Genomic DNA, 144,179 nt, shown 5'->3' with positions numbered 1-144,179 from the left:
TCAAGGGGAGCAATCAGATATGGGAGGCTATCAGCCAATACTCCCCCTTGGATTCTAACATGTCCTGGATGGAATGAGGTGTTTCCACTGTGATAGGAGTCCCAAAAGTTAATTGTTCAGCAGCCTCCAAAAGGAGAACAGCAACTGATGCAGCCCAAAGGCATGCCAGCCATCTTTGAGGAATAAGATCAAGTTGTTTGGAGAAACAGGCCACTGGGTGAGACCAAGTACCAAGGATCTGAATAAGGACCCCTTTGCTTTCAGCCACATATAAGGCAAATGGTTTCCTGTGGTAGCCTGATACAAGGGCTTAGCCATTAGAGCAAAGATGGTGGTTTGTAACTTAGCAAGCAAATCACATCCTAAAAAGGTCATAGAGCAGTCTGGAAGTTAAAGAAATTGGTGAGTAAGGCGAATACCACCCACAAAGTATTCCAAGGGTTGAGTATTGCAGCTGACACAGAATGGCCATTGACCCCAAAGACCTGGAACATTTGTGAGGAAGGGTTTCCAAGGGGCTTATTTAATACTGAATGTGATGCCCTTGTATCAATCAAAAAGGGTATTGTTTTCCTCTGACTTTGAACTTTACCAGGGGTGAAGAGGAAAAATCATCCATAAAGGCAGGGAGACAAAGGCCCCCAGCCCCTCATCTCCCCCTTATATCTGGAGCATGGTTGTGGAACAGCACCCTATAGGACAGTTAGTAAGAGAACATTTATTTATTTATTTATGAGACTTATATAAACATAAAAGACATTCCCTGCTCCAGTGGCTAAATGTCAGGCATATACAACACTGGTCCTGTCTTAGGGCAAAAGACTGCAGTGGGTGGTCTGGGGGGGGGGTGTCCAGAATCTGGGTGACATTGTCCCAGTTCTCCCTTGAGGGGGCCCTTCCACTCTTCGCCATCCTCTTCCGCAAGTCCCACTTCTTTCCCCTTCCACTAGGAGCACCTGTTTCAAAGCTTAAGTTAGCAAGATAATACATTGTTTTACATCCTTTTTACCCCCCCTGGTTATCACTTCTGGTCATGTCATGTAGGCTTTATAAGCTCCTTCCAACAATTTTTCTATCATCAGCTGATGCCCCCTCCATCTTCTGTAATTCAACTTAACATATGGGGCACTCAAGGAAGTCACTGGGACTTTCAGCTGGCAACTGATGAACATCATAAATTTTGCCCAAATTTTTCTGTTTAGGGAGGGCAATGCAGTGACAATAATGTCTTGGAAACCTTTTAAGTTGCAGGACAAAGGACCTTCCTTTCTTTTTAGCAGCATTTCCTACCAGACACCTTTCCTGTGTTAAAAAGATATCCAGCATGGCTTGGAGGTCTTCCCAGTTAGTGGTATAAGTTCGAATAATGGACAGAACCAATTCAGAATATTTGTGTGAGGTTTCAATGTAAGAATCCAATCAGTCCTCCCATGGATAAAGGTTAAATGTGGAGAAAGGAGTATGAACCAGGACCTTATTAGTGTCCACCCTTCAAATGGCTACCTGCCCTGTGAGGTAGTAGATCCTCTTATAGGGTTGTGGAACAGAAGCTAAAGCAGGAAAAGGTAGTGCCACAGAAGGTCACCACAACCCACAGTCTTTATGCACCTGCTTATTCTTGTGTAAGGTCCAAAAAAGTGCATATTAAGCTTGCTGATCATGATCCATGCCTTTTTAAACATAGTCTCCCATGGTTTCAAAAGCTCCCAAATCTATGGATCTACATGTGGACCAAACAGTGGGTATGTCCTGGTGACAGAGGGCATTGTACCTAGAGTTTTAATTTCATATCCCGACGGATTTTAAACTTACCAAAGTTCCTTATAACACATGCAAGGGGGCTGAGAGCACATTCCTTCTTTTTATTCATTCTAACAGGTCTTTCTGGGGCAGAGCCCATGTATTCAAGTAACTCACACCACTTGCACAGTTTGTTGAGCCACAAGAGATCCACTGACCTTCGGCTATCACGCCTAGGCCTGGTCAACAGCGGGAAATATATATAAGGAGCAATCACAAACCTCAGAGCAACTACAAGTTCAAAACTCACAATCTGTTCGAGCATGAGAGTACAAGGTTAGCCCCCCTTGTTTTCTAAACCACCCCCCCAGACATGGGGGGGTCTAGGTGCAGCTAAGGCAAATCCTTCTGCCAGCTTTGGTCAATGGTGGGAAATTATTCAAGGAAACAAGCACAATTTTACACACACACACACTCCCCTAGGCAAGCCTGTGCAGCAAAGCAATGTGTATCTTTGTATCTTATCTTCAAATGACCCTGTCTCGTAATTCCAGGTCAACAGCATGGCTTCCAGCAGCGCTGGCAATCTCGCCCCCTCCCATTATCCCTTCCTGAGTGTGAAGGAAGGAAGGAAGGAAGGAAGGAAGGAAGGAAGGAAGGAAGGAAGGAAGGAAGGAAGGAGCTGGGAAAGGGACTGCCTTCTAAGCGCTTCGCAGGTTCATTTTTTTTAAGCTGCCCTAGGCTCCGGGCAGAGGTTTTCCATTTTGAGCCCTTCCCTACACCCGTCATTGCTTCTATGCCTGAAGGGCCTCTGGGTGCACCCCCAGGGGGTGGGGCAGAGACAGCGGGGAGGGGCCCTTGCTAGCTCAGCTTGCCTCTCCAAGACCCGCACACATGTCTGTGTCTGTGTGTGTGTCTCGCACATGCAGGGGTCTCACTTCTTGCAGCCCCACACTGTTACACTGGGGAGGAAAAGAATGGGAGAGACAAGAGAAGCTGCGATGGGAACTTCTTGCAGCCTTCCATGGGGCTGGGGGCAGGAGCTGAGGGGGGCAGGCATGATGCAATTGGTGGCATGTTGAGAAAAAGAAATAAGGACTCCAAAAAAACAGTTTTCATTAGTTTGCAGCCTGCCATCGCAGGTCTCTGTTGAGAGTGCGGCGCTGCTAGGGGTGAGACCCCCTGCCTATGTGTGGGTTTGCATGCACACACTTTGCTATATTTCCAGTCTGAATTAGACCAAGGCAGGCTCCCTACAAGAGAGCCCTTTTAAGGATTATGTATTAATAGAAAAGCAACTAAGTTACCTCTGCTCCTAAACGCTAAAGCTATTGCACATAAAAAATGGAGCTCTGATCAACTGTCAAAGCACCATTTTGACAGTTTTGCTGTACTGTTGTCTGTGGACGGCCCCACTAAAGGCAAGCACGGGATAAACTGAACCTGGTTTGTTCTCAATCTTTTAAGTGGCCACAAATAACTAGCAAAAGTGGTTTTTGATCACAAGGCAAGGAGGCATAGAGAAATGTTTCCCTTTTGCATTTGAGCATCCAAGAAGGGACAGGAAAGGAGAAAAGGAAACAGGAAAGACAAAAAAAAGGAGGAAAAAGAAGGAAAGAGGGGAAGGAAGAAAAAGGAAAGGAGAATGAAGAGGGAAGGAAAAAGAAGAAAAGGAAGGAAGGAAGGAAGGAAGGAAGGAAGGAAGGAAGGAAGGAAGGAAGGAAAGAAAGAAGGAAGGAAGGAAGGAAGATTATAATGAGAGGGAGGGATGGTCTGAGGGAAGTCCTGCTTTAGCACTTGGCCACAACCAGCCCTGCTGCCTTTTTGCCATCCCCTTGTCCCCTCCTCCTGACTCTCCTAGTGGTCTCCCATCCCATCGTTGAGAACGCTTTGGTTACAAAGCCAGGTTTCCTCACAAGAAGAGGGAGTGGGCCTCCCTCTGATCCACACATTTTGCTCTCCCGCACACATCATGAGCAACCTGGCCAAGGAGAGCGAGCCAAGCAGCAGCACCCTCAAGAAGAAGGACTTCCAGACTGGACTTCCGGTGGCGATCGCTGGGCGCCGATGGCGGCTTTTTTCTAGCCGTCCGCCCTGGGAATGCGTTAAAGCCTGCAGAGACGGTGATCAACAGCTGTTTCGCGGCTTGGAGCCTTTCTCCCTGGGAGAAGGTGAGCTTACTCGGATAGAGGTCGAGTTCCCCAGGTCCTCCATAAATTTATTTTTGGGAGGGCGAAGGGGGAGAACTCCCTCGGAGTCTGGGTTTTCTCCGCAACCCGGGATGCCTTTGTTCTTAGGAACAAAGCCAGACCCTGCTTCCACATCTGCTGTTTAAAGAGATCTGTGAGTAAAATTAAAAGCAGACAGAGCAGAATTGTGAAAATTTGGAACTTTAACTCAAGAAATAATTAAAGTATCTTCTCTACCTATTATTTTAACAAAAGGAAGAAGAGAAAAATGGCGGAAGAATGCCGTTTCTTTGTTTGAAAGGACATCATTAAGAAAGACTTTCACTTTTACTTGGCAACAAAGTTTAAACAAAGTAACAGATTTTGGTTACTTATTTAAAGAATAAGCCCTTTTTTCTTATTTGGGGGGGGATTTGTTTTTACTGTCCCCTCTTTTCATCTTTTGTAACTGTTGGTTTTATAAGATTTATAAGACTTATAAGAAATGGTTTAAAATGGTTTGAAAATGGCTTCTAAACGCCCTGGAATTTCTGCTCTTCCTAAAGGCTCAATTTCCTCTCCGGTAATTCAGACTGTACAGCAATCCAAGCCTAAGTCTCCCCCACCCTCTCCCCCACCGCCGGCATTTACACTCAAAGACTTACAGGATGCTTTGGAGAAAACAGCATGACAGATTAAAAAAGAGACAGCAGAGCTTTTTGAGGAGAAAAATAGGGAGATGAGAGAAGATATAGTGCTGGCTCTCCAAGGGTTAGCAGCCCATGTAGATGATGTGGTGGGAAAGGTTGAAAGATTAGAAGATAGAGTTGAAAAAGTTGAAAATAATGTTGACACAACACAAAATGAAATTATTATGTCACAATACAGAGACATGGAATATGCTTTGCGAATAAGAGGGTTGAAGGAGAATTTGCAAGAGAATCTGAAAGAAGAAATTGCAGCAGACTTAGCTCCCGTTTTGGGATGTGATCCTGAAGAAATTTTGAGAGAGATAGAAAAAATTTTTAGGGTTAATTCATGGATTGCAAGACAGAGAAATTTACCAAGAGATGTGGTGATTTATTTTTCCAGAAGATCACTTCATAATGAAATTATGCAGGCTTTTTATAAGCAGAGATTTCAAATTGCAGCTCAAGATGTTATAATTTTAAAAGAAATACCTCCAAAAATTCTTAGAAAAAGAAAGGACTTTGCTTTTTTAGCTGAGGAGCTTAAAAAATGACAGGTTCAGTTCAGATGGGATTTACCTGTTGAAATAGTGGTGAACTATGTTGGGACACATTATAGACAATTATAGACACATTATAGACAATACAATTTTAAAAGCAAGAGATTTTTATGCTTCCGTTCTGAAGGCAGGCACACCACCATCTCCACGATCTAAGAGAATTGAAAAGCTTGAAGAACAACTGGCTGAAGGAGCAATGTCATTAGTTTCAGGAGATTTGCAGATTGAATCTATGCAATAGTGTTTGGAGATAAAAAATGATCCAAAGGAACAGAGAATGACTCGTGCAGCTCATAGACGTAAAGAAAAACAACAAAAAGTGGATGTTGGATCTACAACATATTTGACTACCTCAGAGCCAGTGGGAGGAACAAGACCGAAGAGATCATCAACGGCAGATTTACAAGCAGTGTTCCGGAGGCTTCAGGCCACTAAAGATGGCAAAGTTTCTGACATGGAATGTTAATGGTTTGAATTCACCACAGAAAAGAAAGAAAGTATTTCACTATTTGAAACAACATAAGAATGATGTTGTATGTTTGCAAGAGACTAATATTACTTCAAAGGATCAAAAGTATTTGATTAACTCCCGGCTGGGATTACATTTTATAGCCTCTGTTCCGCAGAAAAAAGAGGGAGTAGTTATCTATGTGAGGAAAGATTTATTGCTGAAATTAACTGATTCTGACTCACAAGGAAGATATGTTATTATTGATTTATTATTAAATGGTAAGAGATGTCTTATTATTGGATTATATGCCCCTAATCAACAACAAAAATAGTTTTACAAGTTGATACATCAGAAATTAACTCAACTGGATTATAAATCTGTTATTATGATGGGTGACTGGAATGGTGTTTTAGATTCAAGCAAAGATAAGAAGGGTTATTTTAAATCTTCTAATCATGCTAAACTACCCAAAGCTTTTTTTTTATTTGAAGGACAATTTGGAACTTAGAGACATTTGGCGAGAATGGAATATTGAAGAAAGAGACTTCACTTTTTTTCGGACAGGCATCAATCGTATTCCAGAATTGACTTTTTCTTAATTACTAATGACTTTTTTTCTAGGATTAAGAATGCTAAGATTTCCCTAGAATATTGTCTGACCACAGTCCTGTATGGTTGGAGTTATCTGTTGAACATGGTAATAGAAGGACTTGGAGACTGAATGAAAATTTATTTAGATATGAGGGGAATTTACAGAAATGTAGAGAATATTTGAAGGAATTTTTTCTTTTGAATATGTATAAAGGTACCTCGATGCCAATGGTCTGGGATGCTAGTAAAGCGTATGTGAGAGGGGTTTTGATTCGTATGAATAATGCACATAGGCGTAAACAGATGCAAAAATATAAGGAGTTGGAAGAAGAGATTAAACTCAAAGAGAAGGTTTTTATTTTAAATCCATTGGATAATAGTTTAAAGGTTTCTATAACAATGCTTAGGGAGCAATTTAATGTGTTAATGGCTGACCAGATTGCAATTGTATATGAAACATAATACGTTTTGTAATGCAAATAAACCTGGTAGGTGGTTGGCTTATCAATTACGAAAGAAACAGAAGTCAAGAATTATAGAGAAAATAGATTATAAAGGTAAAGAGGTATATCAACAGAATTTGATTAAAAGGAGCTTTTTAGATTTTTATTCAAAGTTATATGCTAGTGAAAGTATACAAGTTTCAGATATAGAAAAGTACTTACAGGTAGCACACTTTCCTAGACTTTCTAATGAGATGAGATGAATTGTTTAATTACTTCTGAGGAAATCATTTGGGCAATTAAACAATTAAAGGTTGGTAAGGCTCCTGGTACAGATGGATTAACACAGTAGTTCTCAACCTGTGGGTTGGGACCCCATTTGGGGTTGAACGACCATTTCACGGGGGTCGCCAAACAACGCAGTCTGCCATTTTTTCCCCCTTTTCCTTAGCTGTGCTACTCCCTTTTATTCTATTGGCTTTTGAAAGCCATAGAATAGACTCTCTTGAATAGAGTCTAATTCTATTGGCTTTCAAAAGCCGATAGGAATTGTCCAGGCTGTCTCTGCCCTGCTGAGCCCGCCAAAAGTCCCATTCTGCAAACGGTGCTGCACCAGTTGAGTAGTCCTCGACTTACAACCGGTTGAGTAGTCCTTGACTTACGACCGGTTGGGGGTCGCGGCATTAAAAAGGTTGAGAACCACTGGATTAACAGCAATTTATTACAAAATGTTATCTGAAGAAATGATAGAACCACTGAAGAAACTTTTTAATAGTATTTTGTTGGGAGCAGAGGTACCTCCATCTTGGAGAAGGGCTTTTATATAGTTGATCCCAAAGGAGGATCAAGATCTGACCCAGCCTAAGAATTATAGACCTATATCTCTTTTGAATACAGATTACAAGATTTTCTCAAAAATATTGGCAAATAGATTAATGCAAGTTTTGAAGCAATTAATCCATAGTGATCAATCTGGATTTATAACTGGAAGATATATGAAAAATAATGTAAGACAAATTGTCAATCTAATTGAGTATTTGGATAAGAATAATCAAATCCCTGCGGCTTTGATATTTTTGGATGCTGAAAAAGCTTTTGATCAATTAGATTGGCAATTTTTATTGAGAGTTGTAGAGAAAATGAATTTTGGGGATAGATTTTTGTATGCTCTTAAGGCTATTTATCAACAACAATCGGCACAAATTATAATTAATGGGGGGTTAACAGAAGCATTTAAAATTGAAAAGGGTACAAGACAGGGATGTCCATTATCCCCATTGTTATTTGTTTTAACAATTGAGATTTTACTTATTAAAATTCGTGAATCACCTATAATAAAGGGAATAAAAATAAAAAGAATGATTATAGATTGAGAGCTTTTGCTGATGATCTGGTTGTGACATTATCTCAACCGACAGATTCGGTAAGGGATTTGGTTGAAATCATAACCTAGTATGGGAAATTTTCAGGTTTTAAGGTAAATAACAATAAGACTAAAATACTACCGAAAAATATGTCTATGAAGGAAAATGATATGTTAGTTGAATTAACAGGTTTTGAAATAGTGAAAAAGATTAAATATCTGGGAGTATATATTACAGCCTCTAATGTTAAATAGTATAAAAATAATTATGAGACATTGTGGGTGAAAGTGCAAAAGGATTTAAATGATTGGAAAAAACTACAGTTATCTTTGTTGGGGAGAATCTCAGCAATTAAAATGAATATTCTTCCAAAGTTTCTTTTTTTGTTTCAAATGATACCTATTTTGAAAAAAGATGCCAACTTGGAGGAATGGCAGAAGGGGATTAATAAGTTTATTTGGGCAGGGAAAAAACCAAGAGTTAAGTTTAAGATTATACAAGATGCACGGGAAAGAGGAGGACTTAAGGTGCCTAATTTAAAATTGTATTATGATGCGGTGGCTTTAACATCGATTAGTGATTGGCTTAACTTAACTAATAAAAATATACTTCTTCTTGAGGGGTGGGATTTATTATATGGATGGCATGCATATTTAATTTATAATAAAAAAGTAGATCTGGTTTTTAAATCTCATATTTTAAGAAATGCTTTACTATGTGTCTGGAAGAAGTACTATTATAGGTTAAATTATAAAATTCCAATTTGGGGAACTCCTGGACACGCGGTAGAGGGGGTATCTAGGGGAGTGAATCTGGATAAGCTTTCTTATAAGGAATTACTTAGTTTGGTAGGGCAGGATTGGCAGTTAAAATCTTTAGTTGAGTTGAAGCAAGAAAATATTATACACTCTTGGTTTCAGTATAATCAATTGTTAGTTAGGTGGAGTGTAGATCAAAAGGTTGGTATTACTGCAGAGGATGTGAATTTGGTAAAACAGATTAAAGATCAACCTCAAGCCCATATAAAGAGAATTTATAATGTTTTAATAGAATTGGATTCTGAAACGGAGTTAGTTAAAGATTGTATGATAAAATGGGCTCAAAATATTCATGAACCAATTTTATTGGACACATGGGAGATAATTTGGGTTAGAAATGTAAAATTTACCCAAGCTCAAAATTTAAGAGAAAATTTTTATAAAATGTTCTATAGATGGCATTTGGATCCTCAAAAGCTGTCTTGTATGTATCCTAATTTACAGCCTAAATGTTGGAGATGTGGAAGCTTAGATGCAACCTATTTTCATATTTGGTGGACTTGTAGAGATATAAAAGCTTTTTGGATTAAGATTTGGTGGAATATTCAAAAGATTTTTAAGAGAAAGATAAAGTTTACACCGCAATTATTTTTGTTAGGTATTATTGTAGATTTTGATGTTAAAGAAATTAATTTGATGTTGAATCTTATAACAGCTGCAAGATTATTGGTGGAGCAATATTGGAAGAAAAATTCTTTGCCTACTATCGAAGAATGGATACTTAAGGTGTCTAATTTAGCAGAAATGGCAAAAATCTCCGCTTATTTGAAGGACTATTCACAAGAAAAATACATTTCGGTTTGGAGAAGATGGATTGATTATATTCAGAATAAATATGAGACCGAAAAGTATTATTTAGCTTAAGAGTAAATTTTAGATTACTATTAATAGTTTAATATATTATTTCTAGTATTATGGTTTAATTGTATTATTTTTGTTTTTAATTTGTTAATACTTATCTTGAAAAGGAGTTAAAGTATGTTATGGATTTGATTGTTAATATAGTTGTGTAATGTTAGTTAGATTATGATTGTTTATTTTTAATCCTGTAATAAGCTTTGGGAAGTAGGGGAGGGAGGAGGGATTTGGGGTATATATTGTGTAAAATCTTTAAAACTTTCAATTAAAAAAAAAGATCCTAAAGACTGATCACCCTCCACCCCCAATTTTAGTTAAAGCCCTTCTGATTAAGTTGAGCCAATATTTTTCCAAATACGTTCTTTCCAGTTCTTGTGAGGTGCAGTCCATCCCTTGCCAAAAGCCTTTCATGTAGGTAATGCAGGCCATGATCTAGGAATCCAAAGTTCTCTTAGTGATACCAATCCTTAAGCCAGTGGTTTATTTCTAAAATCTTTTGTTCCCTCATGGGATGCTCACCTTCTATTTGAAGTACAGATGAAAATACAACTTTAGGTCCCAACTCATTAATTTTCTTACAAAGTTACTCATAGTCTCTCGATACTGTTTTTAGGTTCATTTTGATGTCATTTGTCTCCATGTGAAGGAGATAGTAGTCTGTGGGTTTGATTATTTAGTAAGGTTCTCAGCCATATCTTCTGATTTTTGCTCCAGGGAAACAACGTATCTCTTTAGATTGAATGTCTGGTCTATAGACTACTGATTCTGTTCCCCTAAGAACTGAATCTCCTATCACCAACACTGACCATTTTTCCCTAGAGAAGTTTGGGCTACTTTTCTTCCTATCACAGGAACACTTGATGGTCCCTTTTCTGGGTGTCTACATGCTTTCTTCCAGAGGGAGGCTATGAAATCAATGGCTCAATTCCAACGGGACTGCACTGAAGTGGGCTGAGCTAGACAGCAGGGGCATTACTCTTGGTTGTTGTTTTCTTCTATGAGTGACATGTTTCCATCAGTCTTTCTCTAAAAGTTCCTATGCATGGTTGTTGTTTTTTTAGTTGTTTATTCTTTATTAAGTTTGATTTGGATAAAGTCTTCTTGCTTAGGTTAGATGAAAATATCTACATCATAATCTAGTTCTACAAAGAGATCAGACTGTACTGTTCTTTTATTTCAAATACTAAGTAGGGACAGAATAAAAAGGGTGAAGATGGATCCATTTTAGAGTCAATCATTATAAGAATGGCTAATTGGGATCTGAGAATTGGGGTCTAAGTTTGCTTTTTCTTGTTTCCTTTTTTATGTGTATGCGTGTCTCTTATTTTAAACAGTAAGTTTGAGTCTGTAGGGCAGGCACTGTCTTATTTTTACTAGCAAGATGCTTAGCACTGAAGACTAAGAAATGGGATAAAAAAACTTCTAATTTAGAAACAGGCATTCTTACCTAATTCAATCATAGCATATTTTCATCTTTATCTAGACATACTACAACTACATCATTGTCTGTGTGCTTTGAAATGACAAAACATAACAGATATTTATGTTGCAATAATAGAGATTGTTCTAAATTTATTTTTAGTGAGAATTGGCATATATATAATAAAATTTAGGAATATATTAGAAATCAGTATGTACAATAGCATTTAACATATCCAAATATATGTTAATATATATATAAATATATAAAATTAGATACAAAAAAACTCGGTATCCACTTTTTTATATAGGAAACACTATTTTTTTTATTGAAAATTTTTAGTTTTACAATAAAATAATCCCCCTCTCCCACCCATCATCCTCCCCCCTTCTTCCCAGAGCTGAATACAGGGTTAATAAAAACTAAAAAAAACCTTACAACTTAAATAAACATCAAATCATATAGGAAACACTATTGTGCCAAACATTCCAGGGAAAAACAAAGAAATGAGGAAAAACCTCATTTGCATCTTCATCTCTTGAAGAAGAGATCTGTAACCCCTATAACAATGGTGGCGAATCTATGGAACGGGTGCCAGAGGTGGCACTCAGAGCCCTCTCTGTTGGGCACATGTGCCGTCGCCCCAGTCCTAGGCCTTCAGCTGGGTTTTATAAAACCTTTTCGCTTTAGGCCTCCGCCGCCGTGTACAAAAAAAAAAAAAAAAGATTCAATCAGTCAATTTCAACCTCGCGGGGAAAAAAAAAGATCTTGCAAAGTTGGAATTGATTGAACTTTTTAGACCCACCCAGTCTGCTATTACCACCGCAGCCACGCCTGCCCAACGGGCCATACCCACCCGGCACCCAACAATGCATAAGTGGGTTTTGGGTTGCAGTTTGGGCACTCGGTCTCTAAAAGGTTCGCCATCACTGCCCTATAATATTTTATCTGAGGTCCCACAAGATGGGAACCAAGTTGCCTTTATTCAGACTTAAATATTTATATTGAATTACTGAATGGTAATGTATTTTTCTTTCATTTGGAGTGTAGTTTGAAAAAAAACTATATTAAACAAAGGAAATAAACAGAAAATAAAAAAATGTCTAAGTAAAACAGTGTTTAATTTAAAAATATATTTTGCCTGCAACCTAATCTCTTTGTATAAAGATGCAGGGAACATTAACAGTGGTAGTTTTCAGCTATTTTCCCCACTCCAATTTTGGATTAGCTTAAGGAACTGCAGAATATAGTCAGGTTTCTGTGCTTTAGAATTCTGTGTGTGAAAGAGAAAGCATGCATATACTTCAAAGACCCTTCAAGATTTGATTTTCTTTTCTAAATGAGGGCAAAAGTGAATGTGACTCTTCTCCTGCCTATTTTTAATAGCAAAGATGGATGCCAGGGCTTACCAACTTATCAGGTGGCCTGCTAGAGGCTAATGTTCAACTGTGGAGAAAAACAGTAAAGGAAAAAGAACTAGAGAAGTAAGATGAAAGGAATATTGAGTCTTGCAGAATGGGGTCTTCCAAAAAAATCAGCACTAATTGCAACACTGGAAAATCAGGAGACACTCACTGAATTTTAAACATCTTTAAAGTGTCAGCTGCACTGAGATCATTTGAAGGGAAGATTACATTTCATGAGAAAATATCTGTAAATCATAACCACTATCACCTAGCAATATATTGTATATGAATCTTTTCAGCTCTTAAAGAGGGATTGAAGGGATCTGAAGGGAAATAGGAATTACAAACTAGAATTTAAGGACTGTTGAACATTTCTTAACAGTAAGAAATTTGACAGAGGAACCAATTAACCAGAGAAGTAGTGGGCTCTCATTCGTAGGATATCTTCAAATATAAAAAATATAAAAGATATTTTATTTTCTTCTATTCAATCATGTCCAATTCTTGGGAACTGCCAAGCCTGCAGTTTTCTTAGCAAGTTTTTTTCAGAAGTGGTTTACTATTACTTCCTTCTTAGGGCTGAGAGAAAGTGACTAGCCCAAGATCACCCAGCTGGTTTTGTCCCTAAGGAACTAGAACTCATAATCTCTGTTTCTAGTGTGATGCCTTAACCACTACATCAAACTGGCTTTCAACAGACATATAACACTATTAATAAGTTGCTAGCCAATTATTAGAGAAAAGTGGTGATGACCACACTTCTGTGTATCCCCACCGGTATGGCAACATTGAGAAGTAGGCCACTTAATTTAGTTGCCCCAAGTGCAGCACACACCAGAGGGACTTTACAAAGCATGTTATTAAGGATGAAGCCTCACAACAGCTAAAACTAGAGAGTACTGGCTAAATTCTGTGTTGAGAAGTGGATAAGGCTAGTGTAATGTTGAAAGCAAAATACTGACTGCAGGGCATACAATACACTTGTGAGTTTAACCTGGAAGTAAAGAAAATGCCAAAGAAGAAGAGTGGGAGATACATCATTTGTATGTGTGTATGTGTGTGTGTATATCAGAGAGGGGTGCTTTTTTTTTGCTTCAGACTAAATTTAAAAAGAGTTAAGGGAATCTTTTGTTTAACCATTACAGTATTATACAACAAAGCTTGTGTGAGAATGCAAGAAAATAATGTCAAAGCCAGAAGGCCAAATTAGCCAAGTAGGTTTCATCACCTATAAAGTTTTCAAAGACCACCAGCCAAAGAGCAAGTGTTATGACACCTGTAATCCAGAACATTTGAAAGGCACCTAGCTGTCCATCCTGGACTTCTGTTGCCTAATCTTCCTAGGACCTAGATGATGTTGGTCATCCTGGCTGGAAATTCTTAAAGCTATACTCACAAATCTTCTGAAGGACACCAGATTGAGAAAAGCTGCTTTGACATGGCTAAATTATGAAAAATGAATTATCCATGCAAGAAATTACTCATATTTGCAGTTTTCTATGATATCTATTGTTGCAGATCAATTCTTGGCAATTTTATGTTATAATAATCTCCAAACATTTCCCAGAATTTATTGAGGTCCATGTCATTGTTTAATGAAAAACATTAATGATTCAAAGTGTTTTGTGATGATAGTCCAGTTCTTACACTTCTAATATGTTTGTCTTTAGAGAACATTTTCAACAGGACTGTTACTTTCACAAGATGGTTTATTAAAAAGCACATTAGCTGTCAGTCAAAATTCTGATGCCAGAGCAGAATGTTTCCATGAATGCACAAAAGAAATTATTTAGCTAGCCTATCAACTCTCTATTATTAAGATAGTATTAGAGGCAAGCAGAATCCCATAAATAGATACATCTATAAAAACATGTGACATTTTATCTGAAATATGAAAAAATAACAGTGCCGTTTAAATGAAATTGATCTGTGCAGTAACTCATGCAAATTAATATCACAAATTCTTTTCCCTCTCTTTTTCTCTCTCTCTTTGTTTTGTATGCTAGAAAAATATAATCCACTTATAACCCAGAAGGTGAGGGAGAACTAACGCCTAAAATATAATTATCATTTAAAAACCTTTCCTTCTGCATCTGATGTCAAATGCAATGAAAGTAGGCACTAAATAAAAACAAAACATCTCAAAATTGCTTTTCTTATTATTAAACATAAAAACTGTGTGAAAGTATTATTTGAACCAGCTGTACAACATTGCTTTATAGAGTAGAGAAGTTAATACAGTCTTCAAAAGTAGAGTATCACAAAAATTTATACTGGCATGCCTGCAGAATGAGAAAAGATAAATTTAGCGTGTAAAATGCAGACAATGCACAAAAACTCAAAAATGGAAGAGTACTGCTGGAAATCTCTTTCTCCTGTTATTTTTTTTTTTAATATTTAGATAAATTGGCATTATTACCCCAATTCTGTGGAGACTCTTCTGGTAATCATTTTTTTTTTACTGAATTTATAAGAATCCTGACAATAACTTTGTCCAAAAATTAAGCCTGTTTTCCAACATTTTCTTTTATCTCTATGAACATTTCCATGTAATACACATGCCAAGCAGTCAAATAAGATCAATCTCAGCTAAGTAAAAAAATAAAAGATAAAAGAAAAATGGAATATTATAAAACACAAGATTAACCTGACAACACAAAAAGAAATGGCACAGAAAATCAGGATGGCAAAACAAAATTACTTTGAAAATGCGAATAAAACTGGTCGATGGTTGGCTTATAAATTAAAAAAAGAAAAAGGCAAAAGAACAACACACCAACTACAAGATGAAAGTGGAACAGTACAATATAGACAGGAAGAAAAAAAGAAAATAATACAAAATTTCTTTTCAAAGCTATACCATCAGGAAGATATACCAGATGATAAAGTCAAACAATATATTGAGGCAGCAAAAATGGGTAAAATTACTGAAGAACAAAAGGAAATGTTGAATAGACCAATAACTGCAATAGAATTAGAAATAGCATTGAAAAAACAAAAAAACAACAAATCACCAGGCCCAGATGGAATTCCGGTCGAGTTTTATAAAAATACACAAGAGTCACTACAATGGATAATGTTGGAAATTTACAATGAGGTGTTGGAAGAGGCGAAGATACCGACAACTTGGACTGAAGCAATCATCACCCTCATTCCTAAGGAAGACTCAGACCTACAACAAATTCAAAATTATAGACCAATTTCTTTACTGAATACAGATTATAAGACATTTACAACAATAATAGCAGAAAGGATAAAGAAAATTTTGAATAATTATATTCACCCAGATCAAAATGGATTTTTACCAGGACGACAAATAAAAAATAACATGAGGATTATACTGAATACTTTAGAATTTTACTAAATTCATCCTGAAAGACAAGCTACGCTGGTTTTTCTTGATGCCCAGAAGGCATTTAATAATTTGAATTGGAATTTTATTATAACACAATTGTACTATATGGATTTTGGGACAAAATTTGGAAAGATGGTTGAGAAAATATATTCTAAACAAACAGCTAGGGTAATTATAAATGAGGAAATGACAGAAAAAATTGATATAACCAAAGGAGTAAGATAAGGATGCCCGCTTTCTCCTCTTCTATTTATTTTATCATTAGAAATACTTCTTACAAAAATCAGAGAGGACCAAGAAATAAAGGGTTTAAAAATTAAAAAGGAAGAATATAAGGTCCAGGCCTTTGCTGATGACTTGGTATTTATTTTGGAAGATCCATTAGAAACCGGCTTTAAATTGATTAAAAAAATAGAAGAATTTGGTGAGGTAGCCGGACTTAAGATTAATAGGAATAAATCCAAATTAATAACAAAAAAATCTTACAAAGGCACAAGAAAGGGAATTGGAAGATAAAACAAAGATAAGTATAACCAAGAAAATAAAATATTTAGGGATCTGGTTTACAGCGAAATGCTCCTCGATTAAGGAGGACAATTATGATAAAATACTACACCAGATAAAAAAAGATTTAGAAAATTGGGAAAATTTGCAAATTTCATTTTTAGGGAGGACCGCTACGGTCAAAATGAATGTATTGCCAAAAATATTATTTCTTTTCCAGGTTATTCCAATAAAATTAGGGAAAACATTCTTTCAAGAATTAAATAAATTGATCACTAAATTTATATGGCAAAGGAAAAAACCCAGGATTAAATTAAAACTCACTCTTGCAAGACACGAAAAATAAAGGGGGATTGGCGTTACCAGAGTGGGAAATATACTACCAAGCATCAAGCTTAACTTGGCTAAAAGATTGGATGGATTTGAAAAATACTAGAGTCTTAACAATAGAAGGACATGATTTGCAAGCAGGGTGGCATGCATTCCTATGGGACGAAAAACATAAAATACACAGATATTTTCAGAGACACATAGTTAGGAATGCATTGCTACAGACTTGAGAAAAAATAAAACAAAAACATTATACAAGAATTCCAATGTGGTTATCCCCAACAGAAGCTCTGAAATACCCAAACCTATTGGATATAAATAAGATAATTAGATACAAGGAATTAGTAAATGAACAGGGAAATTTGAAAACAAAACAAGAATTGGAACAAGACATTGGCAGAGAGATTGATTGGTGGACATTTACACAAATTCAATCTAAATATACAGAGGACAAAAAATTATATGAAATCCAAAAAGAGCCGCAAGAATTGGATAAAATTATACATGGAACAGAAATAAAATTAATTAGCAATTTATACATATACCTATTGAGATATAAAATGGAAAACGAGGTTCTCAAAGACACAATGATTAGATGGGCAAAAAATTTCAGATATAATATAGAATTGGAGAAATGGGAAAAAATATGGGAAATAAATATAAAATTGACTATGTCGGTGGCATTCAAGGAAAACCAGTTGAAAATGTTTTACAGATGGCATCTTCCACCTGCAAAGCTTGCCAAGATGTTCCAGAATAATTCGCCAATATGTTGGAAATGTAAAAAAGTACATGGAACATATTATCATCTATGGTGGACATGCCCAGTTGCAAAAAAATACTGGTCTACAATAAGAAAATGGATCCAAGAAATAATAGACCAACCTGTAGACTGGAAACCAGAGATCTTTTTGTTGGGTATTTTAAATAGAAAATACAGTAAAGAAATATGGTACTTAATTTTACATATAATAACGGCGGCAAGAATAGCATATGCACAATGCTGGAAAAATGAGAATATACTATCAGAGGAAGAATTAATAAGAAAAATCCTGGACTGTGCTGAGATGGACAAATTAACAAAAGAGATAAAAGAAAAGGAAGACACAGAGTATTATATAGTATGGAACAAGGTGTATGTCTGGTTGGAGACTAGAAATAATAGAGGAGAATAAATATGGAAAGGTCAAAAGTGAAAATATGTGTACAATAATGTATAATAATAATAATAATATGAATTATTCTTAGTAAGACGTAGAACATGAAGGAAGAAAAATGTAAATAAGAAATAATGGGGCTATAAGGACAAATATTTAAAGAAGAATAAGGGGGAAATGTAAATATTAGATTATCGTTACGTAATTGCTGTAAAAAAAAGGAGGAGTATATATTGTGTGTGTATGTGTGTTATGTTTTGCTTTGTTCTGTCTTGTCTTGTTGGTTAAAAATAAAAAAAATTAAAAAAAAAGATCAATCTCAGCTAAGTAAAAAAATTAAATCACCTCTCTTTTCCAATTAAATATGCTGCTTAAAGAACCAAACAAAAATTTACATTTTAAAAGTCAGGTTTTTTTTTAAAGATTGAATGAAAGGAATCATAGAATGACTTTCTTTTTGTTTCTAAATCAGAAATCTGAATACTAAGAATGACTTGCAGAACATGTTGAAGAGCTAGGTAAGAATGAGAACAGAAACATGGGGCTAGCTTTAGATAGCTACCATGTTGCAGCTATGAAATAAACTTACCAAATAATCAGCTGTCACGAATTTAGAGCAATGTTTTTCAAACTTAGCAATTTTTAAGATATATGCACTTTAACTCCCAGAATTCCCTAGCCAGCATGCTAGCTGGAAAATTCTGGGAGTTGATGTCCAAGATTCTTAAAATCGCCAGGTTTCAAAAATGTTGATTTAGAGCAATCAATTTAGATATATGTAAATGTACATTACCCGATTAGCAAGGATTCAGGAGATATTATTATAAACAACTATCTGGAAGCACCTACATTTATCTGAAAGATCAGCAAATTTTTAAAAAAAGCAGTGAAAAAGAGAATGAGCAATGTATGTTCAGAATATGTTGTATCTTGTATCTTGTTGTATCTTGTATCTGTAGTTGCTGGAATCCTTGTACCTTCCTCCTCAAGACAGCACTGCTATAGAAACACAGATGCAGAATGTAGGAACAAATAGGAAATATTGCTGATCTAGAAAATTCCATCTGGACTGCAATACAGATTAATTTAAAAATTACTCAACAAGCCCTAAAATTATTGTATAAAAATGTCCTTCTCACCCTATGGCTGGTATGAGTCATTCTCAATATCAGATCCTTTACGAGAAGCCTGGGAGTTTGAGGGTTCTGAGCAATCTTAGCTTTTGGCCTTTACTTTCCACATCCTCTGTAGTTCTTCCTTCATCCCCTATTATTTCTACAGCTTCTCATACTACTTTTTCCTGGTGTTGCTGTCACAGTGTGTTTGTGTGTGTGTGGGTACACTCACGCACTATGCAAAATAGGGATGGAGAGAAGAAGTATTGTAAAAAAACAGCTTAACTTCTTAACAGAAGTTACAGGTACATTTATACATTTTATATTTTACCCTTTCTCTCTAAGATTACAATATAATTTCTTTCTTTTCACAGTCTACCTTTTCTGGTATCAAACCCATAAATCTCAAGTTCATTTTTTCAGCAAAAAGTCCATTAGGGATTTCCACTTACTAATAAATGCAGTTATTGTCTTTTCTCTACTCAAAAAAGTTAATTTTTCCATCTCTGCTAATATTGTCATTTTCACCAGCAATTCCTCTATTGTGGATATTTCAGACGCTAAACAATTAGTTTCTATTATAAAGTATCCTCTCCTTTTCATAATGCTGCCTTCATTGTTAACTTGCAGGAAGGTCCTTGTTAAGCTGGATTTTGCCTCTGGGTTGTTCTCCTCTTTCATTTTCAGGAGGCAACTATGTTGGCATATTTAAATATCATCAGAGCTGTGCACCACTTTTAGTTTCAAAGGCTAAAACGTGATTAGTGGTGTACAAGAACAATAAAACCTCTTCTTCTGGGATCCCACAGCAACTAAGGAGAACAGTGAGATCTCTGCAAAAGGCAAAGCTTAATATGAGAAATTTAAAAAAAACAAATGAATAAGGCAACAGCTAAGGAAACAGCATCTTTTATCAGTTCAAGAGGTTGCTACCAATCCATTCTTCAAGCAGACTGAGCTTGAACTTGAATCATTTGCCATTGCATTCAATCCCAGCTCCTTTCCCCTGCAGTTGCAAAGTTTTGTCCCAGCTGGGCATTTTTATTTGTAAACAGGAGTTGTTGCTGTTGTAGCATTCCACAGTATTATGTTTAACTGTGCTGTCAGAACAGCCACACAGGAGGGCATAGCCAGTTCCAGGTTCCTGCACTTCTAATGAACTGAATATGGCAAGGGAATAAAATGCAGAAGCAACACTCTAGGAGACTTGCCATCACAATGAACAGATGAGACTCACAGGTTTGATCTTTTTTTCTTTTGCTGGGGGATTTTTATTTTAGGGCAAAATTGAGGAGGTAGGATTGAAACACCCAGCATTTCCAAGAATTGTGAAAGAGTTAGGGAGGAAATGATTATAAGTAGTCCTCAATTTATAACCAAAATTGGAACCAGAATTTCCATTGCTAAGCAAGGCAATTATTAAGTGAATCACACCCAATTTTACACTCATTTTTGCCATGGTTGTTAAGCAAATCATGCAAATGTTAATTGAATCACACAGTCATTAAACAAATCTGACTTTGCTTTAAGAAGCCAGCTGGAAATATCGCAAATGGTGATCACATGATCCTGAGACACTGAAACCATAGTATACACATGCCATTGCCAAGCACTCCAATTGTGATTGTAGGGATGCTACAATGATAAGTGCGATACCAATCATAAGTTACTTTTTGCAATGCCATTGTAATTTTGAATGATGCTAAACAAATGACTATAAGTTGTACTACCTGTAGTAGTTCTCCACAAGCATTACAGACTCTCAGCAGACTAGGACCTGGAGCATTTAGAATTGTAATGTCAGAATGGTCCACTTAAGTCCTGCTCCATTTTTAAAGTTTTCCTAGAAAACTTGGAAAATAAAAAGCTTGGCTCGGTTATGTAAAAATCTGTTATCTGCCTTTGGCTCCTCCATCCACTGGTTGCTTCCTATAAGCTTTTGCTTTGTCTGGACTTAATACCACTATTTAAGGTAAATGCTATTGAAATAAAGGTGGGATGGTCCCTATACCTGTATTCTTATTGTTCTTCAACCAAGGAATGTCCCACAACCAAAACAGATATGATTGACAGTCAGATACGACAACTGATAGTTGGTGACTGCAAGCAGAAAGAGATTTGCCTTCCAGCATCTCCAGTAAAGATGTTAACCAAAATACAGATGAGAAAGCAAGTAAACTGGATGATCTGCAGATCAGATGGAATTTGATTATCAAAAAGCAGTTAACATTATGTTCAGAGCCTGTCACCAAATCCAGGAAAGAGAATTTGAAGCCATATTTGTATAAATATTATTTCATTGATGAACATTCATAGTTAAAATACAAACTAAATAATCAATAAAATTCAACTATTAAAAACTGTTTTCAGTCAATTCTTTTGATTTGCAATTCCTACAATTGGCAGTTATGGAATTGCAACTCCCACAATTTCCAAAATACAAGAAGGTAATACTAATTATACATTCTGGAAGTTTCAGTCCCAATATATATAGAAGGCATCAGTTAGCAAAATCTGGTCTAGAATGTAGCAATATGGCTACAGGAATAAATTTTTACAGCTTATCTTAACTACTGGTACACTATTTTCTAACAACATCACAACTATGAAATCTTTTTATATTTTGGTTGCAAACTTTAAAAATATTAATAATTAATAGCTAGTAGTATAATTAATATCTTGAAGCTTTCTTAAAAGCTTGGCAAAAGCAAAGCATAATAAAAGCAAATTGTAGCAAAAGAATACTGTACATTGTATAATTTATCCAAAATAAAGTCAATGCAAAAATGTGATGGATATATATATATATATCCATCTAAAATCTTAAACTATGTTCAAAGTCTAAATATTTAAAAAACATACAAAACTCTTAAGACTTTTTCCTGAAAAATACGAGTAAGAAATAATTGCTGGGTTTTTGTCTAGTATCAGAAATCACCTACAATGTGATAGGAAAAAAGATGAGTTCATTACTTTGGATGAGTTCATCCAGAGGTTTTCATGATTCAAGATGTATTCATCAAGGAGCTGATAAGACAATCTGATTTATAATCAGTCAGCTGATCTTAAAGAATTATTCTAGCCTCATCAAGCTTTATATAACCTCAATATTAAATTTTATTTTTCAAGCTGGCGAGCCAGTTTGTTCTGGTGATTAAGGCACCAGGCTAGAAACTGTGAGACTATGAATTCTACTCTTGCCTTAGCTATGACAACCAACTGGGTGACTTTGAGCTAGTCACTTTCTCTCAGCTCAACACACCTCACAGGGTTGCTGTTGTGAGGAAATCAGGAGGAGAAAATGGGTTGAATACGTTTGCTGCTTTGGTTATTTGTAAAATAATTAAGGTGGGATATAAATAAAAATAAATAAACTTGTTGTAATGACTGTGCAAAAATCAATACATTTCTGACATGTATATGATTCAAAGGCACTGCATCCATTTTTCCTATTTTTTACCCTTTTTGTGATGAAAATTTCTTTCATTATATATAATTACGATTCTAAGTCTGAACAACATAGACCAGTTTTTCCTCAATCTTGTTAACTTTAAGTTGGTGGAGCTGGCTACGGAATTCTGGTAACTGAAATCCATCTTTATTCTAACAAAATTCTGATCAGTTTACAAGATCTTTCAGAAATAGTTTTGATATAAATGAATCTGGTATTCCACTGACTTATCTTTGGCACAATTTATGGTAATAATTTTAAAGTAATCCCATTTCTATCCATTCAAATTTTTTTTAGAAAGCTGACTTTCTAAACTTGAGACCTGAAACAATGAAAAATTCAATTATCACCAGTATCAGAGCCTATTTTTTTAAAAAGAATCTAACGTGAACCCAAATTAAAACATAAGGAGCAAAAAAGGGGGTAGACGAAAGTGTAATTACCTTCATCACTACATCTATTACAGTAATTCTCAGAGCACTTTCCCCAAAATAACGTGTTAACCACACAATGAAGTACACATTGAGACTTGTTTTTCCATTTTGAGTAAGGTTACCCTGCAATATGCGTGTAGAGTCTTCACCAGGCCTGTCTTCCATACTATGTACATAGAATTATGCCTTAAAAGCAAAGACAAACAACTTTTTCTGTGGACCGTTTCTTACAATTTAACAGTCTAAAAGCTATATTTGATGCTTCCCAAAAGTTTGCTTTTCTTTACTTCAGAGAGATTTACTTGCTTTCCATCTGCAGGAAGATCCTATGGAGTTCATGTGAAGTTATTGATATTCATACTACGTTGATAATGTCATAGTATTTTGCTCCAAGATTAATATAATTTGGTCATAAACCAGTGTTCAATGAAATTAGAATCTAGAAAAGATGAATGTAGTAGAAATCCCAGAAACTCAAGAGAGAAGGACAGTTAATAAAACATCATAGATAAAACTATATGACATCATTGTTCATTTATCAGAGGTTGTATTCCCTTCCAATTCTAAAGAATTAAGAAGTCTAGATAAAGTTAAGATTTTTTTTTTATTCTTGTCATTACTTCAGTGCTTTTTCCAAAATTTTATATTTAAAATGCATCCTTAGCAATATTTTTAGAATGAATTACTGAACAGTATTCAGTGTGATTTTTCTTTGATGCTACCTCAAAACTTACTCTAACACAGTAAGCTATGTTTGATCTAGAGCAGTGGTTCTCAACCTTTTTAATGCCGCGACCCCAATTGGTCGTAAGTCGAGAACTACCAAACCAGTCGTAAGTCGAGGACTACCCAACTCGTCATAAGTCGAGGACTTTCCCTGCCCAGGAGCGCCGCGCATGCATGGTGCCGCCCCCTGCGCCCGCCGAGGCGTAGCTGGCAAGCGGCAGAGATGGCACAGGCTGACCACCGGCTGGGCCACCAGCTGGCCCAGCCCAAGGGAGGTAAGGCACCCGCCAGACCCCACGCGCACAAGCAACCCTTCCTGCGCCTGCCGGCCTCCCACCTCTAGCCCTCTTTTACTTACTTTTTAGTAGTTGCTCAGCAGGGAGGGGTGGAAACTTCCAGACAGCTCGCCTTCGCTGCAGACAACTTGCAGCACCATTTGCAGAATGGGACTTTTGGCGGGCTCAGCAGGGCAGAGACAGCCTGGACAATTCCTATTGGCTTTTGAAAGCCAATAGAATTAGACTCTATTCAAGAGAGTCTATTCTATTGGCTTTCAAAAGCCAATAGAATAAAAGGGAGTAGCACAGCTAAGGAAAAGGGGAAAAAATGATGGACTGCATTGTTTGGCGACCCCCGTGAAATGGTCGTTTGACCCCAAATGGGGTCCTGACCCACAGGTTGAGAACCACTGATCTAGAGGATCTAAATGTTCTGGAAACAGTACAGATGAGATTATAATCCCTGTGAGCCCTTCAAAAGATGATTGTTTTGAACTTTGGAGTTAGAAAAGACTACCATATATAGCTAAGAAAATCTAAATCATAGAAAAATCAATCTGGAATTCTCACTCGATACACAAATGATCTGACTGAAATTATCATATTTTGGCTTTTTTTGAAGAAGTCAGTTAACACCAGGAAACATGGAATGAAAAAAAAAAGAGCAACCAGGAGCAAAATGTTGGAGTTTATTACAGATGGGAAGATTATCAGAAAACCTGAATGGAAGGATTGGGGAAAGATTATCCTGAAGACAGATAACACATAATCAAGGGCTGGGATTGGGGAGAGCCAGATAAATGCTTCTGAAAATTTGTAGGCCAGACTCTTTCTGCACTCTAACCAATCTCAAAAGCTGATTTGATATGATCCTTTTGTAAAATTGGGCTGGACTGAAGCAATTCATGTGTTGAAACAGGATTGGGGAGAGCTAAGCTCAGTTTCTGCCAAGAAGACTTTTAATCAGTCTCAGCCCCATATCTTTTAGGTTTAATTATTAGGAAAGTATGTGGGAATTCTTGAACTCCTGAAGTAAGGTTACTTACTTCAGAGAGCTATCATACAAATCCTCCCTCAAAGTAGAGTGTCAAAACTCAGTTTATTTCCAGGTTTAGACGATGAACAAAAAGAAATTGGTTCCATGAGGCATGGTGTGGTGCTTAAAGCTGAACTAAAGAGCGCATTGTGTCACTTGAAAATTTCACATGAAGTCATAACAAGATAGCTAGGTGACCAGTGATGTTTTGCCTTTCAAAGTGTTGTATTCGGCATGAAACCTACAGGTATAATTGTTTGAAAGACTGGAGAGGTGGCTGCAATGGTTTAAATCTGGAAGCTAAGAATGCCGATACCGGCACTCAATCCTCTCCTGTTCTAGCTGAATATATCAAAACGATCCATGTTCATCTCTGCATGGCAACAGCAAGAAAGAGAAAAATGGAAGTTGCAAACCTGCAAGCGGAGCAGAGAGAAAGGAAGCATAAGGAAAGAAAAACGCTGGGCTTGCCCATTCTTGGCTCTGGCCTCGCCCCTCCTGCCACGTGTCCCCAGGCTGATCAGATCCATAACTCCGCCCTCCCCGCTTTTCTTGGCAAAGGAAAAGTGGTGTACAACACAAGGGCTTTGGATATTTTAGTTGAAAGTGGCATGTTTCAAAAATAAAGTGTCTGAAAAAACAAAACTGAAAATTACTCCACCTTTTTTAGGTAAGCACATTCTGGAATATTGCCAGGGGTTCACAGTTCAGGTTCAAACAACCGATTTATCTAGTGTAGGAAATGCATTTCCTATCCTATTTGCAGCAATTTTTGTTCGCTGCTTGAAACAAAGGATTGGCCACCACGTGGTTCGGAAGCACCGCGCAAAAGTTTCACTTCCTTTTCTTGCCTCTTTTGCGCCCCCAGGGTTTCTCAGCCAGGCCTGATCAGAAGCAGATCTAAAACGGAAGACCAAGAACCTTCGCCAAAGCGTATAGGATCGAGCAGATCTAGGAAGAAAATCAATTACCTGTACCCAGCGCTGCTGATGCTGAATGGGGCACGAGACGATTCCAGAGGATAAACAGGAATGAAACATCTGCAAGTGAACAACTAGGGTTAGACAGCGTCAGGGACTCCGGCAGGAAAAACAAAAGCCATCGCTTGCTGGAGGAACAAAGGGGAACTAAGAGCTGCATCCACCTTTATCCTAAATCGTAGCTTTCCAATGTTGTTAGACAAAGATCAGATTAACACATTCAAGACTTAGCAGTGAATAAATCTAGGCGCATTAATACTACCTTTCTTTTCTCATGCAAATTGAGCAGAGACAGCTTTGTTCCGCCGTCCCGTTAGTACTCAGCGCGCCCTGGCTCGCCTCACCTTTCTTCTCGCCCCAGCTAAGCCTCCGCCTCCTGCAGCCCGTGCTGATGCATTTCCCGGGTCCCCTTTGTCTCCCTTGCCTTTGTTCTTTGCACACTCTCGCCTGTCTACGTAGTTCTTTGGCTTGTTTTTTCTCCTCCTGCCCTTATGTTCAGTTAAAGGAAACCCGACCCTTTTAACCCTCGCTCCCAACGATCGGTCCTTTCCCACCTTTGGGAGCTCGACGCCTTTGCAAGTTTGCTCGGCTTGAGATTTCCCTCCGCCCATTCCCAACAGAAATAGAGAACCCCATTCTGAGCGCAGCTCCTTGAATAATGCGCGCTCCTTCACTGCTGATACTGGCTTTTTGGAAACATCCGGAGTTCGCATAGTAGACCTCAGAAATGGCTTTAGCCAGCGCATCTCTGCTATTTAGCGCAGCGTTGTTTCTGTTCCTTTGGAGCCATCTCAGCTTCAGTCCCAAGACGTTTCTTTCTTGGATGCAGTGGTTTCCAGCGCGCGAAAACGAGAAGTCCTACGGCAGTTGTGCTTCCATATGGCCAAATCTAAGCAGATAAAAGGCGATCTCTTGGATTAGATCAAGGGCAATTCACCATCGACCTGTTAATAGCCAAATGCGGTATAGTATCTTATTTGGGAAGCTGCGAAGCTAAACATATAGAAAGTAGTTCCCACAAGCAATAATGAACAGGTGGATTTTTAGAAGACGGGAAAAAGGTGGACTTTTAGACGACTGAAAAAAGCGGAATTTAGCATTGTTACAACCCCAATCTCTGACTTTTATGGCAGGGAGCATTGGCTAGTTGCTTTAACAAGTGGATAGTTTGAGAAAATTGCAGATAACTTTTTTTTGTTTTAGCACCAAATAATTATTTTATGAATAGCTTACTTCATTCTTGAGTGACCAGTATATAACAACTGAAAATGTGTGAGATAATAAAGTCAGCCCTATCTAAACATAACACAAATTTGGAAAATACATATAAGATGCAGAATTTATGGTTCATGTTTCACAACAAAATTGCTTTACACTTTACTTTCATGACTGCAAGTAGCAGAGATACTAAAAGTCGTTTCAAACTCTATAAATAAAAGTGTTTTGTGCACAAGATATTTGTGCAACAAAATAATAGCTCCACCTGCAGATGTTATTTGGTTCAAAGTCAGTCTACATACTGGATTTCACCCCAATGGGTCAGTACATTATGTGCAGTTGTTCCAATTAATAATCTGGATCCCATATGCTGGGTAGGATCCATACCTCTTATCTTATGCATTGGTGGTACCATTTCAATTCTTCCAGCTCCACACTAGCTTAATTTGACTTTAAAATAAAAATCCCAACCTATCCTTTATCAATAAGGATACTTGCTAAACTTCTCATACATCTCATACTATGGAAGGAGAAATAAAACATTTGGGAGGAGCAGCACTAATTAGACTATAGAAATTATGCAGTAGAATGTGCAGAAATTTAAATAAAGAATGGCCCTGCTAGAAAAATTAACCCCTAACTCTCTTTTCAAATGTAGTTACATCAAAAGGAGGGCCTAAATAGTAGTATAGTAGTATAGTGTTTTTCAAACTTGGCAACTTTAAAACGTATGGACTTTAGCTCTTATGCTGACTGAGAATTCTGGGAGTTGAAATCCACACATCTTAAAGTTGCCAAGTTTGAAGAGTACAGCTTTATAGCAAAACTGACTTAGGCCTTAGGAATAGCTGCTAAGCGGGGAGATTTCAAAACTCATTTTTCTCTTGATTTGTTTTGGCCTAGGAAAAAATCAAAGAAACATTGCTGTGCATACGAAAACATCCCCTCTGTAAATCCAAAGTCTAAAATTTCCTAATAGTACAAATAACAGGAAATCAATAGAACTGACATGCTGGGCCTCAGTATTGGATCCCTTGGAGATACTTATCAAAGACATTGCCAATCCCACAAATCCATATAGAAGCCATCTTAGCTGACAGTAGACACTTGTTTTATGAGTTCATGAGAGATAGTTTCTGCCCTTGTAACTGAAAGAAGCAAATCTCTAAATCTTTCTGCTGGTTCTCACATCTGAAAGTTATGGGCACTTCCATAAAATAGCTGCCAGCTTTGTTTTCTAGGAATGCCTCTCAGATCTTTGGGTATTTTCATATTTTTGGAAATATAAATTATATCTGAGGCTGATATGTTGGTCTGAAGTATGCTAACTTCCTTTTAAAAAACAATAAAATTCAAAATAAAAATTGAGATTAAAAAATCTGGTAATGGTCATGGTGATGATCATGGAAACTTCAGAGTATCACACTGAAGATCCAGGACTGACAAAGCAAAGTCTAGGTCATCTGCCTCATATTATTTAATCCTGCCATGTCTTACTTTCGTCCACAACTAATCACTCTTTGTACCATCTAAGTTTGCAGAGGTTCCCACGTATCCTTTTTTCCAAAGCTAATTATTCATTTTACTAAATTATTTGCCAGGCTGCATATGTATGACAAGTAAAGGAAGGTGCAAGGTGACCATATCTGCCAAACTATATTTAAAATTAACTACAAAATTAACGTCAGACCATATGCAATTAACCTAAGAAGAGCCCTTTTTCATCAGTTCAACAAGCAGTTTCCAGTGGTGGCCCATAACAACAATCCAAGAGTAGATTTTGAGAACAATAATTAAAACTGGAAGCCTATTTGAAAAAAAAAGAAGCAGTCTAAAAGAAATTAAAATTCTAGAGGATCAAACAGAACTGCATGTGACTTTTTGATTTTTAAATGCAATTTATAATATTTTCAGTAACATCAGTTGAACAAAAATAGGCTCTCAAATTATTGTCCATTAGACTGCAGCCTCATTAGAGATGCAAAGAACCATGTACCTACATCTACACAGTTTTAACAATGATTTCTAACATAGCAAGATGGGGAGGGATGGCTTGACATTAAGGAAAATTTAAACATTTCTTTGGGAACATCAGGGCTTTTGATCAGGCCTAACATTGTACAAGAAAAATCTATGAGCCTTTCTCTATTCTTTCTGTGTATATTATATGAGCATTGCATCCGGAATAACAATAATAGTAAATAATAATAAATCCCTCCATTATGGATTTTCAATTCATTAAAATTGATTTTTCAGGACATATTGTGTGTGTGTGTGTAGTGTACATGCGTGTGTATCAGGAGTTCATTTTTTTCATGCATAGATGTTCTCTTTATAAAGTTTGGCTCTAATCAGGCTACATCTGGTCCTGATTAAGGCTTTTAAGTGGGACCCAGCAGATTCTGAAATTAGAGCCCACAGCCAAACTGAAGTTAATAGAATGAAATGTCATAAATTATTTTACTTATATTATTTTTCATTGAACTGCCTAGTTGTATTGCTAATATTTTGCCTAGGACTACTTTTAGCAATTATTATTTATGAAATGTTGTATATATTTACTAATTTGTATACAACCTTTCTTAACCTGAATTCAAACCCAAAGTATCTTACAATTTGAATTTAGTAAGTTGAATTCAACTTCAACTTTGCAAATGAAACAGTTTGTTTTATTCCCAGAAAACTTGAAATTTAGCCCAGGAGCCTACTAGCAGAAGGACAGAATAGAAAAATTTTGCAAATCTTTTCTCCTTTTCTGCCCTTTCCTTCATCCAGCCACCTCTTTCATTTTTTTCCAACCTCTATTGTAGATTTCCAAAGACACCAAAAGATGGAAAAACTTTACCAAAAAAAGAACCCACCTGGACAGATTTTCCCACTAATGAAGCTGGGATAGTTAAAAAAGCCAACTAACTCAAATGAGGAAAGACTATTTTATGCTCAGCACAAAGGTTTGCATTGTAATAATATAGATTTGCCCGATTCTCTGACATTTGAAGAATTGCCAAGATATATTGTAGAAGAAATGTCATAAAAGTAACTTTCTTTTAAAAAGTTATTTTGGACATGGAAATATTAAAAAATAAAGTCTTCTGGCCACTTTGAATTGATGCTGCTGGCCCATAGTTTAATACTGATCATAATTAATAGATTTTACTATAAATATAGCAATTTTTGTGATAAAAGATACATACATATATATATATATATATATATATATATATATGCATATTTATATATTGTATATTTTATATAAATTTTATAGTTTACAATTAAGCATTGCAAAGGTTGTTATAAAGAAATCTTTTCAAAATCAGCCAAAGAACTAATCAAGTATATTTAAGTAATCGTTTGAATTATTCAAAGAACTATTCAAGCATACTCATTTTGGAAGGGCACATTAGGGAAGCTGCTAGTTTGTCAGTTTTTCATAGTTCCATATGGAAATAGAGAAACAGATGCATTTTAAAAATCCTAAAAAATTTACTTCAGGAAACTTTTTGTTTCATAGCACAGAGAACTATTCACTTATGTCAGAATACTTTTTTAAAAAAAATAAGCAGACTCTGGAAAATACTGCACTACAACAATTAAAAGTTGTTGTTCAACACCAATTTTTAAAAAATGGAAATTTCCACAGTACTATTATATGGTAGTATTTTTTAAAAAAATCCCAAGCTAATTCCAAAAAATAAAGTTTTTAAACATGAACTTACTATATTACTGTTTCATACTATTGATCTTAATGAGTTTTTGAAAATTGTAGTATATTATGATAATTGCAATATATAAATTAGCATACATTTTGACAAGTAACCAGAGAGTTGCTACTGCTTTACACTTGGTTGTAAATGTCCATCTTTCTTACAAAAAATGTAAGCATGTGTGCAAATAATATTCTCAAGGTCATATCTTAATGTTTCCACCACCATTAATGATTTGTATTTTAGGGACTATGCCTAGCAGACACCTATGCACTGTGAAGCAAGCTTGGTATAAAATGAAATGTAGATGATGATGATGATGATGATGATATGTTTACTTCATATTCCTTGTGGACTTATTTAATTCATACAAGATTATATTTTGTGATTGGCATGAAATTGTTAAAGTGAAACATTTCAAAAACATGAAAACTAGATTCCAAATCAGCAGTTTATTTTTATATGAAGACTACAGTATTTGCAAAAACCACTGTGATTATTGTGCAAGATACAGTGTTGGTTCTCCAGGACTGTAATATATAGTAGTTAGAGCACAGATTGCATCTTTTCATTTTTGAGTTTTGTGAAACAAAATGAGACAGAGGCAAAACATATACATACACTTTTATAAAATGCATACATGCACTTATTTTGCAGATATGTGTGTATTTCCAGAACAATTCAAGTTTAACCTCTTCCATCAGAATTCAGGTAGTTTATTGAAAGATGAAATATACCTAAAACTGAACTTATCTATTTGTGTTGTTATTCTATATGAGATTTTGAGATTAAAGTTCTTTGCTACAGCCTTTCTCAACCTAGTACCCTCCAGATATGTTGGGATCAGAATTCTTGAGAATTCCCAATCTTTATACTTATAATCTAGGTTATAGATCACTGCACAGGTATAAATATTTGATTAGAAGTATTGTTTTGCTGTTGATATAAACAGTTTGACATTATGCCCACTCAAATATGATAATTTTTAAATTTTAATATGTGATAGTGTCAAATATTGTCAACCACAGAAAGGCAGGCTGCAAATTAAACAAACAAATAAATAAATAGTTATTAAGTAAAATAAAATTATTAGGAAGTTCAGTAAAAATCTTTCACTTTTACTAATTACACACTCTGGCTTACTGTCCACAATAAAAGTATTGTACTAAAGAAAACATAGCTTCATTTACTGCATTGTAGATCCTTCATTCTGTGACTTGATCAAAAGTTAACTAAAGCAGAGTTAAGAAAACAATGTTTCTGTTTATTATATAAACACAAACTATTTTACCAGCTTGGCCTTATTCTAAATCACACTGTAGCACCATGACAAACCTAGATTTTAAGCATAATGCTTTCCTCCCTTTGAGGTACTTCTGCCTTTCCCCCCTTTTTTAGTTGTCCTTTTATCTCCAAGAAACGTAGAGATTTGGAAGCTTTTTACTCTAACCAGCAGAAGGCAGAATAACTTTATACTGGTACATATCAATCTGTTGCAAAGATATATAAATTCACAATACTGTTTCAGATTATACAATGTTCAGATTATACTACTAAATATGTAAGAGAAAAATTTACAAGCATATATTTAGATATGTGTGTTTTCATGAAATTTAACATTTATATAAAACAAAAGTCTTCACATCTTTATTTTTTTCTCCAGTCGATCAAAGTTTAGAGGGCCTTATAGGCCTCACTGGGACTTTTGTGTAAATTCAGATATTCTCTGAATTTTTGTTTTTAAGAAATGCTACCAATAAATTACAAAGCTGAGGGGGCAGATATGCAACTTAATAAACTATGATTTTTTTTTAAAGTATTGATTAATTTTGTTCCTTTATCAGTTTTCAACTTCTGATGACTTCATAAGCAAATATTTCATTTAAGTTCAGCAACATTAATTCTCCCATGAATTTTATAGCATTATCAATAAATATGATTCTGTATATTTATATGTTTTTGATTTCTGTGGATCTTCAGAAAAGAGGGATTTCTTGTTGTTGTTCCTGTAAGGAAAATCTTTTGACAATTCAAATTTTCTTTTAGTCTTGAAGCTACTTCTGTATTCATACCAGCTTTCAATTGTGAAAATTATTTTATGTGTTTTGATATCTCCACTGCAAAATGAGGCCTAAACATTTACAGGTATACTAAATTTTATTAACAGTTTAGTTGAGTTGAATTGTAGTTATAAATAAATAAAATAACTCAGCTATTTTATTTTTTGCTGTTTGGCATTAATTCTTTAAGCAAAAAAGATGTAACAATGTAACATAATTACATTAAGCTCTGAAAATATCTTTAACATTTCTGAAACTCACAATGTTCCAATGAGTTTTGTTAATAGAATTTGTTAAAAAGAATATACCTAAAATAGCTAAAAAGAAGTTTTTAGAAAAGAACTAATTCAAGAATATATACTATCTCTTCCAATGTATTTTTATTCCCATTCAAGAAAGTAAACATCTATATGTAATTTCCTTAACTAAGAGAAAATGAAGTGTGAGATTTGCTTGTAAATAAGGAAAACCTCTTGCATGTCTTTTCTCTACTATTATATTGTAAGAAATTAGATGAAGTGGAATAGAGGAGTGAATTATTATGAAAATATTATGAAACGTTTAAGTGAGTAGTAAAAGGACACAAAGAATTAAACTTGATAAATTAAATTATGGTTCTAAATAATGACTAGTTGTAGTGATTCATTGTCCATTTATACAAAGTAAAAAAACAGAATGAAGATTTTTGGCTCATGTCTTATATTTTATATTGGGGCGGGGGTGTTGCTATTTATTTCTTGCCAAATTATTTTGGGTTTGGTAAAGGAAGAAGTTTTCTGTTTTATGCGTATGTTCTAGAGAAACAAAAGAGGATGCAATCTGGCTCCTTTTATTTGTTCATAGGCTGTGGATTGTGTTTCTGTCTTTGTTTAGCTGTGCTTCAAGCAATTAAGAGAGTGACATCCTTTCCCTTTTACAATACAGAGTGAGAGAAAGAATTTTCTAACCAAAAGAACAGACTTCAGAACATTCCATCAGTCAAATCAAGCTTTTTAGAAACATCACTAATAGTGGAATCTTTCATTAAGTCTCCTCAGAAAGAAATCATATTTAGTTAAAAATGGATCTTTCTTTCAAATATTATTAAGATAGCAATTATTTTGCCCAAATTAGCTCCTCCAATTCTTTCCCATAGAAATAAATGTAAGAAATAAGCCTTTCAGAGATATTTAATTTATAAGTTTATTGCTATTACTTTGGATAATTTTATTTCAACATTTAGATCTGTTCTATTAATATCTATATTCCGTTATTAAGCTACATGGTTTCCTCAGGTTGTGAAATTGCTCTGCTTGATTAGCTGATCTGTGCACAAATCATACAATATTTCATTTGTTTTCTCCTGCAACAGGCCCATCCAACTGGTTTTACTTTTTTTCTAGGAAAAAAAAGTAATCTAGGAAAGCGTGCACACACATGCTACCCTATATTAGATTTTTCATACACACATACACTAGCACAAAGTGATTCAGTTCTATTAAACAACAAACCTAAACTGAGATGTTAGGCCTCACAATATTTGAGATGATCTACTATATTAATTTTGTATAATGTCTGTTTCACTGTATTTAGTTGCAAGTTTCCTATCTTTTTTCCCCTAATGGGCACATTTGTACAAAAATACAAGTTTGCAATATTTGGACTATTCTTTTTTTCTATTTTTTTCTGATATGAAAAAATAAAACTCAGCTGCATCGATAGATTTGTGGTTCCAAAGTCCTTCCCTACTCAACTTCCACTTTGATGACAACAAAATATCAAAATAAAAATATTATCTCAGTGTGCATAAGTGATATTTTTGCTTCATCAAATTATAATTAACAAAACATTATGTTGTATGCACCAAGTTTAATTCGCATGAGATAAAGCACCAGATGTTGGAGTTGAGAGCTGTTCCCTTTTGGATAAACTATTATGGGTAGGACATTCTCCATGATTATCACCTTCTCTTTGGTGCAGAGATCATTAACAAAAACAGATGGGAATCTAAGCTTTCCTGTAAGCCATTAAAAGATGCAGAGAAAAGCAAATTTATGTTCTGTAGAGAGTCCATAATTTTTCTAAAAAATTTTGACCCTTGATATCTGCCAATTCTTCATAGGTTATTGAAAAATAATTTTTGGTGTGTATCTTTCCATGCTGATGTATAAATATTAGACTGTCTTCATAGTGCACATAGGTTTGGTCTTCACTAGAAAACACTGTAGCTGCTGTGTGGTCTCATTTCTTCAAACAAATCAAAACATTGTTTAGTATTTATCTTATGCTCCTTCACATTAGTGCCTGTGCTGAACAAAGTGATATTTTCCAACTACAATTAATGTTGTATTTAAATAGGTCACAATAATATTGTGGTTTTACTCAAAAGATAAGATATACTGTAATTCTTAGACTTCTCTATGAAATAGTTCCCACACCTAACCCATTAAACATCTAAAATGCAATTTCCATTTACTAATTGAAGAGTTATAGTCTCCTTTATATTTATGACTAGTTCTTTTAAAAATCTGTATGGAAATGATAAATTTCAGAGGCTGCACAGCAAGGAGACTAATCTGTTGAAAGAAAACCCTAATACCCTGTCAACAGTCATTGGCAAGTGAAAAAATGATGGCAGCAAATACTATAAAAACAGGTCAACTTACTAGCAAAATAGCAGCTGCCACTGATTTGCTAATTATTGATTTTAATAATTGTGTCCTACTTGGAATATGAAACTTTCATGCATTTCTTAGTTGTGAACATTCTTTGATCATGTAATTTTTCTGGCAATCAGTGGTCACTTCTACCTTTGAACAGTCAGACTTCCAATGGTGCCTAGGAAGTTGTATTTTCTTTCAGAAGTATTTTCCTATTTTAATTATAAAAATAATGATGCTCATACATTTGCAAGATTAGAGTCCTTCTTAGTATGTCCTATGGGCCAAAGAATGTCAAGTGGGAAAAAAAATAAAAAGTTAACCAAAAAATCCCATAATGGATCTACTTTTGAGAGACATAAATATAATGTGGCTGAACTACATGTACTTAGAAATAAACATATTGGGCAGAACAGATGGGCATCAAGGTCTAGCTAAACAAACAATGAATATTTTTATTTAAAAAAATACTTAACATTTTTTTCTTTAATAGCTTTAATCACATTAAAATATTTTTCTCCAATAGTTTTAATCATATTAAATTTAAGATAATATAATAAAAATGATATTTTGTTAACAGAACAGATCAGATATGTCAGCTTGCTTGCCTGCTTGGTGAGATAAAAAATATTCTAAAAGATGAATTTTTAAACAATGAATGTATAATAATTTATACATTCAAACCATTTCATCTTTTAAAAATACTTTGCATTGTCTCCAAGATAAGTTACAAAGCACCCTTATATGTTTTATAAACTCAATTTCAAGGTAAATGTACATATGATAGCAATCTAATATATAATCCACATGTACTAAAGTCTGATTGATTCGCATGTGGAATAAACTACATCATAAGGAACTTTATATAAAAAAGTATAAATCTAAACAGAATTGTTGAACCATCAGCATCTCTGATAATGTAAAAAAAAAAATCCATTGAATTGCATTTATTTTATTACTGACTTCCTTCCAAGAGCTCTGAGCTTCAAAACTACTTTAAGATGTCTTGTTAAGAATGATCTGGTATAGCATTTCTTAAACAGTATTTCATGGTCCTCTTGCCCTAGAATAACCTGAGAAGGTTCTATGAATTGGTTCTGCTCATGCCACTATTTTCTTCACGATATCTTTACTAAATGGATTTTTAGAATTCACTATAGTAAAGAAGCTGAATATTGCACCAGCTCTAGTAGGATTCTCTTTAACCAAATCCAGTCCAAACAATGAGTAAAAATGTCATCCTATGTAATTTTATACATTCTATTGTTAAGCATTAAATGTAAGAAAAAGTAAGAAAGTGGTATTATAAATGATGCTGTATTTCTTTCAATCAATATTTATTTCCAATTGCCCCTTGTTTCTTTAAATAATCATGGCTATTCTTCATTCTATATATGGAAAGATAGAAAATGAAACAAGTAATTAACAATATTTCTATTCTTTAAGAATCAAAGATACCTTTTCAAAAATGAAAAAATAAGTTAAAACTTTTATGTTTACAAATATTTTTATTATGATCTCTGTATTTCTAGGCCACTTATCAAAACCCCAAATTTAAGACAAACAAAAGCATCAATTAGCAATTAAATTAGTTGCAATTATATCAACTTAATGTAAGCATTTCAGAATTTAAACTGCACTACAGTTTAAATTACAGAATTTAAACTTTCAAATTACAGTTTGAAAGGCAAAGACCATTTCCTAAGTTAAGGATAATTTTCAATACTTTTGTTATGCTAATTAGGAGAAAATATCATTATGAATAACTAAAGATAGTGAAAGAGTTTACACTGTTTGCCTAATAACAAAGAATGATAATTATATATCCTACAATAATAATTATGAGTATGTGTGTACATTAAAAATTGCAGTGTTCTTCCTAATAAATGGTACTATAAAAGTGGTCTATAAAGAGGATTTTATTTTCCTTATAACTTCAACATTCAATTATAGAGAAAGAGAACACTTAAAAAGTTGCTCATTTTTAAATATTAAAGCAATGCTATGTACATATAAGTAAAATCACTAAGTCAGCAGACTAACAGTTTAATAGAATCACTGACTCATAATTGACTCATCAATGTTTGAGAACTAAGTTATATAGATCCTCTTTTACTCTGAATGAATGAATAAGAACCCAAAGCCCAAATCAGTATCGTTATTTAAAATGAGTATCAAGAATTGCTGCTGACTGATAACTTCTCTTTTAAGCTATTAGTCCCAATTAAATTGTATTAATTACATTACAAAAACTTAAATACAAATCTCCCCTGGAAATCAAAAGAATTGAAATAATCTAAAACTGAATACAAAAAATCCCTGTCATTATTTATGCTTAGAAAGTCAAACCATATTTACTCAAATATTAATTCCCTATTAACTACCATTAAGTCATTTTAAAAACTCCAGATATGTAGTATGCCATACTGTTTAATCAGCTCATGCATGCAATATTTTCAATAGAAACTCATAGATTTTCTTTTATAATTACCCTGAGGAAAATAGGCTGCAAGCTGATAGTTAATTTTAAATAATAATAAGTGCAGCCATAATCTATTTTTTCTCCCTTAGGCTTGTCTGAATGTTAGGATGTATAACAGTCTTATTAAGTTTTCAAAGTAGCATTAAATATTTTGTTACGGGGGATTTCCATGCAGTAGTCATAATATAAGAAGGGCTTGTGGTTTTCCTTTAGTAGGCAGAGCAATACTGTGAAACAAAAGAGACAGTATGCATTGTAGAGACTAGTCACAATATTGCTAAAATAGGGTAATGCAAATACAACAAAAGGTCTTTGAATCCAAGAAACTTAAACACATCTAAAGGAAATTTTGTTTGAGGAAAACACGGAATTTGTGATTTATTTATGATGGGAATTGGCAGGTATACCTATGAAATTTTGATAGGTAGGTAAGTAGGTAGGTAGGTAGGTAGGTAGATAGATTCGTGCATCCCTATAAATTGGAATGGTACATTAACCACAGCTGCATTAGGATATGGAATGCAAAATGAATTACCTGTTGTCATGGTAACATCCTAATCATGGTGGAATCCATGATCCCTTCAAAACTAATGAAACACTTATCACTAAATTAACTAGGTAGAAGTTCCACTAAATTCAACAGGACTGACTCCCCAAAGCAGCCTGAATTATTTTGTATAGTAACATTTATTCAGTGCCATTGCCATCTGTTTATAACAGGGCTAATATAAATATGAAGAAACAAACAAATAAACAACAAAGATTAAATGATACCTGAGTTTTATCTAAAATAAAAAAATGATGAATTCAGAAATCTACAAGAAAATAGCAGATATTACTATTAATAATTCAGTGTATTAATAGTACTGGGTTTCTACCAAGTTAGTTTAGTTATTTAGAACAACCACAACCAAAAATGTCTTCTTCAGCTCAAGTTCCATCATGGATATGTTGGTGTTGTTTTCTTGGAGGTATTTTGCCACTGCCATCTTCCTTTCACCTTCTTTGAAAGCCTATTGTCAAAGAATTTCTTTGGCCACCCTCCAAATATCTATCAGGACACTCTGCTTGTCATTATTGGCTAAATACTGAAAAACCAACAAACTTAGTCCTACAAATAAAAAAATATATAAATCACATATAATCCAGTTTGATATTATAGAAACGACCTAAGGGGAATTGCATTAGAAGTCTACGTCCACTCAAACTCTAGCAAGAAACATACTCTCTTGAATGTGCCTCATAGTTTGATTTTTATTATCTTGTAACATTGTTATTTTTCTAATTACAATATTTTACTAACCATTTTTGCAAGTACTCAAGACGGTACATAAAAAATAATCAAACGTGTAACTATCTTTTTTCAGAATTATATGTTCAACTCAATTAAATTGGTCATAATAGTTTAATTAGAAGTACAGTTCAGTTAGACAGACAGATAGATAATTTGATTTGAACATAAATCTTACTCTCCTAGGCTCTCAAGCATACTTCTTACCCAATTAAGTTCACTATATGAACTGACATTATCTGTAAACCTAAATATAATATGAAACAGGACATAATCATAGAATAATATGTTCATTAAAAAATTAGCAACATTTCATATTCATAATGGACTATGAGTAAACTCAAGAAAACTGTACGTACCATATACAAAAATGCCTTGCCCTTTACCTTTATTAACTGCTCTACATAAATCTAAATTTCAAATGCTACAATCTATTAGACAATGATAAATGATAGCAAAATATTTGTATTATTTAGAGAAAACAAGGAAATATGGTCATTTATAAGGCATTTGTAGATTATGACATTCTGCCAGTATATAAAAGAGAATAATAAATATTATGTAAATAACAGCTAGACGCAAGAAAATGAAGGGAAATACTTAACCACAGTTATCATTTTTAATTTACAATGTCTTTTGTAATTTTACCATTCTGAACGTTTAAAATTATTTGTCCGTAAATTCAGCTCCAAAGTTGCAGAACGAAAAACAAAAGGCCTGTTGCGTGCTTGGAGGAGCCCATGGAGCGTTCAGAGCTAGCCACTCTGAGCCACGCTGTTTGAATCGTTTTCCAGGCCGATTCCATAACAGAATTGAAACTAAAGTTTCGATCCTCCTCATCTATTGCATCGCGACCACGATCCTTTAAAAGGTTAAAATGTAAGATATGCAGCCGGACAAGTCTTTTGCACCAAGAAGAAAAGGAAGATGGCTGACCTTGCATTTGAGATAGGAAATACAACACTACCGAAGAGCTTAATGGAAACGGGTACATTGGATCACAGGGAAAAGGTTTAAGGTTTAGTATATGTAGCCCACAGCAAGGAAGCAGAGCCGCAGTCACCAATCCGGATCTTAACAAACAGCCGCCCCCAGAGCTTTCCTTCGGCTGCAGGATCAGCTGAGCGCGGCTATCACGTGGGCGGCGTGTCGAAGGTCACAGCTCGGCTCACAATGGAGCTTTCGGAGCCTGTGCAAAGCGGCTTACAGATCCTGGCTGATCCGGGTAGCTTCTCTTTCCGAGCTTTCCAGGCTCTGCTCCAGGGTGCCTTCCAGAGCTTGCTCAGTGGCCAGGCCGAGGAGGCCGTTTTCGGTGAGTGCTAGATCCCGGGCTCGATCTTCCGTCCTCCGGCAAGGAAGAAAGCTGCACGCTGAAAGGGGACTTGGGCTCTGGTTAAGGGAAGCGTGGCGGCGGCACGGAAGGTCGCTCTTGCTTCGGCGCTGCTCTATAGCCAGTCCTGACGCCTGGCTGCTTAGCTGCGGCGGCCACAGCCGTTTCCCGTCAAGTGCAGGAAGTCTCCCCCACGCTGAGCCGCGCTCAGATGGTGCTCTGCGCCCTCTCCCTCCCTTTGTTTCTTTCGGGGTTTTGCTCTACTTGCTGATTTCCTCCATTTCCCCGCGGTTGTCACTGCCTTGCAAAATGCAAGGGTGCCTCTCGGTTATTTATGGCCTAAAAACTGAGAAAAACCGAGAAAGAGAGATGCCATTTGGAGACGCTTTCCTCCGCCTCTCTGATGATCGTGGTCAGTTGGTTTCCATCGTTTTGTTTTTAATTTTCCTGCTCCGGCGAGGTATTCCCGGTATACTGACAATCGGAAATAATTTTTGCAAAAGTCAAAGCAGCAAGCGGGTGAATATGCTTGAGGAAAGCACCGAATTGCGTTTGGGATCTGGATCCCGTAGGCTTTGTTGTGATCATGTGATACTGTGATATTATTCATTCGAATTGCTCAGTGCCAGTAATAAATGAATTGCTCTTAATCTTCTAGCTGAAAAACGCCGCTCATTTGTTTTCATGCCTTTTTTCTGGATATTTTTTTTTTCTGTTTTTCAAATTGAAATTCTCCGACAATTGGACTTTGTCAGCTGTTTGCCAAACTGCGCAGTTTATTGAGAGTAGGCCGTCGCCTCTCTCCGGAGAAAAACCGAGTTTGCCGCTTGCCTGGAGAAGAGCTCTGCGGGAACTGGAGCTGAATACGCGCGGCCTCCGTTAGGTGCTCGTTTGAACTGCAACTTTGGAAAACAGTTCGGATTTTTTAAATGGGACGCGGCGAAAAAAAAGAAAGGAAAAATCAGAAAAGTTGAGCTGTGAAGGGGTGGGGATAGAGACACGGTATTTTTAGCTCTATTGTTAGAAAAGCTAACTCCCTCTAGCATTCGAAAAAATCATTTCACATGGTTATCTGGACTTTGAGAAAGTCTCCTCAGTTGGCAAAAGACTTTTTATTCTTCTTCCTCTCCTCCCAAGCGGAAGATCGCAAGTTTCTAAAAATATAAATGTTCACTGACGTTCATCAATCTGATTATTTCCCAAATTCTGTTTGCTAGTAATTCAAGGAATGGGTGGCAGAAATTGGGAAAATATAGGAGACTGTTGCTGGAGTAATGACTAAGCCCCTTTCCTTTCTTTGGTGTTTTCTGGCTGTTGGGATAAATCGAGATCTAGTTGTTGCTGGAAATAATTAATATCATGTTTCAGATCTTGGGGAAATTATTCACATTTGAAATGAAAGGAACCTGAAATTCCAACATTACTTTAATTCATTATAAAGGAAGATATATGAAAACAAATCCTTCTCCCAATATTGTGATTAGTATGGTAACTGTAAATCTTGCCAATATAATAGCTTTCTGTTTGCTCAGCTGCTATAATTGCATGGAACTTAGTTCTCATATATATACCCTCCTAAAACATGTCATCAACCATTCATTTATTTTTAGATTACCCAGATTTGGAACATATTGATCCAGCAATATTAAAATATTGCCACGCAGCAGCTACCACTTGTATAATAGAAGCTGGAAAACAAAAAGCTGATAAGTCTATAATAAGGTATCCTAAAACATTTCAACTTTTAAAAAAATTGTTTGACTTATATTAGATTTATTGATGAGCACATCTTACTTTTCCTTTTAGTACCTATCTGGAAGACTGTAAACTTGACAGAGAAAGAATTGAAAAATTTTGCACTGAATATCAGGTTTCAAACATATTTTATCTTTTTTAATACCTTCCATTAAGTTTGTGTAATCTATAGTAGTTTACATGCTCTATTTTTATCCTTTTCCTTTTTGTAGAAACATAAGGATACCTTGGAAATCATATTGGGAAGGTATGTCCAAGGAAGTTACAGTGATCATCCAACTTTCAAATGCATCTTAAAAATAATAAATGTCTTCACAACTTATTTAATTGGGATAACTTACTTACTCCATGAAACCATAATTAATATATTGCTGTTAACTGTTCTTTGTAAAATCTCACAACAGTTTTATAGTTCAATATATCTTAGCCTAATAGATATTAATTATCTTTTCAGTATAGGCAGATGTCCACTACATATAACTGATATTTGTTGGCGTTTGGAATATCAAATCAAGGTAATTTTAAATAAAATGTGTATTAATTTCTTTATTTTTCTCTTTGATTTGCAAAACTTACTTTTTTCTTTCTGTCTTTTCATTTAGACTAATCAACTTCATAAAAATTATTGCCCTGCCTATTTGATGACCTTAAAAGTAGAGGTATTATATCCATCCAGAATTCAAATATTAGTAGATTATGATTGTTTTAATTTTTGTTACTTATTAATAACTAATGTTTGGGATTTTGTTATTTTAGAACAATGATTCAAGATCTCATCAGGACATTAATTTTAGTTGTTCTATGGAGCAATTGCAGGTATTTTTCCTCACTTTTTCTGTACTGATATTGAATAGTACTAGACTTTATAAAAGTCTAAAAAATATTAAATGCTTCACTGTCTCATCTTTTAAAATATAAAATATTACAGAAATATTAGCTTTTTTACTTTTTCAATATAAGAGTTCAAGTTGATTCATATTAAGTGCACTACACAAAAATATCATTTTTGGCAGAATGGATGGAACCTCTTTCAAATGTGCTAAATGCTAAATACATTTCCTGTATTATATACTTGAATGTGTAATATAATATAATATAATATAAACATGGAATTTGGCTTATTTAGCTTTATTTAAATTACTCTATATTGATAACTGAGTCCCCATTATCTACAGCTAATTTATACTAAAATCAAAACAACTGATCTGAGAATAATAATATAAAGTTGCAATCCCTTGCATTAGGAGTAAGCTTCATTATCTAATAAACTTATTAATAAGAAAAAAAGGACTAAACTTGCCCAAACCAGAGAAATTAAGAAATAAGCAACTGTCTACAATTTCATATTGGTTTAACATTATATATGTATATGTATGTGTGTGTGTGTGTGTGTGTGTGTGTGTATAAAACATCTAAAAATCAGAAAATTATTGAGTTTATTTCTGTATATTCTATTAAACTAGGAATTTATATTGTTCTCTGTGTTACTTGACAAATAAGAAAAATACAATTTATATTATTTATCAACCTATCTGTCCCAGTTCAAACTCCTTAATTTTATATGTGATAAAGCACATTCATTATATATTCTAAGGAAGAAGCTTCAGTATTTCTTAAAATTATCAATGGCAAAAAATGCATTTTTAAATCACTGGAAATTTTGGTATAAAGAAAACTTCTAATATTGCATAGAATAGGTTATTTACAGAAAAATATTTATTTTCTTAAGCTCTTATTCTATATTTTAGGATTTAGTGGGAAAGTTAAAAGATGCAGCTAAAAGTCTAGAAAGAACAACTCAACTATAATTACAGACTTGACAATCAACTGGATTGAAGAAGAAAAGAAAATGGTTACTTCTTTGACTATATGATGATCTTTTTTTCCTGGTTTTATTTAATGGAACTGTGATATATGTTTGAGCAAACAGAAATTGACTTTTTTACTTTCTACATAACATTACAAGTTTGTGTGTAATAAAAACTGTTGAGCTTGTTGTTTAACTGTAACATATCTGTTTAGATAGTAATACACTTTTTAAATTTCTGCTTGTGTCTCAGTTTTGCCCTTTTTTAAAATAAATCTTTGATTTCACCATTTTTACTTTTATCATCTAATAAACAAAATATAAATCTAATTTGTGTGTCTTATCTGTTTATAATAATGGGTTGGAGGGATTGGATTCCTAGCAGTTATATTATTCCAAGAAGACCCACTCAGTAAAAACCATGTTAAAGAGATGTAGAGTTCTGGGTTTAAAGTCATTCTACTGTAATAAAGTTATCACCTTGCTTGCACCAGTTCCTGCTATTCCCCTCCCCCCTTTTTTAATGTTGGAGTTATTTATGTGAAAAGTTGAGAAGATTCTATCACTCATCTGCCTTAGCTTGGTTTACTTATTAATATTCAATCATTTCTGCAAATAGAAAATAGTTGGAGTGTCCTGAATTGCAGCAATTGAATGATTATAAATAGAATATGATCAGTCTTGTCTCCATGGCTCAAAAAACAAAACAAAAAATCTTATCCCCAAGTTGCAGTGTGAGCTAAACTTACACACCTAACCTAGTAGAGAGCCAGCAATGTCAATCTGGAATATTTGGAGAGTGGGATGCACAAAGACTTGAGTTCTCATTTTCCTTCTATCTTGTAAGTGGTTTTTGCTATGTGGAGAGGGTGGAAAATCTAGATGAGCCAGTTGTGAGAATTATCCCAGTGGGTTGTGAGAATTATCCCAGTGTCTTCTATAAGGATGCAGAGGCAAAGGAATTTAATCTTGTCCTATGGTGCCACCAAGTTAGAAAAAGCTTGCTATAAATATATATCGGTCTTCACTCTGTGGTGTAGTACAAAATATGTTCTGAGGCACAAAAAATGGCTTGCTAGGAGGTAGAAGGAAACTCAGCAACCTAGCTCTGATTCTGTTACTTTTTAACAACAGAAATCTGCCACATAAAGGTTGCTTGCTTAAGGATGTTGAATAACCTGTCATTCATGGCAGTGGTCCCACTAATTCATCATACACAGTGAGAAAAGTATAATCATCCTCATCTTCATAGCTTTTGAGGGTGTGCAAACAGTGGAATGGCTTAGCCTAAACTTTCCAACTCAGGACATTAGCCACCCTGAAAAATGTTAAAGTCCAGATTATCTGGAGAGAACTACATCTGCAGTAAAGTAGGAAGAAAGAAGAAGTTACTTACTTCATATTTTGTATTCCCCAACAGGATATTTTTTAATAGATGAGAAGAACAGAGTGGTTTTTTAAAAAAAACAAAAAAGCTTTGGTCATTTGAAAGTATAAGATAGTCTGGGAATAAAGGATTTTCTTTCCTTAAATATCAAAGGATTTTCTTTCCTTAAATATCTTGCTCACTACCACCACTCCCTTTTCTGGTTCTTATGTTGCTAGATAGCTTTTCATAAACTATTGCCTTCCAACTGTATTTTATATCTAGCCTTCTGTATGTTTGCAGGAATGATGAAGATTGAGATTCCAACACATCTGAGGGAGAGTGACAAGTCAGGAAAGACTATTAAGGAAAGACTTTTTCTGGTTGATCTTGATCAAGGGAGCTTATAGTAGTTGCATGTAGATTCCATTCAGAGTGCTTAGCCATTCCTACTTAAGACATTTCCCTTCTCAATCTAAATACGAGAAATTCTATAAAAGTAGTGGAACCTATTCCACTAACCACTGCATTTGAATGTGTTGCTCTGAAGTTGAAAGTTAATCAAATCTTGGATTGAACAGAATTGTACAGTAAAATCTACAGCAAGATACTGAATGTGGATTTCCTTCTCTGGTAGAAGTTTGAAACTATTGTGAAATGATACCTTCCAGGAATATTTCCTTTCCCCTTTCATCATTTTCCTGGAGATGAATATAAGGATATTTTTTAACCATTGTCTTTAGTTTCACGATCTCTGCAGGATCTGAGAGTGACAATATTGTATCAAAACTATTATTCATGTGAATCAAACTGTCAGGGACAGTGAAAAAGCCCTCTTTCATTACAGTCTCTTTTGGATGGTTGGTTGGAGATGATACTTTTAATATCAATAAATGGTTGATAGCAGAATTATAGTGTTTGCCAGGGTGCTTGCAATGCACGGAGGAACAAGACACGTTATTAACTTCAAAGTGAGTTTGATAACAAATCTTTCAGAAAAGTGGATTAATCCCAGGGCTCTCCAATGCAGTTCTTTGTCATTTGGTCATTTTCTGATGCCGGCTTCCTTCCTATAATAACATTCCACTCTTCATCCACCCAGGTATCTACAATATGCATCTCATGAAGACCTGCCAAGATGGAAGAAAATGATAAGTCAGTTAGGAGCCCCAACAATTTCCAATGGTGGCACCTTAGAATTGTCAAGGCAAAAGGTTGCCCAAAATGAAGCAAAGACTATCTTCATAGGAAATGGAATGCCTACCATAGGATTGCTTACTTCTCAATAAGTGGTCAATAGTTTTAACAACTTAGTCTTTCAATCCTGGGCAGAAGAAGCTGAAAGATCTTGAGGAGGTGGAGAATTTCAAGTTGGTTCTTATGAACACAAAAGGACAAATAGACCAGCTAGACTATGCTGCCACCAACTACCCTCAAAACTAGTGTCTCTACTTGGGATTCTGCTATTGTGCAAAAAGAGAAAAGTAAATGTAAGAACACGAAAATATTGTGACAAAGAATGCATGTCAGACAGATAGGGACGCCGGAGTTGGGCTTTGTGAAATGGGGTAATTGTGTGAGATGAAGTTGCGAAGGTCTGTAGAGAGGTGTGAGAAATTTGGAAAACCGCCCTCACCTAAGTCTTTTAGAATCAGCTATTCGAGATGCGGGGTGCCAGAGATCTGTGGTGAACTAAATTTATACACTGAAGGCAAGCGGGAAGTGAGAAGGCGTGTCCAAAGGCAGGGAAAAAAAGTACCGAGAAAATGTGTGCCTGGGCAATTTCAGGGGCTGGATGGGGCTTGTGAGGGTGGATGTGTGGGACTAGATACGGGGATGAGGTGATCCGTGCGAGAGACTTCAAAACAATAAGCAAAGGGGGGGGGGAATAAAAAGAGTGAGGTATTTTGAGGCGGTGAAATAAAACTCTAGACCTTATTGGCTGAAAAAATCCGGAATACTCGTTCGTGGCACTTTGACAAGGGGCAAAAAACTGAGGAGGGAAGACGGATGAAGTAGTATGCGAGAGAAGGGAAAAGAAAATAGACACCTGGGGAGAAACGATACTGGGCTTGGACTTTGGGGGGCAGGGGTAGAAGAAGACAGATGTATCTTCTATCTTCAGAAGAAGACAGATGTATGGAGAAAGGAGAGTTTGGTTCTGTCTTGAATCTATCTCAGATGAAAAGGTTGTGATTCAATAGGAAAAGAAAGGACTCGGAGATCTTGGCCCAGGTAAAGGACTTGTGGAAAGGAGGCGTAGTGCTGAGCTGCGCCAGAAGGGAATGGGATCTGCGCCGGGGCTGGAGAAGTCGCGCGCACCTGGGAAAACGCGGCCGGATGCCAAAGCGGGAAAATCCGTTCTAACGGAAAGGAGTGAAGGTGGAAGGGCCGAGATGACGCTCGGGGTTGATGGTTTTAGCAGCCAGTTTCCAGCCCAACTTTCATAATATCCTTTGGACCGTCTTTCTAAGATTTCTGAGGTGTCCTAACACTGAGGTGCCCAGGAAGACGTAGGAGGTGGAGGAAGAAAGCTCGATCTAGATCGGCGTTGTCGGAGAAGAATTCCAGAGTCTAGGTGAGGGCTAGAGCAAACTGTAGTCTGGGGGCAAAGGAGAGGCTCTGTGGAAAGGCGCTGAGGTGGAAACTGGCGTGCCACACAATACTGGTTGTTAAAATGGTGGGCAACCTTTTTCAATGTGTGTGTCTATGTATGTGAATGTAGCGCGCGAGCCAGTCTGTGTATGTGTCTGTGTGTGTGTGTGTGTGTGTGTATCTGTGTGTGTGTGTGTGTGTGTGTGTGCGCGCGCGCGCCCCCGAGCGCGCGTGCCCTGAAAGGGAGGCAGGCTGTAGGAGAAAGGATCAGAGCAGCCTCAGTACCAGAAGCTCGGGGTGGAGAGACTGAAGCCAAAGGTCTGTCTGTGGTTGCCGTCACTTTATTACGCCTTGAAAAGAAGGGGGTGGAGGTAGGTTTTCTGTATGAAAGAGTAGATTTGGCCAAGAACAAGAGAGGAAAAGGGAGAAACAGAGATCTCTGCGTGCCCTTGTTAAGCGAGAAAGGGATTGCTCGCGCGAGGTGACAGGGCGTGTAAAATCGGGAGAGACGAATGAGCACCGAGTGTGTGTAGCGCGGAGTAGGTGTGTAAGCTGGAAGGGGGAAGGAAAGGAATAAGGCATTGTACGCGCGTGAGTGAGTGCGCGGGGCGGGGGTGAGGAAGAGCGGGAGGCGGTGGAACAGGCAGCCGCGTGAGTGCCGCGGAAAAAGGAGGACTAGCGAAGTATGTGCGCGCGCGCGTGTCTGGAGGGGGGAGGCGGAAGAGCAGGCGGAGGGCAGGGAGAGGGGGAGGGGAGGGCGGCGCACGAGGGGGGAGGAGGCATCCGAGTCGCGGGATTGGGTCACAGGGAGGCTGACTGCTCCGACTACACCGACACTAATTCCCAGGCCACCCTTAAGGAATGAGGAGCCCCACGTGACGCTGGCGGGGCGGGCGAACTCTGAGCCATTTTGGTTACGGTGTCAGTTTCCACTGTGCGCCTTCAGTGCTGCGTTCCTTCCACCACCACTCGCTTCTCCACTATTCTACCTCCCCGCCTGCTCCTTCCACAGCAACAACTCTGATATAATTCAAATATTTGCAGATTATTATTATTATTATTACAAAGAGGAAAGTGGAGAGAGAGAGAAAGAGCTCTCTGGAAGAGAAGAGAGGGAAAACACAAGACGGGGGGGGGGGAGGCGACCGATAGACGGAGCCGGGAGGAGGGCTTGGAAGCCGGAGAGACAATGGGCTGGTAGTGGTGGTGGAGGAAGAGTGGCAGTCCAGACGGGCCGGGGAGATTTTAAGAGCCCAGCATTGGAGCTACGCATTTTAAAGAAGGAGAGAACAGCCAGCCAGGAATTGGGAGGGTGAGCGAGCGATCGAGGTAGGGAAAAGAGAAGAGAGAGTAAAGGAGACACGGAAAGGAAGAGGAAGGGAAAGGCAAGCAGACACGGAGTGAACCCGAAGGGGAACCACCCGGCTGTTTGGGGAACTAAAAGGAGCTCGGCGCGGCGGCGGCGGCGGCAACAGCGACGGCAGCAGCAATACGCTGATTGCAACTGACAGCGCCTGCAGTTCGTTTCAAGATGGCCGCTTGGCTCACATTCATTTTCTGCTGAACGACTTTTAACTTTCATTGTCTTTTCCCGGCAGCTCTGGCCGTCCCCCGGCAGCGCCTTTCCGCGGGTAGGTATGCAGGGGCGCGCTTTCCAGACGAGACCGGAGGGTGATGGGGACTTCGCGGCGGTTTTCTCTAAGGGGGGGGGTGTTGGAAGGCTGCGAGGGGGAGCTTCGGTGTCCCCGTGCTCTCCGTATGGGAAAAGCGCTGACAGTCTCGGCTCCAGCCACAACGCACCGCGATTCGCTCCTCGCGCGCGCGCGCCCGGAGACCGGCAGCGGCTGCAGTAGCAACCCAGGCGCTTGGTTTCATTCCGCAACCAGCGCTTGCAAATTTTCGTTCCCTTTCCACCGGAGCTCAGTCGTAGAGCCCTCCTGGATGCGCGGCCCTGAAGGAGGATGTTTGTATTTTCGATTGCGACTAGCCATTCAAGTCCAGCCCTCTTGGTTTATAGGCAGATTTCGACTGAAGAGCGACACTTCATGAAATCTTGAGCTGCCTGGGTCACGGGATGGCGATCGCCTACGAAACAAATGGGTCGGCGGGGGGTTCAAAAGCCACCTAGCGCTCCCATTTTATAGGGATGAGTTCCACGGGGGGTTGCGATCTTGCTGGAGGGTTCGCTGAGCCGTTGGGGGTCTCCAGGGAAATGTTATTAACTTAAGTTCGGCCAACACTTATGTGGCGTGAGATAACTTGTTAAGATGGCGGTTCTCTTTTAGCGTGTCCTTTCGCATTTGTGCTTAAAATGCTGAAGTTTCTCCCGGGCTTTGGAAGAGAGGAGAGAAGGTTGACGCTGGAAATCTAGCTTTGATGAGAGAAGTTACCGCTTGTTTAATTCTCGGATTTCTTATATCCAGACTGAACGTGAGGGAGAATTGGGGGACCCGAGTTAATAGGACTTGCAAGCACTCCGATTGCAGTTTTCTATTATTTAGCCAAGATTTCGCCTCTTCGTCACACATTTTATCCTTCCAAATTGAATAAGGGAAGGTTAACTGAAACATCTTGTTAGCCCAGATGTAATGGCTTCGGTCCTGGCTCTAAGGTGCCTGGGTGGGAAACATGGTTCGTGTAAAATCTCTGGGCCTTGACAAAGTATACCCTGCTGCAGCTCAGCTTGTTTTGTTGTTTTAATGCCTGGTGGGAAATAACTCAGGGGCATCTAATCCAAACTTCTCTCCCTGCAAGTAACCTTTCTCCCCAAATGGAAATTTAATCACATGATCACAGCCTTCTTGCCCACCCTCTATTTGAGTTTTTGTTAGCCTCCCTCTATTCAATACTTCTTTGTTTCAAATGGTTCTTTTTGGCATTTCAAAAATAAAACTTTGAAGCGTAGGGAAAGACTTTGTGGTAGCTATGTATTTCTTTGCTCTAGTTGCTGTAAGTCAGATCTGTTAATACTATAGAGCTGGTTAGTGCTGAGCCTCCCCACCCAATATATTCAGCATTTACCTAGCCAGAAAGGAACTGACTCCTGCCCTTGAGGAGACCAGCTGGAGAGGTCCATTCACTGAATGCAGGGGTTTTGCTGGAGAGAATATGGATTATACTAAACATACCAATTTCTTTCTTGGCTGGGATTCAATGGATCCACACTTTTGAGTAGGTCACTCTTGCTTCAGGGCTCATCTTTAAAACTAAGCCTAATCACAATTCAAAGCATAGTGGACCAGATTACATATCTGCCCCTGCAAACCTAGTTATTTTAGGAAGCTTTGGTGAATTGACACATCAAGTGTCTAGTGCTGATTAATTTCTAAAACATCTATCCACCAACTATCTATAGTTTTCTAAGTTGAGGTAACCCATGTAAGGCTGCCAAGCTTCAGCTGGCAATGTTAACAAGTTTTATCACTCCCTGTTTTCTTGGTGGAATACATGCCTAAGAAGGGGGAGGGACTGAAAATAAAATACAATATCTTGTGTTAAAGGTCACTGTGTCTTGGCTACAGAAAGGTATAGCATTATTGTAAGGAGATGAGGGACTTGAGGGAGAGAACATGAGAGAATAACAGCCCCAACTCTATCCCAAAGTTAATACTTTGGATAACAAGATGCCTGTTTTGTTTGTGAGTGTATATAAATGAGTGCCTGGGAGTTGCTGGTATTTTTCACTGATGCATAGCTTTGATTCAGGATTGTTGGTTTAAGAGTTCAGTTGATACCTCCAACGAGATCCTGGAGAAGGGGACTAACCTAGGTAATAAATAATAAGCTTTGAGCAATTAAGCTTCACGCTTGATTTGAGTTTTCTACTGCTTAGGCAGAGGCTCTGTTTCCCTGAAATGAAACATGTGTTTGTATCTTCTGACAACTGAGTTGTCTCCTTCTATGCTGGACTGCTTGGGAAAGAATTTAAGTCCACTGAATTGCTGGACCCTTTCTAATCTACTTTTTGGATAGTATCCTGGATTTACTGCATCTTAATTTGAACACATAGACGTGTTTTATCATGATGGTGGTGGTGGTGATGGTGGTGGTGATAGTGATGAGAAGGACTCCAATTATCTACTAATGTTTTGGGGTGAATATTCTTTATTCATATTCTGAAGAATGCTCTGGAACCAGAGGGAGAGGTCAGGAGTGGAGGCTCCTGTTTTCCTTGCCAACATCCAGCTTTCAGGCCAAGGTTATGGAACCCCTCCCTACTACTTCAAACTTGTATGTCTTTTGCTCCCCCCTCCCCCGAAAGATAAAAACAGCAATTTCCTCCATGCATCGTTCCTTCTGTTTTTCTTTCCTTCCCTTTTTTTCCACCCGGGAACATAGAACAAGTGAAGTGGTGGTTTTGTGATGAGCGATCCTAGCAGTACTCTCCATCCCTCTCCCATCCACCCCCTCACTTTTGGAACATTGAACAAGAGTTCGGGGTTCTTTCGGAAGCGTCAGGACATTTTGCCTCGATTGCGGTGTGTTCAGAGTAAAATAGGTAGATCCGTGGTTGCGGGAATGGACCTTGTTCTTTCGGCTGAGCATAACTTCCACACCTCCTTCCCTCCCACCATAATTTTTTTCCTTGCCGGGCGGTGGAGCGACGTGCCCCGGGTGAGGATTTCCTCAGAGACATGCTTTGCTCTCTTCACTTCCCGGTTGCAGCCCGAGAGCCGCGCTACATTTGCAACTTTGGACTGCCAGAGCGGGATATACACGGCTGCCCGGAGGTGGGAGTGTTAGGACGCTCTTGAATCCGGGCCGGGTCTACGGCAAAGGTTGGCGCTCCAACATTTAACTCTGTGCCCTGGCGATCCAAGAGACGAGAAGGTTGTATCGCGCTGCTATATAGGTAGGCGAAAAAGGGAGAAGGGAAAGAAGCAGTGACCGCTTTCTTGCTCGTGGCCGACGTAGATGGAGGGCCCGAGAGAAACCGAAAGCCCCTGGAGGAGCCTCTAGTTTTCGGCCTGGCATCGACCCCAGAGCAGGCTCGGGCCGTCCTCGAGGCCTCCTACTGCCAGCCCCGCTTTTGGCGTCCTCGCTTTCTTTCCTGCGACGCGTCCCCCCGCCCAACTGGACTGCTCGGAGAGGGAATGTTGACCCGCCAGCAACACCCGACTAGACCAGGATCCTTACTTCGGTTCTCGCCCCGGCCGGTCACACTCCCGGTTCCTTTCCATAGCGCTACCCCCAGCCCGTCTTTCTTTTTCCCCCGCTTGATCCCTACCCCAGGGGCACAAGTTGTTGCCCCAGAAGGGACTAGGCTTTCTTCCTCGCCGAGCCTCCAAACATGCCCTCCTGTTCCCTGCTCCCCCCTCCCGTTTCCTCACTAAGCCACCTCTTCTCAGCCTGGCCCCTCCCCCCCTCTCCCCTGGCGCGATCCGGGTAGTGGCAGGATGCCAAGAATAAGTGTAAGTTGCTATAGCAACCCCCTCGCTAGAACGGTTCCGAAGGCGGCTCGGTCCCGAGCCTCTTGGGTTGGTGGCGGCGACGCGCTAGCAGCCGCGCCAGTTCCTGGGGCCTGCCTGATCTTATCCCGCCTGCTACTTATTACCCGCCTGCCAGCCCTTGTTGTTCCGAGGTGCGGGCCCCAACCGCGCCAGCAGCCAATCAGCCACCCCTCCTTTGCTTGCTTCTTCCTTCCCCCCCGCCGCCGCCGCCGCCACCGCTTCAACCGCGGCCGCCACCCCTCTTGTCGCCGGAAATGCCCAGAGCGACCCTCCCCGCCTGCACTTAGGATCGCTCCCCCCCCGCTTGTCCCGTTCTCCCCTCTGCAGTCCCGATCTGCGGTTTTCCGATAGCGCCGTGGGGGAAAGGCTCGTGGGAGGTGCCCCAGAGCCTTCTCCTCTTGTGAATATCGCCGCGCAGGGCTCGGGGCAGGTGGGCACAGGGCAGAGCACTCTGGAAGGAGCCCCCCTCCACTGCCGCTCCTTTGCGCTAAGGCTCTTGGCTCGGCGGCTTGGCACCTCCTTTTTCTCGCCTGAACCCGACCGTCTACCCCAGAGGAAGCCACTTTTAGCCGCGGGGAAGTGAGGGAATCGTGTAGGGCCGGTGTTTAAAACGGCCCTCTTTGTTTGTACATCTTTTAGAGTCTCCTCAGATTGAACCAAAATGCATCGCACCACCCGCATCAAAATTACGGAGCTCAATCCCCATCTCATGTGTGTGATTTGTGGAGGATATTTCATTGATGCTACCACGATCATCGAGTGCCTGCATTCCTGTAAGTCGTGCTTGGTTGCTTCTCATCAGGGAAAGCGGCCTGCTACCAGACAGGCCTCCTGTCTCTTGGTCCTGGCGGAGCAAGGTTGGCTCTGCAAGACCAAATTCCTTCATTGACCATATGGCCTTTTCTTGGCGAGAAACTGCTAATTTTGTTTAGGGTCTGGGTTAGAAATAACAGCAGAAAACCATGTATTGATTCTGCTTTGTGGTCTTATTTCTGCACAATTTTACATCTATATTTTTTCCTCTTGCAGTCTGTAAGACTTGTATTGTACATTACTTGGAGACCAGCAAGTATTGTCCCATATGTGATGTCCAGGTTCACAAAACTAGGCCTCTTTTGAACATAAGGTAGGAAAAAAGACAACTAAATACTTTATGTCATAATGTGTCTTTTCAAATTTTATATTTCTTTGGTGCAAGTTCCTTGCCAATGCAAATCTAAAAAAAAAATGTTAGGACACATTACTGTACTATTTCCATAAGTATCTTGCATTTCAATTAGTCATTTTTCTTTCTTCTATGTTAAAAGCCCATGTTTATTTCCTATATGTTTCTTTTTTACTTATCCTGTCCAAATTACAATTTGTTCCCATCAATGTACATATTAATTTTCTGTATTATTTTCAGTATTGATCTTTATAAATATAAAATATAGATAAAAAAATGCAAAAGTTAAATTCTTTTCAGAAATCTTTATTTAGTTACATTTTATTAGCTCTCTTTATGGTTACATCTTTTTATTAAATGCCTACATTTTAACAATGCTGTCAGTCTAATCTGATATCTTTCTACCAAAGCAAAATAATATAGGTAGATTAATAGCATAGATCTAAAAACACATAAAACAATTTAAATCTGGTTAAAGTTTTGGTTAAAAATTCTCAACCAAGCTATTTTTGGTTCTGGAAAGTTATAAATATTAACGTTGGACTTTATATTCTAGATCTGATAAAACTCTCCAGGACATTGTATACAAGTTAGTACCAGGTCTTTTCAAAAGTAAGTAAGCAATAGATTGAACAACAATGCAATAATAGAATGTGTAAACTGGAAGAGATGAGTAACAAAAATATGTTTTCTTTCAGATGAAATGAAAAGAAGAAGAGATTTTTATGCTGCTCATCCATCTGCTGATGGTAAAAAAAGATTCTGAGATTATGATTTTTATAAAGAATTACCTTTTAAGCAGAAGCTGAAGTTGTAAAAATACTTTATGTACCATTTCAGTGCTCATGCACAGCAAGTAAATATTTTTATACATTCAAAATTGTTTAAATTCATTCACAGAAATAATTTTAAAGGTAACATATTTATCCTATGATTGATGTTTTCTTTACTCTTTCTGATTTGAATTTCAAAATGTAACCTACTGTGAATGTTTCTGTACAGCTGCCAATGGCTCTAATGAAGATAGGGGAGAAGTTGCAGATGAAGACAAAAGGATTATAACAGATGATGAAATAATAAGCTTATCCATTGAGTTCTTTGACCAAAATAGGTAAGTTATAAAAGCAATAACTTGTATTTGGCAGTATATTCATATATATATATATTTCTTCTATAGTATATGTCTTTTTTCTAGAGTTGAATGGAAAGGAAGCAAAGAGAAGGAGAAAGCCAAAGAGGAAGTAAGTAGATACTTGGTTCCTTGACACTTTCATTTCTTTTTTAGAAAATAAAAACGTATTCATTTTTATTTCCTAAAATACTAAAGTCATTCTATAACCAGTGAGCATGCCTTCTTAGTAATTACAATTCGAGGGCATTTAAAAGGCTGATAAAAAATAAGGTTTGTATTAGAAAACTTCCTCCTATTCCCCCCCCCCCTTAGTTAGTGTATGCATTTTTAAGAATAAAATTTGTATGAATTAAATTCTAAAAGAAAAATCTGATGAGCATATATTTTGTTTTTTACTTCATTGATTTTGGATCACCAGTGAGCATTTAGTTTTCATGCTGCCAGTTTCAACCATGTTTCCATCTCTTTCTATCTACTATATTGGAATGAACATTAGTATTAGATTTTGAATGTTGTCTCAACCAAATGCCCCTCCCAGGCCAACAACAAAAGATATTTACGCTGTCCTGCAGCAATGACTGTAATGCACTTAAGGAAGTTTCTCCGGAGCAAAATGGACATACCCAATACTTTTCAGGTAGGAGAAGAACTTTCATAAAACAGTTTTAGCTAAGGGCATTTTTTTTAAACTTTAATTCTGCTGAAAAGAATTGGTGTGTTTGCTTTTGAAATTAAACAGCAGCATCTTTAGATAAAAGAACTACAGAAATGGATTTCAGAGGGTCTCTTTGAATCATTATATTCTAAACCCTTTGACATAAAGGCAGACATGTTCTCAACTGAGTCAATGTATTTCTGAATTTCAGATAAAATGTGTGATGTTTGATTAGGATAATATAGTAGGTGCCACATTGCAGTTGTATAGTCCTTCACACTTCCATGCCATGTTAAATGAAGTGTAATTTCCTATATCTTTTATTAGATTGATGTCATGTATGAAGAAGAGCCTTTGAAGGACTACTACACACTAATGGATATAGCCTACATTTACACTTGGAGAAGGGTAAATATATTGAGAGGCTTTCTAAGTCTTGGTCAAGTTGGGCCAGAGGGATGAGAAATAAAAATAAACTCTCTAACAAGGATTTCCTTTCTGACTTTCTTTGGCAGAATGGCCCCCTCCCTTTAAAGTACCGTGTGCAACAAACCTGCAAGAGAATGAAAATAGGTGGCCAACAGCGAGATGGCTTGCACAACAGTGGGGACCTGGAAAGTGACTCTGGCAGTGAAAAAGCTGGCAGCCCCATGGGAGGTGTTCCTTCCACATCATCCTGCATGCTCAGCCCCGGCACTCTGGTGCAATCTCCCCATCCCCAGTTTCCCCACATTTCTAGCACTATGAACGGAACCAGCGGTAGCTCAAGTGGTAACCACCATGCCTCCTTTACCAACAGAACCCGAAAAGCATCCATCAATGGTTGCTCTACAACTTCTTCTGGCTGACTGGCATAAACTCTACTTTCTGACTCTGAAGACTGGGTGCCAAGATTATGACTTTTTTTCTGCTCCAGTCTCTATGTCTCTGTCATATCACACAAGTAAGCTTTATAGTTGCGAATTCCACATGTGTCTATGCCTGGTGGTTAATAAAGAGGAATAATGATTGGGAATTAAATGAGAGGTCAAGAGATGGATCTTTTTTATATTAAACAACCACCACAGCAAACTGTTTCTTAAGGACTAGCAACATGGAAAAACAAAGGATAACAATCCAAATATTTCAAGAGGATTTTTTGGGACTTCCCATCATTATTCTATTTCTTAATTTGGAGTCTGAAAACTGATGCCTATCACAAACGAAAATTTTGTAAATCCAGATTAATTTCTTATATATCTTTTGGATTATGAACTATGGTTCTGCTGTTTTGGGGAATCTCATTGAAAGCAAGTGATTTTTTTCCTTCTCCATCTTGGAATGCATAAATGCAGGACTGAATATGCATAAAAAGATGTGTATATGTAGCCACACCACTGTGAATAACAATGTATTTGCTTTATTAGCCATTTTGATTTATAATTTTCATCCACAACATCTGTGCAACACCGAAGCCATTGAGAAATCAGAAAGCAACAAGTGGTATAGAAGAGAAGGACATTCTATGTTCAGATTTACACTTGTATACCTAAAAGCGGGTATTGCCTTTTATTTTACTGGCTGGTTTAAAGAAAAAAATTGTGAAAGAAAACAAGGTTTTAATGGCATTTTGAATTTGTGGAAGAACGCCATATTAGTGTGTGACAAAATAGGAAGCAGTATTGTATGATATATTTATAAAGAAAATAATTGTGTTTCATGCAGTATGGATTAAGGTGGCTAAGTCCCCATTGGATCAGCCCTGACAGATGCTTTGTGGGGCAGGCTTAGGAGTAGTCCTGCTAAAGCAGCCACCAGCCTTTTGCTATGAAAGCAGGAGAGGGAGTTTCCCATCTCCCTTAACTTTGAAGAAATTGACAATATCAAAAGGATTTCTTGGGCCTTGTCTGGTTCCCAGGATTTTTACATTTAGCCAATGTAATTAATTGTCTCCAATGCTGAGGAGGAGTGGGCAAGGAGGCATTGGACAAAGTGGAAGAACATGGAAACAACTTGATTTTATTCTTGATATTATTCTAGATTTTATTCCTTTTACAGGGGAAAGTAATGGAATGTGTGGTTATTTTTCCCCCCAGAAACAAAAAGCACAGGAATGCATATAAGAAGCCATAAAGTATGCAGGAATCTTTTTCATTCATTATTTCTAAAGAAATCAGTACATTCAAATGAAGGCTTTTTAACTAAATTTGTTTTAATATATATATGTGTATGTGTATGGTACAGTACTAACTTGGTTAAGGATTAACAGGTACAAACGAGTTGCCTGTAAGCAAAATAGTTTTCTGAAGGTATCAGATATTTTGAGGGAAGTGGGAAAGAAAGACTTGAAATTATAAGTCTTTTGAATCTCCAATATCTTTCAATTTGTGCTTTGCTTTGGTTAAAATGTATGTGTGCTATGTGTGTTCATGTGCCCGTTTTTTCACTCATCATTTACACATTTGTGAGGGTGTTTATCCTATATGCCTATTGTTTCATGTTTGTACAGGGATATTGTAGCTATGTATTTTGTTGTCTCCAGTCTGCAAAAAAAAGGAAAAAAAAGCACAATTCTATGCTTTGTCTTGCTTATACTCATTAAATCATTACTTTTACATATACCTGCTGATTTCTTGTGATGTAAATGTTCAGATTGCTCTCTTTTCATCTGCTAAAAGAAATCAAGAACTTATGTAGATACAGTATGTATGACTTAGAATTTCAGATGATGGCTCTGCTTAATTAAACTCAGTTTAGTCTTAATTAAAGATCATATTTATTTTCAGTGAAGACCAAATGAAAGTAGCCCATGAGAAGAGGGTGATACAAGTACTGTATTCTCTTCCATGCAAAGAAATAATAATTGGTGATTGAGCACACACCCACACACAGGGAGAGGGGGAGGGAGAGAGAGAGGGAGGGAGGGAGGGAGGGAGGGAGAGAGAGAGAGATGGATTGAATAAGGAAAATAAAATGCTCTTAAGTCTTTCCTATATAACCAAATGATTTCTACATACAGCCTTATGTAGTAAATTACTGAAACAATCCATCTAAATATGTATCTTTCTAGTTTTTGACAATATTCCTTACTGTACCATTATTAGTGAAAAGAATTTGGTTTGTCATTGCAAATAAGTCTTTTTCTCCAATTATGTATTACTGTTGGAATCTCAGTTATTGGTAAATAACTGATGATAAAATAATGAAAAGATTACATAAGTGAGATTAAACTATGGCTTTTTACAGTCTCCTTGCTTTTAAAGTGAGTATAGCACACAGAACCAAATACTGAATCTCAAACTGTACGGATAATGCATATAAATCAATATTTCTTTTTTATGAATGGATCAAGTAAAAGTCAAAAGCCGTAAAAACCCAGTGCTGATAATATTTAAGATGTCTTTGTAAAATATAAATACTGCAAATTGCATTCATATTACAAATATTTTTGAAATTGGATCCCATTTATTTGAGCTAAGTGTGTTTTTGTCACATTCATTTAATATTACAACTTGAATGTGTACTGACAAGTTAAAGTTGCTAATTGTGTTGATGTAATTTACACTAACTTGAATGTAAATTGCAAGACACCATGATTTAATCCTGGTCTGTGGAATAAGTTACAATTGGCAGGGTTTGGTCAAAAAGTCAAAACATAAACCTTGATTTACAAACCACAATGCTCTAGCTGACAGATCACATTAAGGTAGAATCAGACAAATCACATTATTCCTTAGGAGATGTAAGAGTCCAGACTTGGAAACAAGGGAAGACAATCCATTTCAAACCTTCAGGCATGCAAATTCCTATTCCCAGATTGTTGCAATGATTAATGATCCTAATAATGTAGTTTCATATAAATTAGATTGATCTCAAGAATATAATTGTTATTAACCTTGAAGTTTATTTTTTTCTGCAAAGAAACAGAATCATAATGTTAATTCTAACCTCAGTTTTACCAAAGTTTTTCAAGAATTTGAAGATGCATGCCTACATATACTTTTATATAAAACTGTATTTCCAGTAAAACCTGCAATGCAGATTTATCCTCAGGTAACCAACCTTAAAAAAACTACCCTAATCCCATGTATGTACACTTGGAATAAAGTAAGTTTAGAGGTGTATAGTCTCAGCAAGCTGTTAAAAGAAGATCTCATGAGTTCAGTATACTGAACTATTATGAAAAAACAATATCACAGACTAGATACCGGGTGAGGGGAAATAAAATGCAATTGCATTTTCCATCCTCTCCCATTGGAACCTGACTTGCTCACCACTATAGTTCGCCACTTAGATTCTTACATTATAGAAATCTTTGCACTAGTTATGTGTCACTTAAAGTCAAAATACTCTCACAATACCTGGTTTTCAGTTAAAAGCATCAATCGGTGTTTCAAAGAAGAAAATGGGTGCTTATGTACACATGTGAAATGCTTTTCCCTTATCATACCCAAACAACTGCCAAACTTCGAGATAAAATAAAAATCTGTAATAGAATGTTACAGGCCTCAAAACCAGCAGGAGATCTTGTCAACAGGAAGTTAACCTTGTCAGTTTCCCCAAGTATTCTTTCCTCTTAGTTTCCAATCTGTAAAATGGAAACAGTGCAGATTGTAGAGAAAGCTGTAAAGACAACATATTTACATTGTAACTACTACAACTCTCTCTTGAAGAAGTTGATACATTTCAAATTTCACTGGTAAATGAAGGATATTTTGAAATTCTTAGGATTAGTATTCCTTGGGTAGGGAATCCATCATTTTAATTAAATCCTATCTGTTGAGATCTCAGCAGCTGGATTGGAATCCCCTTGCATTTCTAAGATCAAATAGACTGGAGGAGGGGGAGAGAAGATACTGAGACTACATGGTGGTGGTGGTGGTGGTGGTGATGGTGATGGGATCCCCTTTTGTCCTCCAGGTCATTTTGAGACAGGCTAATGGGAATAGGTACCCTAGACATTCCTGCTCAGCATCCACCTGAGTCTATTCAGCCATCCATTACTCTGGGAAGGTTATGTTATAATCTTGACATTGTCACAAGTGTGGAAGATTGGAGCCGGTTTCTTCTTGCAAAAGCTTTTGGTTGGTAAATCAAATAATTTTCTCCTGGAAGTTTTCATTTATTCCACAGTTTAATTGTTTCTGCCCCATTCTGTCGCTTGATTTTCTTTTATCTGGTTTTTCAATTAGAAACCGATTATTTTAGGTCAGAATTAAAACCTAATTGTCCCAGGTACTCTCAAGCATTACCAAAGTAGACCCATTGTCTCTTATCTCCGCTGTCCAACGCCGTTTAACAAAGATGTGTGCGGTCATATTCGGCTGAATAAATTGCAAAAGAAACGGAGGGAGGGAGAGGGAGAGAGAGAGAGATGTGAAAGGAAAAAAGGAATGGAGAAAAGAATAGACAAGAGATACAAGGAAAGGAAAGGAAAGGAAAGGAACTAGGAACAATAAAGCAAGAGGACACATAAAGGAAAATCTAAAGAAGAACAAGGGAGAACAATGGGAATGGGAAAAAAGAAAATAATTCGACTGCGGGACTCATAGAATATCCCTCACAAACACCCAATAAACCTCAGGCTAAATGTGATTATTTATGTTCTGAGTGCCCTGCCAAACCAGAATCTGGGTTATTTAGCTAAACAATGTTTCAGTTATAAGACAGCCTCTGAATTGGATGAGAATTGTTCTCCTATGAATCTACAGCAAGCCCCCGCAGAGAAGACAATCTTTGCCCCGTGAGCAGCAGAAGTCTGGGGTCCCCCTCCCCGCTCTTTTTTGCAGACAGAAAACATTGCGGGCATAAACGCTCTCCTGAACAGAGAGCACATTATTTAGTTTTGCAGCGACCCACACCACTCTTAGCCTATGTCCTCAGGATATGCTGAACCCAGACTTTTATGTTTATATGAACTCAGCTCACACAGTAAACGTATAGATCGTTGTTCGAATTTGCACAATTAGCTAACCTGTGAGAGCTCAGCGTTTAGCATGTTCCGGTAATTGGCTTGGCCGAGTCGTTGAAGCAAGCCATCCCCTTCAAGCTTCGCGCGGTTGATTTGCTTGCTCCTGATTCCTTATGCGAAAGCAGGAATTGTGCTTCAATTAGCAGTGGACAGAAACTGGGTGAACTCAGTTCGCCTGCCAAACTTTCCTGTCCTGGAAAGCCGCCCTACCCGCCCTACTGGGTTAGGTTTTGATTCAATTCATGCCGGAAAGGCATGTCCTGCAACCCTCAGCCTCTCTGATAGCTTGGAAGGTCGGGGAAGGAAGGAGCAAAGACCTGGGAGATTGGACAAGCAACTCCTTGGGCTGAAGAGGAGCTGCCAAGCCTAGCCTTCAGCTGGATCGGGAGCACCAAGGCTGTGGCCGATCTCTGGTCCCCGGCCGGCCTTTCCTCCTTTTCGCAGAAAAGGCAGCACTTCCTTGTCGGCGGGATTCCTCTTCAGCAGCCGCCCCCTCGATTTGCTTTGCCTGGTCTGCCACAGAGCGTCCGAGGAGCCATCTTGCGCCTGCGCAATGTATCACCGCCGCCCGCCTGATGGGTCCCTATAGGAGTCCTCCAGCCGTCAAATTAGAAAGTGGTCGTAAGGATTGGGAGCCGGTGTGGGAAGGCCTGGGGTCGGCAGAACAGAAAAGTGGCCGATGCCAAGGGGGGGGGGGAGCGGCGAAGGCGGCGACCAGATAGCAGTAGCCGTCCTGTTTTTTCTAGTTTTTTGGTCGCTGTTTGACCGAAGGCATTTTTTTGCCTTCCCGAAATTGTTCATTCTTGTTTCTCTTTAATCCAGATGGAGGAATTTTAAATTATAAAGTGAACCCGGATTCTACGGCTCCGACAAAAAGCATCGCAAAAGATATCAAAATCTACAAAGCAAAACAGAAGTTCCATTAGTTATAGGCTGACAATTCCCAGGAAGGAACCGCAAAAGATAAAAGTTCACGATTGTCGAAATTAGTCTCTTCGACCTGAATGGGTTGCATCTGAATACTTGCTGGCATAGTGCCCTAAATCTCCCTTGGAAACTATTTCGGCGGGTGGTACTGCTTGCCCTTCCGGCCATAAGTCCAGCCAATTTGCTGTGCAACGGGGCACATCTCGCCGCACTGCATTCAAAGCTGCGGGCCCTTGTGATCCTGGGGGCTGAGCCTTCGGGAAGCTGGGTCCCATCCTCTCTCCCTCACTGAAGCTCCTCAGGTTGGGGAACGCCATTTATGTTTGGGGACCAAAGGAGGTGCCTTTCGAAACTAAGAGAAATGTGGTTTTTCTTACTCTGAAAGTTGACTTTAGTCCTTTATGCCTTTAATCCGGCAATTAGAAGTGCCCTTTTGCACCGCATTGATTATTGTTTCCCCGCGTCCCCTTTTTAAAGGATGCTGATTGCAGGCCATATAACTTAATGGGTTTTTTTATCCCCCATTGACTCAGGTAAATTTGAAAATGAGAATCCTTATCTTACATCGCTAAATTTTAAAGCTGGGTGAAAATTTGGATGCGCAATTTTCAATTACACTTCAATTACAACAAACTTAAATGAAATTGGGAGGGTTTTGTTCTCCATGTGTTCGACGGATCACTACTTTCAATTATAATTCCCATCCTTTGTCTCTCGAGTTAATGACTTTTAAATGCAATGGAATTAAAATAATAAATTCTACCACATCATAGGACAGATCTTCCAGAAGCGAGGCTCTTTTCATTTGCACTCTTATCTACAGAATAAAACTCAAGAACTCAGCTCTGAAGCCAAACATGAAGGAAAGAGAAGATAAATGAGAGATCCTGATTGTCTCTGACCTCTCATTTCAAGGAGTTACAAATATTCTTTTCTATAGGGAAGAGAAAGGATATCCCTCTTTTTCTCCAGAACTAACCATTTTCAAAATCCCTTAAAGACTTGTTTTCAAGATATAATTCTGGAATACTGATTAATATATGAAACCTGGTTTCTTTTTCCAACTATTGATGTTTAGAAGTCTAGGAGAGGAAACTTGCTCCCTCCTTGAAAGGGAAGGGGAGGAGTGTGAGTGAACATTTCTGTGGCTTTATGGACCGACTCCTATTTAGAGGTTTACAATCCAGCCAAATGCTGGATTCTCTTACCCACATATTTGTATATAAGTCATCCTAATTTCCTTGACACCAAGCCTTCAAAGTGATGGTGTTGGCTGCCGATTCTGGGACTCAAGACCTGTAGAAAGTATCCCCCTAAGTTTGGATAGAAAAGCAGCAGAGATTTATGTGGCTAATTCTTCAGGCAGATGGGAAACCCTGTTGCATTTCTTTTGCATTTCTGCAGTACTTGGGGACACAGGGATCCAAGGCAAGAGCAAGAAGAGTTAAGAGCAAGCCTTGAATGAACTTGCAAGGGATTAAAAAAAAAGTTGAGGACTGTGCCACAGTGTTCCGAAGTCCTATGAATATTCAGCTAAACCCATCTTTGTGATACATGGATCCAGGATTTTCTGGTGAATAGAAGACAGAGATGTTGACTCAAGTCCTGCTCAGGAGTACATTTCAAAGGATTGATGTGGAGCCACGCAGACCGCAGACAGAGAGGCTTAAATTACCTCATAAACTGTTGTGAGGATGATCCTAACAGGAACGATGAATAAACAATTTCAGTTCAAATTATTCACAGATAATGATGAGGTCTATTCACTGGATATTGATTCAAACATGCTTAAAATATAATCTGGGCTTGTTGAATTTGGCTTAGCCAGTTTGGTGAACTCAAGATATTGCCATCTCTAAACCAGGTTTATTATTTGTTCTGTGCATTGTGACCTAAGCTACTATGATTTGTTCATAATGATTTATAATTTATTTCAGGAACCCAGTTATGTTTTATTAATAAATTGAGGTTCAACTAATGCCTTTGCATAGTTTTTCATTACCTCATAGAACTACTTTGAGGATAAAATGTGTTGGGTGGGAGAGAAAAGCATAACCTGGGGGAAAGGCAGATTGGGATATAAAGGACTGCAACCAGCTTTAGATACAGTTCTTAAACTCAGAATAGAGGGAAGACTTTTTTTCTCTTTCCTGTCAAGTTTCAGACTTTCGCTAGGAGAAGACTTTTTTTAATTCTGCTGGGATGGTTTTGCTTTGAAGCTGCAGCCAGGCCCAGGTACTAGAGAATTTCCCAGGATAAATTCTTGGTCAGGCTGAAATAAGGATTGGGGCATGCAATCCTGTGCAGATTTTTTGAAGAATAATTCCATTGGATCCGCAGGTCTTACTTCTGAATTTAGAAATGGTCAAAAATAGCATCTCTCCCTTTTTTTTCTACGATTTTTATCAAGGTATCTTCATGCATTGATTATTCCTAACATTTAGAATAAATCCACCTTATTTCTAAATCCCTTTGTTATATTTTTAGCAGTAATCCTCTAGCACTAGAATAACTCTTTCAAGAAACTCAGTCAAAATGAAACCACGTTTGATGGTATAAATCCACACCAACTTAAGTACACTTAAAGAAAAATGGTGTACAAAATTTGAAGTAACTCAGCACAATTATAGGCCCCTTATGATTCATATATTCATACTGTGGGATGGTGGATAAGGCTAAGTATGGGAGGTTGACTTCAAGCATGTAAAATACAATGCAAACGAAACCGAAATTTCAGGTTCTATTTCCGGATTCTCAATGTTGACTAGAATGTTGTTCTGCTGATTCTTATATCTACTTAAAGCCCACTTGGATCCACCAGGCTCTTTAGGAAGCTGTAAACCCTTCAGTTTACGTTCCAAAACTCCTGACACACAAGGAAAAGAGGACGGGTAGGGAAGAGGAAAAAAGTAAGTGCAAAAATCGCCTGTTAAAAATGTAATTCTTAAAATGACCAATTGCTTATGACCCACAAATTATTATAAGTCCTGGCAAAATTATCACAAAGCGTTAATACAGTCGGATTCCACGCCTGCTGATGTGTGCAAGAGAGAAAGAAGATGGATGTCAAAAAAAAAAGACATTGTAAATGAGATTTAAACATCATCAGTAACAACAAACAACATATCAGTAGTATATCTGGTATGTCTCGATAAGTGCCCAAAGGATGGGTTGTCTTAAAGAGTGCCTATCAAACTAACAGTTCAATATCGCCTTCTCGCAGCTTCTGCCTCAGCTGTTGGTAAACAGAAAACAGAAGGGAGGGCAGATCCAAGATGCGATCCTAGTCAACCTCCACCCTCCCCGATTCAGATACGAATTCTAATTCCCTATTGCAGTCAGCCAGTATGGGCTCTTTTGTGGCGGCCAATTTGCTCCCATAGCGACGCTGCAAAAGCCAAAAAAGCCACGGCGTCCGGCGCTTCCTCCCTCCTTCGACTTTCTGCCATCTTGGCTGCCATTATCTCTCCGCCGAGCGCTTCTGATGCAGGAGAGCCACCGCTTGACTCCCCGCCAGGCCCGAGAGGGATACCAGACCACGCCGAGAGCTCCCCCTTCTCAGGCTCTCGCCGGCGTGGGTGCTGACTATTCGGTTGCCAGGATCAACAGAAGCTGATCGGCGGCATGCGGGTCCTGGATTCCTTCCCTCCGGTACCAAGGTTTTTCTCTCTCTCTCCCCTCCCCCCATCTCCCGCAAGCCAGAAAGGGATTTTTTCAAGGAGGGGGAAGGAGGTGTATGCACACCTCCCCTCCCCCCCCCGCTAAGGAAGGGCGAGCGAGCCTGACTTTGGTTAATCGATAGGAGTACGAGGAGGTGTTTGACCAAGTGCGGGCTCACTTGTGGCTGGGTTTGTGCGTCGAGGTCCACCGCCCGCTCTCCAAGTATCAGGAGCAGGATACCTCCAGTTGTCTACGATAAGGATTGTCTACCTACTCGGCAGACAATTTGCCATTTCTCCCCTCAGCGGATGACAGCCCCCAGGATTCCCCCCTCTCTCGCCATGCCAAAAGGCCAGCAAGCAGCTTCTATTGACAGCTTCTCCTTCAGCCCCTGTGGAAGAAATGGATCTCCGGAGGATTAAGTGCACTTCTGGATGCCAACTTTAAATCTCTTGCTATATTTTTTTTAAAGGAAAGGAGAAAGAGGGTACTTCATTTCAAAGAAAGCAGGGGGTCTCAGGGGAGGGAAACACATGTGTGTGTCGGGAAGGGTTTTCCTGCTTCCCTGCCACGAGAACCTCTCAGGGAAATGTAGGATTTGTAGAAAATTCAGAGAATGTCTTCCAACTGCCTTGCAAAATGCAAAGTGAAGTCCGACTGATAAGGAAGGTGCGCAGGCCAGGAGAGCCGTTCCTTTTAGAGGGAGCACAGAGTCTTCGTGTCCAACAAGAGCGCAGCCCGAAAACGGACTTGGAGAGGGGATCCAGGGGCTTCCTTCCAGTGTTCAAAACTCGCAGCCTTTTGGCATCAATTTCCGCTCAGGAGCAAATTCAAGAAGGGCTATCCATGTGGTTGGAAGAATCCACACGGACTTGAAGGCACATAATCAATCAATGGCCTCACTGAAAAGGAAATTAAAGATGGTATCTATGTAACATTTATAAAGGTTCCTCTCCACCGCACCACTCAGGAATCTCCAGGTTTAAAAAAATCTTCACATTATTTAATATTAATGTTTCTCTTGCGATTGATAACCTGAAGTCTATTGCACCATTCCCTGCCCTGAAACATTAGACTGAAATTCTAAGTGTCAGCCCTAAGAAGTAACCCTCAAAGATAATGATGGTATGGTGGTATTTACTTTTTAATAAAGATGCTGAGATTTGACTATATTCAGGTTGATGTTCATAATTTCTATTACTAGACTCCACTGAACACAGAGGAGACTCCCAATCTGTTTTGAAGGACATGTGAAGAGAGTTGCAACCAGGGAATTTATATGTTGGAAAAGGACAGCATGCATATTACTCAGAGTAAGAATAATCCAGCACAATCCATAATTGAGAACTCATTCAGTCTAGCTACATCCTACCTTGGTTTTCTTCCTATTTCCAGAAAGAAATGGAAGGGAGACTGGTTGGAGCTTTGGAGCGCTAATGAGTTTCCATTAACCCTATTATGCCCATACAGACCAGGAATTGAGGCAGGCTGTTATTGCTCCTGCAGTCCCTCACTTACCTCTCTCAGGATAGACTGAGGGCCCCTTTGGCCCCAAAGTTTCACCTTAACTGCAGTGATTGGTTTTTGCAGAATTTTACTGCTTAGATTCTCTGCCTCTTGAATTGATTAAACTTTGGAAGCTCTTGGGAAAGTGTTGCCTACTTTGCTGAAAGGCAGGCTTGAAAGTCCGGGTGCGTTCCACCTTCCTAGGTGTCTAAGCAGTGTGAACAGTGTGAACCAGGCCAAGCTTGCCTATTTCCCCCAAGTGGCAGAGTTCATGGCCCGGCCCCATCCATTTTCCCAGCTTTGATTCCCTTGTATTTATTTGGCAGAGTTGATTGGGGAATTAATCTGGGCTGGATTCTAATACAAGATTTTAGCATTCAGCAATTTTCTCAGTCCCTCCACCTCTGATCAGGTAAATGATATATGCCTGGAAGGAAATTTCAGTTCAGGGGAAATGGAGACCCGTGTTTTGTCTTGAACAGGCTTTAATCCCAATGTGGTCACATCCCTTAGGAATCTACTCTGCAGCTTAGTTCAACTAGATTTGCATACAGGAGCCTGGAAATCCTGAAGTTGCAGTCCATATGAAACAAATATTTAATTATCTTCAGGAGTCCCATCTTGGGTCATTAGTTTAGTTGCCTGTGTCTGAGACTGCATGAATATAACAGAGTTGAGAATACATGCTAAATCTTGCTTGCCTGACCAACTGTAATGGATGGTTTTAGAGGTTGCACTAAGATACAAGCCATGGTTTAATAGTACTGTTTTCACCAACCCATACTCTGAGAACACCCTATTCTTGTTTGTAAAAAAATTGATGGGCCTTTTTCATCTCCCAAGTAGATTGCTTGGCACCCAACAAAGGTCTTCAGAGTAAGTTCCAAGATACATTAGCAGGAAACTGGTGCTCTCTTCTGAGGACCCTTTTCCTGATACTCTTCCCAGCCATTTGCAGTCTTATCTCCAATAGTAGCTAAACTTAACAGATTTTATATTCTGTCTTTGGATAGTGTTAGACCAAGGAGGAAAAAACTCTGCTTTTGTACTAGAGTGGCTAAGTATGACTTAAGGCTGCTTCCCTCATAGGTTGGAGAAGAGATGAAGGGAATATCACGGGGACAGTGACATTAAACTAGAGGTTGTCAGGAGATACAAGTACAATCACAAACCCAATTAGCTGGATTCACACAATAAGATGCAAATGGGAAAAACAGTGGGGAGAGGTCACTCTCCAAATTAAATTGAAGCCAGTGTGTTGTACTAATGAAGGTATTGTACTATGCCAGGGACATGCAAGTTCAATTCACTCTTAGCCATAAAAGCTGCCTTGGTGACTTTGAGACAATGGCTCTCTCTTCTCAGCCCTATCTAGTCCACAGAATTGCGGTGATGGTAGGAAAAATAGGAAAAAAGTGCAATGGGCTGTCTCATGCTCTTGGAGAAAAAAAAACATAATATTATTTGTTTGATGGATTTAAAGAAATATAAAATGGATGAATAAATTCTGCAGTCAAAATCATCTCCAAGGATATATGGTAAAAAAATGAGTGGTATATCAAAGACATAATGGTGCAGAAATGTTCAGCAAGACCAGCTCTATTCTTTCCAGGTCCTGCCAATTCTTTTTAGCTTTCAAACACAAGGAAATGGAAATACTTCAGCCGCTGGTCAGAGTAAGGAAGATGAGCTTGATAGGAATATGTGAGGACTTTACCTAGACAAAAGGAATAGATTTTTTTTTTTTTAAGCCCTGAGGAACAAAATGACATTTGGAAGCATTTCAAGGAGATATCATCCTGATTTCCAAGAGTATAAAATGGAGGAGAACTGTAATAAAGTGTGCTTCAGTTTATTGATATATATCTAAATATTTCTTGTGTATGTTTCTGCTTCTTCCCTTTTTCACCTTTAATAATTCTGTGTATTTTTGTTTATTAGTTTAGATAATTAAAAAAGCTATAAAAAGAAAGAGGAGAAACAGCCCAATCAGTCTTGCAAGATTATATTCACTTTCAATAAAGATAGTTTTATCATTCTGGTAGGGTTGATTCCTTGGTCAGATCTCCCTATTGGACAGCAGCCAGATCCTCCTGAAACCTAGCTTGCTTGGAGGTAATGCTGGATTCTCATATATATTCACCCTTATCTCACTTCCTTCCAAGACTTCTATGCCTCTTATGGAAGAGGTAAGGCTGGAAATAAAATGGGAGCTCATTCTTTTAAGTGCTAAACTTAAATTAAAATAAAATAGGCTTGAAGCCAATATTTATTTCCTCCAACTAAGTGATTTTTGTCTCCTTGACTTTTATTGCCAGGGAATGGGGTTATGGCTATGTCCATAAACAACTCTCCTGCCCTAACATTTAAACTTTATTTGGTAAGCAGGTGTTTGCTTTGAATCGAACTTGGTGTGAGATAGACAGACATATTTTTCTCAAAGCATATTTTTCCTAGCATTGGAATGAGATTTGGATGCCAATGCACTGAAACGTAAAGATGCCGGTTCAACTAGTTGAGAGATTTGGGTTTATCAAAGCATTCCAGGTGAGCTGGATCCAAACCAGATGGATCTGCTTCAAATGGTCTAGATCAGTGGTAGCGAACTTATGGCACAGGTGCCAGAGGTGGCACTCAAAGCCCTCTCTGTGGGCATGCGCGCTGTCACCCCAGTCCTAGGCCTTCAGCTGGGTTTTATAAAACCTTTTCACTTTAGGCCTCCACGCCATGTGCAAAAAAAAAAAGTTCAATCAATTTCAACTTCTAATGGGGAAAAAAGATCTTGCAAAGTTGGAATTGATTGATTAAACTTTTTAGTCCCACCCAATCTGCCGTTACCACTGCAGCCACGCCCACCCAGTGGGCCATCTCCACACAATTGGCCACACCCAGCCAATGGGCCACACTCAGCCAATGGGCCACACCCATCCAGCACTAGTCTGATGCATAAGTGGGTTTTGGGTTGCAGTTTGGGCACTCAGTCTCTAAAAGGTTCGCCATCACTGGTCTAGATTCTAGCTAATTCACTTTCCCTCCCACTTCATTTTAGGGCATGGGACAACTCTGGGAGTGTAGCAGTTCAGCAGTTTATGTAAGGAAGGAAGGATTGGCAGCAGAAAAACAAGTTCAAGTTCCAATAAAAAAAAAGGGTGGTGGTGGAGAAAACTCCTGACGGAGTTTGCTTGCGGAAAAGTTATGCGAACTTCTAAACTTGAGGTTTCTTGGCTGTTTCAAAACTGCAGATGAAGCAAAGAAGAAAGGGGACCTTCCTTTCTTTCGGAGAGGTCTGGTGACAACTCTTGGCACATGGCTCTTCTCCCCAGGCTGCCACGCCAAACGCGTGGGACTTCTTTCAGAGAAAAACAGGCTTAAGACTGGTCCAGGAGGGCGCAAACTAGAAGTTGAACTCTCCGGATACGATTCTACCCACTGCCTTTCGGTACGATGTAGGGACATCATAGCCGCATCTCGCTATCCTCACTATGCTTTAGTCCACCCATAGGATTCCTGTGTTTCCCAAACGTTTGTACAGAGTCTTGGCTAGAATTCAGATACCATACCAAGACGGACTATGTCTGGGAGTCTCTCTGGATTTATAAATTTAACATGTTATGGCTATAAATATAGGAAGCTTGACACCCACAGATAAGTTTGAAGTAAATAAGCTGCTCTGAGCATATAACACATTAAGGCATCCTTACCTAATCTTGTTTTATTGAAGTAGCCGTCATTGGTTCAGTCCGCTCAAGAGAATAAATTTCAAACTACGGATTACCAACCGAAATAACTGGGTTTACACAACATGGTAAGCTACAAAACTGCTCCGCTGACCCTTTAAATGGAGCGGGAGACAAGGAAATTTAAATAATTCACTCTAATTCACCAGCTTCTCCCCGCTCATAACCTGCGCCAGGAAACAATTTCATATTTAAATATGGTTTTGATTCAGTATTTTGATTTTCAATTAGTGGTAGCGATTGAATTCCTGTATCTGGCAGCGATCGCACTGCTTTCGTCCAAACTGAGGAGAAGCGGTTGATCAAGCAAGAAACCGAAAGTAGCCGGCAGGAAGGCGGCTCCCGGACCAAGATTGTGGTGCTTAGTCCTTCCCCTGCAACTCAACAACTGCCAAACCGAAGTGGTATCCAGATTGAAACCAGATTCAACCACTGATCTAAACGGAGCTCTTAGGAGGAGCCTCTGCCTGCTCAATCGCCCTGCCGAAAGTGACGGCTCGCCGCCAGATTCGAAAACCAATTGCCGGTCGGCGTATTTCTTAAACAGCGAAGCGAAAACCCAATTAAGACTACGGATTTGGAAGGAAAGTTCAGGGAGATTGAATAAACTCAAAGCCTAAGAAAGAAGTTCCTGATCCAGCTTCATATCTCTTTATGCCTTTATTCCGGGTGTGCTAATCCTGGTAGTACTGGGGTTAATCACTTGCCATTAGACTAAAAATACAACATCGATATATCCTCAACAAGAACCATAATTTTCTTGTCTCCCCTTCCGACCCCCAGATTTTACATTCTTGCCTCATGAAGAATTCTTAAGAATTGGTGGAAAACTTGCATTAACTTTATAAACTTCTGCAAGCCCAATAAATTTTGCCTTAATATAGATTTTGGAATCCTCCCACTACATGACTTCCCTTGAATTTTTTTTTATCCATTTGAAAAAAAAATCTTACTTAAATTCCCGATTTCCTTCTGACATTTTAAATTATGGATTCCATTATTAGTCATGGTTGTGCTGGTCACACTTTTTAATCCTGATCTTTTCCACAAAGAGAATATATGGAATTAATGTCCTTCAGGTGGAAGAATATTTTTCAGTTTTATTTTTATCTTTGTCATTAGCAAACAGTCCAACTTCTGTTTCAAAATCAGATCCTAAGCTGCTAGAGTTAAACTGAGGAGACATGCTTCTGGTCTGCAAACCAAGTCAAATCAAAGCATATTATATTCCCATTATAGTTAATGGCTGTTCCTCATTAGATTAAATTTTAATTCACCAAATACAACCTTAATTAATAGGGAGCTTCATATTTTATCTCTCTACAGTAGATGTAAATAGCATACCAATGTTAAAAGGATTCTTTTTGTGCCCCCTTTGACTTCTATTGGTTATCTGGACAAATTCCTTCAGGTTTTTTTTGACAAGGTTTCAGAATGGTTTGTTATTGGCTCCTTCTGAGAGAAAGTTACTGGTCCAGCTGGCCTTGTGCCTAAGGTGGGGTTAGAACTCATGGTCTCTTAGTTTCCAGCCAGATAGCCAAATTTCTGAGTAAACAAATAGAAAATGAAGTACTACCATCATTGTAGCTATTAAGAAAATACAGAGTGAATGTTGAGAAATTGTCTTTCTTCATACCTAACAACCGTGAACTTCCAAACACTGTTCATTTTGTTTACCTAATAGGTATTCAAATCTTGAAACATTTCATTCTATAAATTAAATCTGTCTTCTTTTTATGTATTTAGGCAAGCAAATTACTTCTAAGGAACCCAGTTATGATTAAATCTGAAAAGTAAACTTTAAATGAAAAAAGTAAGCCTGATCCCCAGTCATAGTTTTAGTACTATATTTTTAGAACAAAGAATGCAATTAGGCTAGCAAGTGGCGTAGCTTTTTTCCTGGAATGAGTCAACTCACCTGTGTGAGAATGAGGTTCAAATGTGTTTTGTGTTCTGTGTGTATGTAAAAACTTCCCTACAAATAGAAACACAGTATATCCAAGAGAAAGCTATGATTCAGCCTTATCTCTGACAGTCTAGTTTTACATATGGAAAAAAAATCTTTATGTAATAATACTTTTTGCTTTTACATCAATTTGTATTATTTCAGAGTTCAGAGAAAGAATAATAGGTGATCTTACTGCCATTGCTTTCTTGTCCACTCATATCAAATTCCATTCATTTTCAGGATAGCTTTAGTTGCCAAATGAAAAGCATAGTGAATATTTTTTCTGCAGAAGTGGCCATTTTTTCCCTTGTGAGATTCACTCTGACCATTGGGGGGTGGGAGGGAGGAGTACCTCTCTGTTTGAAAGTGAAACATTTGCCAGGGATCACTGCCCTCTTTGGCTCCACAAGAATCTCATGAGAGTGACCAAGCATACTAATGCAAAACTCTCTTCCTAAGTACTCTTTACAAGTATAATTGAAAACACAGAACATTTTATTTGCAACTAACAGATCATGGCCTGGATGCAGAAATTACATCTTTTTTATACTGATGTTAGAAATGTTTAAAAAGTAAAAATAAGCAGATTTCTTCAATAATTTCTACTCAAGCAGGTATAAATTTTTGTTTTTTTAAAAAATCAGAGCTTACAGTTTTAATGTTAGAAGAGGTGTGAATGCAAAATAATCATAGAATCTATTGTGAATCTACCAGAGTGTTCTACTGTTTCAGAACAAATAAGGACAAAACTATATTTTTTCCAGACAAAACTGAGGAGTGAATTATTAAATTTAGTCAAATTTGAATCATAAATTTGAACTCACCATTGAAAAACATTTCATTACTTTGAAGGATCTCCAATTGATTATAATTATTTTACTTCCATTTGTGATAAGGATAATTGTAATGTGCATAAGGATGATTATCTGTATGTCTGCACTTGTAAATTTACTTATTTTCAGTGTGGACATTATCTGAAAAAGTACACTGCAATTTATTTCAGAGAGAATATTTTCAAAGTCTCTCAAGACAGTTGCATAGATATCTTGCTTTCAGCATATCTATGCTAGGAAAATGTTTCATATATCAATAGTATTTTTTTCCAAATACATAAGAATTAACAGCCTTTTGTTGCCAGTTGTTTAATGCAATATCCAACTTATTCTACATATGTAAAGAGGCTTACCTTCAATTTATGGAGATAATGAAGATAAGAATTATTTGTATCTAACGTCCATAGTATTTTGCTACCCAAACAACAACTTCTCTTTAAGAATGTCACCCCAAGGCCTAGAAATATTTTCCTTCCTCTCATGAGGGCAAGAATGCCTAGTCAGCCAAGGGCTTGCCAGGCTTCTACCCACTCCCTGCATCTAGTTAGACACCTAGAAACAAGTAGTTTAAGCAGGAAAAAATGACCTATTTGCCAAAACAGAGAGGATCTGCATTAGATTATTCAAATTCTGGCCTTAGGATAAGATAAGACCAATTGTATAATTGCAGGGGAGCACCAGAGTTTTGAAGGAGGTTGGGTGGTAATGCAAAGTGAAAGTGAGGAAGGGGCCTCATGGTGATTACTAGGAGGTTGGGTTCCACACATAGTTATCTCCAATGAACAATCTTAGCATAGATTTAAGTGTAGTTTCGAATAGTCCTCTAGGAAAAATAAGGCATGACCAACAAGTTAAGATTGCACCTGCTAGAGTACTTGAGAAGATCTTGGATTTAAGATTAATGAACTTCTCACAGCTCAGAACACATTAACTTGGAGACTAACTTGGCTACATCCATTGGGGCCATGCAGACAAGACACCTCCACTTTAATTATGCAATAGTTCTCAAACAATGGCATGTGACCTTATTGGAATAATTGATCACTGGAGAGCATGCTGTAAATATGTCTTTATGGAATCTTTCTACTTGTAACTGATGCTAAATTGGGCATAGACTGTTCTCAGCTGGAGCTATTACTTAGAAATCAGAGATATTACTCAGACATAAGAATATTTCCAACCAGATTAAATGAAAAGCAGTTTTCTATCAATACTTTGGTACTTGTTATGTCGAGAAATGCCTTTCTGTGCAGAATAAAAATTATTCTATAGTATTTGATTACATAGTGGAGTTCAAACATTCCCCTAAGCAGCTTATTATGTTTTGGTCAAGCCTATTGTATGAATATTTTATTCACAATCTGTGTTTTACAATTTATTGCACATTTTCTTTTTTATGCCTTTAATTTCTTCAGCTTATGATTTCTTATTGTTTTAGTGTTCTGCATAAAGCTGCTCTCTCAGAAAAGAAATACAGTAACGTGCAAAGTGGCGTAATGGAGATGTGGGGCATGCATGCGAAAAGTGAAATCAGTCGCTGGTAGTTTATTAAGCAAACTATAACATAGTCCAGTATCTTAACCCAGTCTAAGCGGTTGTTGGCGCAAATGGACACGCCTTTTCAGCTGCAACCGAAAAAAGAGCAACACGCACAAAAAGAAATCGGAGACACTTCGTCCTTTGGCATAGCTTAAAAATAACTAAAAACATTTTAAGTTCGCAGGCGCTCAGGACGTAACCGTACAGCGCCGTATTCTGAGGGAAGAGAAGTCAACCACAAAGCTGCGCATGCGCAGTCTCCGTCACAGAGAATGCGGTGTGACGTTATACATTAGTCTTGCGGCTGCGGGCCTTTAAATTTGTTACTACCCTGCGTCATTGTTGATTCACTTTGCCGCAGAAAGAAAAAGGCTTGGAGGAGACAGCTGCAAAAGTTATTTTGTTCTGTTTGCCTCAGGTTCTTCTTTCTAAGGCTGTGTCGAGTCGAGGGCGGCGGGGAACGGCGCTTTTCTCTGGCCTCTTAATTAGCAGAGAGCGTCCGCGGCGCATGACTGGAACGCAGCACCATGCACCAAATTGGGCACTTCTATTGCTACCGCTGAAATCCTAGGCAGACTTATCCAGGGAATCCCGAACTGGAATTTTTGCCAAGTAGATGTGCATACGAGCAGGCTGCACGGTGGTCGGATGATGCTTTGGTCTTTAGAAGTTCTTTCCTTCTTTCTCAGGCCCTGAGCCTCAGCGATCGCCTGGAGGCCGATCCTCCACGTGATAGAAGCTGCGGCTACGCCGCCCACCGCTTTTTTTCGCTGCTTCCCCATAAAGTCCCAGCCTCCTGAAAACTTTGCTTGCCGTGCTATAGACCGTCCCGATGTTAAGTGGGCGGTTTTGACTTCTATCGGCCCGCTTGGCAGAAAATTACAGGTGCTCGGATATCGTGGCTTATAAAGTCTGGTGGCCGACTTGGAATAGGCAATTCCACGGCCGCAGGTTCAAAGCCGGGGAAAGTCAAGTGTGTTGATTTAGAGCTGCAGTTGTGTTACTGCGCAAACTTGAGTTTTACCCACATACAATGCCTTGCCTGACCTTCGGGTGCCGGTGGTTTGCAGGCCTTATATCTGGTTAAATACCGGTATAGGATTGCATCCTTAATGAGGAAAGAGCTATGCACTGAGCCATAAGATAGTTGATTTTACTTAGCTTGTGGATTCAGTCAGTGTGGTTTTTGTAATGTTGAGGAAACCAAGATGCTCTGGGGCTGGCCATGTGAACCCAATCAGTATTCCTTTTATCCCTTTCATTTTTGTACATTCAGTGGGGATGAAAATATAGGTTGACCCATTATTTTAATTTTAATACATTGAAGAAGGGTTAATGTACATGTGAAATGCTAACTAGATTTTTGTGTGCCTGTCATAAGGAAAAAGAAGAACCCAGGGTTGTTGTTTTCTTTTCCAAAATGGGTCTTATTTCCAACCATAGGATCTCCCACAGTTGGATTTTAATTTAGTGAAAACCTATTAGCCCATGGACTACTTAAGAGTGAAATATGCTGGTGATTTACCTGGCAAGAGACATCTCTGGATTTATTGTTTCCTTCAGCTGGGACTGATAAAAATCCCCAGCTCTGAAGTCCTATAAAGTGTCTGATGTCAGATTAAAATACCTTGCAGACTTCCAGATACATTGGATTATAAATCCACAATCCAGATGAGCTAGATAAGAGAGTCTTATTCAATTCATCCTTATATTGTTTTTATAATTAGAAGGAAGAACTGACATAGTGAAATGGTTAAAATGTTGGACTTTTTCCAGAGACACTGAGGATCAAGTACACCTCCCAATGGTTCTCACCAGAGTATTCAGAGACTGATATAAAGGATTAAAAAAGGAGTGGGATCCTTATGTATATTACATCCACAATGCAAGTCTGACACACAATTATAATGAACAATTTGAATAAGCAAATGACAAAGTGGAGGAAGTGCAACTATCTCCATAGTTATTCCATCTTCAGCTGGAGTATGTTAGCATCATTTGAACGTTCTGAGAGGCATCTATTAGTTTGAATGGAATGATGTCTATAAGCAGATAACAAGTATTCATAAATTTCATGATTGATTCTTAGGCAGGCTTGTTCTAGCCATGAATTGCTTCCTGTTTAACCTCCCTGTGAGACCTTTTTTTTTCAGCTGCTTGGCCAAATCCTTTTGGAAGTGGCATCATGTGCATGATGTGACCTCTGCTTGTGATAAAAAAATGCATGGCATGACATATGGTAACCTTGTTACAGAAATTAAATCCCAAACATGACAAATCACCCTCAGTGGGACTCTTTTTCTATGGTTGCTGTTCACCAACTAAATTCAGTCACAATTTTAGATCCTTCCCTAAAAAAAAATACCCTTACTAGTATTGCAAGTAACTGGGAGATAATAGAAGGATGGGGGGAAATAACGAAAAGCAGTTTTTGATCAGATGTTTTAAAAATATTAATTTGTCTGAGTATTCTGGCCTGGTGTCTTGCTTTCATTTCCTATAACTGGCATACGCTAGGAATGTGAATTAAAACTCCCAGAACTGCAGATAAAACCTGAAGACTTTCATTAGCTTCAGCATGAGGAATTTAGGATGAGGGGAATTTAGACTACCCTCTTCTATTCTTTCTTGAAGAGTCGGATTCTAATCCTGCTTAACCAATTTCCCCAGCCTTGTGAGTCTTGAGTTAAGAACCCCACAAATCCAGTCCAGTTAGAGAACAGCTCACTTGATTACTTGGAAATAAGTTCACATTACATGGAAAGGTTATGGCCCCTGAGCATGTTGTCTCAACACCAGGAATTCTGAAACCTGCAATGAGGTTCTTGGCTGATTCCTGATTTGGTATGGTGACCCAAGGGAATTTGCAAAATATACACACTGTTGTTAATGTACAATGTAAAAAGAAACTTTTGTTTTTGTTTAGACTAAACCAGAAGAAAAGCTAACCTATGGGATTTCAGTTATTGGCTAAAAACAAAAAGGAAATTTTATTATTAGGGTTTATTGGCTTCAAAGACAACCTGGTAAGAAAGTGAGAGTTTGAGAAATCTTCCTTTCTAGAGTCTGGCACTGGAAAAAGAATCCAAGTACCTATTTATGTCTGTTCAAAATATATTTGTATTATATCCGTATATGCTACAAATAGGGGGAGAAGTCTGACCTTCCTTTACTAAGATTGTAGGAAGAGAGATGTGTTAGCTTGTGGTAACCAAAATCTGACCAAAAGATGCTATTCAACTCTTGATTATTATTCACTAAGCACTAGAAGGGCTGCTGAGAATTAAGGATTTCTTATTGGGAGGAAGGAGGGGGATAGAAAATCACTTTATTTTCTTGCTACTTTGTAGAATAATAGCTTATCAAAGCTAAGTGCAAGGAGAGTGGGTCATGCTAAGCTAGCATAGTATAGTGGCAGAAATGTTGAATAGGAGTGGGTGATTTGGGCCAGTCACTCTCAGCCCAAGTGACCTTTTAGGAGTAGCATGTTAGCCCTTTCAGCTGCTGGAAGAAGGGGAAGGTATAAGCCTAAGGAACAAAGGCACATTTCTACTGCACGAAACTTGACAATTAAAAATTTAAGGGAAGTTAAATATCAGCGGAGCTGAAAGTGATTATAGAGTAACGCAGGTCAAGCACAGTTACTCTTGGACTTGGGAACCCTAGTCGTTTTAGGGAACACTTAATGTGAGCGAAGACATCGGTCAGATGATACAAACCGCTATTTTTCATCAAACGTGGAAGAATTATTTGGCCTAAGACTTAGCAAGATATCACTCCTTTAAAACGTCTGCTTTGCAAGAAGTGGAGTCTCTTGGAACTCAGAGGTACTTCATTGTCAAGTCCACAACCATAGGATTGCTTGACGCACTTTTGAGTGGAATGGAGACTTTCCGGCTGGTTACTTCAGCAGCATAAAGCTTGCCTTCTCCGGGGCTTACCCCGAAAAAAGCTGGATTAACGTTGAAAGAGCAGAATTACTTGAGCTTCGTCTTAAGAAGGGAGCGCGGTAAGCAAGGCGTGCGCGCGGCGCCTCCAACCAGCCCCGGAGGATTCGGGGCGGCCACTGCCGTTGCATCAAGTCTCCGTCACTCCGCGCGCATCTCTCGGACTGGGCCGGTCCCCAGGCGCAGCCGACGGACAGAACTCCTGCGCGATGGCCCGATGTCACAATGAGGCGCAGGCCGCAGCCTCTCTCCCGCCCCTTTGATGGCGCCTGCTTCCGTTTGGTTACCAAGGAGAAGGATACACACCGCAACCCAAACTGAAAAGGCTCCCGAGGACAAGGAGAGTGCTGCTAACTGCAGGAGCCTTTTTGAAGTTTAGCCTGGGGGCGCTGCCCACATCTCAGGAGGGAAGAAACGTAGAGAAACAGCGCGGCGAAAGGTCTTGAAACCACAGCGAAAGTCGGCACCCCAAACCGTGCTTGAGGGAACTCTCAGCAAGAAGGATGAGTCAGAGGCAGGTCCTGCAAGGTATTTAAATACGGGGCGTTTGTGGGCTGGACTCCCTTATTTCAGTTTTTTTTTAAAGCGAGTGAGTTATAGTACCCTGAAAAGTTTGTGTGTGTGTGTATATGTGTTTGCGCGCATGTGCGAGCGAAAGATACTTCAGAGGTGCACCATTTGTTTCCATGCCAGATTGTGTCCTGGGTGGTTGTCCTCAAAGAGATCAGGAAGACAAAAAGTTAAATTTGATTTTATTAAACTACATTCAATATTATAATCTTCCAATCATCTTCCACTTTTGATGGATTGATTCTTTGGGTCCAGCCTTCCACTCCTAGCACATTAAAAATTATAATTTGCTCTCAAATTATAAAGGCCTCTAAGGCCCCTTTTTCTAGATGTTATGGTCCTCACCCAAAGGTTTTAAATAGAATATGATATATGACATGATATAAGATATAATATTTATTTATATATGTATGAAAACATGTTTACATTGAGATGTGTTTGACTATTAGTAATTCGGTTTGGTAGTTGGGCTGTTGGTTTGATCTCTGAGCTTGGGATTTGCCTGCAAACATTTCATCTCCATTTTGGGTGTGTGTGTGTATCTTCAGTGCACTTTGAATTATTACATCACACAAAAATTGTTAGCAGTTGCATCACACAAAAAGCTATTTATAGGCTAGTCCTCTGACAGATGAGCACAATTCAAAGTCCCCCCCCTCCAGAATGGAGATGAAACATTTGCAGCCAAATCGGCAAGCTCGGAGATCAAAACTGCAGTCCAACATGTTTACATATATTTATTATATGCCATCGTTGACTCCTATCCACTGTATAGTTAGGCTTTCTCCAGGATTATCTGTGTCCACTGATAAGCAGTGTTCCAATATTTGAGGGACTGCCACAAAGAAGAGGGGTTCAACCTATTTTCCAAAACAATGGAAGGCAAGACAAGAAACAATGGACAGAAACAAAGCAAGGAGAGAAACAGCCTAGAACAAAGGAGAAACTTCCTATCAATGAAAACAATTAACCAGTGGAACAGCTTGCCTTTAGAAGTTGTAGGCTCTTCATCATTGGAGGCTTTTAAGAAGAAACTAGGCTGAAATGGTATAGGGTCTCCTGCTTGAGCAGGGGATTGGACAAAAGACCTCCAAGGTTCCTTCCAACTATATTATTCTGCATTTTGTATTCAAACCTGGTAGTATAGATCTTCCAACAGTCCACACACTTGTTGTAATTGAGTCTGTCCACTTTGCTACTGGTTGTTCTCTTTCTTTCCATCTTTCTTAGCATTATGGGTCCAGGATATGATTGGAATATGGTCATATGGGCCTTAATGAAAATTCTGGTTCAGAATTTCCAGGAAAACTATTGCCTGCATGGTTTTGTTCTTTGTAGGTTTTGACATATTCTGGCAGCTGAATATCTTTTCCAAGAGCTCCAAAGCAATTTTATCAAGTCTGCAGTGTTATTTCTTGTTTGCTGATTTCTTTACTGTTGACAGATCCTAAAAGGTAGAAGCTATTCAGTAATTCATTGTCAACTATTCAGCCATAGTTTCATTCCATATAGCATTAACCTTGTGAACTCTCAAGTTTCCTCCTTCTGTTATATATTCAAGATGGACAGTATTTAATATTTATTTGCTATGTATATGAAGGGGTGTGGGTCTATACATATGTTGTTCATAGTATGTTTCAGTATGTGTCATGTATGTGTTTCACTTTGAGAGCGGGCAACTAAATTTCATTTTTGATGTGTGCCATTGTGCCCACAATAAAAAAAATGACAATAAAGGTTATCTTAACTTATCTAGTTCTAACTGGCTGTTGTTCTTGTTGCCACTAATTTGATCTTCATGATACTTAATCTCAATCCCATTTTTACTGTGCTCCTTGACTTCCATTACTGGAGTTTATTATTTTAAAGAAGAAATACTTAATTTTATAAAGCAAATACTACCTCTTGTTTCTTCTTGCCCACCCCATGCTATCATTTATTTTTCAGTTTTAAGGTGTTGCTCCCCTTTTTAGGCAACATTTAATCTTCTGGAATTTGTTATTCTGGAATTTGTTATTCTTTTTCATGCATATATCATAATAAAGGGAGACACATAAACATGTCTTTTTTGTTCCAAAGTTGTTTGTATGGAACAGTGTTACTGAAATGTACTTACTCTATTTACTTTCTTCTTTGCAGTCTTTGAGCAATATCAAAGAGCTCGAACACAATTTGTCCAGACAGTTGCAGAACTTGCTACTAGGCCCCAAAATATAGAGACTCTCCAGAATGCAGGTAAACAAACAGAAACAAGACTATCAAAATGGGTTTTTTCTTTAATTCCATTACAAGCCGCTTAAAACTTTTGAATCCTGTTATATATATGAATGATAGCAAAAGGCTAAAAATAAAAAAAATATATTTATATATTAAAGTTCTTTTGTTTATTTACTTTCTAAAACTATGCAAATACTGTAAATTGTTAAATATAGTATGGATCAATAAAAGACGGAATAGAAGTGAGCAGCAATTCACTGTCCAGTGCTCAGATTTTCTGACAGAAGAAACTGACATTGGAAAGTGCAGAAATATAATCTGGTTAGATTTAATATGTTAAAGGTTAAGCTAATTCTATATTAATATTTTGGGCATATCTCTAGTTTCTTTAAATGACAATTACTCTATTGCTATTTTGTTTATTTTTTATTATATTAGCAATGTTATATTTTTGGTTGTACTTTACATAATTTCTAGTTGGTATATTTTATCAATGAAATATTTAAATATAAAAAAATATCAAAAACTGTAGCAAAATTATTAGCCCCAGAAATGATGCAACAACTTGAAACACGTAACACCATATTTGTTTAGGGATTCTATCAAGAGCACAATATAATTATTAAAAATTTAATCTTCAAAGTTGTGAAGATTAAAAGAAAATATTATTAAGTTACTATATTTAATTATACATGTTAGATATAAGTCCTATACTATGTTTTTAAAATTTATGAAAAATCTATGGATGATTTATTTTAATATTGCTATTCTCAATTTCATTCATGAAGGTATTAAAGGGTAAGTACTAGTGAGGATATGCAAGATTAGGTGGTAATCCTGTAAGTATTGACACATGAAAAAATAATTCTCATCGAATTCAGGAACAATATGTTTTGTTATAATTAACAAATAGATACCTTGTGATATTGAGAAAACAAACTTGGACTTTGATTTTCTTTTCTTATTATTTTTGTATCCCTTCTAGTAGATCAGTCTTAGTGATCAGACCTAGAAACTGAAGTCTTGTACCACATATCAACTCTGCTAAAGAACTATTGAAGAATAATTTCATTTTATCAAGCCCTGTTCCTTAAGAGAATAACAAAGAATCTGAATATGGAAATGCTAAGGAGAAGGAGAATAGTATAGCAGGATGTTTTTTTTTTTTAAAAAAAAAAACGAGTTAATTTTAATAAGATTGCATACAAGATTGGCCTAATGATTTGTTCTTCAGTATTTTTGGTAGTGTTGTACACTATCACTATTTTATTTATTTTTAGAAAGAAATCACTTACCCTAATTACAAAGGTTCTTTAATATGGAATTTCATTTCAAGCTTATCCTGAAGCAGCTCCTTTGCATTTAATGTTTAGCCAGAAATATAGGCCAATTAGCAAGATATAACAGCTAAAATATTACAGTTACAGAAACAAGGCATGGACAACTTAATTTTATAAGCAATATAAGAAGGATGTAAAATAACTAAAGCAGCAACATTTCTCTTTTATCAGAAAGTACCCTGGAGTGGGGAAAAATACTTGTTCATATTAACAGAATTTGCCTTAAAATTGCAAGATTAAATCCAGACTAAATTGCATATGACTTGCATTAAAAGCAATTGGATCTTTATAGGTACACTTTCATGTTGATTTCTGTTTGATCTAGTTCTAATACTCTTCATATTTATACAAATGTGAAACCTTCTGATTTCAATGTAATAAACTCTCAGGTAAATGGTGAAGGATTTCAATCATTCTGGATACAACCCACAGCGTTATAAACTTTATTTATAAAATTTAGTACTGTATATTCTTGTGTTTTTGTGATACAGTGATATTGGTATAGACATTTACTTAGGAATATTAATCTTTTTACAGCTTCTATTAGAAAGTATCAATTTTCATTGACATCACATATAATTGAATCACTACAAATCTTTTATCTAATAGCCAATATATGAGTTGAATCACCACAAATCTGTTATCTAGATAGTTCCCATCGCTCCACAAACCATAGTAAATGATCAGAAATTTTATACATTTTTTTTAAATTTATACTGAACCGGAACAAAGAATTCCAATGATCCATTGTATATACAGATTGTTTTGGATGAAGTCATGTAGGTCCTGTATATTGAAAGTATGTGAAGAATTCAATAAATCCTTTCAGTGCTATAGGTAGAATTTTTTGTTATGAAACAAGCTTCAATAACAAGCTTCAATAAATTGCAAAAGTTATCATTGTTGATCTCGATAATTTAATCATTAAATGCTAGCTACAAGCATTTATATTCAAAGATCACCATGAGAGGTACTGAGATGAAAGCTCTACTCCTTTCAGATTTAAATGCAATGTCATAATGCATTCTGCATCATTGTGATGAGCTGCAGATGCCTATTGTAAAATACTCTGTTCATTTGCGAATGATGAGGAAACGTGGCGAATTCAACAGTTCTTTATTTCTCCTTAATACTCCAACAACGAGCAACAGGCGCGCAGGCCTCTTTAAGTGACCAGAGACCTGGACAATAACACAACAAAGTAGCAGGCGTTTTCGCGCCTTGCGCATGCTTTTGCAGGCTCAGGGCACAACATCCCTCCCCCCTAGATGGAACATATCTCCGCGCACACAAGTGCGTTATACCTTGGGAGAGTGTTATATAGTTCCACAAATCAAATGCACTAAATGTGGAATACTCGAGGCTACCCTCAGGCAAAACCCCTTCAACCTGTTCAGGAATAGATGTATCCGAAATCAAAAAATAATACAAAATAATCTTCCTATTCAGGGCCCTTACGAGCAGACCCCTTTGAACTTGACAGCAAGTTCACAAACTCCCTAAGATGTTTGGGTGGGCACTTGGCCCACTGTGACCTCCTAGGGCCAGGAGGATTTCCTGGCCCCTTTGCTCGCCTACCGGGTGAGGCAGGCCAGTGTGTGGCTGCCTTAATTTTTCCTGGGACCCCGGTGAGGTTGCCTGGCCCACCTGCTCGCTTACCAGGCTAGGCAGACCAGGACTTTGCTGCCCCAAATACCCGGTTGACCCGCCCATCTGCTGGCTGGCTGGACCCTCTGTCCAAGCCAGCATACCGTGGAGGGGTGGAAGTCCCCGGGTCCACAATGGATCCTGCTTGGGAACACTGTCCCTCAAACCCAAGGCCAGTAGATGGAGAGTGCTGAGTAGCTGAAGTGCCCCAATACTCTGTGGCCCCCAAGCACATGCTGAAAGTGCCAGAGTCAGGAGTCGCCTCCCTGGCTACCCCTTCCCTGTTGACCTCCTTCTGGGAGCAATTGCAGAATTGGGCCAGTGCCCCGGCTGGAATTCTTGTTCTCTTGTTGTTTGTGAATTATGTGCATACCCCCGGTCAGTCTCCCTGTCTGGAGCACTCTGTGACATGTGTAAATAATGTGGATACCCTGGTGTGACTCCCTGTCTGGAGTACTTATGAATGTGTGGGATGACCCCCTATCCTGTGATTTCCTGTTGGGAGCACTTGCGGAACCTTGGGATGACTCCCCAATAGCCTCAGCAGCGGCTAATGATGGCCTATTAGGCCTGTGAAACTGAACCTCAGAATGCATATTATGGTCCTCCCCCCCCAGAGCAGAGCCAGGAGCGGAAGGGTGAGAGTCCAGTCTCCAACGCAGTTGGTCAATGTGTCTGCGAAGAACGCATATGAAAGGCGACTTCATATGAAAGCGGTCCAGAGACCTTGCAGACCACAGCTGTGACCCAGAGATGACCAGGCCCATAGTTCTGTGCCCAGACCAGATCACCCACTTGGAGTCTCCTAGGTGCCCGTGGTTGTGACATCTGTGAAGCCACCCAGTCTGGGTGCAACCTGTCCAGTTTAGTGATAAGACGGCGACCCCAGCAGAGTTCAGCGGAGCTCTTCCCTGTAGCAGTGCATGGTGTGGTGTGGTGTGCAAGAAGAAAGTCTGCTAACCTGTGATGCCAGTTACCGTAAGTCAGTTTCTTAAATGCATCTTTGGTGGTGCGCACCATTCTCTCAGCCAGTCCATTGGAGGATGGGTGGAAGGGAGCCGATGTTGCATGCCAGATCAGATTGGCCTGAAGAAAAGCCTGAAACTTAGAAGAGGTAAATTGGGGGCCATTATCTGAAACCAGAACATCTGGAAGACCGTGTGAAGCAAAAATTTCTCTCAACACTGGATTGTCTTGGCAGTAGTAGTGGAGGAAACAGGAACAACCTCTAGCCACTTGGAATGGCTATCAACAACAACCAGGAAGAATTGCCCCTGAAAGGGCCCAGTGTAATCTATATGCACTCTAGACCATGGGGTTTGAGTTTCTTCCCACCTATGCACTGGAGCCTGAGGCATTTCAGGCCGAGACTGTTGGCACAATTGGCACCCGTGTACCTGGGCCTCGATGGCTTTATCGAGGCCAGGCCACCAAAGATGGCTGCGTGCAAGCGCTTTCATCCTGACTATGCCAGGATGTCCCTCATGCAGAGAGATCAAGATTCTAGACCTCAATGAGGTTGGGATCACTACCCTGCTACCCCATAACAGGCAACCCTTGAAAGTGGAAAACTCATGCTTCTTGAGCCAGAAACTTTGGAACTCAGTATCTGGGCACTTGTCAGGCCATCCTGACAGCACCCATGTCAGCATGCGTGTAAGCATGTGATCAGTGGCAGTATCTGTAGCCACATCCCTAGCATTGAGGGGAGACTCAGGTAACTCCTAAATAGACAGAATATTAATGGCTGGAGCTGGATCTGGCTCTACTTGGTTTAGGGGTAATCTGCTCAGGCCATCTGCATGACCCATTTCTTTTCCTGGTTTGTGGATCAATGTATAGTCATATGCTGACAGGAAAATGGACCATCTCAGCATACGAGGAGAAATTATGTGTGGGGTCTGTTTGTTAGTGGTAAACAGCCCTAACAGAAGCTTATGGTCAGTAAAGACCGTGAAATGGCAGCCATATAAGAAATTATGAAATTTCTTAATGCCAGCCACTATAGCCAAGGCTTCTCTGTCAATTTGAGCGTAATTTCGCTCAGCAGAAGACAGAGTCTTTGAATAATAGGCCACAGGGACCTGCGTCCCATCAGCCTTCAGATGACTGAGTACAGCTCCAACCCCATAAGGAGAGGCATCGCATGCAATGCAAACAGGCAGTTGCTCATTGAAATGCGCTAAAACTGCATTAGAAGTGAGCAAGGCTTTAATCTCATTGAAACTCTTTTTGTGGACTTTGGTCCACTGCCAAGAGGCCTGCTTGTCTAAGAACCTGTGTAAAGGCTCTGCTACTGCAGCTTTATGTGGGAGAAATGCATGGTAAAAGTTTAATAGCCCCAAGAAGGCTTGCAGCTCACTTTTAGACTTAGGGCTTGGGGCCTGCTGGATAGCTTGCAATTTAGATTCAGCAGGGTGAATGCCTTGAGCATCTATCTGAATCCTAAGAAGTCAGTAGAAGTGACTCCTATCTTACACTTGTCCTTCTTTAACTTAAGGCCTGCTCTTCAAAAATGAAGCAAGACAGCCCTTAATCTCTCTGCTAAATTTTGAGATGATTTCCCAGCAACGAGGACATCATCAAAGTACGGACAGATCCCAGGAATACCTCGAAGTGTGCTTTCCATGACACTTTGGAATATACCAGGGGCTACATTTACCCCAAATTGCAGTCTCTACATTTACCCCAAATTGAAGGCTCCCCTGTGAGTTACATTAGTCTGGGCCTCAGCAGCTGCCTCATCAACAGGTAGCTGTTGATAGGCCTGTGCCAGGTCAAGCTTCGCAAAAGCACCCCCCTTAAGGGAAGCCAGAATGTGACTTACCACAGGTACTGGATAAATGTGCTGTTGTAGCGCCTTATTCAGTGTGCACTTGTAGTCTGCACACATACGTATATCCCCATTAGCCTTTAGAGGGCTTACTATGGGGGTTTCCCATGGATTAGAATTTACAGGTTCTAAAATGCCCTGCTGGAGCAGTTTGTCCACTCAGCATCAATCTTGCCTTTGAGGGCAAAAGGTACCCTCCTAGGCTTAACCCTTATGGGCATGATGTTTGGGTCTAACCGTAGTGAAATTGGGGGCCCCTTGTAGGATCCTAACTCTGAACTAAACACATCTGCAAACTCCTTGCAGACTTCTGCAAGGCTTAATGTTTGCAAATTGTGCAGCCCAGTGACCTGGATTCCCAGAGCCTTGAACCAATCGAGTCCAATAAGACTCGTGCATTCACCCCCAACAACCACCACATCTAGGGGACCTTCAAAATCCTTATGTTGTACTCTAAGGGTGGCCTCCCCCTTAACACACACCATAGAATTCTGAAAATCTGTAAGAATTTGATTGGAGGGTCTGAGTTTAACTCGAAGGCCACTGCAGCTGCATATCCTTTTGAATGTGTTAATAGAAATAATGGAGAGAGCGGACCCAATGTCCAACTCCATTGATAAGGGAACCCCTTGCAGCCTTAAATTGATGGACAGCTTCTTCTTAAGGGGCTTATGTGTTCCTGTCCTTAAAATACTCCTGTGCGATGCGCAGAAGCCCACCCTATGTTGGCTGGGGACCCTGGTACCTTTCAGACTCAATTATTCACGAGGTTGTACCTTTTGGTGACCCAAACAGATGGATGCGATGTGGCCTTGCCTGCCACACGCTCTGCAAATGGCGGAGTGGAATCTGCAATCAGCTCACTTGTGGTGTCCTCCACACCCGAGACATTGAAGAGATGCTGGGGCCTTGCCCAGATGTTCCTTTTGCCTCCTTTCAGCTGGCTGGTGAAGACTATCCACCTCTTCTTCAGGATCCGCTTCCACTTCTTCTCTAGCGTCCTCTTGATGGACTGTAACTGACTCTAGAGGGCTCTTGGTGGGCCGTATGGTCTTCACAGCCCCGCTTGCTGCTTCCTCAGCTGTCACTTCTTGTGGAGCATCTTGGAAAGAGACATCTTTTTTAGCAAAAATCTTCTGCTGCAAGTCTCTGTTCCTTAAACTGCATACGAAGCGATCTTGCAGCCTCTCTTCCAGATCCTTAAATTCACATGGTCTGGCTGCTTGCCTTAAGGCTGCAATAAAATCCGTAGCAGATTCACCCGGCCTCTGGTCTCTCTGCTCGAACGTGTGCCTCCAAGCAATAACAGATAACTTTGGCTTGAAGTGTTCCTTTAGCACAGTGGTTCTCAACCTGTGGGTCGGGACCCCATTTGGGGTCGAACGACCATTTCACGGGGGTCGCCAAACAACGTGGTCCGCCATTTTTTTCCCCTTTTCCTTAGCTGTGCTACTCCCTTTTATTCTATTGGCTTTTGAAAGCCAATAGAATAGACTCTCTTGAATAGAGTCTAATTCTATTGATTTTCAAAATCCAATAGGAATTGTCCAGGCTGTCTCTGCCCTGCTGAGCCTGCCAAAAGTCCCATTCTGCAAATGGTGCTGCACCAGTTGAGTAGTCCTCGACTTACGACTGGTTGAGTAGTCCTCGACTTACGACCGGTTGGGGGTCGCGGCATTAAAAAGGTTGAGAACCACTATTTTAGCATTTTCTTCAAATCAGCATACGTTACTGATTCCAGAGGTGCAGGGGCCACCAGATTCTCTGCAATTTCAAACACTTCCTGTCCACAAACACACAAAAGAGTTGCAGCTTTCAAGCCATCCTCTCTAATTTGGTTTACTCTGAAGTAATTCTCCACCCTTGCAATGTAGGCGTTCCATCTTTCTGGGTGTGAGACATCAAAATCAGCCAAACGACCAATCTTCGCCATCATACCTTGCTTCTTTTACCACTCGCTCCTCTGCAAACTTCTGTTTAGGGAAAGGATCTTTTAGCCAAGCTCACCCTCCAGTGACGCTATACTGGCAGGCTGAGATGCTGATTCAGACACCGTCTTCCCTCTTCAGGACTTTCTTGGTAAGTCCTCAAAAGTTTTTCTTTAGTTTGCAAAGGATCCTATTTTCGTTGCCAGTGTAAAATACTCCGTTCGTTTGCGAATGATAAGGAAACATGGCGAATTCAACAGTTCTTTATTTCTCCTTAATCAATACTCCAACAACGAGCAACAGGCGTGCAGGCCTCTTTAAGCGACCAGAGACCCAGACAATAACACAACAAAGTAGCAGGTGTTTTCACGCCTTGTGCATGCGCACAAAGCCGGCACCACTCAGTCTGGTCCTGGGCAGCTTTTGGAATGCCCGGGACCAATGCAATGTCCCGAGCCTGCTTTTGCAGGCTCAGGACACAACACCTATGTACATATAATCTAGATTCATTTTAAAAATCAGGAGCCAGACTTGTAAGCAGAAAAAGTTGCATAAAAAGTTTGATGTTTTATGGCTCTATGCATTATAAGAGTGTTTGTATGGCAACATAATTCCTACTGTTAATCTAAACTACACATTTTCCAGGACATGTTTTAGAACTCAAACAAAATATTATAATATGAAATACTCTTATTTTGGCTTCTATTCTGCCAGCCATGGCCTCCTGTACAGTCTTTTCTTTAATACCTTCCCATCTGACTTTCTGTTGTCCCTCCCTAACTCCATTAGCTAGAAGTCCATTAGCTAGATTTCCATATCTATTGAATATATGTAGTCCTCACTGCAGTGTTTGAATTTGGGTATTATTCCCCCTGTGTATATTGTATATATTTGTATTTTATAAATGGAGAAATATTACACTTGTTTTGGTCTTTACAGATGGGGTTGTGGCCAATTAACTTGTGTAACAATTCATACTAAATTCCAAATGTTAAATGTTCTAGGAACAGTGTGCTGAGGATTAATAACCAGTACAAGAGCATAAAATATGTTTGTGATGAGTTTAGCATATCATTCCATTTCCATATCTGGATGTATCACTGCATTCATATTATTCCAACCGATTTTTGGAGATACAATCATAAATCATTCGCTATCATTGCACATATGAAGAACACTGCAATTTTGCAGTTAATAACAACTAATGCAAAGATCTCTCATTTAGGATTAAGCTTCCATTTTCCAGATTATTATTTTCTACCCCTCTTTAGTCCAGCCTTCTTGCTATAGCTGATAGATAAGTAACAATAATAAACTATTTTTGGCAAGTTTACTTTGTGAATGACCACTATCTATAGATATTTATCTTTGTTTTCCCTCCTAAAGTTCACTTTCTTATGATTTTTACTTTTACTATTGTCTTTACTGTATTCTCACACAAATATTCCATGTGCATACAGTACAGTATATAAGTTTCCTGTTTCATGTTAATGCTTCATGTATTTAATGTAGTGTAAGGAATCTGAAGCTATAATAAATTGGTTAGTCTTTAAGACATTACGATGCCTTTGTTTCTTTCCTGCAGCAAAATGAAGAAAATGAAATAAAATGTATTTCAGTTTCTTTCATTTGGAGCACTGGAAAAAATTAAGCAGTATGGTTTCAGCTGTGGAGTAAAGTAAACTGCTGGAGTAAAGGAAATCAGGCTAAGCTCCTTAATGCAATACAGCTGATAGAGATGGACATGCAAACTGCAAAGCAAACTGTTATGGGAGAATGACCACATCCAAAAGCAGAGAAATAATTTAGTTTGAAAATTCATCAAAATGCCCTCACATTTATTCTTTCTCTGGTTCATCCATGTGATCTGCTTTGAAAGAAGATGCCCCATTGGCTATGGAGAACATAAACTTACAATATAGCCTCTTCTTGGTGCCAGTTTGCTATTGAGGCTGTCTGAAATCAGTCTAAATTATTACAGCATGAAAGTAGCATTTTCTGTAGTATTTCAGTGTATAACCCTCCCATCTATTCTAGGAGAATGAGCCTTGAAAGTGACAGATCTGCTGGGTAGATTTGGTAAAGCACATCTGTTGCAGACTTCTGCTTTTCATATGGCTGCTAGGCCCTATGTCTCTATGGCCATTTGTACAATTCTTCCCAGATAGATTACAGATCTCAATGGTACAGTCTACAGGTAGTCCTCAACTTATAACCACTCATTTAATGATCATTCAAAGTTATAACAGAAATGAAAAAAGTGACTTATGACCATTTTACACATCATTCCCATGGTCATGTGATCAAAATACTGATGCTTGGCAACTGGCATGTATTTATGACAGTTGCAGTGTTCTAGGGTCATGTTATCACCATTTGTAATCATCCCAGCTGGCTCCCAACAAGCAAAGTAAGTGGGAGAAGCCATATTCACTTAACGACCACATGATTCACTGAACAACTACGATGATTTGCTTAACAACTGTGGTAAAAAAAGGTTGCAAAATTGAGCACAACTCTCTTAATAACTCTCTTGTTTAGTAATGGAAATTTGGGGTTTAGTTGTCATTGAAAGTCGAAGACTACCTGTATTTCTCACTTTTTGGGGTTTGGACACTGGCTATTAACTATGGAATTGAAGTCTTCCACACTCTGGTACTAAAAAAAAAAAAGCTCTGTAGTATTTAGATGATGGCCCTCCTTCATTATGTATAAGTGATAACTTCCATTGTGGCAGTTATCTTTTTCTGGGGCTGGAAATCACATATTTATTAAATTTCTCATCCTTATGGCTGGAGAGTTTAAAAACCATTGCAATAATGACTTTCAGCCCAATTCAAGATTGAAGAATTGCAATTTGGATGCTTGAGTACCTGTAGGTGAAAAAAATGCAGATTCTGGAATAGGAGTCTAAAGAGGCTTCTGACTAGAATAGTTATGTGTGTGCAAATGCTCCAAAGCCAACCTTCTTTGAATTCCATTGACTCTTATCTAGCGCCAATTTAGTGCTGACTGATAGTTAACTAGATTTCTAGTTTAAGCTTATGCAATAAATCTTCGTAATTGGAGAAATTTGTAATGGAAAAAAACAGCCCAACCCATAAAAAACAGAATAGAAAGACAAGATAAGATAGGCAAGAAAATGGTAAGTGAGCACCTGTCCAGCCTAGACAAGTTCAAATCACCAGGACCAGATGGATTACACCCCAAGGTTCTCAAGGAACTGGCAGATGTGATCTCAGAACCACTGAACTACATTTTTCAAAGATCCTGGAGCACTGGGGAACTACCAGAGGACTGGAAAAGAGCTGATGTAGTTCCCATCTTCAAAAAAGGAAAAAAATGGATCCAGGAAATTACAGACCTATCAGCCTGACCTCAATACCTGGGAAGATTCTGGAAAAGATAATCAAACAATGAATCAGTGAACACCTAGAGGCAAACAAAGTCATTACTAAAAGCCATCATGATTTTGTCAAAAACAGATCATGCCAGATAAATCTTATTGCATTCTTTGACCAAGTGACCAAATTAGTGGATTAGAGGAATGCTGTGGATATAATTTACTTGGACTTCAGTAAGGCATTTGAAAAAGTAGATCACAACCTACAACTTGACAAGATAGAAAAAGGTGGGGTAGAAAGCACCACCACCAGATGGATTTGTAGCTGGCTGACCGGCCGTACTCAGCATGTGGTCCTCAGTGGAACCGCATCTACATGGAGGGAAGTGTGTAGTGGGGTGCCCCAGGGCTCTGTTCTAGGCCCAGTGCTCTTCAACATCTTCATCAATGATTTGGACGAGGGGATAGATGGGGAACTCATCAAATTTGCAGACGACACCAAGCTGGCAGCAATAGCCAACACTTCAGAAGACAGGCTTAAGATACAGGAAGATCTGGACAGACTTGAACACTGGGCACTATCTAACAAAATGAAATTCAATGGTGAAAAAAGTAAGGTTCTATATTTAGGCAAGAAAAACCAAATGCACAGGTATAGTATAGGGGGTACCTTGCTCAATAATAGTAACTGTGAGAGGGATCTCGGAGTCCTAGTGGACAATCACTTAAATATGAGCCAGCAGTGTGCTGCAGCTGCCAAAAAAGGCAACACAGTGCTAGTCTGCATTAACAGAGGGATAGAATCAAGATCACGTAAAGTATCAATACCATTTTACAGTGCCTTGGTAAGGCCACACTTGGAATACTGCATCCAGTTTTGGTCACCACGATGTAAAAAATATGTTGAGACTCTAGAAAGACTACAGAGAAGAGCAACAAAGATGATTAGAGGACTGAAGGCTAAAAGAGGAAAGGTTGCTGGAATTGGGCATGTCTAGTTTAATGAAGAGAAGGACAAGGGTGGACATGATAGCAGTGTTCTAATATCTCAGGGGCTGCCACAAAGAAGAGGGGTCAAGCTATTCCCCAAAGTGCCTGAAGGCAGGACAAGAAGCAACTGGTAGAAACTAATCAAAGAGAGAAGCAACCTAGAACTAAGGAGAAACTTCTGATAGTTAGAACAAATAACCAGTGGAACAACCTGCCTCCAGAAGCGGTGAATGTTCCAACATTGGATGTTTTTAAGAAGAGACTGGACAGCCATTTGTCTGAAATGGAATAGGGTTTCCTTCCTGAGCAGGTGGTTGGACTAGATGACCCTTCCAACTTTTTATTATTATTATTATTATTATTATTATTATTATTATTATTGTTGTTGTTGTTGTTGTTGTTGTTGTTGTTGTTTAATGTTTGGTTCTGAATCTTTCTGCCTGACAATGCATAGCATCACACAAAATAACTTGTTATAAAAGGTTCTTTATTGGCTCAGAGCAAAGCACCAAGACTGACTAGAAGAGAGCAGAACATAAATTTGGGGCAACGGAAATAAAAATTGATCATGAGTGGCCCTCTGTTGCAATACCATTAAGGTCAGACTAGATGGTACAAAAAGCCTGGGTAGATTGGCATCAGCTTATGGGGGGAATCTCCTCTAAGAAACTATCAGGCTCATGGTGTAGGAATTCAGAGAATGCAGGGTGGATGGCTAAAGTATACATAGTTCTTGTTTAGTGACCACAATTGGGACTAGCAACTTTGCCATCAAGGGGAGAGGTCACTAAGTGAAATTGTGACTAAGTTTATGATCTAACTTCAGCTTTCCTTTGCTTTACAGGCCCATGAAGTCATGAATGTACAGATTGGTTGTAAAGTTTTTCATCACCAATATAACTGCAAATGGTCATTAAATGAGGCAGTTTTAAATGAAAACTATCTGTATAGGGATGAGCCAGGCCAAGTCAGCTATAAAGCTGTTAAAACAACTCAGCACCAAAGCAAAGAACTGAAGGCAACTTTGTATGGGCTTTCTGTGTTGCAGCTTTTTCAAATACAGGCTATATATGTAAAAGGAATATTAACTTATCAGTCTTTCAGGGGACTGACTGATTGATATCTTTGTGGCAAGTAAATAAAAGTTGCCTCTGAACTGTCATAAAACAAACTCAGAACATGTTCCAGCTGACTACCTGGAGTGTATGCGGGCTTGTGGATGCAGAGGCAGAAAATGCATGGAATTCCCCAGCCCCACTCCCATGTTCATGGCATGGAGACTAGTGTTTGATTTTCCAATCCAGGAGAGAGGATAAATTATGCCACCAATTCCCACCTTGACATTACCACAGGTTACGTTTTGTGTGGGAACAGCACTGCCGGTCTCCTTGTTGCAGTGAATTTAGGCTTCCGGATTTCCTTTTTCAATAAGTATGCTTACCTGCCATCTCATTTCTGTGAGGCAGAAAATTCTCCCTCACAGCCATATTTATTTAAGAAAATTTACATGGCCTCTCTGTCACTGTCAGTGACTCTGGGCAGCTTAAAAAAAACCAACAATATACAAACAATAAAAAACAACATCCTCCATCCCATGTTAATATGCTTTCTTTCCATCTTAAGGATGTAGCTACTGGGCTCTGAATTCATACCTAAGCTTATACAGTATATGGGTGGTGGAAAGATGTCGGCAGGCAGGGGAAGCTCTTTCATATGATAGATGAAAGCATTTCTGAGATTTTTAGCAGGGAATTTATCCATCACATTTTTTATTTTTGCCTGGCTACGATTTATGTATTAAGTCTGTTGTTCCATTTACTGTTTTTTAACCTTTGACTCTGTATTTTTTGTGACAGTTCAGCCCTGGTGGTTTGCTCTCAGTATGTATGATTATGGACAGCTGGTGGCCAGACTTTGGATAAAATACTTTTGGGAACAGGTTAAGAATTCCTTGTGAACTACTCACCTTTGTTTTACTAATATGATTCAGATGGTATAGTCTTGCTTGCATTTGTTAATTAAAACAATAATTAATTTGTCTTAGAACCTCATACAATAGGCTTTATATAGCCTTTCAGTTGCTGAGAGATTTCAGAATTCTCCAACTGTAGGAACCACAGTATCAGAGAGATTGTACATTAGAACCATGATGGTATAAGATTACTGAAGATTGAGTCGATGGATGTAGTTGGGATGGAGAGACTTACTCTCTTTTTAATGCCCTCTCTAGATATTACTTTTGCTCCCTTTTTATGCTGCTTCATTTCAACTCAAACTAATTGTGACTTGTAAGCCCAAGATTAGTTCTTTCTCAAACCCTGGAGCAGAGCTATGACAACCCCCCCAAAAAAAGACAAATATTGGTTTTTCACATGAAGCGAAGCTATTAGTCATTTTATTTATTTTTGACAGATTGTTGTGTCACTCTCATGGCTTGTTCTGAGTGTGAGCCCAGGCAGTTGTAGTATAGTCTTATATTATGGTTATGTAAATTACACTGAGTGTAATCTATGATCAAGATTGAAGTTTTTTTCCCCCTAGATCGCCCTAAACCTAGTTTTTGAGCTATCAAATATAGAGTAATTTGGTAAGTTTTGTCCTTGCTATAACATTATTCTCAAATGCAGTATTGTATTATCCTCCATAAGAACAAATAGTAGACTTACTTATTTGGTAGAAAATAAAATTAGACGATCAAGGGCATCATTGGGATGGGAGAAATTCAGGATCTCAAGGAAGAAGCAATTTTTCATCCTTTTTTTTGTTCCGTAAGATTCAGAGAAAAATGTAAGGATCAAAATCACTAACTTCAGAGTTTCTATCATTGCAATTAAAAAGGATTGGTAAAGCACTAGAGGTAGCAACTCTAATCTTTAGGAATAAAATAGAGTCTTATCATTTTAGTAACAAGGAAGTTTTACCTCTTAAATTTCTTTAAAACATACACCTAAGGAAGGTTTTTAAAGTTATTAAGCATATGCAGATAAGACCAATAGAAAATTTGGAACAAGTTTTCAATCCTTTTGAGAATTATATATTATGTGATAGACATTTCAGTGATCATAAATACAAAATAGACCCAATATGTCTTTTGTGTTTAGACTTTTGTACTTTGCAGTACTCCTTGAAAATAATGAATATGAATATGAAATAATCAGTTTATATACTGCTTCTGTTACTAAATAAATAAGTTATTTATTTCTGTTGCCATTTTGGAAACATGGTGGGATGAAACCCACACATAGAACATACAGCCAGAGGGATTTAAATTATTTAAAAGGAACAAACCAAATAAAAGAGGAGGTGGAGTTGCTCTCTATATAAGAAATAACTACATCTCTACAGAAACAGAGCACAACAATGATAAAAACTGTCTTGAATGCATTTGGGTCAATATAAAAGGGGGGGGGGGAGAAAATGACATTGCCATTGGTGTATACTACAAGCCACCCAACCAAACAAAGGAAATAGATGAACTTTTTGCTAGTCAGCTAACTAAGGTATATAGGAAGCACATCACCATAATAATGGGGGACTTTAACTACCCTGACATCAACTGGGAGACAAACTCTGCACTAAATGGAAGATCAAACAGGTTCCTGGCAAACCTAGCAGACAACTTTGTCTCCCAAAAAGTAGAGAAGGGAACTAGAGGATTAGCCATTTTGGATCTAATTCGCACTAACAGAGATGAAATGATAGAAGGTGTTGAAGCCATAGGAACCTTGGGAGGAAGTGATCATGCAATATTGGAATTCAACATTATGGAAGCACAGGCAATAGAACACAGTCAAACTACAGTCTTGGACTTCAAGAGAGCTAATTTCAATAAACTTAGAGAGGGCTTGGGAAGTATTCCATGGATGAGAATCTCAAGGGGAAAACAACTCAAGAAGCTTGGGAAATTTTGAAAAATGAGATAATAAAAGCCCAGTCTAGCACAATACCAACAAAGAGGAAAAATAACAGCTCTCAAAAGAAACCAGCATGGCTGCATAAAGAACTCTCTGACAAATTGAAAGATAAAAAGGACAAGTATAGAAAGTGGAAAGAGGGGCACATAACTAAGTGAGAATATCAGCAAATAGCCCAAGCCTCCAAAGATGAAGTGAGGAAAGCCAAGGCTCAAAATGAACTAAGGCTTGCGACCAAAGTCAAAAATAACAAAAAAAAAAGCTTCTTTCAACATGTGAAAAACAAGAAAAAAGTGAAGGAAATGATTGGTCCATTAGTGGGTGAAAGAAGGTGCAAGAAGGTGATAAGCAACAGGGAGAAAGCAGAACTATTTAACTCGTTTTTTGCATCTGTCTTTACACAAGGGAAAAAACAGACCAACCTATCAAAAATAGTGCCATAAAAAACAGAATAGAAACACAAGTTAAGATAAGCAAGAAAATGGTAAGTGAGCACCTGTCCAGCCTACACGAGTTCAAATCACCAGGACCAGATGGATTACATCCCAAGGTTCTCAAGGAACTGGCAGATGTGATCTCAGAACCACTGAACTATATTTTTCAAAGATCCTGGAGCACTGGGGAACTACCAGAGGACTGGAAAAAAGCTGATGTAGTTCCCATCTACAAAAAAGGGAAAAAAATGGACCCAATCAGCCTAACCTCAATACCTGGAAAAGATAATCAAACATGAATCAGCGAACACCTAGAGGCAAACAAAGTCATTACTAAAAGCCATCATGAGTTTGTCAAAAACAGATCATGCCAGACAAATTTTATTGCATTCTTTGACCAAGTGACAAAATTAGTGGATCAGAGGAATGCTGTGGATATAATTTACTTGGACTTCAGTAAGGCATTTGAAAAAGTAGATCACAACTTGACAAGATAGAAAAATGTGGGGTAGAAAGCACCACCACCAGATGGATTTGTAGCTGGCTGACCGGCCGTACTCAGCGTGTGGTCCTTAATGGAACCGCATCTACATGGAGGGAAGTGTGTAGAGGGGTGCCCCAGGGCTCTGTTCTGGGCCCAGTGCTCTTCAACATCTATATCAATGATTTGGACGAGGGGATAGATGGAGAACTCATCAAATTTGCAGATGATACCAAGCTGGCAGGAATAGCCAACACTCCAGAAGACAGGCTTAAGATACAGGAGGATCTGGACAGACTTGAACACTGGGCGCTATCTAACAAAATGAAATTCAATGGTGAAAAAAGTAAGGTTCTACATTTAGGAAAGAAAAACCAAATGCACAGGTATAGTATAGGGGGTACCTTGCTCAATAGTAGTAACTGTGAGAGGGACCTCGGAGTCCTAGTGGACAATCACCTAAATATGAGCCAGCAGTGTGCTGCAGCTGCCAAAAAGGCCAACACAGTGCTAGGCTGCATTAACAGAGGGATAGAATCAAGATCATGTGAAGTATTAATACCACTTTACAATGCCTTGGTAAGGCCACACTTGGAATACTGCATCCAGTTTTGGTCACCACGATGTAAAAAATATGTTGAGATTCTAGAAAGACTACAGAGAAGAGCAACAAAGATGATTAGGGGACTGGAGGCTAAAGCATATAAGGAATGGTTGCTGGAATTGGGTATGTCTAGTTTAATGAAGAGAAGGACGAGGGGGGACATGATAGCAATGTTCCAATATCTGAGCATCTGCCACAAAGAAGAGGGTGTCAAGCTATTTTCCAAGGCGCCTGAAGGCAGGACAAGAAGCAACTGGTAGAAACTAATCAAAGAGAGAAGCAACCTAGAACTAAGGAGAAACTTTCTGACAGTTAGAACAATTAACCAGTGGAACAACCTTCCTCCAGAAGCAGTGAATGCTCCAACACTGGAGGTTTTTAAGAAGAGACTGGACAGCCATTTGTCCGAAATGGTATAGGGTTTCCTGCCTGAGCAGGGGGTTGGACTAGATGATCTCCAAGGTCCCTTCCAACTTTACTATTATTATTATTATATTGAAGTTTTATGATTTAAGTTTTTAATTTTTAAACTATAGAATATCTATAACTAGCAGTCTAAGAATGCGTTTGCATAATGTATTAAGTTTTTAGCGATGCTTGTTTTGTTTGTGACTTATTGTATGTATAATTTGGAATATCATGGAATGATAGAAAATAGGATTCATTCATTCATTCAATTTTATAGCTGCCCATCTCAAACCAGTAATTCTGGGTGGCAAACAATCATAAGAACAATTAAATATAAAAAAAGAAAAGTAAATGCTAATGTTTAATTGAATAAAAAACACTTTTGATTAGGGGTGGATGTATCATATAAACATAGGCTTATACCTAGGGTGGGACTTGAACTCACAGTCTCCTGGTTTCTAAGCCAGTACTTTAACCATTATACCAAATGGAACTTATTCTTAATAAAAGGAAGTAAAAAATATTAGAATTGTGTATGCATATCCCATCTCCAATGCTTGTAAAAAATATTAGAATTGTGTATGCATATCCCATCTCCAATGCTTGTACATCATGTTGCCTTCTGTGTGCAGATCACAAAATGATATGAGTCAAATTTGTTGCTGCAATTTATAATAATATCAGGGTCAAATGGGGTATCATATGAGCAATAATTCAAGGGATGTGAAGTTGGACAAGCCCAAATAGCAGATATGTCCTTCGTGTGGAAATCTAACAACTTTCACAAAGCATCTGAGACACACTAGTGGGCATGGAATATTATTATAAGAGGGTTTTCAGAAGTCATCAGTGGGAGGGATATGAAATGACTAATCAGATGATTATAATCATAGTTTTAAAATGCATTCATGACTATAAGTTATGTGTAGTTAATTAGACAATGGGGATTTCAGTGATCTAGGGCTGTATTTGCAATACAAAAGTCCCATGTTACTTGATGCGTAGGATGCAAAATTGAAGCACATCACTGTTTTGTTTCTGATAGGTAAGACACCAGATATTTACAAACTGTGGATAAAGGAGTGATGGTTCTCAGCATCTATTATTAAAAAAAGAATTTGCTTTGGTAAATAAAACAGTCTTACTTAGCTTTCATGGCTACTGAGTTTGATAGCTCTCACCTCCAAGTGTTTAATTCTTTAAGAAATAGCAAACTAGTGAATTTCACATATGTTATGGAAGTGTATTCTTTTTCCTGAATCTCCTGCAAATCAACATAGTTGTTTTCAGTGCTTTTTTTGTAAGATAAAAGGTGCCGGAACTCCCATCTTGTTAATCTTTTATTTACCTTTCGCACATAGTCAATCACGGTCCACACACCCATACATGTCAGTTGTGTAACAATACATAATGGTCGTCGCCCGCAGTAAGCACGCAGCGTGTGACCACATGACCAATCACAAGCCGAGCAGTGCCCCAAGCTGAGCAGCTGGACGAAGTACGCATGCATTGGACTTGACACACAAGCAGCCCGCGTGCACCATTTTAATGATTTTGCTGCTGACATGTATACTGAACAGGGTGATTCAAGTCCTTGTGGACCAAACATCAAATTTTCAAAAGTTACTTTTAAAACTTGGAAAATCTGTCAAAAAAAGATGCCAGAACTCCAGTGAGTTCTATGACAAAAAAAAGCATTGGTTGTTTTCCTCTGACATTAACCCAAAAGAAGATATTTTCTTTCTGAAAAACATTCCCAAATAAAACATATGCCTGACTTTTATAACATGGCTGCATATTGGGCAGGTTTTTTTTCTTGATATTTAGTGATTTATGATTACTTTTAATTATGGTTATTGAATATGTTGCATGGATGCATCTATCAAGTCTATTTTTATTGTATTATTATATATTGCTAAAGTATGTGTATATGATAGGCAGTAGAGTAATATTACTCTAATAACATAATAAGTAATAACATGAGAGATCCATTTTGAGTTAGTAGCTAAGGGGCTGGAGAATGACTAGTTAGTTACTATTGCCCAGAATGTGATTCATAGGAAGTTATTAGATTTAGCTCATTTCTTTTTAGAAATGAATCACTGACCATTGAAAGATTGAAAGCAGTATACCCTGTATGTTAGCATTCAAAAAGCATTTTTATTGGCTTAAAATGGCTAAACGTTTCATCAGCTTGGAAGAACTTGGCATAGGCTATGTTTATTTTTAATTGTTTGTTCAGGCCTGTGTGTATTCAGTGCTAAAAAATAAATCATATGTCAAAGTACTTTAAGTTTGTGCAAGAGAATCCAAAAATATGATCTTTATGCAGATGAAATACAGTGTTGCATATATATTTTTGTATGTTTTCCCCATATTTCTTAGAGTGTTTAAACCAGGTTTAATGAAAGGAAGCAGCAATAACAGTATATATTGGTGTAGTCTACAGGTATAAATCATAATTAGGTATAATCTTTCTGGGACTAATAAACCACTGTCCCCATTTTAAAGAAAATGATGCTTATAATTAATAGTGGCAAAAATATTTAGGGTGAAAACCATTAAGAAAAGCTATATTGGAATAGGATTAACTGTTTCTATTGAAGTTCCTTTTGGTCCTATGCTCTTTGTATAAATAAACATAAAAATATGAAGTTTCGTTATAGGGTAATAGGAAGATGCCGTTTTATTGTAAGATCAAATAACAAGCTAAACATAAAGTCAATGCATGTATGTTTAACTGATACTTTTAAAAGTATAAAAATTGTGTCTGTCATTGTTATTATCATTTTCCTTCCCACATCTTTAATAACCCAGAAGACAGTAAAATGATTTTACAATGCAATAAATCCATAATTTCAGGAAGTTGGGCCACTTCTCTCTTTGGTTTCCAAGAAACAGCACTGATGCTCCAAAGGTCTTTCAGAACCATGGAGGCTAGAAATCCGTGCTTATCCATCACTGAGAGTCCCTGTTCCAAGGAAGTATCTTCTGGAATTTGGAATAGGGCAGCTTTAAAAAGTATGTGGAGACTTCTGTTTTTCAAACCTGCTTTGCCCCCTTGGACGATTTTGTTCTTTTTACTTGATTGCTGTTTTTATATTTAGATTTGGCATCTTATAGACCTAGGGATATTTTAGTGTCCCAGTACTATCCTGGAGATGTAAAATCCACTAATCATAAATTGTGTTATGGGTAATATATAACTTTCAGATTTTCTTAATTTTAAGATTGTTATGTTTTGTATTTCAAAAATAACATTTTTCTTCTTCCTCTAATTATTCTGTGGGGTTTTTTCCTTATTATTCAGGTGTAATGGCTCTGCTGAGGCCACTGCTATTGGATGTGGTTCCAAATATTCAACAGACAGCTGCTTTGGCCCTTGGGAGACTTGCCAATTACAACGATGATCTTGCAGAAGCTGTAGTTAAAGGCGATATTCTTCCCCAGCTTGTGTATTCACTGGCTGAACAAAATGTAAGGCATAAACACACAGTGTTAAGTATTTCTTTCTCTATCAGAATTAAATCTTCTGTTCTGATTAGCTTTTAAATCATTCTTTAGATGTATGTGCTCTCATTGCTGCACCATAGAGTTTTTTTTGATAAAGAGCATTTATTATTGTGATTTAGTTGAATCGTTTTAGAAGTCTGCTTAATTATGTTGTATGTTATAACAAATAGAAAGCATGTTATTTGTAATTTTATTTATTAGACTATTATAATGATATGAAAAATTTTGCTGTATTAATTAAATGATTAGAAATATTGTGCAACTAATTGGCTACAATATGTTGTAAACCATGTATAAAACTTGCATTGTAACATACATACATAAGACACTGAAATAGTGAATTTAATGTGTCTATGTATTATATATATGTAATACATTCTTATTATGTAATCTAATAAATAATAATCTCTGCTCCTCTATACCAGGGCTTTTCAACCTTTTCACAGATTGTACCACTTTTAGGGCATGACAATATTTGAATATCACCAGTGCTTAGCAAGATGTCCAAAACTCGTTGACTTAAAAAAAAAGGGGGCGGGATTTTGGGTTTTACTGATTAGATTCATTTGTTGTTATAGAAATGGCAAGTTTATACTATTATGGAAAAGTAAAAAGTTGAGGTTCGAGGTTAAGGCTTCATTCTACTCCTTCTCCCCCTCACTTTTTCCCCCTCTTCCTCCCCACTGTGTCCTACTATTTGCTTAGCTTAGTTGCTTTTCTATTAATACATAATCCTTAAAAGGGCTCTCTTGTAGGGAGCCTGTCTTGGTCTAATTCAGACTGCAAATATAGCAGAGGAAAGTATTTTTCCCCACTCTGCTTTGTCCTGTTTTCCCCACTGGAAATGGCTGTTAGCAACACACAAGGAGGGGATACTTTCCTAAGAGCTCACAATTCAAGAATAACAATGTTTGGATTGCCAACAAAGTTCAGTTTATGACAAATCAGAACACACAATTGCTTTGTCCTTTGAACTGGGGCATTTCCAACCAAATTGCCTCTCCTTCCTTCCTTCCTTCCTTCCTTCCTTCCTTCCTTCCTTCCTTCCTTCCTTCCTTCCCTTCCCTTCCCTTCCCTTCCCTTCCCTTCCCTTCCCTTCCCTTCCCTGCTTTTTTTTAAAAACTGCCAGAGGCTCTGGGCAGAAGTGGCAGCAGGCAGTGATGGGCAGAAGCTTCACATTTTAACCCCTCCCCCCTGTCGTTGCCTCTGCGTGGCTCTCAGCTCACCTCTCCCAGGCCTGTGCATGTTTGTTTGTGTGTATGTGCGTGCATGCCTGCGAATTGGTGGGGGGGGGTCTCACTCCTAGCAGCCCTGCGCCTTCAACCTGCACCCTCAACCTGCGATGGCAAACTTCAAACTAATGAAAGCTGTTTTTTTGGAGTCCTTGTTTCTTTTTCTTAATGTGCCACCGATTGCATTGTGTCCTGCCCCCCTCAGCTCCTGCCCCCAGCCCCGTGAAAGGCTGCAAGAAGCTCCCATTGCAGCTTCTCTTCTCTCTCCCGTTCTTTTCCTCCCCAATATCACAGCATGGGGCTGCAAGGAGTGAGACCTCCCCATGCGCACACCCAGACCCACACTAACATAGACACAAACACGTGAGGCGAGCTGAGGGCCAGGCAGAGGACCTTCAGGCACAGAGGCAAGGACAGGGGGGAAGGAAGGGCTCAAAATGGAAAATCTCTGCCCAGAGCCTTGGGGAGCTTAAAAAAAATGAACGTGTGAAGCGCTTAGAAGGCAGTCACTTTCCCAGCTCCTTCCTTCTTTCCTTCTTTCCTTCCTTCCTTCCCTGCTTCTCTTTCCTTCCTCCATGCTCAGGAAGGGATGATGGGACGGGGAGAGATTGCCAGCACTGCTGTTGGTCATGCTGCCGCCAACCATCACTATCCCACGCAGGCAGAGGCAGTCCCGGTGAAAGGGAAGCCTGGTGGCCGCGAGGCTAGGTCAGCAAGCGGGCATGGTGCTGATTTACTAGTGGGGGCCATCAAAGCTGGAACGCACTCAGCCTTAGATCCACGGGGCAGCCCTGGAGCCAGTGAGGGCCCTCCTGCCATCTCTGCCCGCCCCCTGGGGGTGCACAGAGAAGGCAGCGAGCGTGTGAGTGCTGCATCTTGGGGGAAAGGGAAGCACTTCTCCTGCCTCTTTTCTTTCTCAGTGGTCAGCAGGGATGATCAGTAGGGATGCCGGGCGCTTGTCGCCTCCTCTTCATGCGCCCAGGGGGTGGGATGGGGGCAGCCCCTCGCTTTGCTTTCCCACCAAAACCTCCTTTTATATCCTCTCCTCTCTCCCCGCTTCCTCCTTTTCACTTCAGGGCATCTCCAGCTTCCAAAAGCACCAATCAGCTGGAGCCTGGCGCTGATCCTGGGGCTTCTGCCAAGCCCCGATAGCCCTGCAGCTCCAGCTGTCTCTCCCCCAGGCTTGTGTGGCACTGCCGCCACTTCAGCTCATTCCTCTTCCCCCCTGCTACCACTTCTCTAGTATGGTTGCGTACCACCTGCCAGGTGCCAAAGATGGTATGTGTACCACCAGTTGAAAAGCCCTCCTCTATACCATAAAACCCTGAATGGTGTTCAACTACCTAGGGCTAGCTTTGCCCTGAATTGCTATATTTGGAAGTCCTCTGGCCATTTCTTTGTAAAAGGTAACTTGGCAGAAAGAAGGCAAACAATTGTTTCTTTATGGGCTTTAACTCAAAGAAAGATATGAAAGAACCTGGATTTTTTTACTATGTTGTTCATGATCATTTCATCTACTCTCTTTCCATATCAACCATCTTGCCTTCCTTGACAAACAACAAAGGTGGAAAGCTGCTTATTCTAGCTCTCTTCTTTAAATGGATTCTCTTTCTTTCTTTCTTTCTTTCTTTCTTTCTTTCTTTCTTTCTTTCTTTCTTTCTTTCTTTCTTTCTTTCTTTCTTTCTTTCTTTCTTTCTTTCGGAATACATACCATCCATCATGCCAGAGGACAAAAGTTATGGTAGTGTTTTTTTATTACTAAGATAACTTCCACCTAGCTATCAGTTCATTCCAAATCTTCAGAAACTTTTTTGTACCACATTTGCAACACTCAGTATTTCCCCTCAGCAACTCAGCCATATTACCTCAAACTGACAAATGGAGAAATGCAAACATTGGTATCCAGATAACACCCTTCTTTTGGTCTTTGTTGTTACTTTGTTGATCTTATTTTTATGATAAGAAAAAATTATCATTAAAAAAAATAAAATGGTGGTACATTGACTTCAGCAGAAAGAGTTAAGCAGATGGAATGAGGTAAGAGTATCTACAATGGGAAACTGCCTGCTTCCAGCTTCAGAATTAACTCTGCAAAACTTAGTTCAATATAGCAGAATTGCTAAAAAGTTCCATGATGAGACCATGGGAGCAGCTCCAAATAGAATAATAGAATAGAATAGAATAGAATAATAACTTCTTTTTGGAATTAGGAATACAAAGAATTATCCCTTATTTGAATGCTATGAATCCTGTTCTAGTTTGATTTTGATTTTGTAATAATTTATGTATTTGATTATGAGTTCTCCATCTCTGCATTTTCCTTTGCTTAAGAATTTTCATCGTCCTGGGTTATTATAACATTCTGACCAATGGTGAATTATTGCTGTCTTCAGTTTGCTATTTAGATTAGTGATTCTGTAGAATGATAAAAACTAAGATTGAAAACATACATTTAAAAATTAATGTTAAGCCAGCTGCTCCTATTCTGGTGGAAACAGAATTTGTATGAAAAAAAATAGAATCTAGCAAAGGAAAAGCAATTATGAAAGAATCAGGACTGGTTTGCATTCATGCCATTGGTTCTGAAGCTTGTTGAGTATAAATTATTATTTGTGTATTTTATTTTAGACTTTAAATATTTTGAATAATAACAGATATAATCTATTGGGAATTTAGCTTTTTATGCACCAGTAAAATGAATGGAGACCATATAGGCTAACATTCCAGATTTCACTCATTGATATTTTTAAAAAGACCTTCAAAACATGACCTTATACTTAAAACATAATTATCTGGAAGTAAGAATCTGCATGCTTTTTGTACACATATAAGCACATGCTATTATTGCTCTGTAATTATTGTTCTTTCAGCAGAAATCAAATATAACAATGGTTGTATTTTTCCGCTTTTAAGTCCTAGTTCTTAAACTATTCTTTGAAGATTTTTCTATTATTGTTTGAAATTTAGATGCTTGTTTTGATCAAATTTATGTTCTGAACAAATGCCATTTCCTACTTTCATTTTAACTGTTAACTTGATTATAATTTTTCCAAGACTTGTACTTCTCAGTTGTGCAGTACTGAATTTCACCTTCATAATTCTCATTCAGCATAATTTTTGGATTTGCTAACTGAAAGTTATAGGATTTGAGGATTATTACATTTGAGAGCAACCAGATATGGAAAGGCTAGTCAAGTAAATTCATGATTATCTTTACCTTTTTGGTATACATGCATTTTGGTAATATAACATTTTTAATTTAGTATGTACATTTCCAATCTAATGCATATTTTTTTTGATTCTCTTATCTGTCCACTGTCCTGCCCTTTTGCATGATGAAATTGATGCCCTTTCTCCCCCCACATATACAGTTGCCTGCAAAAGTTAAGCCGCCTAGTCAAATTATATATTATAGTGGAACTTTAAATGAACAGAAGTTGGTACAGAGTTAAACACACATTTTTTCTGAAAAATTTGAATGCATATTAACTATATGAGCTCCAAAATAAAAAGTGCATATATTATGGCAGATGTAAAAGTTTGAATACACTTTCACTCACTGCTCTGCAACTACTATGTTTGCACAAAAAGCAGCTAATTTTTTTTCTTATAATCAGCTGGGAATTTTTCTGTTTTTGCTTTGTAATGTTTCCTTGCAGCATTCTTCTAGTTAGAAATCCTTCATCACATGATGAAAGGCAAACCTGTGATAATCTATGCTTTACTTCACATATTATACATCCATCAGAAATTACTAAGGACAAATGTGATATGATCAAAGAGGATTCTTCTTGGATAAATTAATTGCAGTGCTCAATCTATTAGCACATAAAAGCCAAGAATGAAGAATGGGAAAAGTTTTACTTGGCTGTTATGGGAAGCTAGATGTTGTCCATCCATCACTTTTGAACACAAAAGTTGAAAAGATTCATTAAGACCATTGAACCAGCCCCTGCTCTATGCAGAATTCCAAATTAAAACAAGCACAACAAATTACTTGTTATTGATGCAGTGAATGAGAGCCCTCTCTGGGTGATTGATTCTACTTTTCAACTCTTTTTACTATTAGGAAGTTTTTCCTAACATTTAACAGGATACTTTGTTTCCTCTGACTGAAGTGCATTATTCAGAATCATGCATTATTGGACATTAGAGAACAGGGATTGGTCTTTTGGCTAGTACCCCTCCAGATTTTTTTCTAACAAGACCAATTCCCACAATTTTTCTTTCGAAGACAGTTTCCTTTACCTTGATTATGGTTGTTCCATTCTCTGAACTCAGATATAAATGCTACAGGATAAGATTTCATTCCTAGTTTTATTACAAAGTATGTGTGCTCTTTTAAGAACACATATTGAGGAACAAAGATCCTATAAATTAAACTTGATACTTAATGTAAATGAGACAAAATATTTCTCTTTTACTATTTTAGTGTGTGCATGCCAGATAATTTAGCCACTGATTCATGCATTAGTAACTTTATATATTGAATATTGTATTGTTGGATTATATTATTCAATGTGGACCTGTCTTTTTGTAGAGAAACTACAGTTTATGCAATGTGCAGTGGCAAAATTATTCTGTAGTACATATGTATAATACCAGTTTTGAAATAATTGCACTGGCAATTTGCTGCCAAAGGTTTAAGGCTTTGTTATTATTCTACAAAAAAATTACTTTGGATCAGGATTCCCGAGAAAGTGACATTATTTCATGGACATCTGCTTGATCATTACAAGTATCAGAAGCCTTCCTGATTACATCTGTTCTATAGACTCTTTTTACATAGAAAGCCTTTGTTATTGTTGTTGTGGTTCATTCACTGGAACACCCCTTCAACAAAAAAACCCTCTGCTGACTTTGCTGCTTAGGCACATTATTAAAAAAATATTTTTATTTAATTTGACAATAAAAAATCAAAGGGTAATTTTTATATTTGAATTGGATTTTTATATTTTGAGCTTACATTGTTTTTCTATTGTAATAAAATGTATTTTTAATTTTATACATCATGGGGAAGCATGCCATAACAGGTGGCGTATAAGTATGTTAAATAAATTTATTTATTTATTTTTCAAATTTGGATACTGCCCTTCTCACACACAGATTTAGTTGATTCATTTCTTTTCAGTCATAAGACTCCCTGGTTAAATAATTGCAATTTATTCTAATCTTTTCTGTACTTCTGTAGCGTTTTTATAAGAAAGCGGCTGCATTTGTATTACGTGCAGTTGGAAAGCATTCTCCTCAGCTTGCCCAGGCAATAGTGGATTGTGGAGCACTGGATACACTGGTAATTTGCTTAGAAGATTTTGATCCTGGGGTGAAGGAAGCTGCATCCTGGGCCCTTGGTTATATAGCAAGACATAATTCAGGTAAGAGACTTCTTAACATTTTAGGATGCATCAAGTATTTACATTATGAAACCCCACACAGAAAATAGGTAATGGGTCTTAACTCCTATATGAGCAAATAAACATGGATAGTATGTATCAGATTTAAGAAAAGCAAATGGAATATAATGACTGTGTATGAATATGTGCTTGGTTCAAATTTAGCTTCTTTCTAAAAAGGAGAATAATGCTGCCCGTTTTACAATATTGTTGTAAAAACTGCTAGAAAAAAATACATATTGAAAAAGTGGCATGAAATAATGTTGGGTTACTGGCAAAAAGTAAAAAATAGGCACAGTTGAAATTCCACCCTTTCTTCTGATCCTCTTGTTTGTAATGCTCATATATTTTATTTTCTGTAAACAAAGACATAAGGACGAGAATGGAACTCTTTGTGATTCTAGCATCAATATAAATGCTAATTAGGAATATAATTTCTTGACCAGTACTGCTGTAATGTAGACGTTAAAATAACTGGTTGATTTTTAAGGGAGGAATAACTATGCATTTTTTATTCTGCATTTCAAATTACAGATTCTCTACAGCACAACTCCCTAACAGTTACCAAATATTCTCAAGGAAAGCATTGCCAGGAGACTTGATTAGCCTATTTAATACCTCTATTTTTCTTGTTAAGTATACTTAGAAACCAGAAAGGATAATATAATTTGAGAAAAAGGGATACATTTCAAATAACACCTTTCAGCTCTTCTATATTATTAATCTTTTATTTGTAAAAATATTTAAACAAACTAGGGACAAAATAATGAGGGTTTTTTTGTAAAAGAAAAGGGGATTTATCTAGGGCAAAGAAAATATTGGTTTACAACCCCCCCAAAGAGATATGGAATAGATTTCTATCTTGTACATCATTCTAGTTTATAAATGGCAAAGACGAAGACAGAGTAAAATACTTGTTACAATGAATTTGTAAATTACCAGGACATGCTTCTGGAGAGCAATGTTTCTTCTCCCATCATGAAGCAATTGTAGATTCAGACACGCAGAGAACCTGTGACCATGGAAACAGTAATACAAAGTGCACAAAATTGACCACACAGCAGATCAGGGGAATAGTTCCTCTCCCTATCACAATAGTCCTTGATTTTGAATTATATCAAAAGGAGCATAACAAATCACTAAACATTTCCTTGAAGTGTCCCAATTAACAATTGACAGCTAGTGTGCAGAAGACACATAACTAATAAAAAAGCTAACTGAAAACTAATCAGCATAGCTACCAGCACTGTAAACTTCTTAGGGAATAAGGCACATCTTGAAGTTCAAAGGAAGACAGCCACCATGGGGGTTAAATAGTTTCCATATACATCTGGATTCTAGGCCAAGAGAGTAATTCCTAACTCCTTGACCTACCTGATCTTGATTTAGCAGAAACTGAATTCAAGATGGCTACATAATAAAACAAGGCAGGATACATTAACAAAATGTTACAGTGTATTCCTAGTCTCTAGTCAAGGCTATAAATCATCCTGGAACAAAAGTCACAATAGGTGGTTCAGAGACTGAAGATGGGCAAATTAATGTTTTGAAGTTTTTAATATTGTTTTATATGAAGAGGAATCAGCTTTCGGTTGCAAGTGTTTTAATGGCTAATGATCTATGATATATTAAAATAATGAATGGGTGAAACTAAGATTTTTGAAGAATAGGAGTTATAAAATATTTTAAGGTGTGTTAGATTTATTGTAGTATTTGTGTTTGGTATTTGCTATTATTTTGGAAATTATTTGTGTTTTGGTAACTTGCTATTACAGGACCTAGAGACTAAAAAACAAAGTTAGTTTAAGAAACCAGAGATAGTCTTTACTATCCAGTCTTGTCCAATCATGTGCTCTAATACCAGAAGACTTAATTGGGGAGGGGAGGGGGTGTCATTCCTTGATCTAAGCATTACAAAGCAGAAAATGGAATTCTAGGAAATTAAAAAGGAAAAGTTTCTTTCTTATTTTATTTCCATATAGACATTTTTGTATAGGGAGGCAAATTTAACCATTTATGGTAAATATATCTTAAGTGTAACATCTTTTTAGGATTCTTTATTATAAAATGTTAACTCTTTGGTATGCCAATTTTCCTTCTCCCCTCCTTAAAACTTTAGTGACTTTATTTTATTTTTCTCAGCACACACTGCATTTTGTATCTCCCTAATGTTTACTTTTCTTGAAGGCTATTTGATTTCTATTTTTTGATATTTGATATTGTTCTCTTACTGTAGCAGTAAAAATAGTTCTCCATATCAAATTAGTTTAGTATACAAAAATGACATCCGTAATACTGAACGATTCTACGTTTCAAAATCTGTAGGCTTGGCTATCCCAATTCATGTCTGAGGAAATGGTAGAAACTATTTTTTAATATCTATCTATCTATCTATCTATCTATCTATCTATCTATCTATCTATCTATCTATCTATCTATCTATCTATCTTACCACAGGTTTTGCACAGGTTTTCTATCTGCTTCTTTTATTTAAAATTGTTCTTTATATAGAAGTCTTCTGTGCCTTTCCTCCAATCAAGAATTAATTCACACTGCTAGATTCTTTTCCCCTCTTTTAAAAGGTTTTTTAAAAATAATCTTTTGTTTGCCAACCAGGTTGAGATAGTTGGGTGACAGAAAAAGGAGAACTCTTTCTGTTGTGTGATAAACAATGTACAAATAAACTCTACACTCTTTTTTTAAAATGAAAAATGAACATTTAGATTTGTTATTTTGGCAATTTTATGAGATTGCTCTATAGATTTGAAAAAACAAAAGGCGCTTTAAGTCCCACCATGCTTTTTAAACATTTGGTTCCTCACTGTAGTTAGACATCATGTTAATCATATTTTTACTTAAAAACCAACTTAAATGCATGAAAAGATGAGATCTAAAGAACACTTAAAATGTAACTGTAAAGGTTTGTTTTTAACAGAACAGCAATTAATCTCTGTGAAGTTCTTAATGCAAATTCTATGGCTAATTAGTTTATGATCTCTTTTTAGATTTTAAAAAATGATTATTATTCAACCTCTTTATAGTAATATAGTTACTGTGAAATAGTTATATAGTTCATAGTTATATGAAATTTGTTGCTAAGAACTTGGGGGAGAATCTTTCATTAAAATGATTTTACTTTTTTGCTGAAATTTCTTTCAGTTGATTTGGATAGTATTTTATTATTAACTTTCAAGATGGATTATAAAAGGAATTTGGGATATCTTTCTTTTTCACGAGGCTTATACATTAAATAAATTATGTGTCTACTGCTATATCAGGTATATTTTACTGAGGGAAAATACTTTGTAAACACACACCTACAATACCCAAACAGCTTTTATGACAAATAGCATATTATTTAGATATGTGACAGAGTGTCATATTGGAAATAAAGTAGGGTAAAGTTGTAAATGGAGCAGGGATTTAGATCATGACAAAAATGTATTACAATGTAACAATATAAATATATCAACATCTGCATTTCAATTATGCAAGCTGAGAAGCAAATTTTATCATAGGTAAATTTATGTTAGCACACTATATGAAAATTAATGAATATATACAACGTAATACATGAGTAAGTAGATGTGGAGAATCAGTTTGTGGGCATTACCCCCCCCCATTAAGAAAGTTCTGCAGAAAGCCTTGATTGATGAACTGTAAATGCAAAATCAAAGTTGGGCTCTTGAATTAGGAGAGCTATTTGTTGCCATGGCAATGCAAGGCAGGTTAAATGTTAAAGATAAGAGACTATGTGCATAATAAGGAGAAGACCTAACAAAACCTTATTTAAGAACCTATAATAGCCCATTTGAAATTAATGGGACTTGTGCTCATTTTTCATCATCTGCAAAAATAGTCCATGCCCTAATACTTTGTTTGCTATCCAGTAATTTTTTACTTCACTATTGAAGTTTAAGGATAAATATGTTGGAAGAAGGGTAATAAATATTTGATATAATGGAGTCTGTATCAGTTATTGTGGATTTTTGTGTTAAGATCTTGCCATGGTGGCTTAATATAAGTAATTGGCCATGGTGGCTTAATGTAACTGTCTGTTGCAGTGATTTAATGTAGAGTAAGACCAGTAGTTTACTGATAAAAAGGTACTATTAAAATATATGTTAGTGTTCAGAATTAGCAAGGTAGATCTTTGAATAAATGGTGATAATGTCACTTATAATGAAATTAAAAATCAGTGTAATTCAGGCCTGTTGTTTTTCACTTTGTATGAGCAAGGCAAAGACTCTGCAGTCTATATTAGATTTGTGGAGAAAGAAGACACATTTAGGCAACTTGGCTTTTCTTTATTGTTAGCAATGCAAAAGCTGCTTGCTTATTGATCAGTGCAACAGTCAGAGTTTAAACAGCTGACATCTGCTTACTCTTTTTAAATGCACACATGTATGCACATGTACGTGCGCACACACACACACACACACACACACACACACAGGATAGCAAGTCATTTCAGTCTAAGGTACCTCAAATGTGTACATGTAAATGGTCTATCTATTGACCTGTATTGTTTTCAGCTGAGGACTGGTCCACATGGTTATGAAACTTGAAGGGCTGATTTGAAATGCAGATGTCCAGATACCAGAACTCCCCCCCTCTCTCTTGCTGTATCTGTCAAGGTGAAAAATGGCTTGTACAAGGGTCAGTCATCCATATTCACTTAATTACTTTCATTGAACCAACAGAACTGTCACAGGCTGTGGTGGATGCTGGAGCTATTCCTCTCTTAGTCCTATGTATCCAAGAGCCAGAGATTGCTTTGAGAAGGATTGCTGCTTCAGCACTGAGTGATGTTTCAAAGCATTCTCCAGAATTAGCGCAGACTGTCGTAGATGCTGGGGCCATTGCTCACTTGGCACAGATGATCCTCAATCCTGATGCCAAATTAAAGGTACTTCCCAAACTAATTTTCCTTTTTTCCAACTGAGAACACGATTAGTATATTGGAAAAACTGTATTAATCCTCAATGAACTTTTTTTTCAAAAATATGCATTGCTAACTTGGATTGGAACAAAGGGGAGATCTGGCTGTTTAATGTGACTGTGTTATAGTATGTATGGGGTAATAATAGTTGGTGGATAAGAAACAGGACAATTCTTTGATATGGAGATTATTTGGATTCTCAGCAATGAGATACAGATTTGTAGCAGTTATCATCAAGAGCTTTTCTGAATTCCAGAAAACTCATTTGTTATAATGGATTCAATATGAGTAATTTATAAAGTGTTAAACATTATGTTTGCCCTTTTTTGTGTTTTTAACAATAAAGCCATACTCCACAATATTTTGTTTTGGACACTCAATTTATTTCAGTGACATGCACCCTTGAATAAGTCAGATAAGTGTCATACAGTAGGTACAAGCCTCCAGATTTTTAATAATGTGCTCCAGGAGGATCTTTGGCTTATAGAAAATTGTGCACAATAACAGTGGATACTATCTAAAATTACTTAAACTCTTTTTGTCCTGTGTACAGTTTTTTTTTGGGGGGGGGGCAGTTAAAAGTCAGTGATTTTTTTTTCACAAAAAGCAACAGATTTATACAATATTTATTTCAAACTTTGTAAGCTATATAGTTGATGAAGATCTGTATGGTCTGTCCTAATAAAAAGAAACAATATTTTAAAGTGTATGGATTTTTTTAAAAAAGCAATAAATAGCATGCGTTGGCTTCTGTTTTGAATTGCTAGAAATTACATTTCCTAATTACAATATTTAGTTTATTTCTTTAAAAGAATTACATAGCTGTCCGTTTATGTACTATGATCCTGAGTGGATCTATAAAAAATCAAAAATCCATAAAACTAGTTAAAATAGGTTCACTTAACTAAGAAAAATTTTCTTCCAAGTAAATATATATGTTTCCTATTGGAATTTTTTTTAATTTTTATCATTTTTTTGTTTTGAAATTATATATTTTGAGGGGGGTAATGCCTTCACAATTTGAAAGGGAGTTTTCTGTCTTTTTTTTGATTGCTTTGTCTATATACCCAACAACCATTTATAAAACATTCATTCTTATTTACCAGCGTCAGGTGTTGTCAGCTCTTAGCCAGATAGCAAAGCACTCTGTGGATCTGGCAGAAATGGTGGTTGAAGCAGAAATTTTTCCTGTTGTACTCACGTGCCTGAAGGACTCTGATGAATATGTCAAAAAAAATGCTGCAACTCTAATTAGAGAGATAGCAAGACATACTCCTGAGGTAAACCATGTGAATATAAATAAGGTCATGATGTTTGTATATAAGTGAATATGTTTAAATGTGTATGTGTGCATGCCTATGAGTACACAAACACGCATCTATAAATGACATATAGATATGCACAAGATCTTCAGTATTGTTCTACAGTACAATTAGGCAAAGCCCTTATTGCTTTTAGTATAAATAAAAAAGAAATGTTTTTGCTGTTTTGGGGCATGAAAGGCTATACAAATATGTAAGAAAAATCAAAATGGGCAAATCAGCTTTTTTATTGGTGGATATTAGTATATCAGAAATATTTAATGGTTCAGCTATATGGGATAGTCTATACAAATTAATAATGAAGTATAAAGCATCCCTTCACTGCGATTCAGAGTACAGTGAACAAAATGAAGAAATTCCTGTTTATTTAACATTGTGTTGGATGTTCTGCTAGGTTCAATTGCTCTTGAACATGGCAAACACATTGGATTTTTAAAAGAAATTTCCTTAGTAAGATGATGATCATTGGGTTGTCTTGAAAAATGCCTCTATGATCTGAACTGGAAATCTTTAAATAATGGCCATACTGCTGAGCAGATCCAAATGGGACATAACCTGTGAACTGTGAAGATTGCCAGAGTAGTAGAAAGAAGATTGACAAAGAAGAAATCACTAGAAGATGATTTCGTAGTGAGATTTTGTGGCTTAAATTAATAAAAAGCTCCTTATAATGAGATCCTAGTGGGCTGTAAGTGTATTGGAATAAATTACACATCCCATAACTATTTCTTTCCAACTCTGAAATAACTGGTTTGCTGGTGTTAGTAAATCAGGAGAAGATATTTTACCCCACAAACCTTTAATAGTTTACGAGGCACAGCTTCCTAATTGTTAGGCACCACATTATATGCTCAGAAACAACCAACTCAGCTCAAGGGCTTATATTGGGTTAAAAGAATGAAATGTATTGAGGAGTATAAATTCTCCCCTTCCCCTTCGCGTGGTTCCTGGACTCTTACAACCCACTAGGATCTCATTATAAGGAGCTTTTTATTAATTTAAGCCACAACATCTCACACCGAAATTCAATATCCTCATTATCTCAGGTGCTTCAGGGCTTGAGGGTCCCCTATCCCTTGCCGCCCACGGACCCTGAAGGAGATATTGCGAGTCGAATGGGAATGAAAGGCGAAGGAGGTAGGAGGATGTGGGGAATCGCCGCTGCCGTCTAAACTTCCTTTGTGCCGCAGAGCCCGGTCTCCGCAGGAGTCCTCGCTGTGCGTCTAAAAGCCCTGATATTTGAAACGGCGGTGGTGGGGGAAGGGGCCGGTCGAATTGCAATCTGTCGCAGCCACCTCTCTAACTGGTTCTGGCCGTGGGCTTCGGTGCGAGACTTTTTCGCTCTCGCCGGTATTCTGCTGGGAAGCGCTATTTTGATCTTGAGGGAATCCTGTTGATAATTTGCTTGTCAAAGGATTGCCGTACGCATTCGGCAGGCATCCTAAAGCTATTTAGCTGGCGAAACCTCTGTCACGCATAGCATTAGTTGCACAGCTCTGCAGCGACTGACTTGGCAGATGTTATTGGAAAGTGGAGAGACCTCACTACAAAGGCACCTAGTTAGTAGAGATTATAAATATTCAGACCATAATATAGCCCTCAAAATGTAGCCAGATTACTTGTTTGGCTGGTTGATGTTTAGCCTAGAGAATAGCCATTATTTTAAATGCCCAATAAATCATTCCAACAACATATATTCACTAGGATAGCTATGAAAAATAAGAACAGCCAAAGTGACACTGATGTACTAAAAGTCTTAAGAATTTTTTAAAAACAAAGTTTGATGCCAAAACCATAGGCAATGAATCTTGAGACCAGCATTTGGCACAGTTGGATGTATTCTAGAATATTCCTTATTGCTGATGCTACTCCATGTTGTTTAAACAAACTGCCACACACTCTGAAGATAATTGCTTGATATTTGGACACAGCTGCCTTTTTTATTTTCCCCAAATGCCTTGAATTCCACTCCTTGACTGGTATTCTATTTGAGTGTTGGGCTATGCATCATTGCCCACTTCTGCTTCTTGTTTTGTGGTGATGCTGCATATTCTACATTAATAAACTTGCCCTAGGGTGAGGGGAAGAGAGGGGGCTTCCCTAGAGATAGAAACCCAAATTATAGCCTTATCCTCAAAAAGGCCTTTTCCAATGACATCTTGTAATCCAGAGGCAGGCCTCTGATGAGGACTTCAGTTTACAGATTGGCATGTTTAGAGATTCATAGTAGCACTAGAAAATGATGCCTATATAAATATATTATCAGAGAATTAATATGCAATGATGAGCGCTACATATATTTTCAAAAATATGGCAAATATGCTTTCCTCCATGCTATAATATATACACGTAGTAGGACTTATGTGTAAAATTGTATTTGCAGTATGAAGGCTATGTTTTAATAAGTTTTGTTTCTTGACTTTAGGGAATGATTGCTGGAAGCATGTTATCTAAAACCTTCTATTGTTTCCAGTTTTTTTCAGATATACCTCAGTTAAGTCCTGATCTATCAATTCTTGACCCAAACAGCTTCAGAAACTTAGAAAACTTTTCCATTCAACTCTACTTGTTTGCTTAGTCTCTGGGATCAGAATGCTGGATTTAATTGGTTTTTGATATTATTCATTGTCACTTCCTTTACCGCATAAGACAGCTTTCCTCTGTCTCTGCAATGCTGTACTTTCTCTGGAGTTGATGAAAGTGCAGGCCATAATACATTTCTTAGACTTGAAAATGTCAGGAGGCACTTAGTTGACTTTTAGTTGAAACCAGTTGTTTGTTTGCTCAGGACTGATATGTTCCACTTCTTAGTAGTGCTTATTTATTTTTATTTATTTAAATTATCCTCTCTTGCCAGAACAAACAAGATGGTTAGCAACATTCCAAATGTTAAAAAAAATAAAGACGACATAATTAAAATACTTAAGTTAAATATTAAACTCTTGAAGGCACATTAAGTAGATAAATGTATGCATTGCATTCTTTTTTCTAATTTGTGTGTCTCATTGAGCATTTATTCAACATGTAATAGTTTAGAAAAAAACATGTAATTATATGTGAAATGATAGCAACCCTGACTGTATTTATTTTCAGCTTTCACAACTTATTGTAAATGCTGGAGGAGTGGCTGCCATCATTGACTGCATTGGTAGCTGCAAAGGAAATGTTAGACTCCCAGGTATTATGATGTTGGGCTACGTAGCTGCTCACTCAGAAAACCTGGCCATGGCAGTGATTATCTCTAAGGTTAGTTTCTGGACCTTCCAATGCTACAACCAGAATGCTGTTTATAGAACTTGGCTCAAGTGCATATGATTATTTTTACAGGTCAGGGACAAGAACATTAGCAAAAGGTAGAGAATAAATATGTTTATAGGAAGGATTTTTGTGATATTAATAAAACTGAAAAGATAGATTCAGCTATGTTATGGCATAAAATTAACAACTGTCCTTGGGCCAATTGCTCCATCAATCCTGTTTTAAAGGGTTGTTGTGAGAATAAATAGGAAAGGCAAAGCTATTTTCCTCTGAAGGGAAGGCAGACCATAAATACTGTAAACATTAAATATATCTTTTGTATATCTACTTGTTTTTATCAGCTAAAAAGTATGGAAATACACATAACTTATTTTACAAATACTGACAAAGGTGTGCTGCTGAGTTTAAAGAATTACGAAAGGTTGGATTTTCCATATGTTGTTTGCTTGTAAGCGGTCTTAATTCTCTTTAAAAATATTTCTGTAAGAAAAAGTTATTTCTATATAAGGCACACACAATCACACAGAGTTTTGATCCCATTGTGTCATACTGAATTGACATAATAGCACAACCCAGGTATATTTAAACATGTATCTATATCCCATTGATTAACAGCACTATGAATCACACATTTATTTCTCATACTGACTCTGAAATCAATGGGATAGTAAAGCAACAATATAGTATATTTAGTTTGTTTATCAATAGTCAGTTATTTTTCTTTAAAACATTCCACAATATGTAAATTGCTTGTGTGTGTCTTATTCACAGTAGATATTTATATTACCAAAACAAAAAAAAATACCAATTGTTTTATGAAATTGTACAATCACCTCAGTTACACGTCTTATTTCTTATTCTTGAAATGCAGGGAAATAGCTGAATTTTGGGCCTGTCTCATTTTAAAAATGAGTATGCATTAGTTTGCTAATTGACAAGAGTTTTTGCATTTTCATGAGATGCTAATTAATTTGCACTTTCCAAATAGCAAAAAGAAGACTACCAATGGTTTATTAAACTATCTTTAATTGCCTTTAAAATGAGAATATACAGTATAAGTCAGTTATCTTTTGTTGCATCCGAGTGTGAGTTTTGCTTCTGTGATATTTTTTAGACATAAAAATTATATTCAGCAGAAAACAAACACAAACCTAGTCCATCTGAAAAAAAGAACAAGTATACACTCTTCTGAAACCTTGTTGAATGTATAAGCCAGAAGATAAGCTCTAAAAAACTTAAATATAATTTGATTTTCCTACACTTGTTTATTTCAGCTGGGCAGACATTTAAACGAGGTTTTGTATGTGAGGTTTTTCAGCTTACAAGAGCTTCTAGATAGTCCTAATATGAAATTTAAATATTTTGTGTGCTTTATAGATATAGATAATACTGTTTCTCTCTCTTAATTCATAAAATGATTATTAGTGGGTGTAAAATGCATTAATTTATGAGTATGCGTGTGGGCACAAAGCATCGTAATTATAAAACTGACAGTACCATAAGGCAATCTGATGATGAAAGTTCCAATCTACTCCATAAAAGTCAGTGTGCACATGAATAATAACTTATCAGTGATATTTAAATGTACTGTATTATGTGCAATGAACAAAAAGCAAAACAGAGAACCAAATGCATAATATATTCCTACGTGGAGAAGGAGAAAGCAAATAGGAGGAAATTTGTAGCTATTTCATATATTAAGTCTGCATCTTTACATGCCTTTCAGTGAAGCTCAAGACAGTGCCATACTGAAATGAATGGAAGATGAAGCTTGGTTCCCTTCCAGAAAACCTGGGAAGGAAACCTAAAACTTTGGACTTTCAGTCCCTGATAAAAAAAAGCTGGCATTGTTTTTCCTTTATGCTTCAGTTGTGGCATCTGCTATCTGAAACATTTTTGAAAACAATAAAAGTGTCAGCTCTTAATGTTCATGTCTCATTAAGCTAGCAGATTTAATATTTTATTGAAGCATACATTTGTAATGTTGAGTAATGATAAGATTGCACTAATTGATAGTAAACAATGACCTAACAAAGTAAAACAATGATTTATTGGAGCATCTGTAAAAATTATATCAGTACTAGTAATGAAAAATTGGTGGAACACAGAGTTGAAACAATCAAAAGGTTAAAATATTATGGGATTTCAAAATGCAGATGATAGTCTCAGATCACAACACTCCAGATATAACTGTGGTTGTAAAAAAGCATGGATAATTAATGTGGCAATACCAGGGGATAGTAAAAGTTGACAAAGAATTGGAGAAGTATTAAGATCTGAAAACTGAAACTGAAATATTATGGCACAAACTGATTGTGATGGTTCCTGTGGTTATCAGCTTATCAGATTTTATACCAAAAATTCTTAACATTTACAAAATCTGTGCAATGACAAATTTTCCATATGCCAATTGCAAAAGGCCATACTGCTTGGATACATGCCTAAACTACACTAATACATTATGATATACTAGATTCTTGGGAAGAATTTGGTGTGTATTAAGACCAACACCAGCTAAAGAACTGACAACTGTGATTTTACATTGTAAACAGATGATAATAGTATAATAATATAATTGCAAAAGGCAGTTCAACTAGAAACAGCTTACATCTTACGATGATACCTTTAACACCTTAAACAACATCTGCCTCTCCTATGTTTTTGGGACTCAAATGGTGGATAGAAATGCCAAATTCAGTCTAAACATTTGGTCACCTATGTGATGAACTACGATTTATTAAACTTGTTATCTGCAGAGTGTAAGCATTGCAGACTATTCAAATAATTTGGGCTGAGAAATGTATATATAAAGGGAATGGTCATGAACAAACAACATGTATTTTGTTTTAGCACTGCCATTCTTGCCTCATCCTAGCACCCTGCAATTTGTACACAATATTCCAAATCTGATTTAGTTTCTTAGTGCTTTATGCTTTTGTTTAATCACAGGGAGTTCCACAGCTAGCTGTCTGCTTGTCAGAAGAGCCAGAAGATCATATTAAGGCTGCAGCTGCGTGGTCATTAGGACAGATTGGGAGACATACTCCAGAACATGCCCGTGCTGTTGCTATAGCCAGTGTCTTACCTGTATTGCTTTCCCTGTATATGGCAACTGAAAGTTCAGAAGATCTGCAGGTCAAAGTAAATGAGTTCCATCATTTTTACTATTATTAAATTTAATCAAGCAGTGAGGATCTAACCCATTCAATTAAGTGTGGCTGCCAAGCTGTGTGTGTGTGTGTGTGTGTGTGTAAAGTGTGGCTGCCAAGCTGTGTGTGTGTGTGTGTGTGTGTATATATATATATATATATATATATATATATATATATATATATATATATATGTAGGTCTTTGGTTGTTCGGGTTTTCTCCCGCGTAAAATTGGAAGTGTCTTGGCGACGTTTCGACGAAGTCCCATTCGTCATCTTCAGGCTGGTGTTTTCAGCTTCGTGCTTTCGAGCAGCAATGTGTGGTCTTAGCTGTTTCTTCCTTTTAACTGCCAGTGGGGGTATGAACTGATTGGGTGGGAGCTTGGCTGTGTTCTGATTGGGTGGAGGTGTGTTCTGAATGATTAGGGGCTTGGCTGTGCTCTGATTGACTACACACTCTCACCAATGTACTAACATCCAATGGATTCCATAGAAATAAGATTACAAACCTAATCCAAAAAGAAACCCCCACTAAAATCCAAGACAAAGAACAAGAAAACGGCAAAGCCCTCCTCCCATACATAAAAGGCACCACAGACAGAATCAGTAAGATCCTCCATAAACACAACATCAAAACAGCATTCTGCACAAACAGAAAAATATCCACCATCCTTAGAAACCCCAAAGATAAAATTGAATTAGAAAATCAAGGAGTATACGAAATCCCATGCACCACTTGTCCCACCACATACATCGGACAAACCAACAGAAGAATAAGTGCACGCATTGAAGAACATAAGAACTCAGTCAAAAAAGAGGAACCAACATCTTCCCTGGTCCAACACCTTAAAGCCACAGGACATGAAATTGACTTTAAAAATACCAGAACCATTGCCAAAAGTGAACATTTTAATAACAGAATAATCAGAGAAGCCATCGAGATAGAAAAACGCCCACACAGCATGAACAAGCGAGATGATACCTCCCGCCTACCAGCCATTTGGAAACCCGCCCTTATTGACAAACGACTCCCTAACACAAAAAATGATACCAGACCCACACTCACAAAAACCACACAGGATGTCACCACCACACATCCACGCAAAAAACAAACCCAAAGCCACACCGATGACAAGGCACGACCACAAACCAGAAGCCAGACCACAGCTGCATCATTAGCCACTTTAAACCCCTGCAATCCATACATGAAGCAAACTGACACCCTCCATGAAGAGGAGGCATGACCACGCGAAGCCAAAAAATAGCAAGGCAGCCCAAAATCTTAAACCCCTCTGCAACTCAGCTAACCTGAGCACAACCAAACAGAACACTCCCCCAGCCAATCAGAGCACAGCCAAGCTCCTAATCATTCAGAACACACCTCCACCCAATCAGAACACAGCCAAGCTCCCACCCAATCAGTTCATACCCCCACTGGCAGTTAAAAGGAAGAAACAGCTAAGACCACACATTGCTGCTCAAAGCACGAAGCTGAAAACACCAGCCTGAAGATGACGAATGGGACTTCGTCGAAACGTTGCCAAGACACTTCCAATTTTGCGTGGGAGAAAACCCGAACAACCAAAGACCTACATACAAATACCCGCGAAAACCTCAGAAAACATATATATATATATATATATATATATATATATATATATATATATATGTATATGTATATGTATATGTATATGTATATGTATATGTATATGTATATGTATATGTATATGTATTGATTCATTTAGAAATGTAGAGTAATTTTTAGGTGCACTGATTTTTATACATTATAACTTGCCTTTCAGTTCCTTCAGATATAATATAGCTAATAATTAGCTAAAATAAAGAAAAATAATCCTTACAAGGATTGAAACCAATTATTATTTAAAAGAAAAAATATAAAATCATGGTAAATATTTTAAATATATATTAATGCCGGATTATGGTACAAAAGTATTTCCTGAAATATTATTTTTGAGTATGATGATACCCAACTGGAAGGAGTGGGCTAACTAGATTTTCCTGGAGGTTACAACACACTTTGAACATGGTAGTGTTTGGATAAGTTTTTAGGGAGCATTGAAGGAATCACTTTTGAGAAACCTGGTTTATTATTTGGAGAACAATGTTTCTTGATTAGCACAAAGAATGCAACTTGAGAATCTAGCTTTATATCTCTAAAAAGAAATTTATCTTTATCACTATACTTGTTGGAATCATTACATTGGAGCCACACATATGAAAACCTAACTGATGAACTGAAGTGGCTTTATTTAGCTAGGTGTGTATGAGTGAGGATATTAGTGACCATGGAATTAATAATAAATCATGCATACATACTTCATATTGAATTGAGGCAGGTATTAAAGAAGAACTTATGTTCCAGTTATGCCATAACCACAATACCTGTATTCCCATTAAACAATGAGAGTCTCAGGGACCCCAATGAGTTGTTATCTAATTCCATAGGTACTACCTTATACTGAGTGAACTCACTGGATTGTTTAATGTAGTATTGCTGATGCTACTGGCAACTGGTCTCCAGGATTTCAAGCCAACAGTTTTTCAGGCCTTTGGGACCTGATGCATCCAAAACTTTGGGTTCTAATGCTAAATCATAGTCTTCACCCAGTTCTTTTTTCTGCCTCCTGACATGGCTTTCAGACCCTGGGAAGAGAAGGCCTCTGATAGGACTCTGAGTTTTATGGGGATTTCTGTGGAGGATCTATGTAAGAATTACGTTGTTGCTGTTGTATATTTAAACTTTTAAATGTAATGTTCAATTTTAGTGTCAGTTTTAAGTCTGATATTTTTGTTACATTTTATATAGGTTTTATGAAAGTTTAATATTTTTAATTATTAAGGCATCTTGCTAGTCTGATTATATGCGCCAGAACATTTTACACTTTAAAAAAAATCAATGCAGTTTTATAAACCTGAAATGCTGTTGCTTCTCTTTAGGCTTTGAGGAAAAGATAGGTTGAATAATAATATAAGAGAATAACCCATGGTTGTATGCAGCTCTCCCAGCAACTCTTTTGTAATATCAATCTTTGTGAATGACACTACCAGATTTGACAGTTAAATAGCTGAATGTCATTATTTCTGGCATTTTCTTCATGATTATGTAGGCAGAGTTAATAATGGAATATTAATGGCTCACTGCACAGGGTTCTCCTGTTCCTGTTTCTTAGATTTCTTAAAAATAGAGTATCATCATATTTATACCAACAAGGGACTGTAATATTTTAATCATGATTGTTCTGGTGATTTCATTGTATTGCTGGTGTCCCATGTCTTTCCTGAAGATTGGGAGAATGAGTTGCAGTCCCTGACTCATTGGATGTGTCCCTCCTGTATTTTTCTTCCAAATAGCTCATTTAATATTGGTATTAAGATAATTAGTAACAAGGTATGGGGGAAGAGGTAAGTTAGAAACTACAATGAATGGTATAGTTAAAGTTTCATAGGTGAGATAATTAGAATAAGCTGTTTGGCATTTTTGCAAATAAAGCAAATACCAAACTGTACTTTATAAATATGTTTCACATAGTGCTTGATTTTATTTTTTTATTATAATGATGTTCTATTTTAGAATTACGGGGAAGCAAGAATCTTTGGAGTTGGAATTCTTTTTATATCTTATCTAACCCAGCATTATCCTTTCTCATTGGCAGCTTCTTCTCATGCTCTTGTATAATTTACGGCCTTATGGGATACTAAGCAACAGTATCTTCTACTGAAAATCTGTGGTTCAGGACTAATTTCTATGTTATTACAAGTTACATCCAGATTTAGACTGAGGACATATATTGGTGAAGCACAAAATGTGGGTTTGAAACCACATGTGGATTTTAGACATGAACTACCTTCCTCCAATTTATGAGGGTTATTCTAAACTTTGGTCTAGTTGATATATAACTTAGAATTGGATGAACTTTGAGTTAGTAGAGATGACTTCTAGTTGAAATCAAGTGCTTCTGTGTGTAAGAATAAATTTCTTGCAGTGAAAACTAGAGCTAACATAGAGTTGAATTGTAATAATTTTCTGCTTGCAGGTATTTTTTAAAAAATTTGTTAAAAACCTCAAAAAATATAATTACCCATAACCTCATTTGAAATGATATAGTCAGTATCCTGTCATGTCATTCTGCTTTGTGTGTGGACCAGGCCATTACCAGAACAGAGGGAAGAAGCTACCATACATGGAAATAGCTCCCCCAGTGCTCAGTAACCTATCAATTGGGCCTCTTTTCCAAGAAAAACATAGTTAAGATCAGTGTTGGTATTTACCATTTCTGTTGCAAGGGATATGACATCATACTGAGTCATGGAAAGTTTTGAGACCTCTCCAGACTTTGTTTCCTTTTGACGAGAGTAGCTAAAATATACATACATACATACATATATACATATATATATATTTGTTTTCTGAGGTTTTCGCGGGTGTTTGTATGTAGGTCTTTGGTTATTCGGGTTTTCTCCCACGTAAAATTGGAAGTGTCTTGGCGACGTTTCGACGAAGTCTCATTCGTCATCTTCAGGCTGGTGCTTTCGGCTTCGTGCTTCTAGGAGCACGAAAGCACCAGCCTTTTTTTTTTTCTTCTTCAACCATCTGATGTACTTGTAGCATTCCACGCCCACCTATTTACCTTGGTAGATAAAGTCTATCAATGTCACTGCGTGGATGAAGGGCATGATTCATTGTCATTATTTTTCTGGTCTGCCTATCCATTGCTTTTAGTTCTGCTTGAGTCCAGTCCACTATTCCAGCTGTGTACCTAATGACTGGGATTGCCCAGGTGTTGATTGCCTTTATGGTATTTCCTCCATTGAGTTTGGACTTTAAGATCTTCTTCACTCTCTTGATATATTCACCTCTAATCTTTTTCTTGACTTCAGTGTGCTTGATGTTGTCAGCTTGAAGGATACCCAAGTATTTGTAGTACTCTTCCTCATCCAGACACTTAATGCTATTTTTGTGGGGCATCTTGATTCCTTCAGTTTTCACTATTTTTCCTTGTTTGATAGTAAGTGTGGCACATTTGTCCAAGCCAAACTCCATTACAATAGAGTTGCTATATATACGGATTATTATTATTATTATAGCTTCACTATATAACTAAAACTAAAAGTATTTGATAGAGAAGAAACTGCAAATATCCTGCAATATGTCAATAATCCAAGATATCCGCAGAAGATGGAAATGGTTTCTTATATATTACCTTAATTTTTTGGGCCCAATAAATATAATATAGTTTGGGGAGTTTGGTTTAGTATGTCATATGAACTCAGCTGTTAGGTTTTGCAATTCGTATTTTGTGGCTTATTTAAACTAGTCTAATATAGTTTATTTGATTAATGTAGTTAAACAAATATGTAAGTTTAGCCAATAAGTGAAATGTGACAAAGTATTTCTGATCTCCAAGGAACAACAATCTTTATAGGGGGAGACTGTAGTGGTGATCCCAAGACATTCTCTGTGTGCAACTTTCAGTGTTCCACCAGAAAGCAGTGTTAACATTCCATCCATGTAATTTGCCCCTTTTAGTGTTTATGTTACTTTAATGTAAAAGTTACTTTGATTTAGAATTCCAGCTTCTGGTGGCAAAAATATTGGTTCCGTGGGCCAAGTACTGGGAACCTGGGTAGAACAGATTCTCTTCCTGTCTCTCTTTCTCTCTCTAATTTAGACATTTGAATTTTGGGGAGTGAACTAAATAACCATCCCCACAATTCTCCCTTTTAAATCTCCTCCCCCTCTCCAATATATAGCTCATAACTAATTTTCCAGGGATAAGCTAGATGGGGACTCTTCTTCCGAAGTTAGACCTGGAAGCAACTGCCGGAAAGAGCAGAAACATGGAAAGTAACACTGGGGAAGGGACAGAGAGGAAACTGCTAAAGGAATCTATAATGCTGAATCAGATATTTGAGATAGGTCTGTGTGCACACATGTACTATGGCATTATCTAGGCCTCAACTGGGAACTTTTTTTGGTATAAGTAGATGCTATACTTATAAATTATAGCACCTGTCAAGCCATTTCAAATACTGGTCAGTCTATTTCCTTTATGTCCATGTGATCTAATAGTTCAGTAAGTATAACCTTCAAGTTTAATCAAGTGGTAAATATTTTTGAACCACATAAAAGGCTTAAAACATGAATAGGTCAGTGTCTCCCTTTGTCTTTCTTTGGTATTTGTAAGCTAAAAATTGGTTTCTAGCTTACCAATAGAATGAGTGTTTGAATTTCTAAATTCACCAGAGCTACAAAATGAAACCCATATAATCCAAAATAAAAGTAAGATTATGATTGGCATTTTTAAAAATGCCATTAATGTACATTTATCTGTTTATTATAATGCTACCTTCCAACATAATTTTTAAACATTTGCAAGAAGTATGTTTCAATTTTTGCACTTGGAAAATAGTTATGACCTTTTTGTCTTGTAGAAATAATGCAAGTTTACTTTTATAAGTGTTATTGTCTAATGATGTTTTACTGAGGATATTTTATATTTTGATAGGCTAAGAAAGCCTTGAAGAATATTTTACAGAAGTGTACTCATCTGCCAGCTCTTGAGCCCCTGCTACATGATGCTCCCCCCAATATCCTGAAGCACATAGTTGGCCAGTTCAGCAAGGTAAGAATCAGTCCAAGATCAATATTCCTTCTTAAGAATGGTGGCAGCTGTTAGAAGAAAAACTCCCTGGACTATTTGGCTTGCATGGTTCCATTTTTGGCATTTCCTTTTTTGGTTGGGATTCTTCAGAGATTGTTTTGGGAGAGAGGGAGGGTTTCAATAACTGTTTAATTAGCTGTTCCTCAATTCAGTGCTTCTGTCTGCCCTAGATCAGAGAGTGCAGAGGGAAAGCATCCTATTTTGTAGATTAAGCAAGAGTAGTCATAGTATTTATATTGGCCTAACAATCTCAAAAACAACAGTTCAGAGACCACAAACAAACTATTTGGCTTGAATGGACATTTTGGCTATCAAGGACCAGATTTTGGATTCAGATTGTAATGGGCAGCAACCAGAATCCCTGCTAAAAATTTCTGTTTTATCAACAACTTTATTAATTAGACAATATGCCTTTATACCTAAGAAGGAATAGAATAGTCTGTGTTATAGTATGTTGGAAAATTCTTAGCTGAATTGGTTCTGTCTGCTAAGGATTATAGGTTCATAGCACAGCTTAATGAATGTTAAATGTTAGAAATAATCATAGATAGCAAAGTGAATTTAAAAAATATCCCATGTATTTTTAGGAATTTATCAAGGAAATTTTGGTATGATGAGATCATGTGAATTAGCTAATATATAATATATGTTAGGCAGACAGAAATAATTTTCAATAGGTAATCCTAATCCCAGATATTGAAATGCTGTTAAACTCAGTTTAAATGATATCAAGTTCAAAAATAAAATCTTTTGAATCAGGTAAAGTATATTTTCATGCGTAAGACTGAAATTGTAGCATTCAACATAGCATAGTACTTGTCAGTGATAAATAAAATCAGATAAAAGTTATTGGTCATCCCATTATTACAGTACTCACTTGAAGTTTTACATGCATATTGCAAACTGATCAAAAGTACTGTAAGTTCCTCCATAGTGGTATTTGAGTACAGTAATGTATTTTTTCTTCTTTATACTCTCTGGATACAAAATAGATATTTGTAGCTGCTGTGCTTTAACAAGTGGGTACTGCATCAGTGCAGAACATCTATCAAATAGGCCATATATTCAGGAAGATGCTGTTCATCATCTCAGTTACATTTGAGGATTACAGAAAGTAGCATCCTTAAATTTTCCTAGCAAAGACATTTCCCACATTTTTATCTATCATTATTATATTTCACCTTCATTTTATGATACTAAAGCTGCTTTTTCCTTAATACATCCCCTGCAATGATAAACCAAATAGGTAGTCTTTGTGCAATCTCTACACCAGAGAACAGCATACTGAACTTGTTTTCACATCTGTTCAAAGCAAGCATGGTAGATCATTATTGCTATATTGTGGGAGCAGATTTTAAAGATCTCCAGACCAAGCTCCCCTCTTCTTCTCACATCCCAAATCAAATTGTATTTTTAACTAAGGTCCCTACTTGGACACAAAATCTACACTGAAGATTAGAAGTTGGACTTTCAGTTTCAAATAGCTACTATCTCCAAAATGGTTTCCTCTGTTGTATCAATGTTTCTGGCTTCCCCAATCCTCTGATGATTGTAACTTGCTCCTGAATTTAAAGTATAAATGCTTATAAATCAGTGGTTCTCAACCTGTGGGTCGGGACCCCATTTGGGGTCGAACGACCATTTCACGGGGGTCGCCAAACAATGCAGTCTGCCATTTTTTTCCCCTTTTCTTTGGCCACGCCCCTGGCACCTGGTGATGTATAAGTGGTTGGGGGTCACCACAACATGGGGAACTATATTATGGGGTCGCGGCATTAGAAAGGTTGAGAACCACTGTTATAAATGGTGAAGAATTTCATAATAAGATCATCTTTTGAACAAGTTAATAATAATAATAATAGTAGTAGTAAAGTTGGAAGGGACCTTGGAGGTCATCTAGTCCAACCCCCTGCTCGGGCAGGAAACCCTACACCATTTCGGACAAATGGCTGTCCAGTCTCTTCTTAAAAACTTCCAGTGTTGGAGCATTTACTGCTTCTGGAGGCAGCTGTTCCACTGATTAATTGTTCTCACTGTCAGGAAGTTTCTCCTTAGTTCTAGGTTGGCTTCTCTCCTTGATTAGTTTCCACCCGTTGCTTCTTGTCCTGCCTTCAGGTGCTTTGGAAAATAGCTTAATTCCCTCTTCTTTATGGCAGCCCCTGAGATATTGGAATACTGCTATCATGTCCCCCCTTGTCCTTCTCTTCGTTAAACTAGACATACCCAATTCTCGCAACCGTTCCTTATATGTTTTAGCCTCCAGTCCCCTAATCATCTTTGTTGCTATTCTCTGTACTCTTTCTAGAGTCTCAACATCTTTTTTACATCGTGGTGACCAAAACTGGATGCAGTATTCCAAGTGTGGCCTTACCAAGGCATTGAAGAGTGGTATTAATACTTCGCGTGATCTTGATTCTATCCCTCTGTTAATGCAGCCTAGCACTGTGTTGGCCTTTTTGGCAGCTGCAGCACACTGCTGGCTCATATTTAAGTGATTGTCTACTAGGACTCCGAGGTCCCTCTCACAGTTACTACTATTGAGCATGGTGCCACCTATGCTGTACTTGTGCATTTGGTTTTTCTTGCCTAAATGTAGAACTTTGCTTTTTTCACCATTGAATTTCATTTTGTTAGTTAGTGCCCAGTGTTCAAGTCTGTCCAGTCTTTCTCACTTATAACGTAGCTCCTACTTCTCAGATTACTAGAATTATTAGTTATTTGTCCATGTTATGTCTGTAAAGCTGGAGTCCCTACTGTAAAGCAAGATTGCATTTTCCTTTGTCAAGAACATCTCAGGCTTAATATTGGCTCCTTAATTTTCTGCAAATGCCCATCTTTGGGAACCTTTGTAAACCAGTTTTCTAGATAGGAAGGCACTATTGTACTCTGTTGTTGTTAATTGCGAAGTCGTGTCCAACCCATCGTGACCCCATGGACAATGTTCCTCCAGGTCTTCCTGTCCTCTACCATCTTCTGGAGTCCATTTAAGTTCACACCTACTGCTTCAGTGACTCCATCCAGCCATCTCATTCTCTGTCGTCCCCTTCTTCTATTGCCCTCAATCTTTCCCAGCATTAGGCCCTTCTCCAGTGAGTCCTTCCTTCTCATTAGGTGGCCAAAGTATTTGAGTTTCAACTTCAGGATCTGGCCTTCTAAAGAGCAGTCAGGGTTGATCTCTTCTAGGACTGACCGGTTTGAACGCCTTGCAGTCCAAGGGACTCGCAGGAGTCTTCTCCAGCACCATAGTTCAAAGGCCTCCATTCTTTGGCGCTCAGCCTTTCTTATGGTCCAACTTTCACAGCCATACATTGCAACTGGGAAAACCATGGCCTGGACTATACGCACTTTTGTTGGCAGGGTGATGTCTCTGCTTTTTAGTATGCTGTCTAGATTTGCCATAGCTTTCCTCCCCAGGAGCAAGCGTCTTTTAATTTCTTGGCTGCAGTCTCCATCTGAGGTGATCTTTGAGCCCAGAAAAATAAAATCTGTCACTACCTCCATTTCTTCCCCATCTATTTGCCAGGAATTGAGAGGGCCAGATGCCATGATTTTGGTTTTCTTAATGTTGAGTTTCAAGCCAACTTTTGCACTCTCCTTCTTCACCTGCATCAAGAGGCTCTTTAGTTCCTCTTCACTTTCTGCCATTAGCGTGGTATCATCTGCATATCTTAGGTTGTTGATATTTCTCCCGGCAATCTTAATTCCAACTTTTGTTTCATCTAGCCCTGCCTTTCTCATGATGTGCTATGCATATAAGTTAAATAGGCAGGGTGACAGTATACAGCCTTGCCGGACTCCTTTTCCAATTTTGAACCAATCAGTGGTTCCGTGTCCAGTTCTCACTGTTGCTTCTTGACCCACATATAGGTTTCTCAAGAGACAAATAAGATGGTTTGGTATTCCCATCTCTTTAAGAACTTGCCACAATTTGTTGTGATCCACACAATCAAAGGCTTTAACATAGTCAATGAAGCAGAGGTAGATGTTTTTCTGGAACTCCCTAGCTTTCTCCATGATCCAGCGTATGGTGGCAATTTGATCTCTAGTTCCTCTGCCTCTTCGAAATCCTGCCTGTACTTCTGGTAGTTCTCGATCCACATACTGCTGGAGTCTAGCTTGTAGGATTTTAAGCATAACTTTACTAGCATGTGAAATGAGTGCAATGGTGCGATAGTTTGAACATTCTTTGACATTGACTTTCTTTGGAATTGGAATGTAAACTGACCTTTTCCAATCCTGTGGCCACTGTTGAGTTTTCCAAATTTGCTGGCAAATTGAGTGTAGCACTTTTACTGCATCGTCTTTTAAGATTTTGAATAGCTCAGCTGGAATACTGTCACCTCCACTAGCTTTGTTGTTGCTCAGATTTTCTAAGGCCCATTTCACTTCACATTCTAGGATGTCTGGTTCGAGGTCAGTGACCATCTCATTGTGGTTATCTGGGATGTTAAGCTCATTCTTGTATAGTTCTTCTGTGTAGTTTTGCCATCTCTTCTTAATCTCTTCTGCCTCTGTTAGGTCTCTGCCATTTTGGTCCTTTATCATGCCCATCTTTGCATGAAACGTTCCCTTCATATCTCCAATTTTCTTGAAGAGATCTCTGGTCCTCCCTATTCTGTTGTTTTCTTCTATTTCTTTGCACTGTTCATTTAAGAAGACATTCTTATCTCTTCTAGCTATTCTCTGGAATTCTGCATTCAATTGGGTGTATCTTTCTCTTTCTCCTTTGCCTTTCACTTCCCTTCTTTCCTCAGCTATTTGCAAAGCTTTCTTAGACAGCCATTTTGCTTTCTTGCATTTCTTTTTCTTTGGGATGGTTTTAGTTGCTACCTCTTGTACAATGTTGCGAACTTCCATCCATAGTTCTTCAGGCACTCTGTCTATCAGATCTAATTTCCTTAAATCTATTTGTCACCTCTACTGTATATTCATTAGGAATATGATTTAGTTCATACCTGAGTGGCCTAGTGCTTTTCCCTACTTTTTTAAATTTAAGCCTAAATTTTGCAACGAGAAGCTCATGATCTGAGCCACAGTCAGCTCCTGGTCTTGTTTTTACTGACTGTATAGAGCTTCTCCATCTTTGGCTGCAGAGCACATAGTCAATCTGATTTCTATGTTGACCGTCTGGTGATGTCCATGTGTAGAGCCGTCTCTTGGGTTGTTGGAAAAGAGTGTTTGTTATGACTATTGTACTCAGGGATGTTCAAATGGTATGATATCCTGCCTCTTATGTGAACTGAACCCCTATTCTCTTTAATTGCCAAGGTGAAATTGGGGTTGAAAGAATAGTCAATACTCTTGTAAATCAGCATATTTTAAATTCGCGTGTGCTTAGAGGAAACATTGTAGTGTTGCTGTGCAGAACAGCCTCTAATCTGTTATGAATTACTATATGAAGGATAATCTGTTTCATTTCAGTGCATTGTCAGGTATGTATCACCCAGTAACTCGACCTGCTCTGTCTGGCATTTAATTAATTATTTGGTAAATTTATATAGCTGCCCATTTTACATAAAGACTGAGTAACATACAAAATTAAAAACATAAAATAGCAATAGCAATAGCATTTAGACTTATATATACCTCGAGGTGCTTTACAGCACTTTATGGATGGTTTACAATGAAGAAGCATTATTTGCATGTTATCCCTAACAGTCTGGGTCCTCATTTTACCAATCTCAGAAAGACAGAAGGCTGAATCAATTTTAAGGCCCATCAGGATCGAACTCCAGGCTATGGGCAGAATTTTGTCTGCCATATTGCACTTTAACCACTATGCCACAAGATAACTAACACATAACAAATAATAAAATAAATAAATAAAAACTATTAAAAATGTCAGTGGGAGAGCATACTCTATTTCCCTAGCAATATCCACATTACAGGATTTTCAGGTCAGATGGCAAAGATATTTTCAGACTCTTCTGAAAGACCAGCAAGATTGGGGCCAGCCTGATCTCTGGGGGAAATGATGTTCCAAAAGGTAGATGCCTCAGCAGAAGAGAGGTGCTATCAAGTGACATTTCTTCATGGATGGGACCTGCAACATGCTCTTCCTGCCAGATGAGACAGACACAGTACTTCCATTTGTCATGAACTGTGGTTGCATCCTTGACTCTTCTTAAGATATTTCTTTTGTAATATAGTCTCAGCTTTTACCTTTGTGTATGAACTACTGTAGATATTCATATCCAGATGGACATGCCCCTTAGCCATTATGATCTTACCTGCTGCTTTCCATGGTGGCCTGACCCACCTTTGATGTGCTTAGATTGTTCATTTTGTGTGGCTTTCCTGTAATTTTAGCTCTGTGAATGGTCACCTGTGCGCTTTTATTACTTGTCCCTAAACAAGCCAAAATCTGATGAATATTCTTAGTGTTTGTGAGTGACAGCTGTGTGAGCTCAAGAAATTGAGTGATAGAGCAGTACCTCTTGATTTATGTCTTTTTCAGGAATAATGATCAGTAAAAAACCCCACAATTGCAGGTCAGCAACATATTTTTCTCCTTCATATATTCTTTTTTTGGCAACAATGCTCTTGTCCTCATTTGTTAACTGAGGCTTGAATGATAGTTCTTTTGCATCTTAGCTTCACATAATATTAAGTTCAAAGGAAATAAGAACTTTTGAATAGAAAAATTGAATTATTGAATTTCTATTTTCTTTAAATAGGTTCTGCCACATGATTCCAAAGCCCGGCGCCTTTTTGTAACAAGTGGTGGTCTTAAAAAAGTTCAGGAGATAAAAGCAGACGCTGGCTCACTACTTCAAGAGTATATCAACACAATTAATAATTGTTATCCAGAAGAAATAGTCAGGTGAGGATGGAAAATAATGAATTAATTTCACGTATGCTATATTTAAACAATTATAGTTTAGTTTCTTTAACTAACTTTTTAATAATGGCATTTTATTAGGTATCACCATTAACAGTTGTATAGTTAATACTATACAAGCATTAGCTGATTCTGGGAATATGAACTGTTATTTACTCTGGAATTTACATAACTAAGAATATGTTAACTTCTATGGACAGATTCTGTCCCTGGGGATATTTAAAAGTAGTAGAAAATGTCTTCAGCAAGTAGTAGAAAGTGTCTTATCGAAAAAATAAATTTTAAAATAATTTTAATTCATTTGTATTTTTTTTAACTAATTGATTGCTAATCGTACCACAGAGTAACTCTGGATGGCTTACAATATTAAAAAGATAAAATTATATAAATAAAATACTACAAAAATATAAAGTACAATAAGAAGCCTAGCTAAAATACAAGGGGGGGGGGAGGAGATGAGATCTGCTATTTATCTTTCAACCATCCCCAATGTGAAATCCCTCTTTTGGAGCCCCATCCCAACTGGCAAAGCCAGATCTTGTGGACGGTTAGGAGAGCTGGAATGTTTCTTCTCCCATACTTACAAATATATATGTATTATGAGATTATAATGATTTTTGCATAACAGCAAATTTGGGGACTGACCAAATTTATTGCTGAGCTGTTCAATAAAACTTATTTCTTTATTATCATCTACCTATTAAGTTCAATCTAGGTCTAATGCATTTTATGTAGATCTCATGGTATTACTATAAGTATATGGTTATTAAGTTTTATAATCTGAAGCAATCCTTAGCAAGAAATGCTGAAATGCTCTTTTTAGTTTGGTGTCCACCAAAACAGAAGAGTTTAAGAATTCAGTACTAGAAGACAGCGTAGGGTTGGCCACAGTAAATATATTAATGCAGTTGTTATCTCTACTTAAAAACTTACAAATAATATAAGAAGTAGTTTTTAGAACTTTTAGACTGTAACTGGCCAACTAGTGATCTCAAGGTGGCCTCTGGCTATCAAAATGATTTTGGATAAAGTAAGCCCATTAAGAGGATAGATCCTTGTCTTTGTAACTCCAAATTGTCATATAGCTTCTATTTGTTTGTCAAAATCTAAGCCCTATCCTTTCCTCCTACCCTCATCAGAGCCCTGCTTTCAGGTATATAGAAATGAATTGGTTGTAAATGGGCTCTTTATAGTAACTGAGTTAAAAATATAGCTGTATGCCCAGCACTGCTGATCCTGTGCCATTCATATGTACTCCCTCTACTGGTCAGCTGCATTTTCCATAAAGTGATATTATCATTCACTCTAGTTTTGCTTGTAAAATTATTTTAGTGTATGTCTCATAAAAGCTCCTTTATTGCTACCCTCTGAAAACACGTACCATAGTTAAAGATTTTGTTACCTAAACTTGGGACCAAGAGTTGAAAGAACAGCTTTTTCTGACTTGATACCAACTAGATCCATTACTATTATAGCTCCCAAATTTCCAATCAATATAGCCATAAGCATGGTAATTTTAATGTATCTGGAAGGGCTAAGCTGGGAACTATCAGTATGCTTCATCTGATTAAATTTATCTTGAGATACTTCAGGTGCTTTTTTAACAAAAAATCTACGGTCTAAGTTCATGGACTTTAATCAGAAGTAATCCTGATTACTTAGGTAGGAAGTAATACACTCAGGTTTCTAATATAACAGAATTATTCAAGTCCTCTATTTTTCAGAATACCAAAGAACATTGTAGCACTCACTGTCATAGTGAAATGTACATATTCCATATCAGCAGATGTAGGTCTGATTATTTTATTAGTTTAATATTGCCAATTGATTTTAGTTTCATTTAGTAATGAAGACTTTATTCATCTACACATTATTATTGAGTTTAACTACCCCCTTCTTCACCAAAAGGATTTATTGCTTGGTTTTCACATTTTATTTATTGATTTAGGCACCATCTCTGATTTGAAATGTAAAAGAACTGGTTTCTCTCTTAGTTTTTACTGTCTGCCAACATTTTATTTTTTGTTTTGTTCTAAAAGCTGGAGGCTGCTTTTAGATCTGACCTTTGTACTGGGTTTTGAGAGGAGATGGGAACTATTCTTCGATTGCCTATCCAAGAAGCTATAGGTAGATAGCAATCAATCATTCAAAATAACATTTTGAAAGAGTTCAGGCAGCATTAAAGAAATTTTCTGTGGAGAAATTTTTGGACACTAGTGCTTTGTTTCTCAATCTTATAATACAGTAAGGAAATTCTCCCCATTGAACATATAGAAATTGAGTTTTACAGCAAGGGTCAAAGATTTCCTCCTGGATGTGTATTTCTAATTAAATGACAAAGTACATCTTAAAAATGAGTGAGGTTGTTAAGAATCATATACTGTATGCTATAAGTTACTCCTGTTTGAGTTTCCTAAATTAAATTCTTACTTTTCTTGTTAAATTATAACAGGAAAAATTAAATTGGGTAGATATAGAATTCAGATAGTGTCCAGTTTAAAATACAGTTAGATGCTAAGAGTGCAAAGCTCCTTTCCTGTGATTCTTCTTCCAGAGTACTGCTGTTAAAGGCCTACTACACAAAATATGCTGAAGTTGAACAAATATTTTGATATTTGTTTTACTTCTAATCTGACACCAAATATGCTTGGAGCATGCAAATTTTTTTTCCTGTGGGTTTGGAGGGAAATCATTCTTATGAAACAAGCATTCTAGTCTTCCAGCCTAATTTTTATTTCATCAGTGCAATCTGAATTATATACAATTCTACTGATTTTAAGAATGCCTAATTCTATGATAGGTTGCAGCTTTAGTGTTTAACATGATAATTTTAAAAATAAAATAACCTTTATTTCTCTTTCAGATATTACTCCCCTGGATATTCTGAAGCACTTCTGGAAAGGGTAGAAAATTACCACCCAGTTCTATAAATTCTTCATCTCTATAAGAAAGAGAGGAAGAAAACCCTCTTTTTCTTATCTTTGTTTTGAGTGGCAAGCAAATATAGTTTGGCCAAGACTGGAGTGGGAAATATTTAACCTTCTGTTATGTTACCAATCAATTATGACAACAGGAAGACATACCCTTTCCACCTTTGATCCGCAGTTGACTTCTGGAACTCATGCTAAGAACAAAGACTGTCATATGCCTATTTTAAAAGAACTGTGTTTCTCAGTAGCTTTGCAAGTCCAAGTACAGGGAGGCCAGGACTTTTCCTGGATGCACCTAGATTTGCTAAATAGATTGTACCATCAAATTCTTCTTTGAGGGAAAATTACAACATTATCCAGTAAGCACCAGAGTTGTATGATTGTTGTTCTTTTTGCTAGGGCTTGTGGTTCAGTCTAAGCAGAAATTACCTATTATTCTTGTACTTCCACTTTCTTGATTATCTCTCCACTATTGTTTCTCTTCTACTACTTGCAGTAAACCAATGAATGTTTGACCTTTTAAGAACCAAGCTTTTGTTGTACTGTTTCATTTATCACTTTTAGGAGTGGCTTTTAAGAAAACTGATGTTTAGGAAAGATTTTGTAAAGGTTGAAAAGCAGTTGTGAAGTAGAAGTGGGGAAAAAAAGAAAAGCATGGTACTGAATCTTGCTTAAAAATGTATGAATACACACCTTTTCTCAGCATTTATAAGGCAGGATATTTCCTTTTTTAAACACACTCCAACAACCTCTCCATTAAACAACATAGCACCAGATAACAGCAAAATAAAACTCAATATCCACTGCCAAATGCAAATAACATTTGTTTTGTGAAGCCAACATTGTTTTTCTTTTGTCTTTGTCTCAGGCTAAGTTTCCATGATATATAAAGATTAAAAGGTTCAATATTTAAGTAACAAGAGCTCTCCAGGGGCTGCATAGAAATAATATTACAGAATGAATGCACCTTAGGTTTCTCAAGCTGAACATCAGTTGGCTTCTTTACTTATATATACACCCTCAAGCAATGAAGAACATCCCAAATAGCAATATATTCTGTTACTTCTGAGAAAATACAGTGCTTCAAGGAGATTCTAATGACCAAAAGCCATGTGAATTTGGATCAGCCCAAAAGAATGCCTGTTTAAGGAATTTATCACTGACCTCATATTTTAAGTATCCTGTGTGAAGGGAAAGTTTAATTTTCACTTTCAATCATAATCTCAACTCTTCTGTTTCTTTCTGACAATTACATTCCATTTATAAAATCTTGATATGTTAATAAATCCCTGATAGTTGGGCAGATAGCAAGGGAAAAGGAGGAAGAGGAAGGAAATATTCAGTATTATCCCAGGAACAACAACAACAACAAAAAGCCATAAGAAACATCTAAAAAAAATTTTCTGGCCTTACTATCAATTTACTTGCTATCTCTCTCCATGGAACACCACCTTATACTTTGGCTTGCAAAGAGCTACCTTGATGAATGAGTAATAGTGACTACTAATAAGCATCATGAAGCTGCTCTAAGATTTGATTAGGTTGCTTATTGCTTTTGAGGTGTGTGGCTATTTGACATCAACTTATTTTCCCAGTAGTTCTTCAACATACCTGTAAAAGAATAACACAATCAGAGCACAGACTGCTGTGCACCTCTTTACAGAAACGTCATCAAAACATCTAAGAATTGTGCTATTAACTCTTGGAAAGGCAAGGTAGGTATAGCCTCAACTTCCAGATAAATTTCCTTTCCTTTTTCACAGTATGATATTTTGCCATTATTTTTGACAAAGTATTAAATGTATTTGTTTTATACCACCTTCTATTTAAAGCCATCAAATCTTGAAAGTCATCAGATCCTGAAAAAAATCATGAACCCCAAATATTAGTCTGGTGCCCTCCAGCATCATCATCATATTACTATAGGAGTTATGTAGGATTTATTTTTTATTTTACTGGATCAAATGTTAGTATTTTCTTGTGCAATTTTTTAGTAAGTTTGCATACTCAGCTTTATTTTTTATAAAGCAAGGAAGCCTAATCACAAATCCTATCCTTGTTGCCAAAATTCACTGTATTGTATAAAAATGGTTTCATATATTTCTTTTAAATGATACAGAAATAATATTGGTCTTGGCAAAATGAAACACTTGCTGCAGCAGCCCTATAATTTGGGTTACTGTGAATGCCAATTAGGCTATTAGTATTGTGCAATATTTGTGTATGCTTAGGAAAGGAACAAATTACAGGATTCACGAAAGGAGCAAAACACATCCATGAGAAAAAAGGATGCACCCAACTTTCTTGATTACTCCTCTTAGTTAGTGATATCCTGGCCTAAACATAGTCTGAACTGGCATCTTTTGCTAACTAAGTTACTTTGGTCAATTCGCAAGTCTAAAAATATAGTGTAGCATAAAGATACCATAATGTATATATTTCTGCTCTCCAACTATTGATTTACAAAATGAGTTTGTTAAGTAATGAAATGCAGAATATAGCAAAATGATTATATAGTGAAGATCTTATTTAAGCATTTTTACCTTTTCTTAGCTCCTAGAACAGCATTTAGTAACACAATGTTAGTCATAAAACAGTCTGAAAAGATCTGATATTTTTTCTTCTTCTGCATGAAAGAGTTCAGCTGCATCAAATCGTAGACCTCTCTATAATAGCTTAAGATTCTTTGTAACAGCTGCCTGTGAGAAGAGGTTAAGTTTGTTCCTCTCATAAGGTGATTGATCTACAGTATAGTTCCTATGAGAAAAGGCTCAGTTCTTGTTTATGAAGAAGTCACTAATGGAGGTAACATCCTCAGTTCGTTGAAATTTGTAATTTAGTGATCTTTCTAAATTCTGCTATAACTGTTCGATCCCTTACAATCAAATGTGCTATGATTCTTATTAACGGTATGTGCCAACTGTATTCTAGCTAATATATTTAAAGCACACGCTGGCTTTGTTGAGCCCAGTTAATTTTTAAAACCTATTGAGTAATCATGCACTGATTCTATATTGTTAAGAATGTGCATGGAGTTTTTCAATGATTTGTTTCACTGAAGTAAAGATCTCTATACATAGAGATACATCTCTCATTTTTCACCACTGTGTCTGTCTTCAGATTAGGGGAATCAACTTCACAGCATCCCCACTTGTTAAGAACTTGAATAATTGCCAGGAATGACTTCTCAAAACTAGGATATGCAACAAACAGAAGGCATTTTGCAGCATTCATTTTCAAAATAGAAATGAGCATAGCAATGTAATTGAATCAGAGATGCTTAGTGCCAGTTTTGATTGCTCTTACTTGGCCCACATGCACACACAAGAACAGAGCTTTTTTGCTGCTTTCAGAGATGAATAAGATATCAACTTGTTCTCTTAAATGAAAATCAACCAGACAACCTGTTATTTTTTTATACCACAACATCTGCTAAAGGGGATACTTCAGTTTGCTTTCTGTGGTGACACTTTACAAGTGCCCTCCAAAATTTGCTGACTTGAGATTGCCTTATTTTGCCAAATAACCCTGTGTATATGCACACAAACACACACAGATTTGCTTATAGTTTTTTAAAAAATAGGATTCAAGAATATGCAAGAGAACAGCTACTGTATCATAGTTTAGAAATGATTCA

The 144,179-nt window shown here is 37.6% G+C and overlaps 3 protein-coding genes across 9 annotated transcripts; all 3 read left to right on the top strand.

Moving 5' to 3' along the window:
• Positions 1 to 38,845: 38,845 nt before the first annotated feature.
• On the top strand, positions 38,846 to 44,490 carry COMMD3 (COMM domain containing 3). Of its 2 annotated transcripts, none has more exons than XM_039331416.1 (8): positions 38,846 to 40,580; positions 42,209 to 42,320; positions 42,405 to 42,468; positions 42,566 to 42,600; positions 42,808 to 42,868; positions 42,956 to 43,012; positions 43,110 to 43,169; positions 44,102 to 44,490. In XM_039331416.1, exons 1-8 carry the CDS (start codon positions 40,442 to 40,444, stop codon positions 44,159 to 44,161), a joined length of 588 nt encoding a protein of 195 aa, XP_039187350.1. In that variant the 5' UTR covers positions 38,846 to 40,441; the 3' UTR covers positions 44,162 to 44,490. The 2 variants fall into 2 exon arrangements, with proteins under 2 accessions (XP_039187350.1, XP_039187351.1); XM_039331417.1 differs by lacking the exon at positions 38,846 to 40,580 and adding an exon at positions 40,587 to 41,010.
• Positions 44,491 to 47,840: 3,350 nt separating this feature from the next.
• On the top strand, positions 47,841 to 59,123 carry BMI1 (BMI1 proto-oncogene, polycomb ring finger). 6 transcript variants are annotated; one of them, XM_039331412.1, is made up of 11 exons: positions 48,399 to 48,439; positions 49,720 to 49,752; positions 54,211 to 54,344; positions 54,601 to 54,697; positions 55,293 to 55,348; positions 55,435 to 55,485; positions 55,739 to 55,847; positions 55,932 to 55,977; positions 56,407 to 56,505; positions 56,851 to 56,931; positions 57,039 to 57,371. In XM_039331412.1, the coding sequence occupies exons 3-11, from the start codon at positions 54,233 to 54,235 to the stop codon at positions 57,369 to 57,371; spliced, it is 984 nt and encodes a 327-aa protein (XP_039187346.1). In that variant the 5' UTR covers positions 48,399 to 48,439; positions 49,720 to 49,752; positions 54,211 to 54,232. The 6 variants fall into 6 exon arrangements, with proteins under 6 accessions (XP_039187348.1, XP_039187347.1, XP_039187345.1 ...); XM_039331410.1 differs by lacking the exon at positions 48,399 to 48,439 and adding an exon at positions 52,787 to 52,973 and having other exon boundaries at positions 48,946 to 49,752; XM_039331414.1 differs by lacking the exons at positions 48,399 to 48,439; positions 49,720 to 49,752 and adding an exon at positions 47,841 to 48,104.
• Positions 59,124 to 80,509: 21,386 nt separating this feature from the next.
• SPAG6 (sperm associated antigen 6) lies at positions 80,510 to 141,072 on the top strand. The gene is made up of 11 exons (XM_039331651.1): positions 80,510 to 81,098; positions 83,280 to 83,375; positions 104,590 to 104,756; positions 111,216 to 111,399; positions 116,121 to 116,326; positions 117,466 to 117,639; positions 120,775 to 120,927; positions 123,889 to 124,080; positions 130,616 to 130,732; positions 137,449 to 137,594; positions 140,476 to 141,072. The coding sequence occupies exons 1-11, from the start codon at positions 81,074 to 81,076 to the stop codon at positions 140,540 to 140,542; spliced, it is 1,527 nt and encodes a 508-aa protein (XP_039187585.1). The 5' UTR covers positions 80,510 to 81,073; the 3' UTR covers positions 140,543 to 141,072.
• Positions 141,073 to 144,179: the final 3,107 nt, after the last annotated feature.

Source organism: Crotalus tigris, unplaced genomic scaffold, assembly GCF_016545835.1.
Source record: "Crotalus tigris isolate CLP2741 ecotype Arizona unplaced genomic scaffold, ASM1654583v1 scf7180000024437.13266115, whole genome shotgun sequence".
Classification (NCBI taxonomy): Eukaryota; Metazoa; Chordata; class Lepidosauria; order Squamata; family Viperidae; genus Crotalus; species Crotalus tigris.
The sequence above is the reverse complement of the archived record's forward strand: the minus strand, read 5'-3'. Positions and strand labels throughout refer to the sequence as shown.

What these genes read in the sequence shown, in the direction of transcription:
- BMI1 (XM_039331415.1), top strand. Translation starts at nt 54,233, where the DNA reads ATGCATCGCACCACCCGCATCAAAATTACGGAGCTCAATCCCCATCTC. An exon ending in AGTACCAGGTCTTTTCAAAA is followed by an intron (nt 55,349 to 55,434) that starts GTAAGTAAGCAA and finishes GTTTTCTTTCAG; the next exon opens with ATGAAATGAAAAGAAGAAGA. An exon ending in ACATACCCAATACTTTTCAG is followed by an intron (nt 56,506 to 56,850) that starts GTAGGAGAAGAA and finishes ATCTTTTATTAG; the next exon opens with ATTGATGTCATGTATGAAGA.
- SPAG6 (XM_039331651.1), top strand. Translation starts at nt 81,074, where the DNA reads ATGAGTCAGAGGCAGGTCCTGCAAG. An exon ending in ATCCTGATGCCAAATTAAAG is followed by an intron (nt 116,327 to 117,465) that starts GTACTTCCCAAA and finishes CTTATTTACCAG; the next exon opens with CGTCAGGTGTTGTCAGCTCT. An exon ending in TGGCAGTGATTATCTCTAAG is followed by an intron (nt 120,928 to 123,888) that starts GTTAGTTTCTGG and finishes GTTTAATCACAG; the next exon opens with GGAGTTCCACAGCTAGCTGT.
- COMMD3 (XM_039331416.1), top strand. Translation starts at nt 40,442, where the DNA reads ATGGAGCTTTCGGAGCCTGTGCAAAGCGGCTTACAGATCCTGGCTGAT. An exon ending in GGCCGAGGAGGCCGTTTTCG is followed by an intron (nt 40,581 to 42,208) that starts GTGAGTGCTAGA and finishes ATTTATTTTTAG; the next exon opens with ATTACCCAGATTTGGAACAT. An exon ending in GTTCTATGGAGCAATTGCAG is followed by an intron (nt 43,170 to 44,101) that starts GTATTTTTCCTC and finishes TCTATATTTTAG; the next exon opens with GATTTAGTGGGAAAGTTAAA.